This window comes from Centroberyx affinis, unplaced genomic scaffold (genome assembly GCF_046629955.1).
Source record: "Centroberyx affinis isolate AG114_WGS23_722 - 3 ecotype Tasmania unplaced genomic scaffold, CSIRO-AGI_Caff_v1 ptg002864l_1, whole genome shotgun sequence".
NCBI classification, from domain to species: Eukaryota; Metazoa; Chordata; class Actinopteri; order Beryciformes; family Berycidae; genus Centroberyx; species Centroberyx affinis.
Window position 1 is genome coordinate 686 of NW_027280999.1, and position 144,179 is coordinate 144,864.

General features: G+C 42.2%; 6 protein-coding genes and 1 non-coding gene across 10 annotated transcripts in view; 3 read left to right on the top strand and 4 right to left on the bottom strand.

The window, feature by feature from the left end:
* Positions 1-645: 645 nt before the first annotated feature.
* On the top strand, positions 646-29,669 carry LOC139658284 (protein O-mannosyl-transferase TMTC2-like). The gene is made up of 11 exons (XM_071536370.1): positions 646-862; positions 10,411-11,251; positions 11,885-11,999; positions 12,874-12,959; positions 13,627-13,811; positions 14,177-14,255; positions 15,933-16,054; positions 19,008-19,089; positions 22,271-22,385; positions 24,868-24,931; positions 28,069-29,669. The coding sequence occupies exons 1-11, from the start codon at positions 719-721 to the stop codon at positions 28,270-28,272; spliced, it is 2,037 nt and encodes a 678-aa protein (XP_071392471.1). The 5' UTR covers positions 646-718; the 3' UTR covers positions 28,273-29,669.
* Positions 29,670-32,915: 3,246 nt separating this feature from the next.
* Positions 32,916-36,483, bottom strand: LOC139658285 (protein mono-ADP-ribosyltransferase PARP11-like). 3 transcript variants are annotated; one of them, XM_071536372.1, is made up of 8 exons: positions 36,408-36,483; positions 35,910-36,026; positions 35,698-35,789; positions 35,537-35,606; positions 35,297-35,360; positions 34,900-35,033; positions 34,649-34,800; positions 32,916-34,538 (listed from the first exon to the last, which is right to left on the bottom strand). In XM_071536372.1, the coding sequence occupies exons 2-8, from the start codon at positions 35,990-35,992 to the stop codon at positions 34,240-34,242; spliced, it is 894 nt and encodes a 297-aa protein (XP_071392473.1). In that variant the 5' UTR covers positions 35,993-36,026; positions 36,408-36,483; the 3' UTR covers positions 32,916-34,239. The 3 variants fall into 3 exon arrangements, with proteins under 3 accessions (XP_071392473.1, XP_071392472.1, XP_071392474.1); XM_071536371.1 differs by having other exon boundaries at positions 35,698-35,812; XM_071536373.1 differs by lacking the exon at positions 36,408-36,483 and having other exon boundaries at positions 35,910-36,081.
* A 349-nt stretch (positions 36,484-36,832) lies between these two features.
* On the bottom strand, positions 36,833-43,600 carry LOC139658282 (protein mono-ADP-ribosyltransferase PARP11-like). The gene is made up of 8 exons (XM_071536368.1): positions 43,464-43,600; positions 43,082-43,206; positions 42,443-42,563; positions 42,149-42,224; positions 41,691-41,763; positions 39,550-39,677; positions 38,876-39,027; positions 36,833-38,779 (listed from the first exon to the last, which is right to left on the bottom strand). The coding sequence occupies exons 2-8, from the start codon at positions 43,196-43,198 to the stop codon at positions 38,463-38,465; spliced, it is 984 nt and encodes a 327-aa protein (XP_071392469.1). The 5' UTR covers positions 43,199-43,206; positions 43,464-43,600; the 3' UTR covers positions 36,833-38,462.
* Positions 43,601-44,315: 715 nt separating this feature from the next.
* LOC139658280 (sodium- and chloride-dependent GABA transporter 2-like) lies at positions 44,316-59,221 on the top strand. 2 transcript variants are annotated; one of them, XM_071536364.1, is made up of 16 exons: positions 44,316-44,325; positions 44,835-45,041; positions 46,064-46,198; positions 46,952-47,092; positions 47,387-47,504; positions 48,280-48,333; positions 49,271-49,400; positions 50,135-50,269; positions 52,976-53,079; positions 53,265-53,389; positions 53,982-54,094; positions 54,318-54,455; positions 54,813-54,915; positions 56,946-57,046; positions 58,141-58,290; positions 58,469-59,221. In XM_071536364.1, exons 2-16 carry the CDS (start codon positions 44,852-44,854, stop codon positions 58,634-58,636), a joined length of 1,905 nt encoding a protein of 634 aa, XP_071392465.1. In that variant the 5' UTR covers positions 44,316-44,325; positions 44,835-44,851; the 3' UTR covers positions 58,637-59,221. The 2 variants fall into 2 exon arrangements, with proteins under 2 accessions (XP_071392465.1, XP_071392467.1); XM_071536366.1 differs by lacking the exon at positions 44,316-44,325 and having other exon boundaries at positions 44,947-45,041; positions 46,129-46,198.
* Positions 59,222-70,331: 11,110 nt separating this feature from the next.
* Positions 70,332-83,584, top strand: LOC139658281 (sodium- and chloride-dependent GABA transporter 1-like). The gene is made up of 14 exons (XM_071536367.1): positions 70,332-70,572; positions 71,730-71,861; positions 73,194-73,294; positions 74,549-74,658; positions 74,865-74,997; positions 78,167-78,301; positions 78,434-78,537; positions 78,845-78,969; positions 79,448-79,560; positions 80,487-80,618; positions 81,241-81,343; positions 81,655-81,755; positions 82,560-82,727; positions 83,489-83,584. Exons 1-14 carry the CDS (start codon positions 70,332-70,334, stop codon positions 83,582-83,584), a joined length of 1,794 nt encoding a protein of 597 aa, XP_071392468.1.
* On the bottom strand, positions 75,841-75,913 carry trnar-ucg (transfer RNA arginine (anticodon UCG)). Its single transcript has one exon. It is a non-coding gene; the product is annotated as a tRNA-Arg (tRNA).
* Positions 83,585-88,601: 5,017 nt separating the features above from the next.
* Positions 88,602-144,179, bottom strand: part of iqsec3a (IQ motif and Sec7 domain ArfGEF 3a) — a 94,071-nt gene continuing 38,493 nt past the window's right edge. Inside the window, exons 3-14 of the mRNA XM_071536369.1 lie at positions 137,947-138,694; positions 126,710-128,013; positions 118,202-118,363; positions 111,687-111,809; positions 107,553-107,719; positions 104,408-104,547; positions 100,628-100,753; positions 99,074-99,173; positions 97,094-97,252; positions 94,054-94,146; positions 93,201-93,244; positions 88,602-89,177 (exon numbers count right to left, since the gene is read on the bottom strand). Coding sequence (XP_071392470.1) covers positions 88,602-89,177; positions 93,201-93,244; positions 94,054-94,146; positions 97,094-97,252; positions 99,074-99,173; positions 100,628-100,753; positions 104,408-104,547; positions 107,553-107,719; positions 111,687-111,809; positions 118,202-118,363; positions 126,710-128,013; positions 137,947-138,694 — 3,742 coding nt within the window. The remainder of the gene's footprint in view (positions 89,178-93,200; positions 93,245-94,053; positions 94,147-97,093; positions 97,253-99,073; positions 99,174-100,627; positions 100,754-104,407; positions 104,548-107,552; positions 107,720-111,686; positions 111,810-118,201; positions 118,364-126,709; positions 128,014-137,946; positions 138,695-144,179) is intronic.

A 144,179-nucleotide genomic window follows, 5' to 3' on the forward strand; every position in this document is an offset into this window, starting at 1 on the left:
CATCAGCACTCTGAAAAACCTATTATCCTTTACTATGCTGTACATGCAGCATGTGTCTCAAGATGTAGGGCTTTGAATTCAATTTAAACAGATGTCTGTTTGGTTTTGTTTTTCTGGAATTGTCCGAACCATCCAAAACATTCTTGTGTACTTGCCTCTGTATCTTTCAGAAAATGAATGATTTGTAAGTTAAAAAATAAGAAAACTATTTTGTTTCATGGCAATTTATTTATCCCTCTCTTCCAGCCGAGCCATCAAGACCAACCAGGACCTTCTCCCAGAGACGCCCTGGACCAACATCCTGTATGACGACTTCTGGGGCACCCTGCTCACCCACAGCGGCAGCCACAAGTCCTTCCGCCCGCTCTGCACCCTCTCCTTCCGCCTCAACCACGCCCTAGACGGCCTGCGTCCTTGGGGCTACCACCTGGTCAACGTGGGGCTGCACGGGGCGGTCGCGGCCCTCTTCACCGCCTTCTGTCGCCCGCTGCTGGGCGGAGGGCTTTGGAGCCTGTTGGCAGGACTTCTGTTCGCCTCGCACCCGGTGCACACTGAGGCGGTCGCCGGAGTGGTCGGGAGGGCGGACGTCGGGGCCGCCTTGTTTTTCTTGCTGTCTCTCTTCTGCTATGCGAGGCACTGCAGACTCCGCAGGGACCCCCGCGGGGCCTTCCAGACCAGGCGCTGCGGCGGCAGTTCGGTGGCCCAGTGCTGGGTGTGGATGCTGGGGAGCCTGTGGTGCGCGGCGGCCAGCATGCTGTGGAAGGAGCAGGGGGTGACGGTGCTGGCCGTGTCGGCCGCGTACGACCTCTTCGTGTTCCAGAGGCTGCGGTTTCGCCAGGCGCTCCTCTTCCTGCTAGGAAAGGTAAATGAATGCGTGCCGCCGGGGCCGATGTGTGCGCTGGCTCTCCTCTCTCTGTGCTTTGGTGTCTGCGCGTATCCAATTTCCTCTTCCTTCCCTCTGAGGGAAACCTCAGCCAGCTGTTAATGGTTGCTGTATGTGGATTAAATTGTGTAAGTGTGTGTGTACTTACATGGGTTTGTTTATGTGGAAGTTGTGTGTGTCGCATACTGTTTGCTTTTCATTAAGAGTATAATTGGGAAAACTGTTTGCCTATGCAGATTGCACAGTTGCTGGATGAAAAGTAAGCTGTTCTCATTTTTCATCTGCTAAACAGGAAGAGACTATATACAGAAGGGAGGTAATCCAGTTGTGTGCAGAGTTGCCACCAACTGTAATTTGCTGCAGTAATTGGATACACATAAATGCAAGTAAATCTAGATTGGGATCTAGCCTCATTATGTGTGCGTGTGTGTGTGAAAGAGAGAAGGGTTGAACAGGAAAAACTGTTTTAGGGGTGAGTTAATTTTTCATTTCAAGGTGACAAAAGGTATGCGCAGGAAAACAATAACACACCCCGCTCTGTTAAATGATTTGTTCCACTTGTGAAGTAAGCGATCCAAACATACCTCCCCGCCCCTAAACACACCCACACCATGCTTCCTCCGCAGGAACACTCCATTCTCCCCATCCAAACTCAACAACAAGTCATTTGAGGAGGACAAGCAGGACACACTGACTCATCTGACTGTGGCACTCAGTGTGTGATTGGAAAGCCTCGTCGCACAGGCACTCTACATTTGATTAGAAAACCTGCTCCTCGGCCAACATGATGGCCCTCGTAAAAAACATAACTAGCATAATAAAAAATCCCCTTGGGTTTACTGAGCAAGGACAGTCTGGCCCCAAATGGCGTGTGTGTGCATGGAAATCTCGTTTACATTGTCTACATCTTGTGAAAACACCTGTGAATACCTCTGTGTGTTTGTGTCAACATTGTGAAGTTTGTGATGTAATCCTGTCCTGTACATCTCAAACTTCCTATGGAAATGTCTATAAATACCTCTGTGTGTTTGTTTGTGTGAATATGGTTTACTAGCCCTAACCCCGACCCTTTACATTACAAATGTCCTGTGAAAATGTGTATGTATTCCTGTTTGTGTGTGTGTGTGTGTGTGTGTGTGTGTGTTTGCTACCTACTAGTGTGCAAGGCTTTACCATACCCCTGGGGCAGCTTCTCCAGTAGTCATTTCTGGCAGCATGATAAACCAGAACTGTTATTAGAGGGCTTGCAGTGAGCAGCCCAGAGGGATCAGAGAGTGGAGAGAGAGGGAGTTGTGATGTTTTTTCTCTCCGCTGCTCGGCAGAAATGAGTTGTGTATGTGTGTCTCTGTGTGTGTGTGTGTGTGCGTGTGTGTGCTTTCACAACCACTAGACCTTAGCAGATGCAAAACAGCACCTGTCTTTCAATTAGCACCCAGTCATCCATTAACACTCCCAAACCATGATGTAGTAGCTAAGCGGCAGGAGAGTGAGTGTAATTCACTCGCTCATGGAGAGGCAGGCAGACACACAAACATACACACACCAGAGAGAGGGAGAGGTGTGACACCACAAAAAAGTAGTCGGTATAAACAAAGAAAGTTAAGAGAGGGAGCTTTAGGAAATGAAATAGCAAGGTCCTGCCTGGGACAAGATATTGAGCGCTCCTTTTTCCAATGTTCCAGTCTGTTGCATTACAGTCTGAAAGATTTCATCACCCGCCGTGGCTGTCAGAAGCCATTATGAAAAATCACATTCTCTGTGTGTCTATCACCCAGGGGGAGCAGGTATGTCATCAACGCCCTCCACCTCTTTGCCCAGACACAATCGTGCTGGCGAGTGTCCCTGTGCCAGCCGCCAGGTCTCGGTGCCAACCCCCACCCCCCCACCCCCCTCTCCCAGCCCCTCCTGCCACCGCCGGCACATCTGGCTCGTTTATCACTCTGGCAATGCCCTCCTCCATTGCCCCAGTCGTGGTTATCTTGGCAGGGAGCTCGTTATACGCCGGGGCCGGCCACCGGGGCAATCGCTTCCTCGATTATGAGCCAGACGTCTTGCGACACATGGGAACACAAAAGAGAGGAGGATAGCGAGCGAGGGAACGAGCGAGGGGAGAGGGAAACTATGCTCTCACTTCCTTTCCTTTATCTGTCCTTGGTCTTTCTCACCCGCTGGGCCCAGAGAGCACCTCGGGAGCAGTCTGCCCGGCTTCTCCTGTATCACATTCCGCTGCTGAGACATAGTCAGCTAAGCTGCCGTTGCATCAGACGGTAGGTAGAGGGGAAGAAAACACTTGGGGTAGAGAACAATGCAGCACAATTAAACAGCATAAAGTATTTTCAATTTAACTCAGTTCTTTTCTATTTGTTCTACAATGAGGCAGGAGAACGGAAAATCCTCCACATCACATTACCTGATCACCGGCTGACTGCAGCCACAAACAATAAGGAAATGCAAATCAGCCCCCGTGTGGGAGTGGGGGACAGATGCGGTTCGGCTCGCACTCCATTTCTCATCCTATTAACTCCCTAATCAGACTGAAATGAGATTCCGAATGAGATAAGGTAGGACGGAGAGAGTGTAAGAGAATGATAGATGGAGACGGAGAGGGGCAATGGTATTAGCACTGCAGTCTATCGAGGAGGGAAATTTCAAGGGAAAATGAGTCTTATATGCCACCGTCATAAGAACCTAATGTCTTTGTTCTTTCTACAACCAGTTTGTCACTGGCAAAAACACACAGCTTGATGAATGAGCCTCTTGGCTTTAGATAGGGCACAGGGAAAATGGCTTGCTTTTGTTTGGCACTAGGAAAAGTCAAGTAACTGATCGTTCCTCTAAGCCTGAGGTAAACTGTGAAACTTTGACAGACAAGATTGCATTTCAGGAGGATAAAGGTGTTTGTTTAACCGCTGAGCTGAGATTTTCTGCATTTAGTTGATAAAAGAAGAAAGAAATCACTGATTATACCTTTTGGACAAAGGTGACACACAAAAAGCTCTAAATCCACAAAGGTGTGAGACTAAATACTTCAAAGAAAAATGACGTTGGATTTGACAGAGGGACTTTTTCTACCTCTATCCTAATCCTCCATATTCCACATCTTTTGGATTTCCGTACTAAAGCTTCAGTGTGTGCACCTCAGGCCAAATGGCAGATAGCAGATAACATTTTGCCGGGGCCACATGGAGATTGGCAGGATTTGATGTGTCCTTACCGGTGTGTAATTAAAGTGTTACGGGCTACTCCTCCTCATTTGTCTCAATGAGGCCTGGAGGCACACAGATTAAGTTCAGTGCAACTAGCTGACGGCTTGATGAATGTTGTGCCAATTATCCCTTAGCAGAGGCATTCAGCTGTGAAATGATGCCCTCTATTGCAAACTCCGCTGCATGCTCTTTATTTTGCTTGTGTTGGTGTTGGTATTTGCATGCCCAAAGTAGTGCATCTTCATTCTTTCTGACACATCTAGATATTGCACTTTTTGCACTTGGAGGACGCGTTTGAGCTGTTGATAATTAGTTTTGATAAACTGCAGAGATAGCACAAATGAGCTATGCTGTCTGTTTGATATGAAGCCTTTTAAGTATCTCCTGTGTTGAAAAAGCACATCGCTAGAGTTTTAAGGCCTTTGAAAACATGCCAGCCAAGCTAAATTAAGTGCATCACATCTATTTAAGAGCATCAAGGAACCCTGCGTCGCATTAATCCCCATCGGAGACACTGATGTCCCTTCATTACTCAGACAGGAAGCACTTTAAATGTCAAGTTAACACCGGGTCCCCTGCTTTGATCAGCTGTCCTTTCAGACGGGGTGTGGGACTTCAACCTGTGACCCGTCTCATTACAGGTCCCCCTGCCCGTAGTAGCCGGGCTTTCAGGGAGAGAACTGCTGGGTAATTAGGTCACTCCATCAAAGTCAGCGCTCTCAATGCCAGGCATGGTGCTGTCTGATGGCTTGGGTGAAACGCACCGAGTCAGCAGAATCCAGAACACATTAGCATGGAAAAGGGAACCGGTTGCATGCCTCATTGTACCTTTCATCAAAATTTAGCATGTCAGTGGTAATGCATCAAATATGAACGCTGCTGGATGTCTGCGGTGCAAACACACTGTGTCCAAAACTTTGAAGGCCTTTTCATTCACAGTTCATTGAATGAGAATTGCTCCGCTTTAGTGTGATTCAGCTCCCACCTCAACTTGAACCCAAGAGTCTTGTCCAAAATGATTTGAAAAATGTACCTGCTGATTGATATGAAACATAACAATACTCTTTTAAAGGATAATAGGCAATTCAAGTTCTTGGTTGGCAAAATGTCTATATTTTGGAGATACTTTATGATAAACGTATAGTGATTATCATTATTGATATTAGATTTAAAAAAAATAAAAAATACTATGTATTCCAAAATACACAGTGTTTTGGAAGAGAACACTGCAGTTGAAATTACTTGCACAGGAGTAGGAAGACTACATGTGTGAAGTCTAAGGTGCGCTCCAGACAGGCCCCGGCCATGCATGACCAGTCTAATATGCTGGGAAGAATTACGACCAGTTTAAACTGGACATGACTTTAACAAGGGAAGTCCGGAAGATCGCTCCCCTGCTGTTTTGTGTCAGTCCTCAGCAACTTTAAACGGTGTGTATAAAGTCTGCCTTATCCCGCTGTTTCTTCCAACATGCTTTAAACACTTAGTATGGTATAGTGTCAACAGGCAGACCACACATTGCTGGGATTAATAAAATGAGAGCTAATAATGAATGGCAATGAAAGGCTGGAGAGAGGCTGGAAAGAGAGACAGAGAGAGAGAGAAAAGGGTTAATCCAACAAAGTATTGGATAAACAAAGAAAGTAAAAAGTAGTAGAGAGAAAGCCATAGGAATTAACGCTGAATTTCCAAATGAGGATCCAAAGTGGAGGAGATGTGTGGAGGAGCTTTAGGTTCAAAGCCTCGGAGCGAGCTGGATGTTAGGTTTGACAGTTGGCTGGGGATTATGCCTGATTTCCACCATAGCTACGCACAGATCTCATGAAGTTCAATCCACCATAGCTAGACAGAGATCTCATGAAGTCCAATCCATCAGCTAGACACAGACTTCAGGAATTCCAATTAGACAGCACTAAAACTGAAAACACAGTGAAGTTTAAGCAAAAATTCCACCCTGAAACAGTTTAACACTGTTAAAAAACAGCTATTGGTGATGTACCTCCATTTTGTTGTTTGGTGTTTTCTTCTTATTCTTGCAGATAACTAGACAAACATAGATGATGTGACGTCACGTCAAGATATTTCCAGCGCAGCTACAGTTGAGTAGAATCCTACACAATCTAAAACATCAGCAGTAAACATCAGTTTTTGGTGTCAGTCCCTCAGAATCAAAGAGTAAGGGGTTTCTTTCAAGATACACCATCTAGATTCACCATCTGTGGAAAAAAATCTGCAGGATTGGCGTTCCTGATATATATGTTTTATTATTATTTACTATTTTATTCACTATTATTATTTTATTTAAGTATTACAGTATTTATCTAATGTTAGCTGGTTTTCAAAACTAATTATTGGAGCAGATTGATAGATATATATGAGAGTTATAGGTGCCCTTGTTAAGGGACCTTTTTTTTTTTTTTTTTTTTTTAGATTTGAGGCATTTAGCTGGTGCTTATCTCCAGAGTGACTTACAATGAGTGTAACAGTAGAATAATCTTCAATTTCTAAATCACCAAAAAGCAGAAAGCAGCCAACAGTAAGGAGTGGTGGAGGAGAAGGGACGGGGGCATAGTGTGCTGCCAATATTCCTGTGACCATATAATGATCATGTAAGAGGCAAGTGCTAGGAAAATCAATAAATCAGGAGCTAAGGAGAGAGATTGGAGGGATATTTCAGAGCAATTAGAGTGAGTAGTTGAGAGGGGAAAGATTCAGTGGGTTTCAGTATTTCACTCAATTTAAGTGTGCTATAGCTTCAGTGAAGTGTTTGAATGAGCAGATACGGAATATGTATATCTAACTTTGTAGCTACTTAATTAAGAGGAAATTTGAGGGGGAACTCAGGGTGCGAGGGGTTAACCGACCTGCTATCCTGTTGCACATAAAAGTAGACTAAAAGTAGACTAATGTTGGGTTGATAACTATAGTTGCTGAGTTTGTGAATTTATGGTCATACATCATTAAGAAGCAGGACCAGCCTCCACTTTGGCACAAAATAGCTCAGATTGATGAATCACAAGGTTTGCTGTTTGAGTTGCGTGTGTGATTGATTGGGAAGTCAATTAAGGAACAATTTAGGAAAAGACAAGGCAGCGAGGGGTAAAATGAAGCTCATTCACCTAAACACCACAAATGACTTTCTTGCTGGAATTGGCTTATCTTCTGATACCAAGCAATATTGGATTTCTCACACAGTTTCCTCCCTTGACAGGCAATATGGGCTCATCCATCAATACGCACATCCCCCTTTTGTGTCAAAGACATTCTTTCCTATCCTTTGTGTATTGCCTTTCAGTGTCCAAATCAATATCCAATTTTTCCTCTCTCAGTTCCTCACTCCCTCTCCAAAATTCTGAACTCCTTGAACTGGCCCTTGGCCATCTTGCTATTGACAAGTGACTTTCTGTAATTAGCCTATCTTACACCTCATCTCAAAGAAGACAACTCCTCAGCTTCCCGGGGAACATGCTTTTCCGTCTCTCATCTCATCTGCAGAAATCAAAAACTGAACTGGAGCCACTAGGTCAGGCGAGTCAATCCTAAACCTCTTATTCTAAACCTAAGACGATTGGATGGTGGATACCAGTGTTTTGCCTCTCCGTACCTGTTCTGAGAGTACACACATTAGCTTACTGAAGCAGGCTCATTTTAAGACTAGCTGGTAGGAAATGTTTTCAAAAGCTCTCCCTTGAGAGTTAAGTGGGGCCCATGTTTACTAATGAGAGGGATGGAAGTTTGTGCCTTGTGCACTGTGGCTTTTAAATAGGATTTTATCTGTTTATGGTGCTTGAGCTCAATACATTTAGAGATAATTATACAGAAAGTCTAAACTATTGCCCCCCACTCAGGGGATTAAAAACAAAAGTTAGCGCCATGCTGAATCAGCACTTTGAATTATGGAGGCTGTGAGTTTGGCTATTTTCAGGTATATCAAAGCCATGCCGAGCTTTTGATGGCAGAACTACTACAACACGTCTGCACAACCTTCTCTTATCTCCCACATAATAATGCTGTACACACACACACACACACACACATACACAGCTCTAATACCTCCCGCACAAGTTCAGATAGAGTTCATGTTACACTGCTGCTTAGAACAAATACAAGGGCTCAGCCAGTAGGAAGAGAGAGACAACTCCTTGATCATCTCTCAGGTTCACATCTGGTGAAAAGCATGGACTGTGTCACTGATGTTATGTCATATTTAGACCACTAAACTGACAGGAAGACAAATAACAGCCTCTTTTTGGTCAAGGCTGCCAGGCCGTCTTTGTAAATAAGACTTTGTTTATATGACATTGCTTTTTAAATAAATGTTTAATAAATAAAAGAAATAAAATAAAAAATTGCTTAATCTTGGCATCAACACACCACTGAATCTGCTTTAACCAGCACCAGACCATTTGAACCAAACACAAAATGTCTCATTGGTGTAACAGCTGTGTGTTCTTGCCCTACTAGTACTATGGAATTGTGTTGCCTGTGTTTTGACAAGTGTAATTTAACAGTGATCAAAGGTCAAGAGGTCAAGGATATAATCATATGACCTTGTCATCTCTAGGCAACTGTAACTCAAACTACAGACAGGCTGACATCTATGAAGGCCATTGTGAAGCAACTGAAATAAATTACACTTTTAGCCCAGTAGAATATCACACTTCCCTTGTTCTGTAAACATTATTTTGTGAATTCACATACTTTAAGATTTCTTGTTAGAGGTTTATAATAAATAGTTTGTCGATGCTGTAGTGAACGCCAGGCTGGGATTTCCACATTGCCACTGCCATACATGAGGTGTTGCGTGACAGAGGACAGTATAATGAGAGACCTCATGCTGATCATGCTACAGAATTAATGCTCTTATGAGATGTAAACAGCATCTGCATGCCAACACAATGAGTCCTAAGCTGATTACCAGTCACACTCCCTGCAACCCTGACAGGCAGCGAGGATCGACTTAGGAGGAAAGCCCCTCTTGCTTCAAAATACACTTCAAAGTTGACCTCTCGCGTTTATAGGTTACAAGGAACTGAACTAACTGTGGATTACTTTTTATGTATGTTCTAAAATATTTCCTCACTGAAGATCCATTATAATTTTTGGAGGGGTATTTTTTCTCTATGCTTTGATTTCAGACACCTATTCTTCATGCAGGAAATTCCCTCTTTAAGCCCTAAGTAGATTTGATTTACAGGCAATACAGCAGGCCTTAAAGTTGCACTCATAATGCAATTGTAAATTCTACTTCAGTCATATATCATGGTCTGGTGCAAAAGTATTAGACTTGTTTTGCAATATTTATATGACTTCATGGGGCAAAGGAAGTCCTTGAACAAACTATTGGCATGCGCTCACCCAAATAAACATTTTAGAGGGCAATCAATTTAAAAGGTTGGATGTGGAAGACAGTTTTCCTGGCTTGTGAACTCACTGATGTAATGACATTGGTTAAAGTACTGTGGATATTAAAGGGCATATGATAATTGATACGTAGACCACCACACCATATGGAGTGCAATATAAGCCAGGTGTTTATGACAGCCAACATAAATATTAATTTCTTAGTTTTCATCAAGCCCACTTTTACAAAATGAGAAAACAATAGTCGGAGACAGAAATAGCCTTGTGCCTTTGGGAATTATTCCAGCTAATCAAACATCAGCAAAGAGACAGGTTGTGATATTCTGTGTAAAATGTTCTTGATTGTTATGTTTACTGACAAATCAAAACGTGTTGACATCCACTAAAAAGCTGTCCAAAATCCCAATGTGTCTTTCACCAGTTTCAATATATCATATTTCTCTAAAAATTATTTCTGTGTCTGTATATAAACAGAGTCATGTTATTTCTGGCTATGGTGCATTTTAATGTTAAAGATTTTGCCAAAGTTACATAGAGTGCTTGGCTATATGATTGTACATGAATGTGGTTTATGCCCCAGGCAGCTATCAAAAACATTCCACAGATTGCTTTCCTCATCTGTGCACAGTGTCTCTTATTGTATCGCAGTGGAAGGCTAAATCTGGGAGGTCTTAAATCAAATCCCAAACTTACACAGTGACATGCATTCTAACAAAGACTGAACAACTTGTTGTCCAAAGAGACCAAAAACAATTTTATGTTAGGACCAGTGGTGCTGATTCAACTCTGATCCAAGTCTTGAATGTCTTGATGGGAATTGAATTCGACTTCTAAGAGGAAAACAATTTCAGGTGTTCTGGAACTTAGACAAAATGTTGTGGCTTTGAACAAGGTCCTCAGGACTGAAATGTTGATTTAGGTGTTTTAGTATGAATTTTTTTCTCTCTTCTCTTTCAGAAAAAGAACATCAGTGTTTTGCTGAGTCTCAGTGTGCTGGCTTCCTGGGGAGTGATTCTTCTGTCAGCTCGCCTCTACTGGATGGGCAACAAGCCCCCCAACTTCTCCAACTCTGACAACCCTGCGGCTGACTCACCACATTTTCTCACTCGAACACTGACTTTCCTCCACCTGCCCGCTGCCAACGCCTGGCTCCTTCTCTGCCCCGACAAGCTCAGTTTTGATTGGTCCATGGATGCCCTGCCCTTGGTCAGGACCTTGGCTGACTGGAGGAACCTTCACACCGTTGCCTTTTATGGTGGATTTATCCTCCTGGCTTTGTTTGGCCTTCGCGCCACCACTTCCAAAGCCAAGGAGGCCAATGGGAAAGCCCAAATCGCTAACGGGAAGTCAGTCACCATTGGGAACGGCTACCACGCGCCTTACACGAACCACAACACAAACTCGGAGCCGGGGTCGCCAAAGACCACACTGAACGGATCGGCTAAACTCCACCACTGCCCTCCACGGATGTCTCTGCCCCCTACAGAAAACTTAGTGGTATTTTCCTTAGGCCTTCTAACATTACCATTCATCCCAGCCACCAACCTATTCTTTTATGTAGGGTTTGTGATTGCGGAGAGGGTGCTATACATCCCCAGTATGGGCTTTTGTTTACTGGTTGCTGTCGGCGCAAGGACCTTGTATGTCAGACTGAGGACTAGAGGCGGCAAGGCTGTGCTGCTGTGTCTCTGCACGGGGCTCGTGCTGCTCAATGGAAGTAGGACTGTTATAAGAAACAGGGATTGGAGCAATGAGGAGAATCTCTACAAGTCTGGGATTAGCGTGAACCCTGCTAAAGGTAAGCAATGGGCCTTAGTTATCATGGCATCAAGCTGGGTCTGTCTCCTCAAATTCATATTTCAAGAGTGTTAAAGAGTACATAAACAGCTAGTATACAATTTTGAAAGAAAAAAAAAAAAAGTAGGGTAGTGTGCGAGAGTGAATAGGGGTGTATGTCTGTCATAATGAATGTCTACTTGGGGTAATATTTTTAATTTGAATATGAGCATTAGCATTTGACGCTGCCAAAGGCGAAGTACCTACCTTGACATCACTGGTTAAGGTGTGGCCAGAAGTGTAACACGGTTTAACCTTTCCACCCATAGAGAGCAGTGCAACAATGATTTTCTTCCCCTAGAAGCAGATGCAGGACTTAAAATGTTGAATTCAAATACAGGATTAATGTTGTTCACTATATAGAAGCCATGTAACTATGTTTACAGCTCAAAAACCCAATTTAGAGGCTGATGTGCTCTTTAAATAACTGGTCACAACAACAAAACTGTCGATCCTGGCAATTAACAGCCATTACCAATGACAATTTGATATATCACAATACCAGTAACAATGATAATATCAATATTAAATAATACTAGCATTGTGTTTTTCTGTTCTGAAAATGTTACTTTTGACTCACACATGTCTCCTGTAGCCTGGGGTAACTTGGGGAACGTGCTGAAGAACCAGGGCAAGATGGGAGAGGCGGAGAAGGCGTACAGAAACGCTCTGTACTACCGAGGGAACATGGCTGACATGCTGTATAACCTGTGAGTGGTAAAGATGCCCATTCCTCCTCCTGCCTGCAATATCTTGACACAAACGAGTTGGATTCCTCCCATCCATCACCAGAGATTACACTGGGAGAAAGAGAGGGGATGAGAGAGAGAGGGAGGGAATGAGGCATAAAGTCAGAGAGAGTGACAGACAGGAGGTATTTGAAGACAGTGGAACAAAAATAGATCTGATATAAGAGAAGAGAAGCAGTCGCTGAGACGCAGTGCGAGGCATGATGCAAGAGTGTGACAAAGCGAGAGGAAATAACTTAGTGTGTCCCAGGTGGCCTTCTGTTCCTCCTGCTACTGATTTGATTAATTGTGATTTGCGGGCCTGAGGGAGAACAAAAAGCCACTTCCAATACTCACATTAACCCAAGGTGTCAAAGGTGCCAAAACCTCATAGCAGACCCACGTCTCTCGCTCTCATGCTGACGCTGTTTTTCTTCCCCCTTCTCCGCTCCCTCTCACGTTACGAATATCAGGAAGCTGGCAAAGCAACATAGAGAGAGGGGAAAACCAAATTATGGTGCTTTTGCATTCTTAAAAATAGAGGTGCCATTTCAACATGATGGATGGTTGATATATTGACTAAGGGATATAGAAGCTGCCCACAGTTTTTCTCGTGTTTTTATTTCTTAGCTCTCACCCAAAGTGCCCTCATCACTTTGAGGTATTATAATTTCCTCTTGGTCAAAGTGTACATTTACCTTCACAGATTAAAAAGAGAGAGACAAATCAAAGAAATATGGAAAGTGAACCCATTTAAGTAGCTCAAGGATTCGCTCTGTGTCTAACACAGTTAAGTGGGGAGTGTGGTTACACACACTTGAAACTTCTTAAACTTTTGCATTTCTTTGTCAACCAGGGGTTTGCTGCTCCAGGAGAATGAGCGATTTTCTGAGGCGCTGCATTACTATAAACTGGCCATTGGGAGTCGGCCAACTCTGGCATGTAAGTAAACCTAGAGAGTCTAATTTCCTAACTGATACATTACACGACTGGAGTGGTTATGAGTCGGGGAGCAGTTACAAGCGATTAGAAATTCTCACACATTGGTCAATTTGGCTGAGTCTGCTTGAATTTATTCGACGTGTGTTCAGGGTCCATTATTGGATCGCCATCATGGTCCAATTTTAATGCTGAATTAGATGTTCCTTGCCACTTGGTCATTTGGAAGGCACTATAAGGCTATTTCTGCCTCACGGGGAAATGATGAGATTCAATCTCACACTTGAGTGCTTGTATGTGGGATGAGGCTCAGTCTTTCACTGTATCAGGCTCTGGTGAAGGACAGCTTTTATGAAGGAGGACAGACGGTAGCATTATTTCCAGAACCCCTTTTTTTTTTAAGTCGTCTTCAATTCTTCTTCCCTATCTTAATCTCCTTTTATCCTAATTTATTTCTACTTCTTAACTGCTTTTCACATTTGATGTCCCTTTGATCTCTGTCCTTTCTCCTCTGGCTATAGCCTTTTCCATATGTCGATCTGCCCCACCTATCTTTGTACATCCTCCACATTGTCTCCACCTTTTACTACATCCTCTTTCTCATCCCATCCTATAGACTGCACCCCTCCTGCTCTAACACCCCTCTCTCTCTCTCCCCCGCTTCCCACAGCGGCCTACTTGAACACAGGCATCATCCTGATGAACCAGGGCAGCCTGGAAGAGGCCAAGCAAACCTTCCTGACTTGTGCCGACATTCCCGATGAGAACCTAAAGGACCCCCACGCCCACAAGAGCTCCGTCACCAGCTGCCTGTACAACCTGGGGAAGCTGCTCCATGAACAGGGCCAGCAGGAGGTTAGTGGGAATGGGACCAAGGAAAGATTTGAGGAGTTGAAATGATGAAACGGGATTGCGTCCTTGTTGAAATGATGATGTTACCGCCCTAATTTAGGGAAAATTTGAGACTTGTTAAATTTGAGCAAATCAATCACAGGATTATTTTACTACTTTTCATGACAACTTATTTTACTTTCATGACTTCTTTACTTATCTTTAATGTAGGACTACAAACATTTAGGATTGAAAAGGGCCTTTGTGGAGAATGATGCCTGTTTTTTCAATAGGCCAGTGTATGTATTAGAAAAATAAGACAAAATGTAATATAAGACACAAACTGCACTTGCCAAGCTAACCAGTGATTTATCTTTTTTAAACCACAGGAGGCCCTCTCTATCTATAAGGAGGCCGTGCAGAAAATGCCCAGACAGTTTGCACCACAGAGTCTTTTCAACATGATGGGTAAGTTACTGTTGGAGCCTGCAGTCTCACCCTGATACTTTGTATTTGATCCAGAAAAATTATGTTGCCGATTTTTAGAGTCCACTACTATGGTGACTCATGCTTTGAAATGCAATGCCCAACCAAAATGGCATTTTAAGGGGGTGATACAACCATTTCATAGAATTGAATTTGCCTTGACAAAGAACTATTTCATGCTTTTTTTATGACCCGAGTGAAAACAGCATAGTCCTGGACCTAGTGTTGCTGATTGACTAGCCAGACATGCCTCAGCACAAGTGGTGAATCTTCTTACATATTTGTTTCCATTTTTAGGTGACCTTTTCATTTGAGGATAACTCATCAGCAAACAAATCTTTCAGAATGTGGTGTTATTTATGATATTTAAATACTGGATGAAAACACATCAGACTTACTTGAACCACCTGTTGGACTCCAACACCAAAGCTCCTAAATATGTGCGCAGACTTTGTGTAGATGTGTATCATCTTGTAGAGGATTGAAGCTAATCCGTGTAATAAATCACGTCCCTCTCTTTGTTATTCTAACACAAATTACATTATTGGAAACCTGTCTTGATTGCATAGTTGAGATTGCAGGGCGATGTCTGTAGAAATTCCTTGGACAGCCTGAGCAGATTGAGAATGGGAAGCATGTTTGGTCAGGTGGAGGGAGAGGGGGGGTTGTGTTTGGGTTTGTGTGATGTCTGGGGGACGCTTTGTTACAAGTGATGTCATCAGCCCACCATTTTGTTACCCCACAGACTGTAGTGTTACCCCAGGGGCCAACGGCACGCTGTTTTCTCACATCAAACAAAATCTCATAATGTTGCGAACAAAAATATTGTGGTTTCAGAGAAAATTGTGCTTTCCAGATTAAACTACGTTGGGAGAGAAGAAGTATTTATTCACTGTTTAAGGAATGCTGACCCATGGATAAGAGGCAGCAGAGTTCATGCTATTTTATCTGCCTTGCACCTGTTCGGAAAAAGCAGCGGGAATGGAACAGATTTCTGTCCAATAGTATAATACAAGTTTCCTATCTATTCACCAGACTCTCCGGAGTATGAGAAATCACATAATATGATAGCAGTATGATAACATGAATTAATTAAAAATGGCCAGCGTCCACTAACAGCAAATGCCAACAAATAGAAAAGTTTACCTCATTACCTTTCTGATATTTTCAAAGTGCATGGGTTCTTTTCTGTGAGTAATTAGTGTGCCAATAACAACCTAATGTAGCTCATAACAGGCAGCAATATTTCACTTCTAGTCAAACATTTCTGCTTTCTATGAACATATTTATTTGCAAACCTCATCTAAAAAAAATCCCTCTAACACAGAAACAAGATCCTAGTAGGTGATGATTTCATTTTGTGTCCAGGTCATATGTTTAAGCTGGAAATTTTGCCCTTTTGTATTTATTGATATTGAAATCAGGGGAAAAAAAGCTTAAATGACAAAGTGGTGACAGCTGATCCCTATGGGGCAGCTGATGTTTTAGGTTGACTGCTCCTAAACTCCTGTTGTACTAAAGTAAAATGCTGCTTTATCTGTCAAACCAGAACACTTGTGGACAGCTGCCTAGAAAAAGCTTTTCCTTTAATCTTTTTTTATTATCCTAGGAAAAAAACATGCTAATCCCACTGAACCCTGACCCTTTGCCCTGTTCCAGGAGAGGCCTACATGAGGCTGAACAGGCTGGAGGAGGCGGGTCACTGGTACAGGGAGTCCCTCAGGGCCAAACCCGACCATATCCCCGCCCACCTCACCTATGGGAAACTCCTGTCCATCATTGTAAGTCCCAATTCTCTTACCACACACGCACACGCATACGCACACACACACACACACACACAGGGGAAGCACCATGATGCCAAGCCCAAGCATTATCTTAGTAGTGATTACAGTGGTTAACTACCTGGCAAAGTGTAATTGGATGGGACCTGAAGTGAAGTGGAGTGGAGTGATGAATAATTCATATGGAGTGACTTTGTATGGAGTGTCGGAGCAAGGCGGACTCATCCTATTGATTCTCTGGCAGAACCTGAAGAATTGTGATAATTGTTAAGAGGTGCGAGCTTTTGACTCCGAAGGCTGCATGCTAATCAAACCCTGCTCCCCTGATCAGAAGTCATCCAGAGTAATTGTGATGTTTCGATGAATATAGTGTTTGACCTCTGCTGGAGCTGGATGAAACACAAAAGAAGATCACACAGTGTGATAGGAGAAATGAAGCCAAGTGCGTACCATGATACATGGCCGTTCCAGTGACCTTGGAGTGACCCTGATCCAGGAGTGATTTTGCTTGCCAAATAGCCTCAGAAAAAACAGCTATTTAGCTGCATAAATATATGTGTCTGATGTCTGAAGGTCACAGACACAGGGAGTTTGTCTAGTGTGGAGGAATGGCTATCCCTCATCCACTGGATGAGCTCCAGATTGTGTGTGTGTGTGTGTGTGTGTGTGTGTGTGTGTGTCTGTCTGTCTGTCTGTGTGTGTTTGAAGACATCAAGGGCATACAAGTTTGCCCCACTGCTCCCGAATGTTACCATGCAGTTCTGATGTCTTTTTCTACAGAGAACTTCACGCCCTCTGTCTTCTCCCATTACATAAAAAGAAAAAACAACTGTGACAACAGATGTGTTCACAGCTGATTAAAGTTTAGACATGAGAGTTAAACTTTTGGAACAACCCGAGCACCCTCCATGACCTCTGTGAGGATGTTTGACCTCTTTCCTTCCACAGCCTCAGGTGCCAAACCGAGACACAACCAGAGGTTGATCGGCACTTCCTTAGAATCTTTTTTCACCAAACTATGTGAACCTGCACAAACAGACACACACTCATACACACTTGCAGCTGCAACCCTTAAGGGGTTTGAATCTTTCTTTTGCTCATTTCCCCTTTTAATAATCAGATTTGAGCATATGCATAGTACTTAGCGTGCACACACACACACACACACACACAGAGCAAAGGTTCAGATTAGAGTCACCCAGCATGGCTGGACATCTGCTGTGCTCCCTCAGGCCCTGGACTGCAGATCCAGGGCCCTGAGCCACAGAGAGGCCCCCTGCACTACAGGGCTTAGGGAACAGGAGATTGGATGGGCCCAGGACAATGGGCCAGCGGACAGGCTTATAATGCAATTACTCCACTTCCTTATTGAATCACTCCATCAGCTAGATTTTGGCCAATCGACAATACAGACACGGGGAGGAAAGGTCAAACTGAAGTCTTGTACAGTGGTTCACCCCAACATGCACTGTGTGTGAGAGTTAATTCATCACTGCATGTTCATGTTTCACTGAGACTGGGAGTCATATGCTTACAGTACTTTGGGAGAGTTAGGGTACATTGTTTGGGATCGCTATATACAGTAGTTTTCATCAACTTTCAAAAGTGACCCTCTTCTTCTGTCAATACAGAAGCCACACAATAATAAAGTAGGAACTTGATATAGTCTTACACCTATTACCTATCCACAGATGCTCACTGGCAAGGAAAAGACACGTCCCTCAACAACTACCAAGCACAAGTCCTGATGCCACTAATTACACTATTTTTACCAAGGTCAAGCAGCTTAGAGAGAAATCCAGTGTAACTCTGAAGCACTGCTCTCTGTCAGACCTCTGGTTAGAATCAGAGGGGAGTGGTGTACAGTGAGGGAGAGTTGTGGTCAGTCAGCACTCATCTGATTTATGAGCTCAAGCTCAGCTGTGCTGCTGGATACACTCAGCACTAATGCTAACCACTAACTCCCACTGTGGGAGACCCCTCAACAATGCAAAAACAGAGGTCTAAATACAGCATGGGGGTGCAAGACAGTCAGACCGCCTAACTGCGATGCCTGTATGTGGAAATACATACAGTGACCCTTAGCCAGCAATAAATCAGTTAACACAGAACAAACCTGTATCTTTAAAATCTTAGAAATGGATGGAATATTTTTTGTTGACATTGATGTGAAACCTCTGTTAAATCATTACTTGATTCAGCTTAACTGGACTGATGGATGGCTAGGGGAAAGGCTTAATTGAATGTAAAGAGAAAGAGCCAAAGAAAATGTGAAATAAGTCATCAGGCCCAATATTCCTGCACTCATTTAGAGCGATTGTGGGCATGGGAAAAAGCTAATGAAGCAAACCTAATGTCCCCATTCCTCTCATTTCATGTTGAATGGCAAATCCATTGGCAATATGGAAGCAATCAGTGCTGGAGCATAAAACAAAAGAGGTGGAGAAAGAGAACCTTGTGCACGAGCATAAGCAATATCTTTCTCAGTTTGGTTGCAGGGATTTGGTGCAGCACACACACACACACATACACACACACCCCTTGAGGTTTTTCTTTAAAGGTGAGGGGTGGGGGGTGGCGTATTCTTTATGAGCGTCAGTTTCCTGCTGTAACTTTACAGCATGGCTACCATGCCTCAACTGATGCATGTCGGCGCACTAAAATAATTCATAGCAGATACAGTGAACTACAAGTGATTGTTGTAGCTGTGTGTGTGTGTGTGTGTGTGTGTGTGTGTGTGTGCATGCATGTCCACACAGGATGTCCAGCTCGATGTATGTACATTACATTATATCCAGAGTAAGATACAGCACAGGGGATCTACAGAAAAATACACAGTTCAACATCTGCCTTGTGCCATTGCAAAACATTAAAGGATCACAATGTTCTAACAATATATAAACTAACTGGGATGTCAAAGGCAATGAATCATTTTATCCCTCTCTTATAGGGGCAGAAGACAGAAGCAGAGAAGTATTATCTGAGAGCTATTCAACTGGACCCGACAAAAGGAAACTGCTACATGCATTATGGTAAGAATACACTTTAAAGGTTTCATTCTTAAACATTACATACCCATTTTTGGCAAAGCTTGTTTGAAAGTCAGCACTCAACTGTTAAAAATACAGATGTCTCTATCTTCAAAAATGTCAGTATTTGGTAGACAAAGGTATTGAAAACAGTAAGCGAACCTGAGAAAGCAACAAGTGAAATGCGCTCCTTATATAAGCCTATTTTGCAAATGCTATAAGAAAAATAAAGATGTGATTATATAGTCAGCAAAGCCCCACAGTTTGCGGTTGGATAATTTCTTTATATGGACTATTTTGTATTCCTGCGACCAACCAGCACCTGATTATAAGTGGCTGTACATGGGCATCTTGACTACTCAAAGGTATTCAAATATCTAATAACTTAAAACACATTAGCAACTCATTTCAGAGACATTAGATCGTGCCCTCTATTTACATGAGCCAGTGTTGCTCCATCCATGCATTTCAGTGAGACAGAGCTCATTGTAAGTCCTTTTCTTCCAGCTATAACATGTGCAAATGCTCATTATCCAAACATGTGCCATGCAGACCTTGTAACATTTACTATAATGCACAGGCTTTGCTGCAGTACACTGTAAGTGAGAATAACAATTACACAAGGGACCTTAAACTCTTTTATCCCAGGACTCGAACTTTGTAGTCTCACCCTAGGACCCAGAGTCATTACAACATAGCAGTTCTCTTATCGTAAGAGGACTAGACCCTAGTCATGGCTTACGTAACACTGAAATAAAGAATTTTGGAAAGAATTAGTAGCAGTGTGGTAATCATTTGGAGGTGTCAAATACCCTAGTGGTGATACTGTATTTCAGAAAAGAATCGCTTCATAACTAACTAATTTGTGGAAATGTACTGCCATTTAATAAACTGTTGGTATCAGTGCTGCTGGGAGTGTTAAAGCTGTTTGAGGTTTTGCAGGCTGCGTGGCCAGACGTAAACGGGCATGCTTCGTTTATCTGACTAAAGAGACAGGAGTACACTGCTTACCATTCTTGTGCTAACCGAGAGTAAAACATGATACCATGCTCCGTCTGTGCCTCTGCTAATGCAGCATTTCATATCAGTTTGAAGGAACAGGCTCCATTCTGCTCCGTGTCGCTATCTCCAGGATATTCATAGGAAATGAAATCTGTCCTGTCTCGCTGAAAGCGCTGTCCCTTTCTCCTCTTCCATATCTCTCCCCCGTTCCTCCCATTGCTTTCCCTGTGCTGGATATCTTGGGGTTTGAGTTGTGTTTGGGCCCTGGCGAGGGTTGCCTTGCTGTCTTTGGACTGCGCTGTTTCCCCTTCTGAGATCCTTACACTCTTTCTCTCTCTCTCTCTCTCTCTGTTTTCTTTCTTTCAATCTTATCTTGTATCCCTTTGTTATAGGTGATGTTTATGTAGACTGGTCCCCTCCTTTATCACAATCTGGCTGCTTTAGCTATCCCCCATTCACTGGGTGAGCTCCAGGTGTGTGTGTGTGTAAGGAGTGATGGATTTTTGTCCACACTGTGACACACCACAGATGCACGCGCATGCTCAAACACAAACACACAATTCAAAGTGGGTACACTGCGTATGAGAGAGTGCAAGGAAGTGAGGACAGGGAGGGTGAAAGCTCACAGGAGAAGTCAGATAACTAAGACAAGGCCCCCTTTCCTGCCATTGTTCTCAGTAACACATGTTTCGATGCAAGCTGAACACGCATGTGCCGTCCTACATATGGCCTGGTTCTATCTACTCATTTGTGTCAAACAGCCGTGTGGTGGGACGTCCTGGGGGCTCAGTTGGCTAAGACGTGTACCATGTAGCCACTAAGTCCTGGGTTTGAATCCGGCTCAGGACCTTCGTCGCATTTCATCCCCCTCTCCCTCCCCCATTCTTCCTGTCTCTCTTCACTGTTATACTGTAAAATAAAGGTAAAAAAAACAACAAAAAACAAACTGTTTGGTATGCAAGACAGCTTGGTGTTGGCGCACAGGCGAATATGGTGAGCTTTGACCACAAGATTTTTACTCAAAAGCCAACACACGCACACACACACACACACACACACGCACGCACGCACGCACGCACGCACGCACACACACACCTCAAGAGAACCTCCCCACATTTCCCCCCTTCCTGCACGCAGGAACATCTGTGGCCAGGCTCGGCAGTTAATTTATAGCCACTGAGCAGACACCCGTGGGTGCCGCACCAGGTGGCCAGGCTCCCATAGGAAAGCACATGAAGTACCTCCGACTCGTCTGTGCTTTCAAACTCCGCCGAGCATAACAACAACCCCTCACTATTTCACTGTCTGCCTTCTCATCTCTCTCTCTCCCCTTCCCCGTTGCATTTCCCGTGGCTCTCTCTTTCACTGCCTCTCTCTTTCACTAACTACATTCGTCTTCCTTTGTTTTTACAGTGTTCTCCATCTTTGTCTGTCAATGCTTCCTTACAAGCGCTCGCCGTCTTTCTTTTAACCTCAATCCTGCCGTCAATCCCATCACTTTTCACTCCATCCTTCACCCTTTCACCCTTTTCTCTCTCTCCCTTTACCCCCCCACCCCTATCCAGAGCGACTAACAAAAAGTAGAAATAAGCAGTGATGTAGTGGTAAATAAGACGGTGGGGAAACTATGACGTCCAGTTGAAGATTACCACAAGGCAAACAACCACCTATATGAACAAAAAACAATTATATTTTCATAAAAGCATGAATTTATAGCTCATTGCCATGGCGGCCATTGTGAATTTATGTCACACTTCGGGTGGGAAACTACCTGGAAGATATACATATAAAACTAGCATATAAATAAAACTATCTAATAAAACTAATATTACTTTACACATAAATGAGTACATAGACCTAACAGTTAATAGCAGGCAGTCTCGTTAACAACAGCTGCAACTGCTTGAATTTAATAGGGAAGTTAGCCAGTTTACTATAGCTCCTTACTAGCTAGTTAGCTACTCGCTAGCTAATGGGCTAAATACTGTATTAGCTTAAAGCTTATGTTTTTCAGTAGGGAATCTGTAAAATGATAGATGTTTGTCCGAGTCCTGATGTTTATGCCATAAATACTGTCAGGCCAAAAAGGTGGGAAAACTGTATTCACAAATAAAGAAGTGGTCAAACTGAGCTTGGTGGGTTTGTGTAAAAGTGCAGCTCTTCTGTGTGTTCCCTCCTCCAGGTCAGTTTCTGCTGGAGCAGGCTCGTCTGGGCGAGGCGGCGGAGATGGCAGAGAGAGCTGCGGAGCTGGACAGCTCAGAGTTTGATGTGGTCTTCAGTGCTGCTCACATGCTCAGGTTTGGCCAGACAGCTGAATAAAACTATTTACATACACAACATACACAACACCAATTGGACCAACCTGGAATGTTTGCAAGTGGAGTTTCCCTACTTTACCAAAGCATTTTTCCACATCCGTTGTTCCTCACAAGACTCAGCAAATAGAATGAAAACATATTTCATGAAGCAGTGTTGAGGTTTTTGAAGCTGGCTCTATTTACACAGTTCGCCGCTGTGCTACTTCACCATTCAAAGGCTTATTGTGTAGCCTACTACTGTATGCTATTGGATACTACCATCTTTTAAATATAAATTACAGTAATGTTATATTAATAGTAAATGTCCTTTCATATGGAAATATGCTATAAAAGCTATTATGTATAACACATATAAACACCAGTATAGTTTCAGTCCATCATCATGATGTTTCAGGCCAAGGCTTGTAAAGAAACCAAGCCATTGGAGAATTTTCCTCTAAAGTTTGGCAGGCACGTGCACAGACAGCATATGAGTCTTAAAACATTTGAAAAAGAACTGCAAATCCCCTCTGCTCCTTGCAACTCAAGGAAATATTGGAAGTGATGTGCCTTAATTCCGTTTTGCTCTACATATCTGGAAAAGTCATTACGGCTCTCTAGCATCCTCCATCTAAATGCAACGCTGCAGAGGATTTGTTAAAAGTTAAAAGTCTCAGAGTCTAGTGGAGGTTTGCTCTTGGAAAGCAGGAGTAAATCTAAGTGACAGATCATTCCGCCTTAGTCTGGCCTGACAGGTTATTTTCAGCTGAGACCCACTGTGACATATATTCAAACCGATTAAGCCTGTCACGGACCTCACTTAAATTATTGTGACACAAACCTGTCATTAGCTGGATTTAAAGCTAAAGCTGCTCTGTTGATAATGAATGTGAGGTGAACTTTGTGAATATTGTGACAGTGCAACTTTAGAAATCATAACTTCACGACTTTGTAGATAAAAGGCTCCTTGGCTTATCTTGGGGAGAGATTGTTTCATGTTTACAAATATTGGCTGAACTAACCAGGATTAGAATAATGACCTGACAATTTTGTTTGATGTAAGATTTTCCTGTAAATGTTGCAAAAGACACAAAGTTGTAGGCCTATACTCTGCATCCTTTGTGTTTTTATGAAGCCACTTTTTATCAGTTGACTCACTGTAGTCTTGGAAGTGCTTCCCTTAATGTTACAGGCAGCCAATGCATAAGCGATTTCACTCATAATGCATTCTCCACAGTTGCTCTTTACATGATTATCAGAAGGGGCAGTGTGGTTCTTTTGATGCTTTGAAAGAGAAATAATGCCTCTAACCTCTGTGTAGCAGTTCCCTGTCTTTGAAGGGCATTTCAGATCTGATTCCCTGAGTCTCTCTCTGTCCTCTGGGGGACTCTGCAGCATCTGACCACACAAAACAAAGATCAAGGAAGATGACTCTCTTAAAGCGATGACTATGAAAAGTCAGTGGTGAACTTCAGCTAACCCTGAAAAAATGCTGCCCGTATTCTCAAGGCATATTCTACTTTTATGCCAGCTCAACAGAGACATATCTGCTTGAGTCACAGCCTTATAAATATTAATTACTAAGTCTGGAAATGATGGCCTTCTTGATTTAATTAACTTTGGCACAGCAAGTCTGGTTCATGTACTCTTTGCATACAGATGTACAGAGCAGATTAACTATACCATTTGGGGTTGACTGGCTGGTACAGCATTTCTTGCATCAACATCATCCTCAAAATATTATCTTCATCTCTTTGTTCCATTCCACACTGATGAATAATAAGTGTGGGATAATGTACAGCGAGTCAGTTATAATCACCAAGTATGACCGACAGGGCGAATCAAGACCCAAACACGAAGCGTACGCTACATTATCCCATTTATTACACGGCTACTTAAAGACATTAATCATTTGGCACAAAACATTAATTTAAAATTATTTTATTACAAGCATTCCTTACAAGCTTTCATTAAAAACAAATAGTTCAGCAGGACTGTGTTGAAACATCTGTGACTACACTGTAGCAAGTCTGTAACCATAGCAACGTAAACAAATCTGGTAAGATTGCTGTTCAGCCTCTAACCACCAAATGTTTCATGCTCTCCGAATAAATTAAAAGTTCCATTTTCCTGACTTGGTGAGAAGAGTGTTTGTCTGCAGTAACGAGTAACATCTTTCTGGCACATGGTGTCGCCAGTTAATCTGATTAGAAATCAACAAAAATGACCAGACTTCTCGACTGCGGAGTGATATGATTCCATATGAAACAGCGGTCTGTTATGTGAATGCGCTCACTGGCCAATCAGAACTGAATATTCAACAAAGACAGTAATTTGTATGATTAGTAGTACAGTAATGAATCTTTACAATGATTAATCGTAATTAGTATTAGTGAAAACTTAATAATGAATATAAATGATTGTGTTATGTGCCCATCTTTCATTCTCCCTCCTTTTTCTCTGTGTTCCTCTTCCTCTCCAGACAGGCCAGTCTAAATGAGGCAGCAGAGAGGCAATATGGGCGTGCAGCCAGCCTAAGACCAGATGTAAGTACCTGGACTGGCGGCTCTGTTAGTTAAGGCAAACACACTCACACACACACACACACACACACACACACACACACAGCGTGCTACGTATTACAGTTATAGACATTATTGTTAAAGCAGTGTTGTTATTGGCAAAAACTGATATGACTGAATACAAAATGGAAACTACTGTGCATGTCTCACTGTGCTTATTCAAATACAGAAATCCCAAAGATAGAAGAGTTCACTGGGTACTATTTTCCAATATCAAATTCACACATTCAGTTCAAAGTATTCACGTTCAAAGTAAACACTTGATCGTGTCAGTACGGTGCGACAGGCTGAGCCTTGCGGTATATCAGGTCTCTCTCTGTCAGCATATGCGGTTGAGGAAGTTGGGGCTCTCCTCTTGCTGCCTAGTATCAATCAGTCACTTCAAAGGAGAAGGGCGCGTGGACTCGTCTGGGAGAGGTAATTTAGAGTCATAGGAACCCCTGTGTTTTTAGACAAGACCTAGATGGGGCTTCCTGTGGCCATTTGTCATGTTAGTCTGTTGGGTGACTGTGTGCTCTGTGACTTATGTTGCCATTGCAGTCAGGAGAGAGGGTTTGACTTTCATCTTCATACAATCCTACAGCGGAGTAACCAGTGTTATATTTCAACAGGCACAGGAACCTGTGTAGTGTCTGTGGCTTTTTAGATAAGGTTTGGCTGTCAGTTGATACGTGAAAGTCCGAGAAGCCATGTAAAATTGAACTTAAATGTAGAGTAACTGCCTACAAATCAGACTGAAAACTGCTCAGTTTGCAACGTTAATGAAATTAAAGTTAACTGTCTTCTGAACTCAATAGAAGAGTGGAAAGCTTTGTGTGCTGGTTGTCCATTTAAGTTTGGAAAAGCCGTGTTTATTTTCTATCCTGTAAAAATAAGCTACTCAAATGAATAGCTATATATTTTAATTCAGAGGGAGTCAGAGAGCCCTCATGTGCCCATTCAGACATGCTGAGGGCTTCTCTTGTCATTTGTCAAGAGCAAAGCACCTCTTGTCTTTGACATTTTCCCTGTACATGTCTGCTTAGTGAGTGACAGGCTCTCAAATATCAACTTATTCCAATAGCTTTCAGGTCATGAAAGATTCAGACAGTGCTGGTTATACGTGCTGAGAAAGGCAATAATTATGTGCCTTCAGAGAAAGATTGGAAAGAGTTTTTCTTTTTATACACTGATAGACTAAAATGCTTCATTATTTGCACCTCTCGAACGGAGCTTCATTGCATAATGTAATGCAAATTTATTTCTACTCTTAGCTGAAAAGGCTATGTTTACTGACTAACTGTGCAAATGGCATTAAAGCGAAGCTGGTAACACTGTGAATAATGCAATCATTGAGTTTATGGGGCCCATTTCAGATGCTGAACACTAATTTTGAATTGACTAAAAAGGATCGGAGGCAGATTCTGTTTCTACCCTTTGCCTCCTCACTCATGCAAATATATCCAACTTGCTAAAGGTCAAGAGCTTACATCCCTTTCTTCGCCCTTCTCACTGTATATGCATTACAGACAGACCAGCCCCACCGCACAAATCACTGCCTCAGCCCAAAGAGAGAGGAGTTGCCGATTTACTCTCTGGCTGCCTTCCTGTATACACAGGACAGATGTAAACAGGGCTCCGTTTCTAATGCTCCCTGGTCCCTTTACCGTGATTTTGTCCAGAGTGTGTATTGTATATCACCCAGTTGTTTACAGTGACAGAGGGCCTTCATTTATCTAGCTTAACATGTCTCAGCTGCTTACACCTGGTTCCTGCATGGTACAGAAGGCAGAACATGTTTCGGAGCGTCTTAAAATCTACTGCTTGAGATAGTCAAACGCCTCCAGCATTCATTTATTGCACTAGGTGAGACAAACAACCGCCCACTTAAAAAAATTAGTCTGTACTGCAGTGCAACTACCCTTGGTGTGAAACTGCATTATTAATTTTGGAGTGTCTTCAAGTCTACTGCTTGAAATATTCGAACTCAAGCATTTTGTTCCATTAGGTGAGACAAACAAGCTCCCACTTAAAAGCGGGTCTGACTCTACTTGAGAAATGGAATGTAAACAAGTGAAATATCAAGACAAGGCAAGGCAAAGTTGTGTTTGAGGAAAATAAAACTGTGAAGTAGTTGCCAAGAGGCTAACCGTATGTCAGGCAGTCAGGACCCAGGCCTGGGAGTAAGTCCAGGTCTGGGGGACGAGATGCGGAGGAGGTGGGGATGAGATTTGGGTGTGTTTGTTAGTTGTGGCTTGCTGAGAGTCCAGTCTGTGATGCAGGACACTCAGGTCACGGCCAAGTGGTTTCACTTTGCCACTTCAAATGGGGCAATCTGATTAAATAGGATCAAGGACCTTAAACACACTGCTGCATGGGGGTTTTGGTTGATACTCATACTTGCACGCACATGCACACACACACACACATGCACGCCACATGCATACACACCCACACACACAGTCACACCAAGCCAGTTCCTGGTTAGAACTGTTGCTCTGGGCAAAACAAGTGAACCCCTCTGATCCAGTCAGCTTCAGCTCTAGCTTTGCTGACCTGAAAAGAATCAAGTGTAAGGGAGTGTGGGGGCAATTTTACCATATTCTAGTGCCCAGTCACACAGCCAAATATAGATTATCAATTGTAATCTTCCCTCCAAACTCTGTAATTCAATTCCAAAGCTCATTTCACCACGGCACTGTCAAAGGACAAACTCTGAAATTTGACCATGCCAGCTACTGTGAGGTCACATTAGGGCTAATTTAATGCATATTTGATTTTCTTAGCCTTAAGCAAATTTCACCAGAGCCCCTGCCTTAATCTACCACAAGAAACCTGGCAAGCGTCCTGAAATATGTCTCGCATATCAGAGTCAGTGTGAAACATAGGGCTCAGAAGGGCAAGCTCAAAATAGTTTGCCAAAATAGAGGAATTCAAGGACAAACAGTGGCTACAGTTGCCACAAGTGCAGTAATCCTGTAACTCAACACTCTAATATCTCACGTATCTCACCATAAGAGCATTATGGCCCATTAATGTTTTTACTTTGTGGTAATATCAAGATCACTCTGTATCCCCTTCTGCTGTTTTTCCCCTCACACTATTTCTTTGCCCTCTCCCAGTACCCGGCCGCTCTGATGAACCTCGGTGCCATCCTTCACCTGAATGGGAAACTTCCAGAAGCTGAGGCCAACTACCTGCGAGCGCTCCAGCTCAAACCCGACGATATCATTACCCAGTCCAACCTGCGCAAGCTGTGGAACATCATGGAGCGGCAGGGACTCAGGACTAAGAACGGGCTCGGGACCCAAAAGGGAGATCTTTGAACCGAGAGAAGTGCTAAGGCGTTCCCTCAGTGAAGATGGAGTGTCCTCCAGGGAATGGGGCAAGAGGAGACCAGTTATCCGGTTTAAGGATATGAAAGAGCTGGAGGCTAAAAGCTATCTGTTCAAGGCATGAAGGACGAAGTCTCTAGTGAATGGTAGCCTGTTATCCCTGTGAAAGACTGTTTGAGGTTGGCATGTTTGGGATTTGAGGGTCAAAAAGGCAGGTTCTGCCCTATGGTGCCATGAATGCGCGGTATGGTGAATGAATAAGCCTAATGTCACCTTCAAGTCAAAGGCAAGTAACTGGGAAATCCAAAAGAAAACTTCTTGAGACCAATGTTAGAGGGCTTGATGAGGATTTATGTCTCTGGGCCAATTTTTATTTAACTGACATTAAAAACTCAACTGCCAGTTTTGGGTAGGTTAGAGCACTTAATTTGAAAAAAAAAAAAGCAATGGTATTGAAATAAAATAATTCCTGCAAAATGTGTTTTCATGTTTTCAACGCTGTTTGGTGAATATGGATTTGTCTATAATCTTTCTCTTAAATGAGTAAAAATCATCAACAATCCTCAGGGTGATCTAACCTTGAAGTTTTGCTGTTCATGCTCCTATTTCAAACATGAGACAAAACAGTAATTGAACAACATGAAAGCATGCCAGTGCTAACACATCTTCAGGTACTGCCCCCTGATAATGCATATACTGTATAAGCTTATATGTACATATTGTTGCAACCAATTAAAAGGACAGGTTAAGGCATGATGCATAGTCAATCAGCATACTGTTGTCCGAGACACTGAAGTTTGTTTGCACCTGGTGCATTTTAAATGGTTGCAACTGTAAATGAAAACAGATCATGAGAAAACTCTTCAACTGTGCCAAAGCTTGTACCGAGTCTTACGCCTCTCGTGCCAAGCAAGAAAGGTTATTACTTATGTATTGTGTTCCTTGTGTCAAATGAAGATGTTTTATTTTATTTCATATGATCAACCGATCAGTTTAATTTATTAATATGTGTAATTTTATGTGAACATGCCAACACTGTGCCCTTTCGTTGTCACCTTAGCTCTCCCTCTCTCATTTCTCCAAATAGATCGGCTACAGTAGGCTACAAGACGATTACATGAAAATGTCTGTTTCTGTTTTTTTTTTCCTCTCTGCTCAGGGACATCAGGTTGTGATTACTGTCACAGAATGGGTTTGTGACACAGAGAGAGCTTGTTAAAATGATAGTAGGAGATGTTTTTGATGATTGTGGTGTTTGGTTAAATTATAGAAAACGTGTAGCCTAAAATGTGTTGTGTTTTGTAAAAGAGAAGTGAACCTTTTTCCATAATAAAAACATGATTTTTGCTCTCAGCTGAGTGATGTCCCCCAGGACGCCTTTGCCGCTCAACAACGTAAATTATTTGAAATTTCCAAATAGATTATTCTGAGTCTTTGAAATGTCGAGATGTTGAATAATTTAAGAACTCATTTCTCTCCAATCCCCTTACCTATTCTTGGTTTCCATGGAGACCTTTTTGACAGAGGGAGATGGAACAGAAAAGAATCGTGCCACTCTCTCTCTCCCTCCCTCTCTCTCTTTCTTTCCCTCTCTTTAACTCACACACACACACGAACACACACGCACACACAGACACACACATGCCCAAAAGACAGTTTTCTGAGAGAAATTACTAATTAGACTTGGTCTTTTCACTCAACTCATCAACATGTTGATATCAGCCGATGTAGCTGACATCAAAAAGAGGCTATAATCACATGCCTGGCTTTGAGCTCACCAAGCTGTAAATATTTAACAAGGTACAAAACTTAACGCACTAATTTACTTACAACTAGAGTCCAGCCAGAGTTTTAAGCATTTTAAAGCATGCAATGAAGCTTAATGTTCATCTATGAGGAAATAACACAACACATGCAGTTTGGTTATGTAATAGCAATAATAAGAATCAAACATGCATTTGTTATGTGTAGAAAACAGCTTTTTGTAACACTATCTGCTACTTATCAGTGAATCTGCCCATCTTATCCATAAAATAATTTACTGAGAGGATAGCATGTCTTATTTATGGTCTTAGTAAACAATTACATATACAGTAACTCAACTCAAGACTAAGGAACCAATAAATACTATGCAGTCATATAAACAATGTACACTAGACTGTACGATATTGAGCAAGAAAAAATAATTGGGATATGACTTGCTCTACATGTGGACAGATTATTCTGTACAGCTTATTTCAGTCCTTAAATATGTTCACAAAATGTGTGTGTCAAGTGGAATAAGGGGGTTGTAATGCTTAGGATTTTCTCAGCTTGAATAAAATCAAAGATTTTGTCTGTTGTATAACCTATGATGATAAATTGCGTCCTCTTTTAGAAATTTCTAAATGTACACTCAAACACCCTTGAAAAATCACACACACAGATGCAAACACTCCAAATCATGTCCCAGTTAGAAGAAATGAAGAGAGTTGTTCCACTGTAGACTGCCAACATTTGAAAAATTCTTGAAATATTTATATATTGATATTGATTGATAGCACAAAATAAAACAAATTGTGGTGCTGTACTTTTGATTGGTTGGTTTTGGTTGATGAAATGACAATGCCTTTACAGACTGGATCATCTATATTTTAGAAATGTTTAATGATGAACTTCAGGTAATGATCCTTTTTTTCACCAAAAATGGATATATAACATTTCAGAAATGAACTCAACTACAGTTTTTGGCCAAACAAGTCAAGCCCTCCAATCCTGGATCTTCCTCAGACATTCCTCTATCCATAGTGATAAAGCTCATTAGAATTGCATATGAAGGTGGTGTCCCATGACCCCTGCGGAGAGGGGAAACAGAGAGGTCCTCTTTTTTGCAAGTCTAGCCCCATCTGAATGTGTCTCTGTGTTTCCCAGGTCACGCTAGCTTGACACCCAATGAGGAAGCACTTTGATGCCCCCTCTTCTTCCTGCCTGTGTGGTTGACCACACCACCGGGAGTGGGGCCAAGGAGCAGATATGCAGAATCCGCTGTTCCAGCAACCAGTGCAATCCAATCCAATCCAATCCAGCGCAGGGAAAACTTTGGAAAAATTATTAATGTGACCATGTTTGGATTTCAATTTAGCCTTTTCACATCCACTCACGCTAAAATGAAAAATACAAGTAATCTGTTTTAGGAGCTTGCAAATAAGCCGCCTTGCCTCATTACAGCTGAGTAATATTTTCCTCCTGTACTTGAGTAGAGACAGTCCTTGTTACCCCGCTGCCAATTACCCATAAGCTGCCTTTGTCACTCAAAAGATGAAAGTTACTCGCACATGATGGCTCCATCTGTGTTTGGGTGTTCCATATCCGGTAGACATGACTTCTGACGGCAGGAGCAACACCTGCGATGCCTGGGCTTAAAGGGGAAGGTAAACTAGGGAAGGAAGTGAGACAGGCCCGTGACAGATGAAAGATTTCCTCCCTACCACGCCTGCTATGTAAGCATGTGGGAGTGGGGGAAGCATAGAATGGCTACTCAAAGAACACAAAGCTACCTTAAGCCTTGGTATTTCAGCCAACTGAAGTTCAAGGACGATCTTAGGCCTGCAAACTCTCAGGTATGGATACTACTGACTACTCTCACTCTACTTTGACTTCCAAGTCAGACACCTATCCCATATAAGGTGCTGCTAGAGTAGAACACATGCACACGTGTCCTGTCCAACAATTCAGTCGATCAATCACCCCATTAATCAACCCATCAAGTATAAAAACAGAAAATAGAAAAAAGACTATCAGTAACATAATGGACAGTTAATATGGTGACCGACATGCCACTGAAGTGCAGCTGTTAGACTGAGATGAAAAGTCAAACCAGTTAAATAGTCCAAATAACTTGTAGCCTGTAGTGCTGCCAAGCTGCAGAAATGAATATTGATAAACCACCCCACCATTATGCAAAGGCTATAACAACCTTACCATCACATGTAGTAAAAACCAGTGGCTTGACTGATAGGAAAGGCTGGAAAAAAACGTTTCCAGTATTGCAACAATAGTGTCTTGTCCCCTGTCATTTTTTGCTACTGACCGATTAAATCCACTTGTCTTAAACCACTAAAATACTAAGTGAATGTTACTGGGTGCTAATGTTAGCCTTTGTTTTGCTTTTTCACAACTATGTGGTCTAATGCCTGGACTGTTATTGTGTTAAATAAGTGATGAATTGGAGGTGAAGGATAGTGGGCTTCTTAACATTACTGGCAAAGGTGAGAACCAATTCCCTTCCCCTCAATTCCATGTTGTAACTCCACTCCGTTTATATCTGGCCAACAACCAGTTGTTGGTTAACTGATGGATGGTGCTAAGAGGATACAAGACCACAGCTGACTGCTGGCTGTTTGAAAATATTTTGAGCAGTTGCTGATTGAAACTAAAGGATTGAGTGTGTTTCCTACAAAAATAATGGTAAAGAAATGTGCCATTTTTAAGTGCTCAAATAATGCTGACCTGCCCACTCCTGTGCTGAAACATCTACTGTGTCAGTAGCGACCTCTGCTGACATTTTCCCTCAAGTACAGCTGGCAAAATTGATAGGAGGAAAGAAAGTTCTAGGAAAAGATTTCTCTTTTACGTTTGAAACAAAGTTACCATGATGAGTGTGAATAAATCTTTATGAAAAAGAACAAAATTGTAATCCTACAATACATCTTAGTAGGATATTATAAAAAATACCACAGCAGATAAAAAAATATGTATGATGAGGCTATAATAACCCATTATTAGTCCCACCAGGAATATTATAGAAACATTTTTTGTCATTTCTGGTTAAGGAAGCCCCTTCTGTATTCAGTTAGATGCATCAGGTTGGGGGCCCTGACTCATATTGTCAGGGGGCCTAGAATTGCTAGCAACGCCTCAGGCCCCAAGTCTAGTTTAGAAGGCTCATAACCCCAGTCCCAAAACATGAAAAGCTGGATATTATAAGATCACGTTAATAAATACCACATGAATAAACACCGGTGACCTTTTGGTTTGGTTCTGCCGGGCAATTTATTTATAGAGCTCTTCTGTTTGGAGATCAAAGAAGATCATGAGGTCATACAAACCTTGTCATAAACAAAATCAAACTGTTATAATGAATTTAACTATATTTAAGGTAAAGAATGACCTGGATAACCGGTAGGCTACTAGCCAATGACCAAAGCAGAGTTGTAAACACTCTAGAACCATTTTAAATAATCTAAAAGTAAATAAATGTAGCTTATCCGCAAATTATTGATCCATCTTTTCAATGATTTTCTTGGAAAGATGTGTTCTAAGCCCCTTTTCCAGTCATTGTGGTGGTCAATGACTTCATGATGTATCCAAGTGTATCCAGTGTGCAAAAACATACTTCTCAACATAGAGAAGTTTAGACATTTGTTTAACTCACCATAGTCAACGTTTGTTTTAAACTGTCACTTAAAGTTTTTGTCAAGTGACTTGAATTAAAAATACAATAAGATGCAATGTAAATGTAAACAAACCTTTTGCAACCTAAAAATATGTTTGAATGTCATGCTTCAGTCTCTGTAACTAAAGCTCTGACAATAAATTTCAAATGAAAAGAATGTTTTCTTACTGATTACTATAAGTAATCAGCTAAATAATTTCAATAATTAACCATACTGCAATTATGGACTGGAGCTTTTGTCATAGAAAAAAGAACAAAATAACGTTAATGTTAATTTTTGTTTTCAACATTGTATTAAAATTTAAAAAAAAAAAATTATGTTCTGGAAAAACAGCGGTAGAGGAAAAATAACCTTTCAAGACATGAAATTCCAAAGTGCTTCTCTGTTGGCAACCTTCAGCTCTCCATGGTTTCTTCATAGCTGTCAATACAAAATCCATTGAGAAATATGCTGAAATTATGCAAACATTTGCATCCAGACAGTCTGATGTAAGCATGTTGCACTTCCAAATGTTCTCTTGAGTTCAGCAGTACTGAATCAAATACTCTGGATATATTTGATTTGGATCAAAAATGACAAAGATTTTGGGATCCTTGATGTTATCCACACAGCTGTCGTGGTTGTTTGTTGAAGTTTCATGATCAGGTTTTTGGAATTCCTTGTGTCCCATCTTTGACTTTCCAATCATCACCCGGGCTAAAAATATTATTTTACTTTGTTGGCCTTGTGCAGCTTGTGATGCCCCGCCATACAGTGGCAATGGATCAGTGCTCCATTTACTGTAATTATCTGCGTATGACGCATGTCTTGCAAAGTATGTCCCTAAGTGAGAAAAAAAATAGATTAACTAGAGGAATTCTGGTGCAGAAATGGACATATTACACTATTAAATATATTGGACTTGGACTTGTTACTGTATCATTCTCACTCACCTTTTCCAAACACATGGCCATTCGCGCTAGGTAATCTGAAGTCAAAGTTATATGTGCAAATATTGTGCACATTGCTGATTTGGGTTCCATGAAATATTCTTCTCTCGTTGATTTCTTTGACACCTTGAATCCTCATCAGCTGTTTCTTCTTCCTTTATAACACAGAGAGTGAATAGAAAGGCCATTTTGAGTGCCAGCAGAGGGAGCAGGTGCAGTAGAATAAACAGCACAGCTTATGGAAAGCCACCTACCTGCAATAGAGTTCCCACAGGTCTAAGTTCTGTATCCTGCTGATTGATACGATGGTTCTGTCCAACAACCCGTCGTTCTTCACAAAATCTGCCACAGTCTGATACTCAGGGGTGAATTCATTCAGACGGATTAACTGTAAAATAATAAATAATAATGTAATCACTTTGCACCCAACTGAACCATATTTGACCTAATAATTCAGTTTTTGAATTCCAGTGGGATATATTTGGCCATAATACTTTAACTTGCCCAGTTGCTGTTTTAATCTGTAGAGACACTATTTGCCTGAGGTTTTTTTTTTTCTACAATGTAAAAAATGCTAAAAAAAAAAAAAAAATCTGAAAATGATACAGAATGGATATTTGCTTTACTAAATAGTTCGATTTAGCATATCACCTGATATGGCAGTTTGGGATCAACCATTTCCCAGAAAACAGGGACAGAGCTAAAACAGGAACACCTAGAATGGAGAGGAGTGGTTAGTGTCTGTTGGGCTGACAGTAACTTTCACTTTCATTTTGTCAGAAACCGAGACTGTACATGGACGTTGCATAATATTGATTCGTCCACTCTTTATTGCTTTAAGTTTAATTAATTTAATTTAATTGTAATTATTTATTTAATCCCTTGTTTCACCTTATCTGAACGTGGCAGGATCGTTGGATTCTCCTTTGCCGTCCTGTGGTACAGTCAGTCTGTAACATTGCTGAATAGAGAGAAATTAATCATGTCACCCACACAAGCTCATTATAAATCAAATGAAGACTTTATGTGAACAAGAAAAAATACTCAAATACCTGAGAAATCGATCTTGCTGCCACCAGTGGATGAACATGTCTGTAAAACCCCCATGGAGTCTTTTAGGTAACACCTTTCTATATCATCTGTGCTGAGGGAGATATCTGGATCATCCTGCCATTCAAACAACACTGATCAGGAAACAATTCTTAGTTCACAAACTAACAGACAGATTATGACTGATCTGTATAGTGATATAGGGTTGGGGTACCTCAAACCTGTGCCACCTTCCACAGTCTGCCAGATAGTACCAGCACCAGCATGGTGCCTGTGATGTGTCCATGTATTCCACATGCTGACTGCCCTCTGCCCGATTATTCCACATCGTCTAGACAGATACACATATAAAATTGATCATATTACAACAGAAAGTCTTTTAAGCTAATAATTCTCCACTTTCCATTGTTTTATTTTATGTCTTCAGGTCCATTAAACGCTTTTTGTGCGGTGTCATGTTAAAACGCTCTCAATCCGTTTTTACATGTTCACTTTCCAGCATCTCTCCGAGCCTTACAAAGTGTTACCTGTTGCTGTGTCTTTACGGCTCATTAATATTAACGACCCCTCTGTTCTGATTGGCTAACCGTTTCAAGAGTGAAACTTAGGCTACACCACAGCCCGGCGGACAGATAAGGAAAACTGGTCGGTAAATACGCCATGACAACCGCTTTGAAAAAAAATGCTTTGTAAAAAATGATGATGAGCTTACCAATGTGACGCCACAAAGTAGAGGCTCGGTTTTCTAATATGGATTGTGTGGATTTAGTTGGCTACCGTGCGTTTTGATACTTCCACGATGTTAATCAGAGGCAAGGGAAATCCGGTTTTACACGATATGGGACCTTTAGCTGAACTACCGCATACCCGGACTTACTTAGCAGGTAGCTTGGAGCTATTAGGGCTGAGTGTGGTGCGCCTGACTATCATGAATTAAACTTTATTCATAGCCACACCCCCCTCCCTCAGACAGGAAGGATTTCCTCACTCAGAGGCAAGACTGGGACAGTATGTGACACTGTTACAGCACAAGATAATGTTGTCATCTAAATCCTTGTGCAATGTCATCAGTCTTCTCCCTTGACAGTAGTTTTACAATAAAACAAATACTTGAATGTGCTTTAATGAAAAGCTTTATTAGTAATACAATGTGCAAAATACAGACACACACATACCCGCACACACCTGCACACATACTCACTCACCCCCACACACACGTCTGTGGTGTATGATCCAAGACACATGGTTGCTGCTGTTTCACTCATATGATGTACATGATTTGCTGGAGCTCCACTCTTGTACTGTAGCACCCTCTTGTGGCAAATGTAATACTCTGCATTGTAGTATTGTTTTTTTTCCACAAATGTAAAACATGAAAAGGTAAGACATTATGCAAGAGCAAGGGTGTAGAAAGCAAAGAATGAGTTCAACAACAACTAACAAAGCATCATTACAGCATGGTTAATTTACAGTACTATACATGTGCTGGCCACACTAATTTTTGGATAAATTTACACCAGGGGCAAAGTTAAACCGGCTTTTTCTTCATCAGCAGATCAAAGTTAAGAGTAAACACAGATGTGAACAGGTGGCAACATTAGACTCAGATCATTAAATTCTAATGTGATGTTAAATTTGATCTTACTTTGGTTTTATGCCCAACTGGAAATCTGATATAAACTTTGTTCCTGGTGTAAACGCACATAAAATTCAACCACAGTCCATGTCAATTATTTTTCTGATTTCAATCAATGTTCTTTGCACATACAGAGCAGTATTGCCCAAGGACATGGACATACAACAAAGTGAACATGACATTACGACTTCATGTCATTGTGACACAATTACAGACCCTTTCATGGAAAGGAAAGAAAAATTGTGCATTGATGCATGGTTAAAAAAAAGAGCAGAGGTAGAGGCTGTTTTGCTTGAATTAAAAACGTGCTTCCCATGCATACATAATATGTTTTACTACGTACACACAGATGTTTGAGTCGCTAACAGTGACAGATCACGGTGCCACATGGGTAAGCAGGAAAAAGCAGGTTTTTGTCATTTGGGACAATGTCTACATGACTTGGACACTCATGGGATTAAGGTTTGCTACCCAGCCCATTTAAGCAGACTGCTACAGCTAGACCTACTGCATACATTACTGTAGATGTTCTTAAGGAGTATACTTAAGGAAACCTACAACCGAGCTTGTGCCTGATACTGTGGATGTGAAGGAAGTGCCGTGGTGTTAAGGTTGTGCCGATGCCAGGACATCGCCTGTAAGCTACAGGCTGCAAATGTGCCACTCCTATTTTAAACAACTGTGCACATATACTCAACAAGCAAGAATGGGTACTGCATGAAATACAAAATTGCCACAAAGACTGATAAAAGAGAAAATGTATCCTCAGATTATCAGAGTGGTTCAGTATTTGCATCTTTTTTATATCACAGAAACATCCCAAGCAGTGTGTGAGTAATAGGCCCCTTCTGTGCACGACCAACATCGTAGAATATACAGTATATAAAACTATACACAAACACTATATTGTCTTCTTGCTTTTCCAGTATTCCCTAAAGGCACTTTAGATGACCCATGCCCCAGTCAGGCAGTGGATCTAACTGAAAGAAATAACCAAGGTCCTTTTAACTGCTTCTCTTGCCATGTTATCCAGTCATCTGATTTCCGTCTCCTATATCCGTGTTTGAGATCCAGCCTCTGTAGTTCATATGTTTTGAAGAAAAAAAAAAGTTCATAAACTCTTCTTAGGCATCAGTAGAACTCAATCAGATACTCCGGGTAAATCTGGTTGCTGTCAAAGATGACATAAATCTTTGGATTGGCCATATCGTCCACGCAACTGTCATAAAAGTTGGTGAAGCTGGCGTCCTTGGAGGGCGGTCTGCAGTACATAGGATGACCGACGGTGTATTCCCCAACCAGCACTCTGGCCAGGAACATGGTCTTATAGGGAGGCTCGCTGGCAAATATTGGCGGGGCGAGCCCGTGTCTCTGCAAGGCGGTGTTGTGCTTCCCCGTGGTAAGACAGAATTTACTGGAGTATTTGGCATCCCTGGCAAAATAGCTCCCTGGAGGAGAGAAGTGCGAGGGAAATGTTGAAATCTAAACAAAAAAACGTGGGTTAATCGCTACATGATGTTACATCACATGACGCAGGGATCTACCTTTGCCGTAGACATCGCCGTGGCTTCCGGTCAGCCGCCAGTCAAAGTTATATGTGCATATAGCTTGTACGTTGCTGTGGCCTGTGCCGTGAAACAACATGCGCTCCTCAATCTCCAGTGTGCGCTTGACTTTTCGCAACTGTGTTTTTTTCCTTTGGGGGGGGAGGGACCAAGGAATGACAACACAGGAATGAGTATTGATCAGTCCCTTCCTACTGTATGAGTTCATGCTCAAGCCACCACAAAGGGCTATGTACAAAGGAGATGTACTCAAAACTGACTTTCAGAGACAAAGGCACACCATGTCTTTGTCTCTGAAAGTCAGTTTTGATCTGTGATTTCAGATGTTAGAGCAAAATCAATTAATGGTTTTGGGAAAGGTGAGTGAGTGAATTTTCTCACCTTGATTTCAGTCTATTTATTTACTTTAACAGAGGAAAAGCTTTGTCTGCAGCGGAAGCTAGTAAAAATAGTGCCATTGCTTGCAGTTTTCCAGCTTTCCACTGTGAACACATTTTTGCACTAGATAAAATAGAAATCATAAAATCATAATCACCAAGTTCAACTCAGCAGAATCCTCTGCCCACACAAAACATGACAGTTTATTTTTTACTTCTCTACGGACTTTGTACAATCCACTCACAAACATATAGACAATGTTAACAACACTCTACCTGCAGAAGAACTCCCATAAGTCCAGGTTCTGAATCCTCTGGATGGATTTGATTGGATGTCCCATCGTCCTTTCGTACAGTCTGGCTACTTCTTTAAACTCGTAGGTGTCTCTGCCAAGCTGGATGAGCTGAAAGAACGTAATCACACATGGGAATGGTAGAAGTAACGAAGTAATGGCAAGCAAGTAATAAAAAAGTAAATAAAAAGCAAAAGCCTTGTTACCAGCAGAGAAACATGCTCAAGCACAAACACAGCAGACTGTGACCAGTAAAACCTTAAAAAAACCTACTATACAGTATACACTCAGTATCCACTTCATTAGGTACACATCCCTGTTGTAGATAGAGGAACATAAAGATGAAGCTACAGTGGACACTGATCACCAAAACTGGACAATTGAAGAGTGAGTTTTACAAATGGAAACATCCAGCAGGATAATGCACCATCGTCTCCAGATGGTTTCAGCATAATGAGTTTACATGCAATCTCTGAATTACTATAATATCACAATTCACATACGATATACAAAGCCCATTGAATATTTCAGCCTATCCCTGCCTGGGAACGGAGAGATTGACACCTGTTGTCTCAGTCAATCATGTATCAAATAGTCCAAGAGCAGATTCTCCCCTAACTTTCAAGCTGACTGTACTGAGCCGAGAAGAACGCAGGAGGTCAAGTTGTTACTTGTCGAATATCAAACAACCTTATCTATTAGCTGAAACTATATTCTTTGGATAAAGCAACAAAGGCTTTTCTCTCACCTGTTGCTGCCGTGCAGCTTCAGAGATTTCTTTGAATTTGGTGACTTTAAAACTCCTGAACTCAAAATTTAAAGTCAGTACAATTATGCTAGGTCATTGGCTAAAATGCTAATATGCTAACATTACATTTGTAAGGTAAGCTCAGACACCAATTGTAGCTTCAAGTGTTTGTAAAATTTTACCTTAAAAGTAGTTGCCAAAACCAAACTGTTCATTTCAGTATATTTTGTACTAAAACACACTTGTGTTTATACGTTGTTAAATGCTGTAGAGCTTTATTTGTGGGAATGGCTCATACACTGTTTCATGCCACATTCTTGGCTTTTGGTTGTAGTTGTCCTGCCATCTTGCCGGTACAAAGTTTTTCATTATGATTCTTTCTTTTCTTCAATTATGTATGTTTAATTTCATTGTAAACATTAATCATATGATAAATTGCAAAACAGGATTGTGTATTACAGTGGTAACACTGAATGACTGATTTAGATGCCTTCACATGTTGATTTACTTTTGGTTAGGTTTTCCATTTTGATGGATTTAGGATGGCGAGCTACCTGATTTACTGGATCTTTTCAGAACTGGATTTCATCTTCTGATTTCCTTGAACTGGACTTTAGAGTCAGGTTGCTAGTTGCTACAGTACACTTCTGTGTGGTAAGACAAAAACATTACACCCTTAATGGTGCAGCATGAACTCTTAATATTAGTTGGTAACATGAAACAATGTAAGCATTGAAGTCTATATGTTTTGTGCTTTCAAAGGTGATATTGAATCTATTGACGTCAGAATATGACATCAGTTCAACTCTCAAATCACTTAGGTATTTGAAAGGTTATTCATTGATTCACTGGTGAGTTTTGTATCGATGATATTTAAAGTGCACGTTGTTGTAAGTATTTCCTGGGTCTTTACTGGGGTGGTTATATATTAGGGTTTTTGTTAGAATTTTGCACTTTCAATACAAATCATTGTAACTGCAAAGAATCTGTCTGGTCTCATTATTTAGTATATTATTATATTTAGTATACTGTATACCACCCTTGCCACAGTGACTTTACTTTACTCCAATAGCCTGCACAGTCCCCAGATCTCAACCCATGAGCACCTTTGGGATGAAGTGCAGTGGGATGAGGTGCAGTGGGATGTTCACAACAAGAGAGTGCTGCTGAAAAATCACCATCGAGTCAGCATGGACCGAGATCGCTGTGGAACATTTCCAGCACCTTGTTGAATACATGCCTCAAATTTCAGGTTGCTCTGGAGGCAAAAGGGGGGTCCTAACCCTGTACCAGCTAGGTGTGCCTAAGTAATTGGATACTGAGTGTATGTCACAGTGATGCCTGTATACACACATACATGTAATTATTGTACTCACTTGATAAGGCTCATCTGTATTTATTCTCTCCCAGTGACAGGGAACAGGCAAGGCCAAATTATCACATATAAACCTGAGAGAATGAGTGAAAGAGAGTGAGAAGAAGAGAGGTCACTGATTAAATTGCTTCAGCAATGTAAGGCTATAATGAATCCCACTGCGTTTAGGTGCATTATGTAAATACAGCATGTGCTATTTGGCAAATGTGTGCATAAAATAAATAACCTTGTCATAAGATATCCTAAGTATTTGTGCCTGGAGGAGAAATACTCCTCCCTTGCCCCTCTCCCCAGGGAGATCAAACAGCAGGGTCAGCTGCAGGGCAACACCCTTGGATCTGGCAGCTAATATCTTTTCTCCTTTATAGGAATGGATGAAGTGAAGACAAAAGTTCTCTGCATGTTTACTCCATCCACTTTTGTTACTGGCAGATATTATACACAGTTGCTCAAGCTTACCTGAAGCCAGTTGCAGAGTGGAGGGAGCGTTTGATTGGTCGCTGCTTCCCCGTCGTTACATTTATCTGTCGCATGACTGGCAAAGAATTAATCAAGATTAGGGCTTCAGGAACTTAAATATTCATGCACCATTTCTGAAACAGGATTAGCTCTGATTTAAAATAAATTATCTTTACCAGAAGTTTTACACTACTTTCCATTCAAGATTCTGTAGGCTGAATATTTTGTCTGGTGAAGTGGCTCCAATAATACTTTGATTATGCACTGCCAAGCAGAAAGGCTCTGTCATGGTACCTGAGAAGTCCAGCCTGTACGTATATTTGGCAGTGTAGAATTCCATGACACCGTGTTGGTTCCTGTTGTAACACTGTTCGATCTGAGCGCTGGTCACAGAACACGCCGCACTGGGATCAATCTGACAGAGAGGTTGGGGGAGATGAGCTAGTCAACTGCTAAACTTAGGAACAAATGTGATGGGGTGAATGGAAATGAATGAAGCAATGGGCACAGGAGTGAGAGGTGGGTGGAGGGATGGATAGATGGATAATTTGGTCTCCAGTCGTGCCGTGGAGGGCAGAGAGCATGCAGGTTTTCATTCCAACCAAACACTATGCCAGGTAATTTCGATGATAAGGTCGTCCTCTCTGGTTGAAGGTGTGATAATCAGTGAAAACCACCTGGTGTAGTGTTTGGTTGGACTGTAAACCTGCATACTCTCAACCCTCCATGGCACATGATGAACTTGGAGAACACTGATTTAGAGTATCGCAGAGGGAGGGACAAAGGTTGGGATGATTCATTGTTTATCAGTTAGATCTAGGTAGGCTTATTCTCTGTGAAGTCCTTTGAGACATGCTTGGTGATGAAGATCTATATAAATAAACCTGACTTGATGGAAGTATCCAACTAGCTAAAGTTATGCTGACATGTTACCTCAAACATATGCCACACTCCACACTCAGCCAAGTAGAACCAGCACCAGTTTGGCTCTGAGGTGTCCATCTCCTCAATCTCCGCGGACTCCTCCTCTGGTGATCTGATGGCTAACATAGCTAAATCTGAAATTAATAAGTGAAGACAAGCACACACTTAGGCAAACTGTAACTACAAAAAAGTCAAGGTATGGGCCAAGCTGCTGTTTTATTTTACCGTTAAGACAACCTAACGTTAAGGAGATGCTTGCATGACATGGTCGTGAGGACATTTCGCCCTGTAAAGTAAATTCAAATTCATACAGGAAATGGCTCGAGTCAAATTGCCAGCTATCGTTACCAGCTACCGCACCCGGTGCTTTTGAACTGTACGGATGTCTTACCAGTTTTTCCAGTCTAGCTCTGACTGGGTCACTTGTGGTCGTTGTGGGGGAAAAAACTCAGTCATGCATTATGAATAAAGCACCAGAAATCGCAGGCTCAGCGTGAGAATGAGTGACTACATAACAGTTCGTCTTGCTATGGATTGTTTACTTTTATTTCCTGGTTCGTCACGTACAGTACGTCACGGCATTTGTGTCATATGACTCGCCACATTCCTCTCCGCGCGCCCCCGCAGAGATAAAGGGTAACAATCTCATACATCTCATACAACAATCTCAAACATGATGACTGACATTGTGTTTCAGGTTACAACACAAGCAAAACAATCAGGTTAGGCATGAATAAATATACGTACTGAAATAATGTGTTGTCGATACTGTACGCGTTACGGCTTCAAAGAATAGCGACAGGAATGTATGGAGGGTAAACCCACTTAAACTCAGTTTATCCACTTTTTTTATTTGCGGATAGAGCACCCCTTGTCTTTTTTAGGCTACAAAAAGTCATCATAAATAGGCTACATCATGCCGATATACAGTAGATTTGTATTTTTTTTATTTTTTTTGAAGTGCATAAAAACGCTTTTCTGAAAAGATAATTAGGCTAATTCTTATTCATAATGGTCGTTGCCTTATGATGATCACCGACTAGATGTCAGCGTATCCCCACCTTTTAGTTTACCGCTCCATCACTGAATAGTACTTTATTTCTATAGACATGGAGACAAAAGGGGAGCTGTCCCTCTGCTGGTGGAGCTCCTCCTTAGAATAAGGCTTTTGTTCTAACTTTGCTCTCTGCAAGTCAGTCAAGGAATTTTACATCGCCGGTCGCCGCTGCAAAGTCAGCTCTGAAAACTCGTGAGTGAGTATATGCATTCTCATTTGTTATTATGAGGCTATTAATAATACTGAGTAGGCATAAGAAACTCTTAATTGTCTCGTTATGTTTTGCAGTTCTTTTCATAGTTTTTGCAACCCTCTTAAATAGCATAAGCCTTTTTCGTTATAGTTATATTTAGAGTTATAGCTTTGTAGTCAATTGCATTTAGAAGATTGTTTTGTCAGAACTTTTTTCTTTTGGCGTCATTGTTAACCAGCCCAGGAGACTTTAATGTAGTGCAATAACTAGGATGTTTATTAGAGCAGTTCAGTGAAGTGGATGTGTTGAGGAAAATTTTGGTTAGGTGTGGAGAAGGGGCGGGACAAGACATGAAAACTTTACATTATTAGGGCCCCTGGTCAATTAAAGTGTAATAACAGGGTTCCTATTTATCCATATCAAGATAAGGGTATGGAAGAGAGGTGGAGAGAACAAGACAGAAATCACACCAGTTACTGCATTTGACACGTGTTCATGTGTGCATACAACAGAGAGAGAGAGAGAGGCAATGACCGAGGAAACAGCCCGAGGAGCCCCTCTTGGAGACTCGGGGCCCCAGAAAGGGGTTCCTGAGGATGGGGTTCAGGCGAGGGGCAAGTGGGCCAACAAGATGGAGTTCCTGCTGTCCATGGCTGGAGAAATCATCGGCCTTGGAAATGTTTGGCGCTTCCCCTATCTGTGCTACAAGAATGGAGGAGGTGAGAGAGTGTTTGGAGAGAGGTTAGAGACGTATGTGGTGCGATGACTAGTCATGAGCAGGTGGAGGGTGTTTGCTTTTCCAGTCTAGTCTGGAAGACATTATCACTGATCCATCACGTGTGTGTGTGTGTGTGTGTCTACATGCATGTTCCCTGTGTGTGTTTACATTTAACAAAGCGAGAGAGACAGAAAACAGACCGAGAGAGATCATGGGAGGTTGATCATGAGAATGAAGAAAGGGGTGTGAGAGAGAGAGAGAGAGAGAGAGAGAGAGAGGGAGAGAGAGAGGGAGAGAGAGAGAGGGAGAGAGAGGGAGGAGTGAAAGAGAGGGAGTGTATTGCCTCAGGGACTTCACTCACTCTTACAACACTGTGGGTGGACTTATTTCAGGGTTTATGTCAGAGATTAGGGAACAACAAAAATCATACATGCATCCATCAAAAACAAAGGCTACCAGGCTTGCTATTGGCTGCAGATTACTTTATAATCATCTCAATGGCTCTCTGTATCCACTCGATGAAAGAGTTCCATTCAAAGTCGTCCATTCTTGTCGCTGTAGTTAGGAAACATTTCATAATATCCCATAAATTCCCTATTGATATTGCATAAGCTTAATGCAATAAATCTTATCTCCGTATAAGTTCTTGTCCCAAAAATAATCCATTCTTTAAAACCATTACTCAGCTTTTATTTAACCGTTTGCACCAGTGGATCTTCAAGTGGGGTCCTTAAGGGAATAGGGAATAGTTTAATTTCACTATAATTTACTTCAGTAGAAATTATTGCAATTAAAGAATGTTATGACTGTTCTAATCATAGGTTTCACTTCTACTATCGTCTCCCCACGAACAGTGTAGACAGTTTAGTCTTCTCAAAACTCTTCCCATATGTGAGTCTGTGGGACTAAATGTTATCAAATGGGGATTGTGTTTATAATGTGTGTTTATTTGGGGGGTTCGTGACAGTAAAACATTTGAGAAGCCCTGGCGTGAGACTTCTTTGTGGGTATCTGTATTCGCAGGTGTCTTCTTCATCCCTTATTTCGTGTTCCTCTTCTTCTGTGGTATCCCTGTGTTCTTCCTGGAGACGGCACTGGGCCAGTACACCAGTGAGGGAGGGGTCACCGCCTGGAGGAAGATATGTCCCATGTTTGAGGGTAAAAACAAGGCTTGGGCAGATTCTTGTAGCATGACACAAGAATTTGAAATGTATACATAAGAAAAAAACAAAAAAACAGGCACATGATCCAAAAAACATCATATGGTATTGGTTTGCACTCTGGTATGCTCTAAAGGCATCCAACATAGTTAGCTGTTAAGTCTTATATTGTCATGGTTTCCATTCAGATCCTCAAACATTAAATGATCACAGTGGCCTTGTCAGTTGTTTTAAATTAGTGCAGATATGTAACCTTTCTGAAGGGGTTATAAGAGCTAGTTTTTAAATTTGCTGCAATTTCACTTTGGCAAAACATTTTACTATTGGCAAAATAGTTTTACCAACTCTGTAGAAGTTCAGGAGCAGTCAACCTGCAACATTATCTGCCTTGGGAATCCCCAGGCTTTTTTCCCAGAGTCTCAATTTTATTGAAAACAGGCAAAATTGCTTCAGGACACATAATTAAATAATAGCCTCTGTGCCAACCATCCTGTGTTTGTAAATGTGTTACAAACATGAATTTTAGATTAGTTTAAAACAAAAGGGAGTGGTAGGGCCTCCAAAGTGGCCAATGTTGGTGGCTGACTGTTCATATAAACGTCAAACACTACAGATGTTTTACCAGAGTGCAAAAAATAAACATTTAACTGGAAAGAAAACATGCAGATCTCAGTGTTGGAGACAGGGAACCAAACCAGGACTGGAAATGTCCACTTATATAAAACCACTTTGTGAAAACTGTGTCCCACAGGTGTGGGGATTGCGTCCCAAGTGATCGTGATCTACCTGAACATCTACTACATAGTGGTGTTGGCCTGGGCCATCTACTACCTGATCAACTCCTTCAAATACCCGCTGCCCTGGTCCACATGTGACAACTCGTGGAACACTGGTGAGGAGGGGGACGGTGTGGGAAGAACTAACACAGATCAGACTGCGTTATGTTAGACATGTATACACACGCCTGTGTATTATTAATCACCAGCGCTTAACACCAAATCTTGCTCTGCTTGTTTTGCTTCCTCTGCATTTGGATACACATGAAAGCGGCTGCCACTTCCTTTACTACTGAATCTAAAAAGATAAAGATTGTATAGACTTAAGGAATTGGTTGCCTGTTGTTCCCTTTGTTAAATGTGGACAAATCACCCCTTGCCCCTGTATCTCTCTTTCCTCAATCTCTCAGACATGTGCCACAACCGCCTTAGCTATTTCGCCAACCCCCATATGTTTCACCTTGGGACCAACTGGTCATTCCTAAACAACAGCACTATATCCGACTACTCTGACGACTACACTGACATGTAAGTTGCACTACGATTTCTTTTTATCCTGCTGTAGCTGCTGAAATGTTATTAAAGATAGGATTTATGATTTTGTTACACACATTGATCCGCTCAGGTCTAATTAATTGACTGCTACAGTTGTGTGATTGTGTGTATTTATATGTGATACATTGAAAGAATTATAAGTAATAAATGCAGCAGGTTTGGAACACACCCATACATAATGTGTTGATCAAGGAGGGAGAGGCTAACATCTCTTTTTGATTACTGCCTGGGGACAGCTGCAGGGTGAAAAGTACACACACTAAATCTAAATGACACACATCAGGTCTAGCTCTTACAGTGGTTGAAGGTACTTTTTATATTGGATACAAATCTGCCAATGGGTGGGGCAATTTCACTGGTTTCCAATTCAGATCAACTTGTCATTTTTTTGATACGACTGGAACGATCTGCTTTAGATATTGAAGATGATGTTTTTAGAAATCCCTGAATCAGTTGAAACTGCATTAGAAATAAATTGAAATCTCACAGCATTTTCTTCACTTGTTACTTGTTCACTTGTTGTAAAAAAAGACAGAATATGAAACTAAATGATTTAAGATGCACATTTTTTGCATGGTTAGGGTTAGGGTTAGTGACACTATCTGAAATGTCTTGATGTGGTAAACCACACTGGTACTCCAATGTTTACAATTACTATTTGACTGAGGTCTGATCCTCAATATTGCTTTGCTTCCTTCAGCTGACTGTGATTTATGTCCTTCTGTCTTTATATATTGTATATCTCCAGCAATGAAACTTCCAGCTTTATGGGAATCAAGTCACCTGAAATGGAATTCTGGATGTGAGAAATGCACACACACACAGACACACACACACACACACCCACACAACCCTAACCCTAAACCTAACCACACGCGCAACAGACAACACAAACAACAAACAATCTCTCTCATTGTCTTTCTCTCTCTCTCTCTCTCTCTCTCTCTCTCTCTCTCTCTCTCTCTCTTTCTCTCACGCACGCACACACACACACATCTTGCTACATGAGGCAGCTTTGACAGTATTATCATCCACCCCAGTGTGTGTGTCTTTGGGGCAGCATTCCTCAGTGATAGCACTTAATGCTTCCCAGATACCAAGAGGCCATCTTTATTCTCAGGCTGCTGAGTGAGGCTGATGCTAATGGACACAAAGAAAGGTGAAGCAGGGCCACCCAAACACAGCACACAACAGGAAAATGAGCCAATTACACTCCTCGGGGAGCCATAGACTGACCAATTACTGCAGCCGATTCAAATTCCCCTTTCTCTCATTCTCATTTATCTCTCATGTCAGACATTTCGAAACACGGTTGCTGTTCTCCACGTGATAAATTCCGGATTTGGTATGAGGAACTGATATTGGGAAATCATCTGACATCTACTCTGCACTGCCTCTCCTCGATGAGAAAAATATGTGTTGTTTTTTCTGCAGTTTTAAAGTCTAAGCCGCCCAAAGTAAACTAAGGGGGATTTGAACATCTGTATTTATGGCGCAGATGTCTGCTGCCTCTCGGAGTATTTAACTCTGTCTCCATATGGACACAATAAAGGGAAAGATGGCTTTGAATGTGTTCTTCTTGTGTTGTTTTGTCAGCTCACATTTGTACCAAGTTGGATTTATTTGCAGTGGGAGAAAGCCTTTGACAGTAGAATACAGAGTGCGGTTGTGTGCATTGCATGTGTGTACATCCATCATTCAGTATGTTTATTTTAATGTGTGTGATCTCTTCCCCTCAGTAACCGTGTGTTGAGGATGTCAGATGACATGTCGCTGGGTAAGGTACACTGGGACCTGGCTCTGTGTCTGCTGGCAGCCTGGGTGATCTGCTACTTCTGCATCTGGAAGGGAATCAAGTCTACAGGCAAGGTGAGTACCGACCTAGCTTACAGACAGTATTACACTGAATGTACAAATTAGTACGGACATCTTCCTGATACTGAGTTGCAGCCCCTTTTTGCACAATCTACACCTTTATTGTGTCAAAGCTTCTCAAACTCGTCTGCTTCTCTTTATCTGCATCTCCTCCTTTGTGATTGGTATAGATTTAAAGTCCCCATGAAATGAACTCCCATTACTTTTACTGTCCTGGAAAACACAGTATCTTTCATGGTGACCTCATGCTGCACTAGGCATAAATATAATTTTCTAACCAATAAAACCATCTGATTTTTTGAACAATCCCACCCATCTGCACCCCTCCCATCAAATAAAACTGCCTTTCTCTCCCTGACTCATATTCCATTGGTTTAGAGTTTAAACCAATGGAATATAGACAGATATACAGAGATATAGAAAATAGACTTTTGAATGATACCTTACTGCGTTATGTAAGTAAATGCATCAAAACCAGGAAGTAAAGATGCCATTCCATGGGGTCTTTAATAAAGCAAATCAACAAGATAATTGTTTTTACATGGATTCACCTCATCAGTGCACTTCATGAGTAAGTGTCCCTAATATGTTGCACATTCAGTGTGTATCACTACAGGCACATGGAGGGCAGGAGCACATATTGTACGCTATTTTCCTAGACATGTAAGCAACCATGTTCTAAGTATGTGTGTGTGTGTGTGTGTGTGTGTCTATATGTGTGTTTGTAGGTGGTGTACTTCACAGCTACATTCCCCTACCTGATGCTGTTCATCCTGTTTATCCGTGGGGTGACCCTCCCGGGGGCGGCGGAGGGCCTGAAGTATTACCTCATGCCCGACCTCGACAAGATCGCTGATCCCGGTGTAAGACCTCGCTGTCGCAAACTGCTGATTTCACAACAAAGTTTAGTTTAGTCAGAAATAGGACATTACAATCACAATGCACAGCACACCCGTTTTGCTGTTTCAAACTCCTGGATGAAGTTGTGCAACTCAATATGCATTTCCAAAGTAAACACATGCAGAAAGAGTTTATGTTCTGTCATTTGAAATGCAGTTCACAATTTTGGCCTCAACTAGAACGCCATATCTCGCCTTCTCTCACGGAACTTGGTGTCTTTAGTAGATTTCTCTCTGTTCTGACAGGATGAATACAGTCCTGTTCTTCTCCTCCACCTCCCCCTCCTTTTCTCTGCCTTCACTCCACATCTCCAGTCCCAAGACGGAAGTGAGGTCTTAACAAGAAAAACAAACCAAGAACCTTTTCAGAAAGACGTTTATCAAAGAAAGCTTCCCCCCTTGAGTATACGCTAACATCAACACACAGTAATAAAAAACAGTTCTCTCCGTGGGGGATTTTTAACACATTGTGAAGGGTATATTGCCCTTACAAAAATTCCAGGTCTGTAACTTTTGCTTTGCAGCTGAAACTGAATTCAGCACTCTACTACCATTGCAAATTAGATGATAATCCAATGAGAAGTTATCGAATTTTAAGCAGATAAAAAGCAAAGCAGCAACAGCGGCCTCCATAAGGCGATATTTAAAATTAACTGAAGCAGTCGAAACACCATAAGCACAGTATATTAAAATTCATACAGCAGACCTGTTATTGTCGACTTATTCACTTAGCATAATGATGTAATTTCCAGACTGAATAGGCTGCTGAAAAAGCAGAGGGCGAATTCTGGATGTGTTGCCAGGCAATGGCACAATGACAGCATCTGTTGCAGCTAGCAACAACTGCTTAACAAAAGAGACTTTCTCCAGCAGCTAAATGGATAGGCTCTTCCCCTCTCTCTCTCTCTCTCTCTCTCCCTCTCTCTCTCTCTCACACCCTCTTGACAGTTCAGTAGTGTGACTTCACAGCTTCAAGGGTCAAATGTCATCACTGAAAGGTTAAGCCTCATAATTCCTATTGTGGGGTCACTTCCTCTTCCTCTTTACAAGACTTAGAATCCGAGTGTGTGTGTGTGAGTGTGTGTGTGTGTGTGTGTGTGCATGGTTGTGCCCATATGCATTTGCATGGGTGCCGTAATATGGTATATATGCATCTCCGTGTATGTGTAGATCCACACATTTTCATTCTCCACACCGACAAAGCACAATGGCGTAGTGTTTCTACCCAAGAAAAATTGAGACTTATCTGGGCCGAAGTTGCACACTCAGAGAAGCCCCCTTGACATTCATGTTAAGAGTTATTTTTTTCCCGCTCTCTCTCTCTCTCTCTCTCTGTCTCTCTGTCTCTCAGTCTTCATCTATTTGACTGGATTCCCTTGTGACTATCTCATTTCAACCAGCTCCTTCACAGAGGATGCGCTGGGGTTTTCACCTCCTTACTAGCCTAAATAGAATACTTACCCAAAGCCAATCTTTTGAAGAGCAGGGGACATGCTTGTGCTTTTTCAATCATCTCAATTGCGGTATTTCATTGTCTCACATCTGGCTGTTACAGTTGGAAGGCGGATTTCTGGCTGCCCCAAACTGAACTGTATAGAGATGTATTGTATCTTCGGACAAAGAACTAGTCATACAGCTCTAAACCATCTTGAGAATCCAGTTACATACTCATGGGTGTGAAAATATCACAGCTGAAATTTTTAGCCAGAAACACAGGGAAGCTATGGGAATCTCATTTGCAGAGCAACTTTGGAAGCAGGTGAAAGCAGTTACGGGTCAGAGTGCAGGGTTATGCAAGGCCAGACGCTGTTGAAAACAGATCTGGTTGAAATGCGTGCTTCAGCTGCAAAGGAAATCTTAATGGGGTTCTGGTCTGGATCTGGAGTCTGTTTTATGTGGGTGTGTGTGCGCTTTTGTCCATGTGTGCGTGTGTGAGCTTGTATGCAGTACAGCAGAGATGGCTTGGGACCACTTTCATCAAAATAAAATGCCAATGCATGCTTGTAAGGATATAACAGTTTCCTCTTTGTCCTGTGTTAGATGTGAGGGTTCCTTTGCCATAGACTGAGGCCCCGAGGCTGGAAATAACTGGGGCCCAACATGTGGCTGGATTAGGGGCCAGTATATTGGCTTGGAGCCTAGCAGACTTTATCTTATAGTGAGTGATACTCACAACTCTGTGGTGCTTCTAATGTTAACCAGATGCTGTCAGGGCCTGCAGACACATTCACAGGCACATTCACACAAACAAACCCACCCACCTACATGCACGCACACACACACACACACACACACACACACACATTCATAAACATGCATGCAGTTGTGAACACAATGACACACAGATACAAAAAATAAACGGGAAGATAGACACAAATAACAGTGCAAATATGCATGTACATGTTCACACACTCACATGCTGAAATTGGATCATTATTGATGTTGGTATAAAGCAAAGCTGTTTGTTATTGTACAGTTGTAGTTAATCGTGTTGACCTGACTAAAAGCTTTTTATTGTCCTGCAAGGGAAGGAGTTGATGGGAACCATATGCTCTTGGTTCTTTCGACACTGTGGAATTTAAAGGTTCTAAATGCCTCATATGTAGCTATTACATTTTCTCTCTCTCTCTCTCTCTCTCTCTCTCTCTCTCTCTCTCTCTCTCTCTCCAGGTATGGTGTGATGCAGGAACCCAGGTGTTCTTCTCCTATGCTGTGTGTCAGGGAGTACTAACGGCTCTGGGGAGCTACAACAAATACAACAACAACTGCTACAAGTCAGTGTCCTTGTGTCCTTCCACACACACACACACACACACACACACACACACACACACACACACACACACACACACACACATACACTTGTCTAGTTACCTCATCTTACTCTGCTCTCTATCATTACTTTCACAATTATGCAGCGATCTGTTCTTTGCCAGTCCATGGTTCTGTTGTATTGTAGGGATTGTTTGGCGCTCTGCTGTCTGAACAGTGCCACCAGTATCTTTGCTGGCTTCACTGTGTTCTCTGTGCTGGGATTTATGGCTCATGAACTGGGCGTACCCATATACGAGGTTGCCGCGTCTGGTGAGCTCATTCCTCACTTTCTGTCTTTCTCCTGTGCATCCTTTATTTGTCTCTTTTCACTGTCAGCTGCATGTTGTAAATTTTGACACTAAAGTATCTCAAATTAATTGCTGAATTTATTTGTGATGCATCGTGGCCTCAATGTGGACACCATAGAATTACAACAGCCACTAATGTCCACAAGATGGCATCTTATGTTCAGATACAGCTAATAAATATTTTTTTACATGAGTGTCTCCACTTTTACAATCATGGTGGCCAGTGTTGATGCTTAGGTTAGAAAAGAGGGATGTCCACCTTCTACAGTTTTGATTCCTTCATCTTGACAAAGGGAGATTTTGGGCATAGACTGTTATACAAGTGAATCAAATTCTAGTATATCTGTGTCAAATGATTGTGAATCCCTACACTTGTGGACTGCAGCACAGTAGCATCAGTTGGTGTGTATGCCTGATGTGTTGTATGTTATGCCGTAAATGTATGTTTTTTGTGTTGGTGTTGGTCTATGTGGGACAATAAACAGCTATTCTATTCTATTCTGTTCTATTCTATTCTTTTCTATTCTATTCTATTCATGTATTTCTACATACAGGTCCTGGTCTGGCCTTCATAGCCTATCCTAAGGCTCTGTCATTGCTGCCTGGCTCTTCTTTCTGGGCTGTGCTCTTCTTCCTCATGATTATTTTCCTGGGCCTGGACAGTCAGGTATTGCAATGCAACATGAAGTTGTGTGTGTGCTTTATGTGTGAATTGGTTGTTAGGTGTCAATGTGGAGGCGAGCAAGGTGTGTATGTGTTTTTCTGTTGTGCATCTGTGTATATAGTTTGAAAAACATTTGTGTGTATCAGCTTCAATATGTTCTCTTGCTTTACGGCATGTGAACTGCAAATGCATGCTAATCTTTTTGTTTCCCCCTTCCTTCCTGCAGTTTGTGTGTGTGGAGAGCCTGGCTACAGCCATCACGGACATGTTCCCACGCTACCTGAGGAGGCCGGGCAGGAGAGAGATACTGGTCCTGGTCATCGCCGTGGTCTGCTTTCTGCTGGGGCTGCCGCTCATCACTGAAGTAAACAACTGGAAGCATAAAGGGAGTTTTGGGGGGAAAAGCCTCAGAGGGGAGTAAAGATGAGATTATCACAAGAGCCACAGATTTGTTCATATATAAGAACGGGGGATGGTGAACAGTTAAAGTGTCTGTAAATAAATTATACAAGAAATTAAGGGGTTTTATTTCATGATTTATGTCAAAAATAGGAATGTCATACCATCTCACCCCTGCTACAATTGCCCAGAGTCACAGGCAATTGCAAAATAAGGAGCAAAGGGATGTAGAGGGTAAGTTAGAAAAAGACAGCATGACTAAACCTCTTTCTGTCCGCCTCAACTGTTTTTCTGCCTCTCTCTTCCTCTGCCCATGTTTCAGGGAGGGATAGTCCTCTTTCAACTGATTGACAACTATGGTCCCAGTGGAACCAGTCTGCTGTTCATAGCCTGTTTCGAGTGTGTCGTCATTGCCTGGGTGTATGGTAGGTGACATCACTGGCCGTTAACACTGCGCTATACATACACCCCAGAATAATTTTGTAAACCCCAATTATTTTTAGAAAGTCAAAATTTTAATAAAAATAGGCTGAGGACAGATGCAGGAGATAGGCATGATGGTGACTTCTATGATAACTTTAACTGTATGGAATATCTAATTGTTATCTGTACAATATCTATGTGAAAAGCAGCTTTTCATATCTTTGGAGTCACACTGTGTTAACTCTGTATGTTTTCCTGACAGCAGCACTTGTTTCATACAGTATAATGAACTTATCTTTATCATCTTATCTATAAAAACCAGCTCTGCACGAAACGCTTTGAGATTCACATTCATTTTATTTTTATCCAGAGTAACATTCGAATGTATTAACGGCTCTGCCTAAAAAAAAAACAAGAAAAATAAAAAGAACACTTTGATTAGAGTGAAGCAATAATGGGATTCCCTGTGTCTTACATGATTGAGGATGTTTGGAGTGAGTTCTTTTATTAGAGGTCAGAGGTCATCATTAGAAACTAATTTTTAGTTTTCATCTTTACTCATCAAAAAGCAACTGTCTTCATTTTCTTTGACTTCTATGCAGCTTTTCAGTTTTGATACTTCTTATTTAGTGCTCATTGTTTTCTTTGGTCACTTTTCTGTTTCTTGTTTCATCAAAACACTTGACATACTTCAGGGACTCCAACAGAGAAATGGTCATGAATGGGGATTTAGCCGGGACATCAGATGGCCCAGTTTAGCTCTCGAAAGAGATTGAGACCCTCACCACAGGAGAATTTATTGTCTCAGACAGCACTCCCTCATGGAACAGAGGCCTGTCTCTGGTGTGTGGAATTGAGTGGAATGAATCCCCCCCTACTGGTCCTCCAAAGCCACTAGCAGCACTTCTAGTCTCCAGTCTGAGATCTGGACCAGGCCAAACCTGCCTCGCTCCAAACACAAACAGTGTGATGCAGAGGATGGGTGCTGGCTTTAGACTTCCTTTTTATATCCCTTCATCTCCCTTTTCCTTCCTTTTTTCCCCACAAACGTTTATGGCCTTTTCTATAGGTTGTCTCCTCTCCTGTCACCACCAATTCCCCCTTCATTATCAGAGATATTACAGACCAAATTATTTTGGTGGAGACTACCTGTGTTGTGCTCATCTTTCTCTTCATTCTGGATATCATCTCTCAGAGAGTCAGCACTGTATTGATATTGGAAATTCTTCACTTGCAGCAGCATATTCATTGGAAGTGCTCTCACCAACACAGTGATCATGCATATGCTAAATTTCTGTGACGGGCTCTGACTCTGAGAGTTGCATTTCCATTTCCAGAAGTGCTTGCTCTTCGGAAGTAGGGTTCAGCCACGCACTCTGCCTATTTTCCTCTGCAAAGTGAGGCTCTGTCAGATATTGATCAGTTTCTGGAGCTGCCTCCTCTTCCCAAGATGAGTTGTTTGGCCATTCGTTCTGCCTCTCTGCCTCTCCAGAGTGAGCCTGTGGATCCTGTACTATGTCTGGAGATACTTCCACACCCAAATTTTAATTTTGCCCACTCATTCCCTCTCTCCTCCTGGATGTAGTGAGTCTCTGGATTTATTTCCATCTCAGGAGCTGCCTCTGCTTCCCCAGATCGATTTGGAAACTCATTCTGCCACGCTGCGTTGAAATATCGTCTGTTGATTCCAACAAAGGAGCCAATGCGACTCTCTCCTCTTGTGAAAATTAAAACGTCTTTATTAATAGGGCTACAATACAAATTTAAAAAATGCACCAAGGCATTCTGGCATAGCTTTTTAAATTTGTACAGTAGCCCTATTAATAAAGGCTTTTTAATTTCGCCTTGGATCCTTTGTTGGAATCAACAGACAATATTTCAACACCACTAGATGCTGCATCACAAAGCTAAGACTTCCACATCTCAATGTGTTTTCAGTCAGGGGCCCCATGTGTTTGAGAGCGTTCCCTATAAAAATAGGACAATTGTGTTCCCTTTGATTGACGAACAACTTCTGGGCATGACGTTGCAGGTGCCGACCGTTTCTATGACAACATTGAGGACATGATAGGGTACCAGCCATTCCCTGTGCTGAAGTACTGCTGGCTATTCGTGACGCCGCTCATCTGCGGGGTGAGCTGCACACACCTGGGTCACATTCTTCTTTCTTCATTCATCTCCTTTGTGTCTCTTTCCTCTGTCCCTCTTTCACCACACTATTGCTCTCTGTCTTAATTTCAATTTTTTCTTTCATCCTTTCATTTGTATTCCTCATTTTCTACCTTATATTAGTTGTATATCAGTTAAACTATAAAGGGGAGACCTTTTGCTGCCCCCTCACCACCCCTCCTCTTCCCTTCTTTCTGTTTCTCTCCCTCCTGGCCTTTTGACTTTGCTGAGTGTTGCAGATATTCCAATCTGCCATATCAGTAATTATATGCTTGAGCTAAGATATGGGAGAGGAATGAAGCCGACTTTACCTGAAAACATGTAATTCTGCTCTGTTTCAAGACACACTTCAGTGCAGCCATGATTCATACAAGAGCCAAAAATAGCTGTAGTAATTTAGAATTAGAGTCAGTGAGTCAGCGAATTGCCTCCACCAGTGAAGTTGGAAGGAGGTTGTGTTTTTACTCGTCTGTTTGGAAAGATAACTCAGAAAGTAATGAATGGATTTGGATGAAATGTGGTAGACAGATAGCTCTTGGCCCAGTTGATTTTGGTAATGATCCGGGTCTGGGATTTCCACTATTAAGACTATTTTCATTTTTTTGCCATAACTATTATGCTGCGTTCAAGTGCTGGTAGGAAGATCCGACATCCGGGACTTCCAAAAAGCATTGCGTTCACATGTTATTTTCTCTGAAAATCAAAACCAGATTACAAACGATAAATAAATATAAACCTTTGCTGAGGCTGCAGCTTTGCAGGTTGGAGAATTGTTCAGAGTTGGTGAATGTTTGCAATTTAAGTGGCTTCTAGTTAACAATGGGTTCTTCACCTCTCTATACAAGTGTGCCTTGACACAGAGAAGAAGTTGATTTTATTCAGGTAAAGTCAGCTCCATTCCTCTCCTCTACACCTTATCTTAGTGCTGCTTGGCAATTTGAAGAGTTGTTATTCTTTTCTTTGTATTGGTTGTTAAATTACTTTTTTTCCTACACACAAAGCACACCAGTACTCTTGCTTCACAACATAGGCCTGACTTGACCTTTCCTTCCCCCTAGCTGACAATGGTGTATGACCTGATGCGCAGAGGAGGCCCTATAGCTGTGTATGACTACCAACCTGGCTCCTGGGCTTCCACGATGGCCGCTCTACTCATCCTAACCCCGCTGATCTGCATCCCAGCATACATTCTGGTCTCACTGTGTCGGGTGGGTGGACTTCAAACCAGATGATGTTGTAATAGAAATTACGCAATGGATTTGTTACATTTTTATTGTTTTAATTGTTAATTTAATTGTGACCTAAATCTCATTCTTTCTTCTTTCTTGTCTATGTGTGTGCGTTTCATAACAGTATCTTTAACTGTACTGTGCCCAATTCTCTCAGAATCCCAACCAGATGACTACACCATCCAGTGATCTGCGTCAGGCTCGGCCACAGAAGCCAGTGCTCACCCTGTGCAGCCACGTCATCTTCAGGGCACAGGAGAAGCCACCCAGGCCGGCCGGCGAGAGGCACGAGAAGCTGATGATGGAGGAGGCGAGCGGAGTCTGACGCGTGCTGATGACACACGCAGACCTGCAACCAATCACGGTGCTGAGACGGGCGTTTTCGCAAGACCGCCATCGACGTGCCCCAATTTGTACCAACAAAGTTTTAATCATATGCAAAGTGTTAGAAATGTTTACACCTGTTCATGAATATTCAGGGAGATCCTCTTGTGTTTTTTATCTTTGTTAGTACATTAGTCTTTACCTTCCTTCTATTTTTTATACCATGACTGGCTACCTAAGAGCCAAGGAGTGTTACCAGTATGTAAAACTCAATAATCTTGCTTACTACATTAACAAATTTCTGCAACTGGCACATTTCAGTTATTACCATATGTTTACCTGTGATTCTGAATTCTGATTGTATTAGATTCCCCATGTTCCACATTAAATTGATCATGGAGTCACATCTGTTACATTCAGTAAATTTAATCTCATTGATTGCAATTTGAATAGGATAGGGGGCCATGGATTCTGGAAAAGTTACTTTAAAAGTACTGATGATGATGTAGCAGCCAATAATGTAATAACTACCATTAATGTAATAACTGCCAATAACGTAATCATTTTTCCGTTCTTAATGTAATAAAAGTCGATAATGTAATAACTGGCCAATAATGCAATACAATTTTCTGAACCAATAACGTAATAACTTTTTGCGCATAATGTAATAAGTTATTACATTATTGGCTGGTTATTACATTATTAGCTGGGTTTAAAAAAAAATCATGAAAATGTAATAACTGGAGCCGATAATGTAATAATATACTTATATCACTTTATTTAAGTTTTATTTATTGGCTATAAAGTGTCACACTTCCATGACACTTACCTTTACTGTTGCCTCTTTCAAATAGCTGCTCAAAAACCTGACCACACACACACACACACACACACACACACACTAGGAATTATGACTATTTATTTGTTGTTTGTGGTACATTAATCGGTTGGTGAGAACTAAGTCTTCGACACAAGCTCTGAAGGACCAGGGTTGAAGGTTAATTTGAGATGCAGCAGCACTGTGTGTCAAGTTTTTCTAGTAATAAATCTGTAATAAACAATGTTTTGGTTAGGCGCCTATTCAAATTTTGAAAGTTTAGAGTGTATAAGGGCTTAGAACATTATAATGGAAGTATATGATGGCCATTCCCGTGCTCAATTATGTCTCATAAGTTGCTGCAGCAATTGTTGGGTTGATACCATTTGTTACACAGATTTGGTGCAAAATGTAATCATTTTTGACCACTTGAGAATTGATAAAAATTGTCAAAAATCCCTCCAAAATACCACATTAAGGCACCAAGACCTTGAGGAACACCACAGAAAAATTCATGCTGTGCTTTTGTATCAAAAACTTTTGACATTTGGAGATTTCTGTAAGAATTGCATTTTTCTGCGATTGGATGGCAAGCACTTCTGTTCTGGAAATTGCTCAGACCCCCCCCCCCCCCCTTATTGTCAATATAACATAGGAAAGCCATACATCCTCGGAATGCCCTAGGTCTCTAGTTTGTGGTTGTAAAGTTTCATGAGGCTGTGTACACATTATCCTAGAGGTCACAATAGGTCATTTTATACAGTGAAGTTTCAAAAAATGGTCTCACTACAATGAAATGGCTACTATGGGGGCTAACATCATCACACATGAATACAATTGGGCTCATTGGATCCGCAAGAGTTTCAGCTTTCAAGTCATACACAATTTATGCAATTCCAAGACTGTTTAGGGACCCCAGTATGCATAAATATTCAAATACACCATTTTTAGAATAGGCTAAAATAACAACATGGGACATAACTGCATGGGATTAGCATACAGTGGGCATGTCTGTAAAGGGGAGACTCGTGGGTACCCATAGATCTCATTTTCATTCAGATATCTTGAGGTGAGAGGTCAAGGGACCCCTTTGAAAATTACTTAGGTCTGGTGACATGTAAACCGAGATCACTGTAGTGTGTGGCAGTAACATTGAAGCTAACGGTTAGTGCAAGAATGCAACAAAGTAATGTAATAACCAGCCAATAATGTAATAACTTATTACATTATGCACAAAAAGATATTACGTTATTGGTTCAGAAAATGTATTACATTATTGGCCAGTTATTACATTATTGACTTTTATTACATTAAAAACTGAAAAATTATTACATTATTGGCAGTTATTACATTAACGGTAGTTATTACATTATTGGCTGCTATAGATGCTATCATGGTCAAAAGCTCATAGAGATGTAATTGTTTTTTTAAATTATACATCACTATTTCAGTCTACTAAACTGGACTGATGAATGTTTTTGCTGAATGTGCACACTGTTTTCAACTGCATTATATTTGTTGATGCCCTGTATAAAGAATGCTGATAAACAATATATATCTTAATAAACATATCAATATAATCAATGTCCAATGGTTCAATGTGTCTCTTTTGATTCTGTTCATATTGATTTCCGGCACAGAGAATATAAACATTCAATACTGGACAAACAAGTTCAACATATTCAGATTGTCAGCTGTCAACTTGTTCAGATTGTCAGCTGTCAACTTGTTCAGATTGTCAATGGTCAACTTGTTCAGATTGTCAGTTGTCAGTCAGTTCGAACAGATGTTGCTGCTTCTGCTGTGTGGCAACAAAACAAAAATATGCTGCAGATCTGTGTCTCTTCCCACCTCAGCCTCCCTCTCATCCTTATGCCAAAAGAGAACTTCACCCAAGGTCACGAAGCCACAAATAGACTGTGTATTTGTGTGATGTCATGATGTCATAGGGTACGTGTGATTGGTGAACATGAACTTTATCAGGCCTCGCTCTGTCAAAAGGCCAAGCTCAGTCATCTGTGTAATCCAAACCGGCATTCAATTAACAGCCAATTCCGCCCAGTTGCCCCTTCCCTCCCCTCCACCCCCAACTGTACAGAGCGATCCTCCGCTCTGTGTAACTTTGACCCTGGAGGCTAAAAGGGTCTCCCATGGGGTCAATTAGAGGGGCGTGTCTTCAAATGGGTAGGGGCTGCTGTTTTTGCCAGTTAGAGGATTAAAAAAAAATGACAGGATGTTGCTGGAATGAGCCACTGACACTTTAACATTCCTCAAATGACAGCTATACCAGCGAACTGGGGGATGGAGAACAGCGGTAGGGATTTTTAGGGTCATGCTCCCATTTTGTAAATTGATGGTTGTGTGGCTAATGCTAGAAGTTACAAGTTGCCTGAGGGTGGGTACCAAAAGAACAAGGGGTTTGCAAGTGGTTTACCACTTCCAGTATTTCTAATTACAGTATCTACCCATCAACATTGACATAATAAGCCACCAACCAGTTGCAGTAGAACACTAGAGCCAGAATTACAGTGATGCCAACAATCAGCAGTCCTACTGGATCAATTTGCCTTACAAAAACAGAACAGAACAATGTCAACAAAACAGGGTCATGAGGATGTCACAGAAACAGACCCAGAAACAGCAATGATACAATATCACTGTTTGATATAAAGCTGTTAGAAAATGGTTTGTTTTTCAGCAATTTTCTCATTTTCTTCTTATATATATATATATATATATATTTTTTTTTTTAGCTTTTGCAGGTACTGAATGGTGAAGAATAACTCTGGACTGGCATTGGAAGCACATTAACATACCAATGTCAAGAGTAGCCCCAGACTTTGTTTTTTGCAAAATCCAAAAAGTATGATAGACTTGAAGTTTGAGAGGGTTTCATTTTGAAGATTCACACATTTGCAGTTTGCCGACCGCTCAAAATGTCTCGGCTTCAGTTTGAAACCACCTGCCATGCCCGAGCTTGCTGGGTTATCATACTGACTTCATTCTGCTGTGTCATTATTTCACTTCACAAATGAGCCTGGATCTCTCCCATATGATGTCTGATACCGCTTCTTTGTATTCCCTTCTCTCATTCCCTCTCATAAAAGACAACGAGAAATAAAAGGGTGAGATGCCAAGTCTCTGTTGGAAACAAAATGAAGATATGAAATATGGGCCTGTTAAAACCGAGGAGATATTTCAAGGCCAGAGGGACTTTGCCTCTATTACGTTCACTGTGGGAGGAAGGCCACTGAATGTAAATCCAGGTTTGACTGCTGTAAATAGGGAACAGACTGTACTGATAATGACGGTGCAACACTCCAAGCAAGCCTTGTGGCCCTGGAGAATAAGTCAGTGGCTGCTGCACTTCCATTTGCAGCTTGTTATCATCTGACATTCTGAAAGGTTACATCAGGTTTGTTTGTACAGGCTTACACCAAAAACTGTAGCAATATACATTCAATAACAATGATTAAATCAAATTAAGTTTAAAGCAACAACTTGAGTTCCCTAATACATGACTGCATTGCGTCTGCTTATTTGATTCAGAAAACCACTCAGAGGTGCTGTTGTCAGGCTGGCTCTGCTATGCAAGCAGTGATTAATACCAGTAAGATACTGGCTGCATATGCACTGGTATAAAAACAATAATTTTGTAACTCCAAAAACATTTAGGGTTTTTTGTGCTCATGCTACCACATGAAAATGCCACTGGCTCTGTGATTAGATGCTGGATTTGCTATGGTCAGTGCGATATTATCAGTGGCAGAATGGTAATTATCTTGTGAGGTAATTATTGACATCTTAACCAGGCCTACGAACTTTAATTATAAAGAGGCTATCTTATGACAGGAAATTGAATGTTCAGTGTAATGCAGCGTATGCATTTAGTCATTTTAACAGAGGTAGAAAAGTCAGTTAAAGTTGTTCTTTTGGTACAGACACCATCCTTTAATTTTTGGTGATACTCTGATGAGAGAACACACCTTTTCCTCTCACCTCTTGAGAAGTTGTGTTGTTTTCTTCATGACACTGCTTTAGCACAGAGCTCACTGAATGACATTGTCGCTCAGACATGCATCAGTCTGCGGTCCTTGTATGACCGTCAGCAGCAGCTCATGTGTCTTCATCAAAGCTTAATGGAGCCTGCGGTTGTTTGCTGAGCTCAGCAACAATTCCCATCAGGTGAGAGGTGGGAAAAAGGGAACTTGAATATGCTGAAAATGTCTGAGCACATCGTTCAGTCTCCCATTTGAGGAAAATGACTAAGCAGCGCCTGGGAAGAAAGTAATGTTGAAGGCATCAAAGTAAGAGATTGCAAAAAAAGTTCTACATAGCATAGATTGCGTTCCTGCTTGATTGCCTATTTAGGGCTTTTATGGTGACAACGCATCGGTGAAATTTATTGTGTCGCACATTAAAGGGGCTATGACTGTGCATATAGCTAGGTCGTAAGGATTTGATACACTTGGAATGATATAGCATGAGTCAGGGCTTACGGGAGGAGAGCAGAATGAGATAGAGAATGGGACTGTTGATGGATCTCCAGGGAGGAATAGCACATCCTGTGGTGATGCCAATGAAACTCTCCAGGGATTCGCGTATCAGGCAAACTGTAAATGAGGACCTTTCAATGCCCTCTGTCACTTCTTTTACCTGATGTTCTCTCTCTCTGTCTTTCTCTCTCGTTTCTTTTTCTATCTCCACCAATGGAACAATCTTCCTTCATGTCTTAGAATCACTTTTTTCCCCCTTTCTATATATCTTTTCATCTCGTCCTCTTCTTATCTACGCTAGCCCTATTGCGATATATATCAGCTTTTCCCATTTTCAACTCGCTATCTTTTCTTTGTGTCTCTCTTCCAACCCAACTCCCCTTCACCTTTTCCATTCTTTGCGCTGATTTCTCTGCCTCGGCCTCCCTCATCATCTCTCATCTCTCTCTCTTCTTCTCTCTCATCAACACAATCAGGCTCTCTCTGATGTGTCCCTCGCCCCATATTTGTCCTTAACCGGTGGAAATTTATGCGCCATGCACCGTCCTCCTGCATTACTGGATGAAAATGTTAATATTAGCCTCCTATCTATGCATGCCAATCGCCTCTAGGTGTTCCTTGCTGTACAATAACCCCCGCATTGATTCACAGACAGCGACACGTGCTATGAATTAAAGCGAACTCACAAGGAGGGTTCAAAGACAGCAGCTTTTCCAAACTCATGCCTCTCTCTGAGGTTATCTTTCACACTGTTAGCAATGAGAGCAAATCTACTTCTTTAATAACGTGGTGACTCAGCATTCAAATTGTAATGGCTGAAATGATTATGCAGCACTTGCTATTCATACCTCCACTAAAATTTTTAGCTGCTGGGTCTATGATTTTCAGTCTGTATTGATTGCCTTATTGTTGTTATGTAAAGGTCTCTCTTGTGAATGAGACCCCGTGTCTCAATGAGATTACCTGTCTAAATAAAGGTTTAATAACAATAATAAAAAGCAATGCAATTGTGGCTTCATTACTGTATGAAAATTCTGGCAGTTATATTTACAAAACTGCGCACATAATTTATTTTGAATGTCGTATATGAGTCATTACTCAGCTTTTTGAGCATTCGTTGGGATATGCTGACTCCTTTTTTGTTTTGCTCCAGCATTGCAAGGTCACAACATCTGGATTTGCTGAGTCATTTGCAGCTCTTACTAATGTGCTGAGGGAAATGCATCTTTAGACAGTCAAATATGTACAATCTTCCTTCTGCGTAACAGGATGGATTTGCCGTTAGCCTGACATTTATCACCATTAAGTGTCTTACAGGACAATGAGACCAAAGCATTTTGTATCATTGACCCAAGCGGTAACAATTCAGACTCACCTTCACAGAGTTTCACAGTGTATACAGACACTCCTTGTACAGTGACAGGACCACACAACTCGTGCATACAAATGACCATGCTGCTAAAGTTTATCTCTTGGCCCAAATCTCAGAAGTGTCCATACCAAGTTCAGCTGCAGTTAAGTCAAGTAATCAAGATGGATTGACACAACATGTTGTAGATAGTGCATTATGTGCGTGCCACTCCTGTCTCTTAATACTTTGTAATACACAACACACAGAGTTCCCAAATATGGTGTTGATTTAGTTAAGTCAGAGTGCAGCTATTGTGTGAAGAAGGTTTATGGATTTGTTTCTGCTGGTGTATCTTTTCTTTTTCTTTTACCACAGACACACACTCTGATTGCACCATGTTTGGCTTTGTCCTCTGAACCTTAACAGTGTGGGTGGTCTAAAGAGAAAAGCCTGAGACTGACATCCTTAACAAAGTAGGTCCAAAAGGGGAAACTAGGCTTTAGAAAGTCAATATGTCAATACTGTTGCAATCTCATACAGTTAAACCCTCTGCCTAAGGTCATTTTTGCGATTTTGCTATACATTAAATTTGGACTTTGTTTACCACCTTTGCATGTTAAAACCAAATGCTGTTATCAGAACTCTGAAAATCATATAACATATCAAAAATATATCAGATAGCATATAACAAATGTGAGAATAGGCTGTTTGTTATTGCTGGGGATAACTGCGACTTCAGGGCAAAGGATCATTCTTCCATAGGAATGACAAGTCTATTTTGGATGGAGCTGTGCTAATCCTGGGTGCTTGGGCTCCATGTTTGGAGCTCATGTGCCGGCCGCTGCCTCCTGCTTTGCACTCCACGTCTTCCAGCGAGCCACCCAAACATTATTTTTTGAACTCAGACCAAGTTTACTTTTATTATTTCTCTGTCATTTTGTCTCTGTCGCTTACTTAATCGTTCCCTATTATTCTTGGAGGTAGAGGCTCTGGAATCATAATTAGGCCGCATTGATCGGGGTGACGCTGTAAACAGATTGATGAAAACCAGCTTTGACAACTCCAATTCAGCCAGCCATCGTCGCTCAGGTCCACATGGACGATAAACCTCGCCAAAGATTACGTCTAATCTGCTTTTGACAGGAACAACTCGCTAGGGGTGTAATTAAGCTTCTAATATGATTTAATCTCCTACTTCTGATACCCCCTATCTACCCACCCTACACACCCAGCAGCAAACCAATAGGCTTTGGGTACGGCGCCCACTGCCAGGGCATTGTGGGAATGTTCATTAGTCCTTCTAATTGGCTGGTATGATTGAATAGCAAGAACAGATATTAAAGTGAGGGGGTTACCTGCCAGGAGGAACAGAATGGTCTGTTTCTCATATCTAATTTCATTTATATTAATGAAGACATTGTTTCACCGTAGCTAGAATTATTAAAAAGACAACATAGATAACGTCACTGTATCCATTATGATTCTAATATAACATATTGAGTCTTGCTTGTTTTTACAGTGAGGACACAGTTTCAAAATCCACAAGTATATGGATAAACAGATAATTATAAATGAGCATAAGTGGAATACATGTCCAGTATAGTCCACAGCAAGCGCTGCCTGGCACCTAATGACAGAATGACAAACTGAGATGGGATTCATTGAAGTGAAGTGACTGTTTTAGGAGGCATAACATGGCAGATATTTCAGAGAGAGTAGCACACAGCAACAGGCTCTCTGAAGCAGAATCTTTGAATTTCTTCTCTCTCTGTGTGTGTGTGTATGTGTGTGTGTGTGAGTGTGTGTGTGTATGCCTCCAGTGCTGGGTGCAATGGTCCATTTGGCAGCTGTTTGAGGAACCCAGCAGAAGGCAGTGCTATTTGCCTGGAGATGCAGGCCAAGATCCAGCCTTGCCTGAGATGGCGGGCATATGGCATGGCTACACTCACATACACATATGCATGCACAAACCCACACACACACACACACACAATGACACACACACACGCACTTGCGCGCACACACATGCACATATATTCCAAGTTATTCACCGCTTTTACGGTGAAGCATGACTGAGAGAAATTAATCATCATTTTAAAACCGTATTTTGCTTTACTTGCGCTGCAAGCTCTTGCAGTTTGATCTGTCCTATATGCCATTCAATAGGAAGAGAGATGAATGGGGATGAATATAAGGTCACATTAAGTGATGCTTGTGTCATGGCTGTCAGACTGGCATGGCCGCGTTTGTGGTCATACATTTCCAGGCTCCGTGCCAACAGTCATTGCCTGTTTCATTTTCCGAAACTCCACGAGCCCTTTCACTGATCAGGCCCTTCTCTATTGGGAAATACCATGGTAACCGTACTGGCAAGAGCTGACCTCAGCTATTGCAACACACAACACACACACACACACACACACATAATGTACAAACACACACACACACACACACTGCCGCTGCTGCTAGAGTGTCCCATCAGAATTGGGCGATTGACTTCTCCCCCATGGCCCCGGGCCTCACCAGTCAGGACTGAGCAGTAATCAAACCGGACAACAGGTCGAACTTTATTATCAGCCACTCGATACCAGCTACAGGAACAGCCGCAGGCCCACTGAAGGAAGCCACGCCGCCAGACTGAAAAAAAAAAGTGTAAAGAAAAGAGGGGGCTGCAAAATAAAAAACAAAAAACATTCAAACGTTTTTTTCTGGCAGCAGGGACATTGTGACTGTTGCCTTGGGCCAGCAGCATTGGCTGGAAGCTTCTCACAGTCGAGACTAAAAGGATCATCTTTCCTTTGGATGTTTGCTGGAAGTTTCAGGAAGTTTGCGGCGCAGGTGCTGAGAGCCGACGCCGAGGATCTGACGAGGCGTGTGGAAATCTCCCAGGTAGGATGCACTTCCTTCCCCCTCCTCCCTTTGCTTTCCACTGTCTTTAGTTGAGTCACTGTGTAAGCTGTACAAACTGATAAAAGGCTAGAGTACACAAAACTCAATCAAACAAAACAATGTGCTTTAGTTTGAATCCAAGGTTTAAGGTTTAAGATTCTTCATTTTCAAATATTGAGTAGACTGTCCTAGTCTGTAAAAATAAAGTAACCAATATGAATTCATAAATTTAGTGTAATTCCCCTTTAATAGATATTGTAATAATCTGTTTAGAAAGACACAAATCTTTACCACAAATATTTGGTGTAACAAATCAACGAGATGAGATTGTGCTCTCTTGGCCCACAACTTCTCTGAATGAAAGGTAAGACATAACTCCATACAGCGGCCTCCAGAAACTCTTAAGCTGTCAAAACAGTCTGATTTAGTTTGAATCTGAAAGTGATAGCATCATCGAAGGGAATCTCTAAAGGTCCTACTGGCAAAGTGCTTCTGACTAGCGTGACAATTTGAAATAGCTTTTTTGATCATTTCACTTGTAAAAGTATTGTGCCCACTTAAACTGTGCCACAGAATATAACTCATTTTATGACAGAAATGTGCATAGAATTAGTTTGATCAATATTTCTATTCAACTGTACAATCCAGTCACTGTTTTAATCTTTCATCAGTCTCAGTCCATTGTCAGATGAAATTTGACTTTTTAAATTTTAATTTAACTTTTAATTGATGTTAGACTTCATTACTGTGATTTGAATGTTTTGATCCGCTGTGTCCACTGCATCTATATCACAAACTATTAGAAATGAATAATTTAGCTCCATACACTTTGCCTGTAGTTCTTTTTCATCAACACCATCAAAAGCCAGGGGGCCATAAATGATGTATCTGTGAACTGGTGATAGGGAAAAGCCAGGTGCAAACTGCAGTTGAATATTTATATTTTCATTTGAATAGACTAAAAAATACAAAAACAACTAAATGTAGAAAAATTATTTTGCTGAGCCCATTGATTCAGACAAAAAAAGCACAAAAGCATCAAGTAAAGCAAGCTTTTAAATTTGTGGAACACGGTTGATGATCTGCTGCATCTATTGAATGCAGAAGAATAACACAGTGGGAAAGCTCAGCGTGATCCCACTGTTTCAAAGCTCCTGTGGGTGTCAAAATAAGCAGTGAAATTGCCTGGAAAAAATATCAGGGTTGAGTAAATCTATCAAGTGTTCTTTCAGTAATCTATTGTGAAAGGCTCCTTAAAAACACTATTAGACTTGGCCAATGTTGTGAAGAAGTCATTTGTACCATTTCTGGCCCAATCAATATTTGCAAACATGAGCAGCTGGCTCCCAAAGCCGGAACGTCGAGAAGCAGCCATGACATCAAGATGTGAAAGGTGGAACTGCTCCACACAGAGACCAGCTGATTGATTTACTACATTCTGCAACAGTTACGTTAACATTAAAGCTATACTCATATATTTGTATTTTAGAGCTGATGAGTGAGCAGATAGGGGTTTGTGTCTTACTCAAAGACACTTTGACAGTAAGCCTGGCTGTCGATGGACACATGTTGACTGCCTCCCTAACCAACAGGACAGCCTGCCCCACTGTGGTACTGTTATATCCCCCCTCCCCCTCTCCCCTCCTTTGGTGCACCTTTACCATTTTTCCCCAATTCATCTTCTATGCAGCAACTGCAGATTTTAGATCTTCTATCACAGATTTATGTCTTAGTTGTCAGGTCTAGCTTAGGGAGGGGAGTTGCTCATGCTCACAAATACTGATAGGATTGTCTCAGACCATAAAAATGACACAACATCAATAAATTCTGAATTGAGTAGTATTCCCCTTCACCAGAACACTGTCAAACAGTGACAAAAAAAGACAAAATATTTCCCTCAGGTACTTGGTGTAACACTTCTGTACAAATTGACAAACTGAGGATATTCTGTCTTGATCCACAGCTTTTCTACACATTCAGTAGCAGCACATCCTTGTGAATTACGCCGTCCAGTCGAGAACCAAACCCAGAGTGAGAGACTCAGCTGGACCTGAACACAGAGGGGACCTGAACGTTCCAAAACCGTTACAGGTGGTGAGGCCCGAGTGGTACGCTGACCCTCGTGGTCTGTAGTGGTCCCACTATGGGGAAGACTGGGCAGAGTACGGTGGACCTAAACTCCCCAACAGAGGTCAAACAAGCAGTTCCCTTTGAGGACTTGGATCCTGTGGCGCCCCCTGCAGACGACACGAAGAAAAAGGAGGAGCCGCCTGACAGGGGCAGCTGGAAGGGCAAGTTTGACTTCCTGCTGTCATGTGTGGGATACGCCATTGGCTTAGGAAACGTCTGGAGGTTCCCCTATCTGTGTGGCAAGAATGGTGGAGGTGAGTGCATGGCTGCCATTCTGGCTCTGACAGAGCCAAAATGGCTTACAGTGGACCTGGGTCCAGCCAAGTTAAAGGTCATTCTGATAAAATAATGAATGCTTTTGGTGGAAAATCGGCAGATGCATCATTTTAGTCAGGTGAATTTGTAACTGTTTTGTGAAGGTCTCCAACAAAAATGCTACAATATAGGTTTTTAGATTAGTATTATAGATAACAGTACTAATACTTGGGTGATAGATAGCACATTTTTGTTAGAGATAAAAAGCTCATATGCCTTGAAACTATGTCCTCTTTTGTGTAGCTGTAGAGCTAGAGCAATATAAAAAGCAATAAAATAAAAACTATATATTGAATTAAAACAAATTTTGTGCTGATGTGTTAATTTCCCTGATGGGTTATGCATGAGCACATTGCTAATTATAAAAGTCATTACAGATATTTATATTTAATGACGATGCACACAGTAGTAATACAGCAATATCCTTATGAAGTATTGAGGTCACTTGCACCATTTTAAGTGGATGATTAAGAAACAATTTTTTTTTTTTCTTTATAAGAACTAGATACATAACATCATCACAGCTACATTCACACAAAGGTTTATTGATGCTAAATAATTTTGTCTTAGAAAGTGAATTTCCTGAGGATGATGTGTATCTTTTGGATGTGAATTGCACAATATTTATTCTATAGGGGTAGGAATTATCATTGAACAGACTGGATAAAAGGATACCTCATTACTACCATAATATTACAGAAAAATGTCAAAATAGTTTTTCAGTTTAAAACAAAGTAATAGAAATGTGGAACTGCTCGACAGTCGAAAAAAAAGACAATGAAACTTAATGTGTTAAAATCAAATACTGCAGTGTAGATGTGTCAATATAACTCCCATGGTAAAGCAAAACTCACAGCGCCAGTGAAGCTAATATTATTCGCTGTCAGTCTACCTTAAAACAATACTGTTTTATAATGCAGCATTGGTCCGACACATCATGAGACAGAACTTCTTCCATAGCTATGTTCATAAAACTTTCTGAATGTACAATGTTTGAATGCATCATAACTTTCTCTTTAAATATAAAGTCTTTATAATAAATGTCTACCATATCTTACCATATCTTATTGTCATCTACCTCATGGTCATGTGACAGGGGCCTTCCTGATCCCGTACTTCCTGACCCTGGTGTTTGCTGGGATACCGCTCTTCTTGCTGGAGACGTCGCTGGGCCAGTTCACCTCAGTGGGAGGGCTGGGGGTGTGGAGGCTCATCCCCATGATGAAAGGTGAGATGTGCAGATACCAAATAGGAAGAGTGGATGTACAGTATATCTGTGCTAACATCACATACAAATTTTACACTGTATGAGTTGAAAAATGGACATGAGATTCCTCATTGATGTGCATAGACATACTGAGCAACCTAACAGTCCAGGATGTCACCACCCTCTAATTTTTCAGCCCACGACTCACACCATCAAGAGTTGATAATGCATCAGCATTGATTCTCCTACAATGATTGAACTTCTTGTCAATAAGAAGAAATCACAAAATTCTGGGTAGATCAAGGATGGAGCTTTCTGAATGCTGCTTTCCTGCGCAAAACCAATTTTCTATTCCACTTGACTTTTAGCTCAATATTGTCTCTTGGCTTTAAGCTCATTTTTCTTGCCACTGCACCAGCTGCTGCAAGAGAAGTGAAAAATAAAATGAAGCAAAGCTACCCAAGTGCCACAGAAACACAAAACGAGAGAGGGGAAAATAGAAGTTTGTTTGACAACTTTTTTTTATCAAAGAATCAACTGCTGCTAGTGTTTGCTGCTAGCAATATTACCACCGGCTCCAAGCTCAAGTTCTAGTGAAGCAAGCGTTAGCTCCACTGCCGGCACCCACAGCAACAATGATGTGTGCCGCTGTGCCAGCTGATACTCAGAGCCGAGAGCAAGTAAACATTAGAAATAGTGACAGTAATGAGTAAGATGAGGAGGAGGATGAGCAGCATCACTATCAGCAGTATCACTCTTTTCTCAGTCAAGAGAGATCAGCACCAGTGTTTGCCATGGAACACCAACATTTGCATGCACTTAGCTCGGCCCCAGCTTTAAGGTGATGCATAGAAAGGATGTATTGAATAGGTTGACAGTTTGGATTGGGAGGAGCCTATGCTTGCCTTTGCATAGAGACGCCAAATCACACAAGTCCATCCCTCCAAGTGGGGTCTTTGCTCTGTAGAAATTTACAATCGCTTTTGATTTATGTAAAAAAAACAAAAAAAGAACTTTCCTTAGGCATACAAGCCAGGTTTCAGTCTATGCATTCGCACTAAATGGCACAACGAATAGTTACATCAGATCCTGAGTATTGCTGCATGTCCCTTTATGACTCTGTTTTAATGATATTACTGACTGACAATAATATCATCAGTGTGAGATTGTTGCTGAGAAAGTGTGAGGCAAGGTAGCAATGATACCGCTTTTGCTTGTTTTGCTTTGCTCTGTCTCCTCGTTCTCACAGTATTAGCAGTATGGTTACATCATGCTGCTACTAGCATGCATACAGTAGAGTTGACCTATAAAACCATGGTACAATGTTGATGACCGTGCCCCTCCCACCTTCAGGTGTCGGTCTGGCTGCGGTGGTCCTGTCCTTCTGGCTCAACATCTACTACATTATCATCATTGCCTGGGCACTCTACTACTTGTTCAACTCCTTTGGATCAGTAAGTTACATCACCAATGGCGCCAGGGATCTTCCAGACATTTTGACAACTATAGTATAGGCTTAAGCAGACTTTCCCTTTTTGACTACAGACTGATTTGAACATGTCTGAAAGAGACACAAGCTTGTCAAACACTGTATTTAACAGTTATTTTATGCTGTGATATTATCATAGTTAACACAATCTCATTTGCAATGAGATTGTGTTTAACTATCATAATATCACAATCTCATTTGCAATGAGAAGAGCTATTTGGGGTGGTTCAAGCACCAGAAAAAGATGTTTCATGGATGCCTTTGAAGGTATACTGGGCTAGGAGGAGACCCCAAGGCAGATCCAGGACACGCTGGAGGGACCACATGTCCCACTATGCCTTGGAGTGCCTTGGGACCCCCCAAGAGGAACAGGAGGCAGTTTTTAGTTAAAAGAACGTCTGGATTGTTGGACTGGATAAACAGCAAGATAATGGATAGATGGATACAATTTCAGCAGCACAAGATTGATCAAATCACTTTGTTTCATGTCTGATTTCTTTTAATGAAGTGCCAGTCATGTCTCTGACTCTTCACCTACACCGAGCAGAGATACTTTATAGGTCTTGTTGGTGCCATCTCACCCAATCGATGATGCTGTCTTTTCTCTGTCTCTGCTTTTCTTACTCTGCTTTTGTACGCTGCATGATTGCCTGGTCCAAAGAAGCCTGGTGGCAGAACTTTAAAGACTTTATAGACATCATGCGTCAGGCTTTTGTGGCAGGCAAAATGGAGGACTAAGCTGCAGGGATCAAAACTCTTTGAAAAGTGTGGTGTTCACTGTTCACAGGTTTTATCTTAAGGCCAAGAACATGATTGGTTGATTAAATGACATTTTCACTGTTGGACAGTCTGTCTATCTGTCTCCCTGTGTCTTCTCTCTTCTGGGAGAAGAATCCTTGTGGCACAAGTTTAAAGACTCAGTAGTTATCTGGCTCGTGTGCCAAACAAAACAGTGAACTGTGGAGAGCCAAGGGGATGCTTAAGCCAGAATGCTTAGAAGTTTGTGGCTGATGATTTCCTCCATGACACAAAAGCATAAATGTTTGTTTTGCTTGTATAAATTCTGTTGGCCAGTCTGTCTTTTTGCCTATTTGGAAATGGAATAATTTCTGAATACCAGAAATTTGTTTCTTAAGAAACTGTGTTACAGAATTGGAGAAGTACTGCAGGTTTTTTCTGTGTTGCTACAGCATATTTTGTGTTCTGTCTGTGTCTGTAGGAGCTGCCATGGCAGAGCTGTGATAACCCCTGGAACACAGAGAAATGCTTTTCCAACTACAGTCTGACAGACACCACCAACCTGACCAGCGCTGTCACTGAGTTCTGGGAGTAAGTCCAATGATGCACTATGTGAAATGTGTACTTGTCCCCACCATGTGTGTGCAAATGTGTGCATGTGTGTGTGTCTGTCTGTAGTATGTCTACATGTTTGTGGGAGTGCATCTGTGTATTTGTGCTTGTGTGTATCTGACCTCAGCGTGTGTGTATGTGTGTGTGTGTGTGTGTGTGTGTGTGTGTGTGTGTGGTTCCTCCAGGCGTAACATGCACCAGATGTCCAATGGTCTGGAGGAGCCAGGCGAGCTGCGCTGGCCCTTGGTGGGCACCCTGGCCCTGTCCTGGATCCTCGTCTACTTCTCAATCTGGAAAGGAGTGGAGTGGACAGGGAAGGTCAGACTCTCTGCTCTCTCTCTCTTGCTTTCTCAAATTTCTCGCTATATGTTCGCCCTATGTTCTTTCAACTTTCTCTCTCTGGCCTCAGTGCTCTCTCTATTCACTGCTTTTTGCTGCATTACACACTCTTTTTTCAATTCTCTTTCTCTTCCTCTTGCAGATTAGAGTTTTACTCATGCAAACATTTCACAAGAGGCAGTATAAATGGCAATTACTATTCATGATCTTGGAAGGTCAACAGGCTAGCTAACTAGCTTACCTAGATAGCTACATTACATTACATTACATTATTGTTTCTATTGATCTGTAAAGATGCTTTATGTTATATGTATATGTATGGCTTTATGTATTTTCTATATATTGTGTTGTTATATCGTGTGTCTCTGTGATGCTTTATTGTTATTGTATTGTGTCAGGGCGTCATTGTAAAAGAGGGCACCCGCTCTCAATTGACCACCCTGAATAAATAAAGGTAAATAAAAAAAATAAAAATAAAAAAATAAATTATGTAAGAAGCATAAGAAAGGTAAGAAGATCTGGGTTAGTTCAAGAGGGGTCCAGGTGTAACCTGAAGAGATGTGTCTCTAGTCTCCGCCAAAAGATGGGCAATGATTCGGTCGTTCTGACAGAAGGGGGGAGCACGTTCTACCATTGTGGCGCCAGGGATGAGAAAAGTCATGACTGACTTCTGAGCCCACGTAGCGATGGAGGAGTGAGGCGACCTGCAAGAGTGGAGGAGCGGAGGGACCGAGGCCAGGTTTGGAAGCTGACCAGAGATTGCAGATAGGGAGGGGAGATAATATAGCACTATACTGATCACTGGGGGGGATTAGGGAAAGACGACCACGAAGGGACTCGAACCCTCAATCTTCTGATTCGAAGTCAGACGCCTTATCCATTAGGCCACGCGGTCATACAATTGTAGGGCTAGTTTGAAGTTGGAGGGGCAGCTAGGCTAACTAGCTAACTTAGATAACTTAATATGGCTAGATTGCATTTTTTCAATTAGTAGAGTGCTAGGCTTCATAATATTAGCTAGCTCCTATCTTACCCCTTGCCTTTTTCAGTCTAACAATGTTAAGCCAGAAAAACGGTGGTTCTTTTGCTTCATCCATTGAGGTTTAACTCGACCAATTAGATTATTTCTGCGGCTGCCTCCAAAGCAGCTCTGGTTCCAAGTTTGTATAACTCTAATCTGCCCTCCTCTTGCTTTCTCTCTCCTCTCTGATGGTCAATAGCTTTCTCTCCTTTTACCTCATTGCATCACTCTGCTTGTAATGAGTTAGGCCTCTCTCTCTTTCTCTCTCTCTCTTTGTTTCAGTCGGTCTCTCTTTATTAATGGTCTGAGCAAGAAACCCAAGGAGAGAAATGGATAGGCTACTTAGAAGCTAAGACCAAGAACTTGAAGAATGTCATAATTCAAAAAGTCAAACAAATAGTAATAAAACAGGGAAAGGGAAAAACAATCACATTTTAGATTTTACATTTGGCATTTATCCAGAGTGACTTAAAATTAATGCAACAGTAGAGTACGCTTAAAGGGTATTTTCAACCTGGGCATTTTTTCATGCCGATCGATTCTGATCAAATTACTTAACTGTAGAGCTACGTACGTCTCAGTTTGCAGGCAGTGCTGCTCTCCAATACAATCCAATGGTGCAAAGGGAAACTCTAATAGTCACACAACTACACAAAAGCACCCAAAACACGTGCTTTTCAACACACATACTGCAAAGAGACCTGCGTACATCCAATTTTCTGATTATCCATGACCTGAACCTTGACTATATTGCAGTATTAGATATGTTATTTTAACTAGCATAAAGTTAGCAAGTAGAAAGTTAAGTACTCTGATGCTGCATTCTTGTCATTTTCTGTAAATTTGAACTGCTGACTGGGAAGAAAACATTCACGTCAACCTCCTAGTGGTAATAATAAGTGGGTAGGAAGTAAGTAATTTGTTGCAGGCTATGATAGCTTCCACTTTGCATCACCAATTGTGGAAGTGTGTCAACACAAGCAGTAAACAAGCAGTAAACATAGCAGGGAATCCACCAATGTGGCACCTGGATGTGATGATGTGAGAGAGAGAGAGAGAGAGAGAGAGAGAGAGAGAGAGAGAGAGAGAGAGAGAGAGAGAGAGAGAGAGAGTTTCCTGTTAGTTGGTGATGTGATTTAAGCCCCTCCCCCTTTCCTGATTGGCTGTGTTTTGATTATTACATAATAAGCACACATCAAAACAGCAATGCAGGGGAGGTGTAGCTGGTTTCATACAGCCAAATAAGTCGCAGCTTAACACAAAGTAACATTTTTTTTTCTTTCAAAATGAGATGCAAGCAAGTCTTACTGTTTATCTATTCTATTCTTCTAGGATGCCTCTATCTGTTTCATCTGCTATCAGTCTGCTGTCTAGACCCTTTACATCTCTCTTAATATTTTACTCAGGTGGAAAAATTGAAAATATTTCAAACCTATTATTTAATCCAAAACCCAAACTGCCAGACGGTGATTTGAAGGTGATAGGAAAAGAGATGAAAAAAGAGAAAAATCACTCTGTCAACTGCATGAGATTTTTAAATTACAGCCAAGTTGAAGCGACGTATGTGAGCAGAAACACATTTACACATTCAGCGCCAAGGATAATTGGATTTTAATGTGTGGCGGCTGAGAGCAGTGAGAAAAATGAATTCCCCCAAGGCCCTGGCCTTGATGGACATTACCAATTAAACACAATCATTATGCTACAAAACTGCAGGCCACATTCTAAAGGCTCTGTCAAGATATTCTGGCAAAGAGAAGCCATGGAAATATTGTAGGAGCTGGAGAATTTTGCACTCTGCTTGTGTACTATGCATGCCAGAGTTTTGCCTCTCTGTTCGACTTTTAATAATTGAGAGAAAATTGCTTTGAGTTGTTTGTTACTGTGATTATCTGTACAAACAAACCTCCACTCCAAGTGTGTGTAACTCCACAGACAGAGAGACATACACACACTTGCACACCCTGCAATTCTCTCTCTCCCCCATTTTCAACTCCAATATGCTTTTTTGTTAACTAGAATACCTAAGATAACCCTATGATAACTAGTAATTATTCTCTCTCTCTCTCCTCTCTCTCTCTCTCTCTCTCTCTCTCTCTCTCTCTCTCTCTCTCCCCTCTCTCTCAGGTGGTGTATTTCTCAGCCACCTATCCCTACTTCATGTTGATCATCCTGTTCTTCCGCGGGGTCACTCTGCCTGGGGCTATAGATGGCATCCTCTTCTACATTACCCCAGACTTCAATAAGCTCATCAAGTCTGAGGTAGGGAGTTTCTACACACACAATCACATGCAAACACACTCACAAACAACGCACACACAGGAACGCACAAGTTCAAAACAGAAGAAGAAGAATGAAATGCGGCGCACTTAGCCTGTATCTGCTGTCTCATAGGTGTGGCTGGATGCAGCCACTCAGATTTTCTTTTCCTATGGACTGGGCCTGGGCTCGCTCATCGCCTTGGGAAGCTACAACTCTTACAACAATGACGTGTACAAGTAGGGAGATCCAATCACAAGCTTTGTACATCCCCCCTTCATGGTTGATGTTGTCTGTTTTACTTTAAAATATGCTTCTCCTTTCATGCAATATAGCTTATTCTCTTTCATTCTCTTTCTTTTAACACAAAGTAATATATGCCCTTTGGTTGGTGGACACTCTTTATCCTAAGCTCCTTACAGTACCATAAATGCAAGCATTTTTAGCATGGGCTGCCCCAGCAGGATTCTGCCATTCTTGTGTGATATGTGTGATATCTAACTTCTATAATATGTTAATTTTGTGTGTCCTTCATCCTCTCTCCAGAGACTCCATCATAGTGTGCTGCATCAACTCCTGCACCAGCATGTTTGCTGGCTTCGTCATCTTTTCCATTGTAGGCTTCATGTCCTATATCACTAAGAAACCCGTCCAGGAGCTAGCAGCATCAGGTGAGGAACAGTATTGATGCCCTTATAGAGTGGCAAAACAACAACATATTTATTTGTTTCTTCCAAGTCCGACAAATAAAACAGCCCTAAGCACAGCAGAGAAAAGTGCTCATCATTGAGACGGGGTGCACATTTGACCTTTGCATAGAACAAGCCATCTCAGACAAATTGACCAGCTATCAGCCCTAAGCTGCACATATTAGAGGCCTCAAACTTGCTGTTAGAGGCTTACAAACTCCAGCACAATGCAAAACAAAAAGCGAAAAAAAGATAAATTCATCTCAGTGTTTGCAGGAATTCGGTTGGTGTGCCAAGTGTAGAGATGATGCTTTTTATAGCCTTAAATGTCCTTAAGTTGTGTGGGACCTCTGTAAATATCTGAATGTTGTATGAATTACAGTATAATGTCATTAAGTGGATTTAAAGAAAGCATGTGAAGTAATTTGAAATGTGTGTGTGTGTATTGTGTGATGTCCAGGTCCTGGTCTGGCGTTCCTAGCTTATCCCCAGGCCGTCACCCAGCTGCCCATGTCCTCTCTATGGGCCATCCTCTTCTTCTCCATGCTCATGATGCTGGGCCTGGACAGTCAGGTACGAACAACACACACACACACACACACACACACACACACACACACACACACACACACACACACACACAATAGTCAATTATATATCTATTGCTGAGAAGACTTATGAGGGAGATTTATTTATGTCACTCATTGTTCCTAATTCATATTATAAGTATTAATTCATCTATCTGTGTTATGAAATAATAAGAAAAGCAATTACTGGGGTGAATTTTCTATGAAGAATGAGAGCGAGACTGGACTCAGATGTCCTGTTTACTGAAAGATTAGGATTCTACCCCTCCTCCTCAACACACACACACACACACACACACACACACACATACACACCCAGGGAAGAATATCTAGTGCTGAGAAGAATTATGTGAGTGAGATTTATGTCACATCCACTGAAAGTTAATTGAAATTGAATGAATCCATTACTTATCTCAGTTGTAACACCAATGGGACTGAAGGCCAACGCAGACAACATAAAAACCACTGGGGAAGGACAGGGGCAGACATACAGTTGCTGAAAAAAAACATATTCATCTCTCCTTTACTTGGGAGGATGTCAGAGTGCTCTGTTGTATCAAAGTGAAACGGAAATTCAAGAAAAGTTTTGGACATTTGTGAAGAGTATGTGGGTGTGAGAGTCAGACATGGGCCAAAAAGTATCTGCAAATATTATAATATATTATGGCATTAAGGCATTATTTTAATTTTCTGTGACACTGTCTACTAGTCTTCCCTGAAACTACCTTAATTATCTGGGATCCACGCAGTTAAAACAAATTTTCCGCAGTCATTCCCAACTACATTTTGATCCAGGTCTGGTAAAAGCATCTGTGCAGGTATATTTTTGCCTGTGCCAGCTGTTATATCTATTTGTAAGCTGCATGTGTGTGTGTGTGTGTGTGTGTGTGTGTGTATGTGTGTGTGTCTCAGTTCTGCACGGTGGAAGGCTTCATCACGGCTCTGATGGATGAATTCCCACTGGTGCTGAGGAAGAGGAAGAAGTTGTTCATCCTCGTTGTCTGCCTCATCTCCTTCGTCGTTGGCTTCTCCAACATCACACAGGTGTTTCTGTGTATGTGTGTGTTAGTGTGTGTTAGTGTGTGTGTTAGTGTGTGTGTCTTAAATGCCCTTAAACCATGTTGAACCTCTGTAATAAGAAAAATGACGTAAAATGTAATTCTAAATTCAATATTCTAATATAATTTAGAGGATCCAAACTGTGTGTGAGAGAGAGAAAGAGAGAGTGAGAGGAAGAGAGCGAGTGAGATAAAGAGGAAAGAATGTGTGTGTGTGTCGTTTGTTATTAATGTGTTCGACATCATTGCAGTTAAATCACACTGCAGGGTGTGCCTGTGTGTGACCGAGTGTTGTAACAGAAAAATTGTCTTAAAACCCAACAGTGATTTGGCTTTCACACACACACACACACACACACACACACACACACACAGACACACACACACGTACGCACACACACACGTACGCACACACCAGGGAATAGAACCCCCTCCTGCATTATACATAATGACAAAACGATCTCACAACAACCTGTGGTGTTACATGCATCATGCATATTTTATTGAATAAAGAGAGGAATATTAGTATTCAGCCTCTAAAGGAAATATGTGTGTGTGTGTGTGTGTGTGTGTGTGTGTGTGTGTGTGTGTGTGTGTGTGTGTCCCAGGGTGGTCTGTACGTGTTCAAGCTGTTTGATTACTACTCCGCCAGCGGGATGTGCCTCCTCTACCTCGTCTTCTTCGAAACCGTTTCCATATCCTGGTTTTATGGTAAGATGTCTATTGTAGACTGTCTATTCTACTTCTGTGGGCTGTTTCAACTGAAACCACAACGGAAATCTGGAAAAAAAAGACTTTATTGTGACTTGATTGTGTTTCAAGTCAACAAATGAATCAAGCATGTGGATTGCCTATACAGCCGTCCAACAGGAAATTACATCTATCTGCTTCACTCTCTCCTACAAATCTCTCTCTCCAGTCTCCTTTCCCTTCTCTTTCAGCCCATAATGCTTTGTTCCTCCATGTATTATCTCCATGTCACACACACTCTCTCTCTTTGTCTCTCTGTCTTTATGCCATAGGAGCTGAGAGGTTTTATAAGGACATTGAGGACATGATCGGCTATCGGCCCTGTGGCTGGTGGAAGCTTTGTTGGATGTTCTTCACTCCGCTAATCTGCCTGGTGAGCCTGGCCTCTAGATGGGGAATGATTAGCAAATTACCCTCTATAGCCCAAACTCCTTACCTACACAATTTTTAAAAGTGGGTTATTCTCAATCAAGCTCCAACCTGAACCTCCCTCTCTCTCACATGGAGATCTATGTAAAGGATTTGGCAGCGTGCAAGCAACCACTGTCTTCTATATAAATTGATCACAATTACCTGGGCCCATCAAGTGATAGCAGGTGCCGATAGGTGGATGTGCCGCCAGGATGGATGTGTCATTTCTGAATGGCTTTGCCTTGCCATGTGTTGATTTACAATTCTGTCAAGCCCTCAGGGAAATCATGGCAAAGTCTTTATCTCTCTTCTACTGTATTGATAAAAGAAAGTTTAATGATAAAGAGGGCTTTATCAATGGAAAATGAATGGTATTCTGCCAAAATGACAAATCACAGCTTACTCACTTTATACTCTGTCATTGGCTAACTGACCAGAGACCAATGGGCTTCATTTATTAATATTTTTGTATGTTTGGAATATTGAAATGTGATAGTGAAATGCTGGGCTAAAATTTACAGGTCAAATCATATTCAATGCTTTCTGTGCATTTTTTTTTGTGAAAACCGCATAATAAACAATGTCAAAGGATGTCAGTAAATTTACCACCACACGTTAAATTATAGCAAATCAAACATGTAGCCTGTCTCTGTTCAATGTAATACTTCAATACCAAATATTACGGGTTCTAATAATATTACATATCATGAGTCTTCCCAATCATTATTGCTGTTGAAATGGACTGAAACACTGCCTTATGTTGCAGGGGGTGTTTACCTTCAGTGCCATTGAGATGACCCCCCTCACCCTGGGGAAGTATGTGTATCCGCTGTGGGGCCAAGTGATTGGCTGGTTCATGGCTCTGTCTTCCATGATACTGGTTCCTGGCTATGTCATCTACATGTTCTGCACCACCAAGGGCAGCGTCAAACAGGTGAACACCTCTTACAGTCTTGCTTTTTGTCTGTTTTAACGGTTTCTGTTTGCAAGTGAAGAGCTGCCAAGGTTACTTCTGCTCAGTACAATCAAATGGGGAACTGAACAAAATGTACGGGCCATGCAGGAAAGGCTGTACGCAAGGGAAGTTCTTTCACTTTTTTTTTTTTTAGTTTTTAGGTTTTTGTCATTCAGAGAGAAGCAGAAAAGCAGAAAAGTTTTGGCACAAGGCCAACATCACTGTCATGGTTTTAAGTAAAAAAAAAAGAAGATACTGAGCATTCAAGGTGAGCACAGCTTGTTACAGTCTACATAAATTAGGTGTGGCCATTAAATACATCCAGGCTAAGTGTCTGGTATGGATAATTGACTGATAGAGGTACTGTGTTATTGTTTGTCTCCTGCAATATCTGATTTGTGTTGACAATAACAAACTTATATGCTTAAATCTCAGTACCTTCTTGAGAAATCGATGACACTCCTATTGGAAAAATGCAAAACCTCTGCTTTTTTAATGAAATATGTCTTTTTAAAAAAAAAAATAACATGCATCCTCTCTTTTGTTTACTGAGCACATTGTTCACTTTGTTTGTGTATACTTCTTGCTTCTTGCTCACTTTCTGTGGTTGCTGCACTTTCCGCCTTTACCTTCTATGCCACTCGCACGCCCCTCCAATCTCCCGAACCTGAAGGATTGCTGTTAAGTATTTAAGGCGAACCTGAGATTGACGTAACTCACTGCTTCTTTTTCTTGACCAGCGTTGGCGGAAGATGACAACTGCCCAAGAGGGTGAAAAGCCGTCGGGGCATGAAGAATTTACACACACGGGGAGCGTGGGCGAAGCGCCTGTCTAGCCAGGAGCAGTCAGGTCGAAATAACCTGGCTTCCATTTTTCCCTTGACTTGGCCTGTATTGAAATTTGACAATTGGACAGGTGGAATCTAGTTGTATGTTACCATGTTGTTTTCCTCCATCTTAAGTTGTGCTGAAAAACCAAGTGGACGAGCAAGGAGGGGAGAAAGCACTTTTGATAAATGTAGAAGATTTCCATTGAGAGTCAAGGAGTGGGCTCTCTGTGTGACAAATGTGATGCTTTAGATCAGCATCAAACATGTGTACATTGCAATCCACATGCTGATAACGTATGACCATGTGAATATTCATCCCACCTTTCAAATTCTCTCTGCAAAGTCACTATATTTCTGTCTCTGTCTGTGAGCTTTCCAGCAAATGCAATGACTGTTGTAATGTACATTATATCTCAATAAAGACACTGAACAATCTGGTAAAACTTGACTCCAAGCATAAGGTTGTAATGCATTAAAGTCTACTTGCTTATGAATGAATATGAATGTCGGTAATGCATTACAGCAGTATACCTATTAAGTGTTACCATGAATGTTGTTTTTTGTTATTTGAATGGGTGTTTTGTTTAAAGAGGTCGCTTTATTCTTTTATAAAGTACTGTACAGTCTATTTACTATAGAGCAAGCATTTATTAGTTAACTCGGCTTTGCTGTATTGGTTCTATGTTTTAAATGATGTTATATATTCATAAATGTTATTAGTCTTCGAACACATTTGATTCAAATAGTAGAGAGTTGTAAATATAATTGTTTTTTTCATAGATGATGAAAAAGTGGACCATATGATAAAATATTGTTTTGTCAGTTTTGGGAATGTATGCAATGAGAAATGTGAAGGATTTGCCCTGACATTTTTTTCATTTCAATAAAAACAAATAAACTACAAGTGACAACTGCATTCTCCATAAGCATCTTCACGCTGTACAGATTCTTTAAAAAAGTTTTTTAAGAAACTCAAACTCAAAAAGCTTGTGAGCAAGCTACAAGAACTGCATTCCATTGTACTCTGAGAAAAAAGTGCAACAGAACGGTCGTTTAAGTCGGAGTTCCCAGTCGGAAATTCGGGCAAGATCTATTCCGCCCAAGTTCTCTGACATAAACACACCTGACGTCACAGCATCAATTTGTACTTAATAAAACTTGATTTTACTTGATATGTAGTTTTTGTGTTAGGAAAACCTGTGGTAACACGTGTTGAAACTTTGTAGTTTCCATTTGTAACGTAATTCAGTTGACTTGTGCTTCGTTGCTAGATAGAACTTGCCTGCTAACGCCACCAGAGCGTTGTCAGATAGCTAACGTTAACGTTAATGGGAAAAGGCTGTTGCATACATGTTTTCCCGCTAAGACGCAGTGGAATGCATTTAAATCGGAAGTCGGTAATTCCAACTCTGAACTATCGACTTCCAATGGAATGCAGCGGTTTGTGAGAAGAATTAATACCTAGAAGTGTTTGACCCAACATGGAAAAACAGGCACATTTTTTAATTATTGAATTGAAAAGTTCATTTTGGTCAAACTTGTTATGGGATATAAAGTTCTAGCAGGGACACTCACCTTGCACAGTTCTCAATCGGCATCCAGCTGCAACCTATTTTGCAACACAGCTTAAAAGCCTCTTGCTGTTCAGTAAAATGTCTCTGTCTCTGTAGTCTCTGTAAAGTTAAATGAGCCTGGGTTCATTGTGCTCAGTAACATGCAGTATATTAATGTAACATGACACTTCAGAAATCAACAATACTACGACTCTAAGCCAAAATAATTGGGCATCGGTGGCTTTAAAACTCGGCTGAGGAATCAAGCTCAAAGATCAAAGAACGAAAGCAAGTCAGTGTGGTGAATAGACTGAAATCATCTTTAATAGCATGTTGATATACTGCAAAGACAGGTAGAGAGGGATTCAAAGCCAACCGAGGGAGGTGATGGTTCATAAATCTATATGCTCAGTTTCCACCTGTCTACCCCTAAATATGTCCTCTTGTTTTATTTATTTATTTTTTTTAATAGTATGAGCGAACACAGTGCTGAAGACCCAGAAGAGAGGAGTTCCACATTTCATCCGTGAAGCTGTGCATCGGCATGGCAGAGCCCTTTTGTCAGTATCTCTAAGAAGGTTAGCCAGTGCCGCACTGCACTCCCAAAATGCTACATTGCATTTCTACCACACATAAACCTTTTGATTTTTAATGTGACCTCATATTCATATTTATTGCACACACAGCATATCTGTCTCCCAAAGAGCTCATACACATGACCAACTCGGAAAAACTGCAACCAGTGAAAGACAGGAAAACGAAAATGGACACATTTTTTGGCCTCTAATTTGCCACTATGCATTACACATGGAGAGGGATAGAAACACTGTCTGAGGGGGCATTTGCTGTCATCAATTATTATTTTAAACTCACATACTCACATTAAAGTGCATTGTGAGAGAGACCCAAGACATACAGATACATCTCCATCTCCCACCACTAACTTCAATCATGCACAAAAAACTCAAGACTTTGGGGAATCACAGTTCATTAGGCCTCCGATACACAAATTCATGTCATGCATGAAAAAAGAATCACATTATTTCTGAATGTTGATTTGAAAAATAAATAAATTAATAAATATAAACAAAGAAACTCTCGCCTTAGCAATCATACATAGTAGTTTTGATGTAATATGCTAGAATTTATTAAACAAACTTAAAACCTTTAAAATTAACATAATTGCTGTTAATTCATTTTTAAAGCGTTAATTAATCTCTGTGTTATGACAAAAGCAATTACTGGGGTGAAGAATAGGAGTGAGATCACATCTCTCTCTCTCTCTCTCTCTCTCTCTCTCTCTCTCTCTCCCACTCTCTCTCTCTCAGCACTGCCCCCAATAGTTTGTGGGGTTTTTTTCTTCTTTTCCGTGAAAACATAATAAGTGGGAAAGGACAGAAGGATGCGATAGCGACCTCCCAGCAGTGGCTCTGTGATTATAAATCAACAAATCAGACAGATAAGAGAGGCAGGGTTAACTGAGCATCCAGTCCGCAGCGCCTGGTGGGGCTTATGTTTAAAAGATGGACGCATTCAGACTGGGGCAGTCGCTGACCTATTTCAGAATGAAGGACGCGTGGCAGGGCAGCAGCCTTTTGAAGGGGCGAAAGGTAGCTTGCTTGTCCTTTCTGACGCGGCTTGAATGTGATATTTACAATTCGGTCTAGGGTGAAGAGCAAGAGATCAAATAATGCATTCTTTTGTCCCATTCTTATTTAAAGCAGGCTAACTAGCCAACAGCACAAACAATCCCATTAATGCCAGCATTTGCGATATGAGCTGTGTGTCTCGGAGATCAGCAAGTGTGTTTTGTGTTGTTTTTGCCTTTTTGAAAATGTCAGATTAAAAGGTTATCTGGGGAGAGAGAGAAAAAAAAACGGAGCTGAAACGATATCTGGACAAGAGACAACAAGAGACATAGAAGTGTTTTGTATGACTGACAATCCTAGTCATAGTCAATCCTACATCACTCCACAAGAGGAAATCACAAAGTAGAAATGCATCACACACATGAGAATAATAAACATAAACATCTGCATGGAAATGGCGTTCTGTTGAAATAGTGAAGCAGCGGTACATATCTCTGGGTCTGTGGAGTCACAGATGACAATATTGTGTGTTGTAAATACATATATATGCAAATGCTGAACCTTGTAGTTTTCACCTATGGGATTCTTTATGGATTTAAGGGTGAAATGTCAAAATGTATTACAGAGTAAAGTCCCTTTAGCAATTTCGACAGTGCACACAGTGCTGAAAATGTGACTTTGACCGTTTCAAAATATCAAAAACTTTCACTCCATCATCAGATAAATGTGGCAAGGATTCCTGGGAAGCGTTAACACTATCAAATGTGAAGCGTGTGACAAAGAAAAACAAACAACAATCAACACAGCTATCCTGGGCTGTCGTTGGCTTTTTGGTTTTGGCAGTAAGCCGTATGATTGGTTGCCTTTGTTTCCTGTCATCCGTCACTGTGGGATGATCTATGGAGAGTGACAATTGGGAAAGAGTGTTTTCTGATGATAGAGAGAGAGCAACAACACAACAGAGGAGCGGATGACAAACACAGCTTATCGGAGGATGTTTTTTTTTTTTGTTTTTTTTTTCAGAAAGTAGAGAGGAAGGAGAGAAGGCTCTCCATCAAGTAAATAAATCAGTAACAGCGCAAACAAGGAGACAGGTTTTTGAAGAAATATCAGGGTTCGGTTATTCATTTTTTTTTTTTTTCTGTGCTCCTTGAGGGAGAAGCGCGAAAGGACCGTTTTCTGAAAGCAGAGGAGTGTTTTGTTGTTTTTTTTTTTTTTCTCTTTTCTTCTAGCCCTAGCGTTTAGTCAAGTGCAAAGTAGTCCGTTTTTGAGTGGCGGCTTATGTATTTTGGCACACACATTTTCAGTAAGTGTCAACTATGCACGCACGCACACATACAGCACAGTAGGCATGAGGTTAGGGATGGTAAAAGCGAACATAAGTGGTCCTTGGAGTGGTGCACATCCATCACCAAGACAATCCGGAAAACAGTTTGAGGGATCGCACATTTCTGTTGGTGGTGAAATTGTGTACTGGAACTACGAGGAATGAATCCAGAAACTAAACATCTGTGATTTTTCTCTAGCAAGAGTTAAAACTGACAAAAAAGTTATAGAAATTTGTTAAAACTACATAATATTTCAAAATACATGTGGAATCAAGTAAAACATTATATATGCGCTTCTTTCTCCGCATCTCTTTTTAAACCTTGATTCTCTTTTTAATTCATTATTTCCTTAAATATATGCATATAGATGTGTTTTCATTTTTTCTTCTTTTCATTATAGCTCTGTCTTCTGTATGTATATATGTACATTATGTACTGTTAGGTAGAGAAGAGGGGTAAGGTTGGTCTCGTATTGTATGTGTGTGTGTGTGTGTGTGTGTGTGTGTGTGGGTGGTTCGGGGAAAAAGGGATTCTAAATCAACGTCAGTCTTATTTACACCATGCTCCGAGAGCCACTAGGGGTCCGCTGTAGACTGAGGCGGGGGTCGGGGGGAATGTACTGGTGCGGGTGGTTGTAGGGGGGAGGCGGGGGTGGCAGCGGGGGCTGGTGGCCGTCCTTGCCGTCCGGCGAGCGCACCGGGGTGGACAGGGCCGACTGGCTGAGCTGGTGGTGGGCGTGGTGGTGGTGGTGGTGGTGCTGGTAGTGGTGATGGTGCGTGGGCGTCTGGCTGAGGAAGGCCTCCACGCGGCCGTGCCCGCTGTTGTCCAGCACGATCACCTTGACGATCTGCTGGCACTGGATGAGCGTCTCGGGCCGCAGCTCGGCCACGCCGACGGCGGGCTGGTGGTGCTGGTGGAGGTGGAGGTGGTGGGCGGGGGTGCTCGCCGCTGACTGCAGCTGCGGGTGCTGTGGAGGAGGCGCCGGCCCCTGGGGAGGCCCCTGAGGCCCCTGCTGGAAAAGCGGCTCCCCCCGGTGGTTAAGAAGGGCCGCGCTCTCGGGGCTCCGAGCCGTGCTGCTGCTGCTGCTGCTGCTGAGCTGGTACGTCTGAAGCCTGTTGTGAATTGACACCTAGTTTAGAAAACAGCCAAGAGAACAGCATCAAATGTTATAAAACTGGTTCCTCCTCTACGGTCCGTCAAGCCCTCTTTTTCTTTTTTTTTTTTTTTGGGTGGGGGGAGAAGGGGGTGAACGCACAGCACACACACACACTCGCACACACACACACACAGGGCATGCGTGGGGCGTTAGGTGTCGGGGGTCGGTGGGAGGTGGAAAATTAGTGCGGCTGGTGTACACTCCCCTCCCTCCACCCCCATAGGCACTGCATGGGGACAGTGTAGATCGGGCTGAACGAAGGACAGTGGTGGGGGAGTGGGGGGAGGGGGGGGTGAGATCTGGTGCTTCGCTAAAGAAGGGGCCCGGTGGTTCCAAAGGGGACACTGAGGGCCCCCGTGTCTCCCTTCCAAACCACTGTGTGGCGCTATGGGGACAGCGGACACGTGGAGACGTGGGTGGGTGGAGGGGGGGAGATACCAGAACAAAGACGGAAGGTCAAACGAAGAAGAGGGGAGAGGTGGAAGAAGAGAGGAGAAGGAGGAGGAGGAGAGGAGGTGAGCAGACACAGACGTCCACAGGCAACACTCATCAGAATGCAAACCTCCACATGTCACATCCTGCCGAAACCCTTCCTCGTTTCTAAAAACAGCTGAGTCCCTTGAAGTTTTTACTTCTTTCTGCGTTCCGTTACTGTTTTCAGTATATTTCTGGGAGTCTTTTTAATATATTCTAGGAAACATCAAGTTACCATGGTTGTTTTGGAGATATTTCACAATCCCAGAAAGCATCTGGCAAATCAAAGATGGTATTTTAACAACAGGCTTTAACAGCCTCATAAAATTTCATGGAATGAGCACAAACTCTGAAACGCAGATTATGTGCTGTGGACACGAATAATGTGAAGACTGCGTTCCTCCACCGCAACAGGATTATGTAGATTATAAAGTATTGGACACACTATTTTAGCTTGTTTGTCACAAGCTAATGGTTACGTTTAGCCAAGTATAACTAGGGTTAGGTTTAGGAAACTAAAACAACTTTTGGTATGGTTTGGTTTAGGATTAGGTTAAAGTTTTGGTCATGGTTAAACAAAAACCTTTGCTCCAAATGAAAACTTCTTGCCATGAGTTAGGAATTGAACCAGTTCGCCAGAGTTGAAGGCAAATGTATCCGCCCATCCACCACTCTGATCTCCACACCCTTACTTTCTATTTCAATTTCAAACTACTTCCTGTCTCCAGTCGTGGCTCAAGTAATCCTTTCGTGGTGGGAAAACGTATTTCTGTCACTTTTTATGCACAAAGCACGTATTTTAAGACTTGTGCTCATTTCACAGAATTTCAGGAGACCAGGCTGCATTCACTTTCAATCTAAAGAACGCTTTCAATGTGTCTGAAGAAAGGGGTTACAGCAATGTTCTCCCATTCTCTTCCAGGAGGATATGTGACTCTTGTTTGAGAGAACATTAACATTTGCTCCTATTCTGTCTGCCAGCAACTATTTCTCCTATTTCTCTAAGTCTGCTTGGCTCATATACATACAGTATCAGAAGGCACAGAGGCACTTTAGCCTAAAGAATGAAGTATTTCTGTGCATTTCCACTGCCGTTTAAAAGTTTTACCTCTACTGTATGGAAAAAGAACAACAGATGGCCCAAAGAATTCCAGCATTGGTTTTGAATGTCCTTCACTGTAATCCGTTAGCACTGTTTTTAGTTGCTGAAATTCAGCAAAAATGTGTTTAAAAATGTGACCTTGCAAGAATTAGTTGACTATGATACAAAATTAAACCACTCACAAAAACAGTGCACCCCCTCTAGAAAACATCAAAATATCTCAATCCATTTTGAACAAGCTGTCCATCCCTGGGAGACCTTTAGGCTGACTCTCAGTGAATGCCATGATAATCAATAGGCATGGCAGCAGGAACGGAGCTATCCCTATGCAAATCAGGCTTTTTAGCCATGCGGAAACGTACAGTTCTGTAAAAACAAGCTGAGCAGTATGCTAACTACGATTATGGAAATGACAAAATACTTATGACTGCAACAATAACAAGCAGGACCCCTGAGTTAGGATAGCGACGCTCAGCAGCGCAGCGATGTGTGATGATTGACAAAGCTTTATCGATTTGCAACCGAGGCTCAAATTGCTTTTAAGCAAAAAAAGAAGACTCAGGTTTCATTTCTACTGCAGCATTTAGGTCAGATGCACTTATTCAAGTATCTAATTGCATCAGTTATTTTGGTTAGAAATCACAAATACATGTGATTTGGAATTAGAAATATTACTTTGGTAACATCTCACCACCTTATTTTCCATTATATGTCAAATTCTTTACTTTTATATCAAACAGCTTGCAGTGGGGAGTCAGACATCCTTCATCATGTCTCTAGTATAAGCAGGACTCTCTGCTCAAACCCCTGGTACCTAAGATGAATGTGTTTCGACAGCTAACGCCTCCCCACCAGCCGCTGACATTCAGGCTGCGTGGCAGAAGGGAAGAGGGTTGGCAAAGGTGGCTCAGACAACCGCAAAGACTGACCTGAGGTGCAAACATGGGTGAAAAAGTAGGCGAGAAGGAAGGCCCTCGAGTAAAAGAGAAGCAAAAATACCGTTCGTTGGCCTGGGATTGATTAAAGCTATACTGCATCTGTCAGGTGAAAACGTAGCTGTTATTCATTTTTTGCTTGAATTCGTAGTTTACCTGGTCCTTTATGTGCTGAGTAAGTATTAGACCCTGGGGCCCATAAAATCTATTCAAAACCCATCATGGCTATCAAGCTTTTTTTCCCCCCCAATTCCTCAAAAGTTCACTTTTCGGAGATTAAAAGTTTTCATCTGGCAGCAGCGATGTGAAGTTTATTATTTTAGGTAGAATTTGGATTGAAAAAGTCCTGCCCTGATGATTTGAAGTTGATCATTAGCTTCCCATCATCAGAGCCCCCAGGCTGCTAAGACAAACAGAGAGCCACTGCATACATAAAATTAACAATACAAAAGCTCCGGATCTGTTTCATTAGGTTTTTATCATTAAATGTCTCTTTTTGCAACAATAAATACTGTATGCCTTCACTCCAGCATATTTATTGTCTCTACAGAGATATTTAAGCATATGGAAATAATGAGCAGATCCGGAGCCTTCCAGTGTGCAGTATGGATAATTAGTCCTGCTCTAACCAGCACCTGTAAAGCAGCGGTTAAACAGCCACTGAATGTCAAATTGACCCTGAGCATTTGGCTTTTCACTCTAGCCTTCCCACTGCACAACACCAGAGGCGTACCGCCACGGAAAAGGACCACGAAAGGTCGTCGGATGCCTCTAGGATGGTAATTGCAAAGCCCCCTGGGTACTGTAGTTCAGTTTGTTCTCTTGCTTGCACGAAATGCTAAGTTTTCCCCAGAGTTGTGGCGAGGGGCGGGGAGGTGCCGACTCCGGGTCAAACGAGCATTACAATTTAACTGCCTGATTGTGAGTATGTTAATTAAGGTGTCAGTGTTAAATCGCACACATGCACACACACAGGCACAGAGACACACACGCACACACACACTGTATGTATTGCACGCATGTACTCTGATTTCGCTCATTTTAGCAATTTCTGCGCTCTCTTTTTCTTGAAAGGGCCTAAAGGAGTCATCGTTTCAGCTTGGGCTGGTGCAAACTAATTACAGCCTGTTCCTTGTTAGGCTTACAGATATATCTAAGCCTCTGAGCCTGAGGTATGTTCTGTGAATACAACCTGCTCCTGAGTGAGTAGGATTTTATTAATTTCCCCAAACCACCATCTTTTTAATTTTAGAGCAAGGGAATTCTTCGGTCTGCTAATATTTGGTTTGGTTGGGCTCACTCACATGCCCGCAGCACCCAACAACACTCATTCTCTCATTCACTCTTGCTTGACGCCTCTAGCGCTAATGATCTGGTTGGCCCTGGGGTCTCATCCTGCTTCATCCTGCCCTGACAACGACACGCTGCACTAAAAACACACACTTACCTGTCATTTGGGACATGGCCCTATCAATGAGCACTTACCTCCACTGCATTGTGTCCGCTTCTGTCATCTGCCTCCGCGTTTCCTGTGGGGACAAAAAGGGAAAGGAAGAAAAGAAGACAAAGGTGGCAGCTAGGTCATGTTACAAGTCTGAAAATGTCAGTCTTAAAAAGTCGTTTTGTCTTTTATTCTATCTTAAAATCTTTCTTTTTGTCAACACAAGAAATGTATTTTAATAAATGGCTACATTTTGACAGACTCACTCCAGTTGTTTCAAGATAATGTCATATAATGCAATGTAATATAATGTAAGATTTTTTAATGTAATTGGGTTTTTTTGTCTGAGCCGCATTGGAAATAAATAAAACTGTGATAATGCAGGTGTAGTACACATGGTTTTTAGGTGTCCAAGATTAGAACTTTTTTGGAAAAATGTATTTTGTATTTACTCTGGTGAAGAAAAAGTGAATTCAATATTGCATTTAATAATCCTGCGTTCATAATACTGGGGATTAATTTACCTTCAAATATCAAGAATGCATGCATGCACGACCACAGATCTTCTTCTTACACTTGATGGTAATCCCACAAAATCCAACCAGGTGCCACACAGTGTAAAATGCAGTGTAGAGGCTGCGAATCTTCTCAGGTCTCGTGTGTTTACAGTAATAATACTACTGTCTATTAGTGTGGTACGATGCAGCACCTTCAAAAACATGGCTTCAATCCAATTAATCAATTCACAAACAAAGCCAGTAGTAGAACAACATCGTTTCAACGGGCGGTGCTGTAATGCAGACAAGTTCTCAGTGGTGGGTTTTGAAATTAAATACTGAACATACACACACACACGCACACACACACACACATACACACACACAAACACACACACACCTGATGGGGAGCCCTGTTTGCCGCGCAGCTCTAGCTGTGTGCCATTGTTCTTTGCTGAGTGTGTCTTGGCTCCCTGTTGCTTCTCCAACTCCCCTGCAGAAGACAGCAGACATGAATGATCATCATCATAATCATCACGAGAGACCAGGGAGAGGCAGAGAGAGAGACGGAGAAAGAGAGAGAAGAGAGAGAGAGAGGGAGACAGAGAGAGGTAGAGGCAGGCAGACAGACAACGTGATGGGTGAGAGTGACAGTGTTAAAAAATCAACACCCAACAAGCGTAATTCCTCTTTCTGTCACACACACACACACACACACACACACACACACACTCACACACTTGCTCTCTCATTTCTTCCTTCCTTCCCACTTTCCTCCCACTCTCTTCTCTAAGCTCACAGCGCTACTCTCCATCTCTCTAATTACACTTCACACTTGATGGTAATTGCATGTCATTTCCAATCACGATGACTAAATGTTGTTTTGTCTTCAACATTACACTGCATTCTAATTACGATGCAGAACTGCAAGACCGCCAGGTGAGACCTTAAGGGTGCAGCGCACAAGATGTCCTTTAATGCTTTGGCGTAAAAGTGTTCCAGAAACCTGATACCAGCTAAAATGAAAATGTTCTAGTGCTGTTTTGGTGTTTTCATCTCTTGGAAAAGAGAAGAACATTGTGCAACTCCTAGATAAGTGAGATGAAGATATAAATAGATTAGATATATACTTTTTGGCCATCACAGGTGATTATCTGTTTTACACACAGGGAAAGAGACAAAATCACAATGAGCTACAGTACATATTATGAAACAGTAACATATTATGTTACAGCATGGCAGTGACTGCAGTAGAGACATCATATATGCAGAAAGTGAACAGAACAATGTATACTATCTATGCAAGAAACATTTCCTGAGGTAAATGGTGGGGGGACTGAATTAATTATTATCAATTATTATCAATGCCAGTATGCATTTTGCCCATTATCAACAGCCAGATGCAGAGAACAAACTGAACATCCAGATCAATGTTAGTCACACAAACTGTGATTTCCCCTCCATTTCTCAAAGATAAGACATTTCTCATAGCGAAAACCATAAATGAGACAGCCGCAGGCTTATTTACTCAGGTGCTAACAATATGAAGCCCTCAGAGGGGAGGGGAAGATGTTGATGTGTGAGTGAGTGTGAGTGTGTGTGCACGTACATGCAGGTTGGCTTGTTGCTCAAATTTCTAAAATTCACAAACGTTTGCATATTTATGGCCCGAGGTAAAGTATTTGCTCTTTCCATGTGTTTGTATATGTATTCTTCAACAAATATGTCCCAAAGTGCATTTCTTTGAGTTTGTGTGTGTGTGTGTGTGTGTGTGTGTGTAAACAGTGGCTGTCTATGCTTAGCCACCCTCCAGAGAGAGGAAGAAGAACTTTCCTGTGTGTGTGTGTGTGTGTGTGTGTGTGTGTGTGTGTGTGTGTTGTGGCGTGCTCCCTCGTGGCCCCCGGCCCTCCTCTCAGTGAAGGGTAATGAAGACGGGGTCGGCTCCCAGTAGGGATGCTCTCTTTGATGCCCACTGGCAGGAGCCAGACTCTGGCCGCTCAGGTTACGTGTGTGTGTGTGTGTGTGTGTGTGTGTGTGTGTGTGTGTGCGTCACTGTAATTCTCCAGACAGTAAGAGATTGCAACTTACACACGCACATCCTTAGACACACACACACACACACACACACACACACAGCAACACATCACTAATGCCTGGCTGCTTTCAGGAACACTGGCCTCTTTTCACCTCCAGTTTACTTCTTTTTTCCTTCCTGCAGTCTGTCGAGGCCGCAGTGCACCAAAGGAAACAAACCGAAACGCTACAGCCAATCTGCACCTACACCAAGAGGATGCTGACTACAAGGTGTAGCGAATAATATAAAACAAAGAATGACTCCTGACTCATGTATGGTCTCTGAACACCCATTGATTCTCACTCACAGTATGTAAGCATGCACTGCAGAGTCCCACTGGCCAAGATGTAAGATTATTGATTTGCTCTGAAATATAATAGGGTGCTGACCTTGTAGTTTGTTGTTGGGAGAACTGGCAAGGGAGGAATGCAGTCTAACAGTCCACTTGGTGCACACAATTACACACATGCATACAAACAAATGCATGCACCAGACCTGGGTCAAATAGTATGTGAAAATACTTTCTAATTCATGTTGATGCCTGTTTATGTGCCAGATGGGTGGGGTTTGCCACAGAGGGAAATACAGTGATTACCAGAAAGTTTAGACAATCACAGCAAAGTATTTCAAAGTAAGCTTTTCTGTGATTGATAACTTACTTGACATAATCTAAATTATCCTGATAAACAAACATGCATACAGTCATAATCTGATATCCCATAATTTTCTCTCCCTATCATACATTGGCTGGGGTTGCTGCCCTGCTTCTGTAAATTTCTTCACTCATAAAATCTTTGTGCGGTGGGAGGCAGGAACCATGAGGACTAATACCTGGATAACACTAATAAGACATTGATGCCTCAAAGGGAGATGCTTTGATGTACAGGGGTGCAACCCATGTGGGCATGTACACACACACACACACACACACACACACACACACGCACACACACACACACACACACACACACACACACACACACACACAAACTTCAATCTGTGCATGTTTAATCTCTCTCTCTCTCTTCTTCCTTAAGACCAACAGAAACAATTCAAGTTCCCCAGGCAGAGCCCCATTAAAAACCTTATTTACAGCAGCCATCTGGTGATTTTTGATCTCAGTATTTGGAGCGTTTATAATCGTGTCAAAGGTGTAGGTGCATTTTTGATTTTACTGATATGTGCAGAAAATTTGGTCTAACCAGGCAATATTCTGAAGAGTGTATCATCAGAAAAATCAGCACACAAAGACACAGACACAGACACAGAGGTGTTGTCCTGAAAAATACAAAGATACCAGACACACACACACACACACACACACACACACACACACACACACACACACACATACAGCGGTACTCACACTCAATCCGTATCTGCTCCATCTCTGACACCTCGGCGATCGATTCTTTCAGGTCTTCTACAAACTTAAGCAGCTCCTCAGCGCTTTGGGCGCAGAAGTTTAGCACCTGCTTCTTGTCTGAGCCGAAGGGGGAGAGGATGGTGATGCCATGAGGATAGTCTGAGGAAGACGCATAGGAGATAGACGGGTTGAGAACAAAAAAACATGACCATATTGTTTGAATGCCCTGTAATTAGGGCTGGGTACCAAGATTTATACTGAACGATTTTTGGCAGTATTACTGTTAAGTTTCGTACTATTAGAGGTAGGAAAACATAATGAAAATCTTAAAAATGTTTTTTGTACAATGCAAAGTCAAGTTTTGTTATCCTTTATGGGCATTTTTATGAAGAAAATCAACTGAGCAGGGTCTGCTTCTATTTATAAAAGCAGATGGCATGAACAAATGTTTAACAAAAAAATAGCTTACTCTGTTGCATAACGAAATGTGAAGGTGCAAAGAAAGACAAATTAAGGCTGTTGAAAGGGGGGATACAGCAACTACATTATCAGAACCAGCATCAATAATGAAAAATGGCCAATAAAACCATAGCTGTAATGTATGTGAATGTATCTCCATTGGTTGTATCTTGATTTTGAACTTTATATTTACATAAAGTTTACAAAAGATTATAAAAGTGCTAGGTTTAAAATGTTTATACCAAAACATGCTATAGGGCTACAGAGCATATTGTGGGCCTGTTCATATTATTTCTGGGGTTAATTATGTTAGCAGCAGAGGTTGGACAGGAAGAGTAGTTTAAATTTGATTTAACTTTGGAGCCTGTTATGTGTGGGACCTGAGCCCCCCGTGTCTCAGTCACAGTATAAGTCTTGTCTCTTTCTGTACCAAAAAAATATAGAATTGCTTTTTCTATGGATGCAGTACTTAATATTTCAGAACAGACAGGCACTAACCTAACTCCATTGTTCTGTTATTAAGGCGCTCGTATTCTTATCTCACAGTTTCCAGTTCTCTGGGAAATTGCCTGTAGAGCGCAGGACGCATTTCCACTTCTGTTTATGCAATGAATTGCTATAATTCGTGAAATACAGTACCAAGTTTTGATCAGCTGTATAATATTTTCATTTGCTGAGTTACAGCTGAAACATGAGATTGATTTTTTCCCAAAATACCATGGATGAATTCTGTGGAGAAATGAGACTAGTCACAACTATTTTCTATTTTCATTCTTCATCTCTCCGTTGCTCATATCAGCCTTTGAATTTCTTCTCGAAAGGCGCTTTCTCTGACCTGAGTACAGCATGTCTTCCTGGCCCATGGGAAAATAGAGGCGGATAATAAATTTCATATTTTCATACCACCTGCCGAGCTACGATGCTAGGTTAGGATGTTTCCAGAGTAGATATCAGCAACATCCCAACACTATTTCCAATTTCCCTCTGTCCTATACCTGGCCTGATTCCATTAAGAAAGTATTCACGCTTCCATTCCACTCATCTGCTGACGGAAGCTGCAGTGACAATTACTCAATCATTCAGCACACACACACACACACACACACACACACACACAGTCTGCTGTTTGCATTCATTCAAGCAGCCAGTTCATTTCCGTTCAGTTAGTTCAGATAATTCAGTTCATTCAGAGACTCCCAGTGAATCCATGTATATCAAGATAGTTAGTGAACCAAACCTCAACGCCTGCTTTGGTCCCTTATCATGAAGTTATCCATGTTGATCTTTATATATTTGGCTGCCAATGCACCATGGCTGCTCATTGTGTTTGTCTTTAATTGCCCACATGCATAATGTAATATGTAAATGGTGGAGAAATAGTTTCCAGACAACCATGGTTACACTGTAACCTGGCAGTGCATTGGGGTGTTACAAAATAAGAGGATTTTTTGCCCATTTCAATTATAGTTATTTTTTTCAAGTCAGTTGTCTGCAGTGAAGACTTAGTTTGTGGTGACTTACACTCATTTTCAAACAAGTGGAACTGCATGCCCAGTAGGCCCATAGCTTTGCAGAAGGTGTACGCTGCAGAACTCTTCTTCTTTGGACACAGCTTCAAGATCTGAGGACAAAGCAAAGTCATGTTGTTTTTTTTATCTGCAAAAACAAGAACATGAGTCCATCTGAAAAAACATTCTTGAACGTTTTTGAATGACTATGATACGAATGATACCACTGAATCAAATCGGTGAGCTTTTTAGTGCTTCTTAATCTTTTTGATTGAAGACCTTCATGACAGATATTTCATAAAACTCTGAACGACCTAAAAGAAACGTGAGAACAATCTTAGCTCCATCAAATCTTATGCTCGGACAAACATCAATTCAAAGAGCCAATCCAGACAATATCCCTGTGCATCGTAACCTTCAAATTGACAATAACATTTCACATTGTGTGCCAGTGCTCCATTTTCTAGCAAAAACAACACCAAGGCAAGCTTATATAAGAATGTATTAGTGATGTTGTGGAGGTTTTTTTTCATGGAACAACCTTCCAGATAGAGAAAGATGAGGGAATCTACTTTGCACCGCTACTGCAGGGCACTTTTTTACTAGGCAAGGGTATTAAACCAATACATCACATTGGCACTTTAAACACTTTCGACATGTTCAAGTCGCTAGAACGTAACCAAATTCAAGGAAAAGTCCCTATAAGTTTCATTACGTACTATAAAATTTTCAAAGACCACTTCTGCCCTGCTTTCTTTCAAAGCAGGCGAGAGAAAATGTCTCGCCGGAAAATACGGCACCGCTAACTTTTAGTGCCAAATGAACAGAATTCCACTGTGATGTCAGAAGATAACTTCTTCCCCCTCTTTCTTCCAAATCAGCCTTTTAACCTCCCCTCCCCGAAACACCAATTACTTTTATGCTGCAGCAGAAAAAAGGGAGAAAAAACCCCAAAACAGACATATTACTTTTTCCCTTGCTGCGTTTTGTTGGAGAGAGATCAAGATTTGACGTAATTATGAGAGTAGTTAAATACTTTGGATAGATAACCGCTACGTGCCTCCTAATGAGCACATTAATTACGCTCACCATTAAATCTTTGATTAATTCCCCATTCTACACGACTTTGGACCAAATGAAGAACTTATCTGTGCCGTGGCCCAAGTGAAAGAGAACTTTACTGGCCCTTAGAGCCGCTCCATAGGGGCCAGATCTTTGCTTGCAAGTGCAGTGCGACGCTGCATTTGCTATTATCTATTATTAAAAGAACTGGCCGAAGAGTTCTGAGCTATGAAACAACATAAAAGAAGAGAGGGCGCCTAGAGAAATGGTGCACTGTTAAAGTAGGTGATGGTGCATTGCAGCTGTCACAACAGAATAAGCAGCTTTAAAGCTTGACTGTGTGTAGCGGAAACAACGTTTTCGGAATTGTGTGAGAGTTTGAGTCTGTCCTGCCCCACTCTCATGTCAAAACAACGTAAAAGCAAATGCGAGTTCTTACAGGGAACGTCCCATTAAGAATCTGGATTTAATGATGGGAACAGGGCCTTTTTTCTTGTAGACTTACGACAATGAGATCATTGAAGAGGAAGACTTCTCTCTGGTGGGCGGCCTGTTTTTGGGCCTTGTTGACGTCTGTCACTTCAAACAGACGACTGCAGCACACCAGTCTTCTGTGAGGGACAGAGAGAACCTGCAGAGACAGAGGAGCAGAGACCCACCGTGAGAATGAGAGGCTTTAAAATCATTCAAATGTTTTTTTTCCATTGCTGCTTTCACACTCTCACCAGAACCACAAAACAAAACACTCTTTTCTACAATGGCCAGGAATGATTCTGCAGGTTGAAACCTCCATTTGAGGCCCGGCCATCATTCTGTCATCTTCTGCTGCACAAGGACTTATTGATGAATTGAGCTCAGGGGAAGGAAGAAAAAAAGCACTCTGCTCATTAAAAATATGCTCATTAAGCCTGAACATTGTTGTAGACTTTGAAACAGAAGGATCGTAAAAATGGGCAGAACAGATCGAAGAATGGATGGAACACAGAAGTGAAAAATAAACTATGGTGACAAGAAATACGCTGTGCAGCAAGTATGCCTCGGTAGGATGTCAAGGATTTAGTAGATCAATTGTCGGTTAGACCAACTAGAGCAGTTTGAGATAACCAGTTTGGCCTTGTGAGATTCTGGCAGTAAAACCTTGCAGAGCAGATTAAAAGACTGGCTATGGTAACATAAGCGGAGCAGGGCAGAGGCAGGGCAGCGTCTGAGACTGGGAACAAAATAGAAAGTAGTGAAGCGAAACGGGGAGACATATGGAGCAATTTAGTTCAGGCCGGGCTACTACACATCATTCACTGGGGTTAAAAGTTGAGAGGTGCACAGATGTAGCCAAGTGCTCCAAAAGGATCCTGGACTAACATAAACTTTCGTCGTGAGAGATGGCATTGTCGAGTTTAATACAGGCTTTGGTGAAGAGAAAACACAGCATGCTGAGACAAATTGGCGACATGAACGCTGACCTAAGGGGATTATTAAGAGTCTTTCTTAAAATCTTAATTAGGGCAACAGATAAGACAGAGCGTTGTCTCGGAGACCGCTGAAGGCTGCAGGGTTACGCAAGGTCCTGACAAATAATAACTGTGTGTCCCCCTCAGGAGAACATGGGAATTAATGTGGGTTTACATGAGTGTAATTTTGCTCCCACTTCAGTGTGCGGGATTATATACTGCCGAGGGTCAAACAACAATCAAAGGGCAGGATGTTTGCTTCAGATGTTCGCTAGGTTCCTCTTAAATGGAGAAATGAGTGTTCTTTGTTTTGCAGTAAGGACTGTTCAGACCGGGCTGCTGCAGTTTGGGGTTGCTCTTTTGCCTTTCATAGCAAGCAAATTGCGCTTTCACACCTCTTTGTCGACTGGATTAGTTGTGTGCAAGCGAACCGTCTAATGTTTGGCTTTTTCTTGCATGTCATAGTAAGAATATAGGAATGCAATGGAGTTTGTGAAACCTTTAGATAGATATGTATACTCTACTGTCCATTGCACCGTCCCTTTGCACAATATGTGTCAGTACAAGTCGTCAATGTCACCAATACAAATTCAAATTCATTCATTTATCGTGCCTAGCCAATGAAAACAATTCTTTTTCTTGGGAAAAAGGAGAGAGAGATGGGAAGATTAAAAGAGAGCAAAAGGAAAAGGATATGAGCTAAACTTGAGCAGAGGCTCCAGCGTGTCAGTAATACGCTGCAGTTCTGTCCCTAGAGACCAGGCTTCTCTCTAGGATTTAAGTGCTTTTCCCCATTTAAGCAGATTACACTGCAAAAATGCCTCATGCCTTTGGAGAGCGATCTAATAATGTCCTCGCCTCTTCACACTCAGACACCCCCCCCCTTCCCTCCACCTTTCCACGTTCCATCACTACAGAAATCCATCCAATCATCAATGGCTGTGGAGTTGATCCCCTCTCCATGATCAAACACAAATATTCCCCTTTTCTCTCTCTGACTGTCTCCGTTCAGTTTTCTCTCAGTGCTTTTCCTCATTTCACCCCCACTGCTCTCCTGCTCCCTCTCCTCTCATCACTGCAGGGTATACAGGCTCCTGCCCAGCCTGCCACAGCTAGCCTGCTTTCTCATTACACTAATGTTGGAAACATGCAAAGACATCATTAGCCTGAAACGTTGCTTACTCATCCCCACAACCCACTCCTTTCCTCAAAGGGTTCTAAAGAAATGGTATGGTAAGGTTTTTGACAATATATTCATTATCAAATGAGTGGTGCAACTGTTTCATGAAAACCTGATTCTACAAATCTTATCAAATATTTTGGGAAGTTTGGACCGTGTTTGAGGAAGAAAGCAGTTTATTCTGTCCATTCAACTTTGTTCCAGTGCTGAGATCAATTTGATTTAGATGCTGCTGCAAGGCAGTAGTGATGTATAATGATGAATGCATGATATCTGCCAAGCTATTACACCTAGTCTAGGGCAGCTGAGGAGCATTTGGACTTAAACATTCATCATCACATTCAAAATGATTTGTTTTATGGCTTTGGTCAAGTAAAATATTTGTGCCAACCAAATACTATGAAGAATCCCATCAGGAAAACCTTTCTCATGGGAGCCATTTCTTCTTAGCATAATAGATCACAAGTTTTAAACTGCAATCAAGGCATTCCGACACCTACTGTGATAGTGTTTCTTATCTTTAGAAGAAACAATTTATCTAAGCCTCTCTTTCTTTCTAAGGCAGACAACTCCCATGGGCAGGAATAGGCAGTGTCACAACAATCCATCAGTGTTTTGGCTATGACAACACTCTCTCTGTCATCCTATGGTCACCCATTCATCACTGAGAGACACTTAAAGGCACAGGCCAAAAAAATCCACTGCACCAACCCTTTCAATGTCAGAGCACCAATGCCATTCTGGAAGGTAACAGGCTATATTTGAGATGGAAAAAGTCTCAGTGAAAACTTTGCTTCCTCCAAAAGTTAGTTCATATCTTGCCATGCATGGCAGGCAGCAGCATGACACAAGCCGGTCAAAATCTTCAAACCTCTGTTAGTCTTTGATGTTGAAGTGTTTATGGCAGCTTACCTGACACTACCTGAAAGAGTTAAAAAACAGAGTCTAATGATAGCAGTGGCTAACGACGTATTGAGCTGGAGTAATGACCTGTGGTAATGATTGCGGCGCTGATGAGATATTTAATGGCTAATGAATGTGCTTCGCTGATGCTGAGGCTAGGTGACGGTGACAGGGTCTGGACTAATGAGTGAATGACTCTTGGCATGGAGTTTGCTGAGGTGTGTGTGTGTGTGCCTGTTTGTGTGTGCGTGTGTGTGTAATCACATACATGTTTGTGTGTGATTGAGATTAATAACTCTCTTCCTGCCCCTCAACTCTTCTAGACAGCCAACAACAGTCAAAGACTGTGTGTGTGTGTGTGTGTGTGTGTGTGTGTGTGATTACGCTAATGTCGGAAACATGCAAAGACATTGTGAGCCTGAAATGCTCCGTGCTCACCCCACAATGCTCTTTAATGGAAACTGATTGTGCATATCATATCCATATTAAACACTTTACAGGGAGAAAAACAGTTACTCCCATCAACTCAACCTCATCCGGGTTTCAGTTGAATTAAGTTGTACAGGTATGTGTGTGAGTGTGTGTGTGTGTGTGTGTGTGTGTGTGTCATTGAAATCAGGAAGAGCATCAGAACTGTCCATTGTTCTATTGTACCCCCTGTCCATTCAGCAATAAATGACCTTTCTGGACAACCATCAAACATCAGACACACAAGTGTGTGTGTGTGTGTGTGTGTGTGTGTGTGTCTTCTCACCGTTTTCATGCCTACGATGGACTGCTCCACCTTGGAGACGTAGGTGACGTGGTCTTCGTTCGATCGAAGCTCCCTCTGTTGTATCCGCTCATAGATTCCCACCACCATGTCTCTGGGGATATCTGCTCCGTCGTCCACACCTAAGAAGAGGGCAGGCCCATTAGACACATGTATGCACACACACCCACACACACACACACACACACCAGTGATTGGTTGCTTGTAATTTGGGGGTTTTAAAAATTTAAGCTTATTTGACAGTTGGACGGTTGGGGTGTAAGATGGAGCAGGTACGCATTGAATGTGAGCACCATTGTGTGTGTGTGTGTGTGTGTAAGTGTGTGTGTGTGTGTGTGTGTGTGTGTGCATGTATCCATTGGAAGCAATAGATATAGAGTGACTGCTGCTGTATCAGGAGTACAGAGGAGACATACTGTGTGTACACTGGCCTTTAAAACCACAGGGAATCAGCGAATGTGTCACTGCCGCAGGAGGCTGACTCAACACATTGAGCCAGCATCAAACACACACACACATACACACACACACACACACCTACACACATGCACTTGTGTCATACATGCATAAACCACACAAACTCCAAATTTCACTCTCTCTTTTACATGAAAAGTACGTCATACATTCAGAGCAAAATCATCAAACTGCACATAGTAGGCTGCACATCCCAGATCTCTCTCCCTCTCACTCTCCCCATCTCTCTCTGTCTCTCTTTGACTTTCTGTCTGCCATTGTCTCCATGAAAGAAAGACAGAAGGCCATTTGAAAGGAGGTTAATTGGCAAGTGAAAGGTTAAGGCCTCGCCGTTATTATAAAAATTCCTGTCTGGAACATGGCATTTCGCCGTGGGTAGGGCTGCATGTTATTTGGCTGAAAGGTTGCCCTCGAGATGCACCCCATTATATCTGCCCCGCTGTACTGCGCTGCGTGCTACATTGACTCTTCAATGGGGCTGGATGTGTCTGGAGAAAATGAAGCCGCCACTAGTGACGGCAGTGACAGTGAGGCACCCTGGGATATGCTGAGACATCACTCCACATTATGGAGTCGGCACAGTGGAGAGAGGGAGGGAGAGAGAGAGAGACAGAGAGAGACAAAATGAGAGGTGGGGGGGGAGAAAGGGATGACCAGAGGGGAATGTGTGTAATGTGTCAGAGTAATACTTTCCATTTTTTTGTTGAATGTCTCCCTTCTTCTCTTTTTCTGCCACTCCTCCCTCTCTCACCCACTGTCCTCGTACCTACATTTCTTTCTTTTTTCATGCGTTTCCCCTGTAGCTTGGGCCATGCATCTACCGTTTCCCTGTCTCCTCCTGTCTTCGTCACCTCAGACAGTGGAAAGTCGGCCTGTCACAAACCCTATTGATGAATGCCAGCCCTTAAAAACTGACGTGAACTCGCCGCGCAAATGTGGGACCAGGCTCTCTGAAAAGACAGTCCAGCATACAGAGGATCCAGTAACAAAGACACAGTTTTCACATTTCAATGAGCTAGCGTATATTGCGTTTGATATAGGCCCATTGTGGAATGCTTGACACTGACAGTCTGTTTTAATTGAGATAATGAATGTTCTACGGTTCTTCATTACCACTGGTTTCTGGTGCATAATTGCATTTCACCTCAGTCAATTAGTTAAGTGAACCACACTGCTGCGAATGTGTGAGAGACGGAGAGAAGGGGGGGGGGGGGGGGAGCGAGAGAGAGAGAGAGAGAGAGGGAGAAAGAGAGAAAATATAAACAAGGAAAGACAGATGAATAAACAGACAGGATAATATTCCAACTAAGCGAGACAATATGAGAGAATGGAAAGGGAGAGAGAAAGAGAGAGCAAAAAGGGCAAACTGAGCAAAAGACAAATAGAGAGGCCAAGAGAGAGTGGCATATTCTAATTTGCATAAGATGCCCAAATTGATTTTCCAACTTAATTTAATTGTGGGGAACGGTCTGGATGAATCTATTAAAGTTGTTCTACATCGACCCCAGAGTTTCCTGATTGATTCCGCAAAAGGAGAGTAAAACTATGACGCTCCTGTCTCCTCCTCGACACTCAGGTACAGAGCATCAATCTGAATGTGAGAGACAAGAATCACAGGTGCTTTCTGCCAGAGTCATCATATGAGTTGTGAATGTGTAAAGCAGGGGGGCAGGAATAGACATGCAACCTCATTTTCCTAACCTTCATTCATCCAAGGAGGGTTGACGGAAAACAGATGCAACACCCTGCTGCACACCCACACATTTACAAACATTTGCAGCTTGGATCTGCACAGTTCTACTGTCTTCTACTGTTGGACACTATGCTGCTTCACTAAATTGATTGGGAGTTAACGGCACTTAACCCACAACCCTAACCCTAATAGTAGATTCATGCATTCACTTTCCCAGCCAGTCAAAAATTCAAACTGGGGACATTCCAGTCACAAACCTGCTTCTTTAACTCCTGGGCCACCACCTTGAGACAGTTTTCGGCTACTACAACTAAAATTCATAGCCATTTCTGCAGCTGCTTGGTGAGAACCTTTTGGCATATTGTGCCATACAGCAAACAGCAAATACACATTGAAACCCATATAATAGTGGGTTGTTCCTTGCATCCTTCAATTGTTTTCCCTGTCTAACATGCATTATTCCAGTTTGCAGTGGCGATTTAAAGCCACATCACATCCCTAACAGTGAGGATGCAATGTGTAGCATGCTGCCATTTGCTCCCTTCTCTCTTCCTCCTACTCCCCACTTAGTAATGTGACACGTGATTGATCCCAAGGGGGAATTCTTTTTCCTTGCCCCCTCCACAGGGTCAGAGGTCAAAGGTCAGAGAGGGTGACACAGCAGGGTGGATGCTTGCTGACCCGAGTCCTCCTGTTGAATGCCCTGGTGCCCCAAAACACGACCTGCACACATACTGAACCCATGACTTTGGAATTATTAGCACAGCAGTCTCACCAACTGAGCCAACCAGCCAGCTCATACAACTCAGAAAACACAATTACTCTTATCAGGTGACACCCATGCACACAATACGTTCCCAGATTATGCAAATTATTATTTATCTTCCTTTCATGTACCCTTACCTCTCCTCACATCTACGCACACACACACACACACACACACACTGCTGTGACTCTTACCCCGGAGGTTGCGTATGAAGTCCTCCAGCAACATCTTGCGGTCGGGCTTGATGTTGGGGCTGTACATGTCGGTGTTGAGCAGGATGATGGCGAAGGCCAGGATAAAGATGGTGTCCGGGTTGTGGAACTGCTGCACCACGTCCGGGTTACACATGCAGTAGCGCTGGCTGTAAAGGAGGGAGGGAAGGAGTAATGAAGAGAAAGAGGTAGGGGAGGAGAATTACAGGGAGAAATGGTGGAGGGAAGGAAAACGTGAAAAGGATAAAAGAGAGGAACGGTGGGTGGGGAAATGAATGAGGTAGAGGTGAAGGAGTAGATGTGGGGTAAGAGGTTTGGGGCAGACAGGCAAACGAAGGTGGAACGGAGACAGGAGGGCATGAGGGAGAACAGGGGGATGAATGAGAGCGGTGATAGATGCGGGTCATGACAGAGGACAAAGACAAAGAGGAATGACAGAGAGGGAGGAAGAGAAAGATGGACAGTTTCATAAGAGCAATTTGAAAGTAATAGGTGAGTAAAGCGGGAGGTGACATTTGGAGGAGAATGGGTAAAAGAGAGGGAGGGAGTGATGGAGAACAAATAGAGAGAGATGAATTGGGAAAATATGAGGGACAGACAGAAGAGAGGTAAAAAAAATAGGAGAGGGTATGATAGACGGGAGAAAAAAGACAGAGAGGGGAGAGGAGAGGCGGGAGGCAAGCAGGAGAGTTAGACTGTGTTAAAAGGCATTTGAAACGGAAGATTTAACCTTAAAAACTGCACACACAACATGGTCATAAAAATCATGACAGAAGCCATGCAAGAGTGTTACACCCAACTACCAGCTAAAAGTTATGGTTGTAATTTTGATTGTGGCTTCTTCTGTAGCTGTGAGCTGCCTCTCAGCAACAAAAATGAACCTCTCACTGGTTGCCCCTTTGAAACAGCATGCCTCGTCCTGCTGGGCTGGATGGTTACAGGAAACATGCATCTAATAGACAACTAGGTGTATATATATATATGCATTTGTGTGTCCGTGTGTACCACAGAAACAAGTAAAAAACTTCACCTCCCATGCCTCGTCATGATTTTCTACCGTCTTTTCATTGCATTGCTTATAAAATAATATTAAAAGTTGCGTTGTCCTGGAAACTTGTCATAGTTGCAGACACAATCTGAATACCGAGGAAGGCCATTGAATATAAAGTCCCCAGCCACAGTCAGACGTTCTCCAACCTGTGTGAGTTTGGTGGTTGACACTGCTGGATTTATGCAGGTACTGTAGTTGAGCCGGAGAGAGGGAATATGAAGTTTGCAATATGAAATCCCTTACCTAGGCACTTCTCTAGTAAAGACGAGACAGAGGTCGGGCTCAGTGTGATGCAGTCCCCTATATACCGCCTTAAATATAAGAGAGACGGAGCAGGGAAATACTGCTGCGCTGTGTGGTTACCGAAACCATGAATCTAACAGATGTAGACAGCTACTGTAGGTGTTTGTGTACCTGTGTATTGCATGTATGTGTGTGTGTGTTTGTGTGTGTGTGTGTGTGTGTGTGTGTGTGTCTGCATTTGTAACAACAGGGAAAGAGGAGTGACTGTGCAAGTGCAAGGAGGAGAGATGGATGATGATTTCACAGCAAGCTCTTTGTCCTGTCTCTGTAAAAAGTATGAACTATGAATACAGTATTGTTGCTCCAGGTTATGGGATTTATAATACAATAGTCCAACGTCTGCTGTGTATGAGAAAGAAGAGACAGCGATATGCAGAATGAAAGACAAAGAGAGAGGGAATGTGTGTGTGTAGGTGTGTGTGTGTGTGTGTGTGTGTGTGTGAACCCTCTACTGTAGTGTAAACTGTAATTGTTACTTTAATTAGTCATAATTTCCACCTAGGGGCTGCAATCCCTCTGAGCTGCGTGATTGGAATCTATATTTTCGGATGCAATAAAGATACACACACACACACACACACACACACACACACACACACACACACACACACACACAGACTCATACACACATAGCTATACATACGTTCACACTTCATCATCCTCACACACACTTATTACATGCATTCCAACACCACAAAAGAAACTGTTCATGCCTTAGAAGATTATAAAAAGTAAACTGAACTCAGTTTGAGCATGTGTGTGTGCGTGTGTGTGTGTGTGTGTGTGTCTTGCGTGTGTTTGCGGCATCTTTCGTTCTGCCCTCATATTTTTTTCAGCTGGATAATCACGGGGCTACACACAGATGTTTATTCACATCTCAGCGTCTGAAAGCCCTGAATCAACAGCAACCAATAATTATACCCTTGTCTGTGCATCCTAATGTAGCACCATGCAGTGAAAACCTCGATTCATCCTATTTTCTCTTTGTGTGCGCTCTTACTCGGCACAAAAAAAAAGAAAAACAACAAACCAGAAAGGAGGGGGTGAAATGGCGTGTAATTCTGCTTGTTGAATGGATTTGGCAGTCTCAGCTTTTGGCATTTGATGCTGTTTACCAAACCAGTTTTTGTTTTTTTTTGCTATAGAGAATGCTGAAGATGCTGAAGAATCAACAGAATGTCATCCATAAATCATTACCCGCTGTATGAGGATGGATTTTAAGACAAGTTTATACTACTTAGGAGGTATATACCAAAACTTTTCTTTGCCTAAGAGGTAAAATATATAGGATAGTAGGACAGAACAAAGAACATATGGTGAGTGTATATTTTGATGCGACAGAATGAGAGTGAATAAGGAACTCTGCATACTGTTCCTCTACCCAATGATGCAGGCAGAGAAATATGAACTGAATATGTCTGTGGCATGGGAAACTGGCTGAATATATTTGTTCATTCATTAGTACACTGACGCAGCAGATACTGAGGCTGCTGGCTGCTTATTTTCACTTTTCCCCCTCTCTCTCTTTCACTGCTGCTTCGAATTCCCTTCACTTACTTCTGAGATTTCTTTCTCTCTCTCTCTTTCTCTCTCTCCCTCTCTCTCCCTCTCTGAGTGTTTGGAGGGATATCAAAGCCCAGGAGCAGGGGAGGCAGGCAGAGAGAGAGGGAGAGGCAGTGGCGGTTATGCAACGGTGGTTATTTATAAACCTTCCTCCCTCTATCCTTCCTCTCCTTCCTTCCTTTCCCATTTCCCGTCTCCTCACCCCCCCCCACTCCCCCTCCCCTCTCCCTCCTGATAACATGCAGTGCCAGCCTGATGTCCAAACATTACCGGTGCCAACCTCTCTGCCCACTGATTATGACAATGCCACCGCTTTTCTCCTCATTGGGCATCTTGACAACTATGACAGGTGGCTGTAACTCAGGAGGGTCTGTGGAAAACAGTTAACATTAACACGCGGTGCCACAGCTGCACCGCAAATTGTCTCCCTGTCACAAATTGCGACCAGGAAATTACACGCTGCCTGGCTATTCAGATGGGCCTGCATTGACAACATTGACGTGCGGCCAAGCAGAAGGAGAGAAGAAAACACAACTATGAGTGTGTGTGCGTGTGTGTAAGCATGTGTGTGTGTGTCTGTCTGTGAAGTTTTTTGCATGCATGGCTGTTGATTTTGTCTGGCTAAATCTGATCGTGCCAGCATGTCTGCATCTTCCCTTTTTAGCGTGTCTGTCTGGGAGTCCTGCTGTGTCCAGAACGCTGCAGGAGCCGAGCTCACATCTCACACAGCAGCTCAAAAAATAACAGAAAAGCATCTCCATCTCCCACTCTGTCCCCAAAAACTGATACGTTTGATTATTAATAAAGTGTAAAATGCATCTAAGACAGGTAGTAGTCTGTTTGCCCCAGAGACAAATCTAGACTGACATCGTTTCATTTCAGTTAATACACCTGCTTGCATATCAACACACCCAGTTATGTTATAACAATGATTCCAGCAGGAGAAATGAAGATTTTGAATAACCTACTACACAATAAATATTAGAATCCAACTCCTTTTAGCATTTAATTCTCTTTCTGTGCAACAATATTCCCAGCCATTCATGTATTTGTAGGGTAGTACATGGTACATGGTAGTACATGCATGTCCACTCACCAGCAATTGAATGGATAGTGATAACAAAGGAACCTGTGGTCCCTGTGACAATATTTGCACAATAAACCCACTCCCTCACAGCTGCCGTTGCTGAAGTAATTACCTGAAGGCCTCGATAAGTCGCTCCACCTTCTGGGCTTCTCCCTGCACACGGATGTGAGCCTGGAACTTCCTCAGAGCTTCGTCCAGCTCCATGCCTGAGAAATCCATCTCATCCACCACACAGCTGGTGAGCAGAGAGAGGGACGAGATATGGGAAGAGGAAGGGGTAAGCGGCAGCAGAGTGAGGAAGAGGAAGATAAGGAAGCGTGGGAACGAGACGTTACACAGCGGTTGAAAGACAGAGAGATGAAGAGGAAAGGGACAGTAGAAGAGATACAGAAGCATGGAGGGAAAGAGCAGGGTCGTGGTAGGTTGATGAAAGAAAGAAAGAAAGAAAATATATTAATAAATTGAACTTTCTCAGAAGTCCGTACAGAGCCAGTTTAGCATTCATATCAGTGCACCGACATGATCGCGGCGGCAGTCCCTGCGGTGGTGGGATGGGTGAACCTGCGGATGGTGACTCATGATGAAAGATGAGGAAGTTTCACTCGTCGGCTTCGGGGTCGCGGCACCACTCTGCTTCCTGCAGGTATTAGCCACGCACGGACACCTGGGATAAGACTGGGCTGTCTATCTACTCTGTGCCACGACTGCCGAGACACACACACACACACACAGACAAAGACACACACACACATACAATCCCTCCGAGCAGAAAATCCTCCTATTACCTGACAACCCCAGCTTAATGACTTTAATTAAAAAAGCAAAATATCCTGTCCGATGAGTTCAGGGGGGATAAATACAACGTGGGCAAATTGGGAGGTGGAATGAGGTTTTGAAGTGAAAAGGTGACTTTGGAGATGAGTTGGGGGTTTTGAAAGTTTTCCTCGCTTTGATGTGAGATGTTCTGCCGAGGCACAAAACGGAATGATAATCGAACTATGAAATTAAAGTGGTTTTCATACTTGAATTGGTTTTGATGTGGCTTACTCCAAGCCTAACCTCACTCATTCCAGATAAACTTCATCTTTTCCTCTGTGATGCAAGTGTACAAGCATCAGTCTATTGATGTTTATGGACAACACATTCAAAATGAAGGTGATACTGTTCATCTCAAAATATGTATTGGTCATTTGCTAAACTACATAGCTGTGAAGACAATGCTTTTGACTCTGATCTCTTCTGTTTGTTACACCTGAGTAGGAAACGCTGGAGTGAAGAAAGAACCGCAGTCGTGAACGTGGATGCACACATGTACACACACACACACACACACACACACACACACACAACATTAAGATGGATTACTCTGAACAAAGTGAGTTAATGAGGTGAGTACTTGGCCGTGACACATGCTGCTCCAGCAGAAACGAGTCAGAGAGCTGAGTGTACAGTACTGTCTGACACACTGTGTACCAGCACATGGGATCACAGAAAACCTGATACTAAACCTGCTGAAATGGAGGGAGCCAAGTGCGTATAAGGAACCATTACTATTATTACTACCACTATCACTACTACTACTGCCACTACTACCACTACTATTACTACTACCACTATTAGTATTACTACCACTACTATTACTATTACCACTATTAGTATTACTACCACTACTATTACTATTACCACTATTAGTATTACTACTACTACTATTACTACTATCACTATTACTACTACTACTACCAGCAGTATTACTACTACTACTACTGTCACTCCTACTACAACTATTACCACTATTTCTATTACTACTACCACTATTACTACTACTACTGTCAATACTACCACTATTACTACTACTGTCACTACTACCACTACTATTACTACCACCACTATTACTACTACCACCACTACTATTACTACCAGTACTGCCACGTCTACCACTACTATTACCACTACCATTACTACTACTACCACCACCACTACTACTACTACTGCTACTATTGTCACTACTACCACCACTATTACTACTGCCATTGTCACTACAACTACTACTACTTCCACCACCACTAACCATTACTGCTACTATCATCACTACAACTGTTATTATGTCTACTTCTGTTACTACTACCATTACTACTACCACCACCACCACTACTACTACTATCACTACAGTTACTACTACTACTACTTCCATGACTAATCCTACTACTACTACTTCTACTACTACTATCACTACAGCTACTACTACTACTACCATGACTACGACTACTGCTACTTCTACTACTACTTCTACTAGAACTATCACTGCTACTACTACTACTACTACTACTACTACTACTAATGGCAATAATAATCATAACACCATTGGCTCTTAGCTTTTTATTGTACCGACTTAAATTAAAACAAAGAATACACATTTCTTCCACCAGTGTTTGGACTTAGAGACTTAGGTTCTGCTGAGGCTAACAGCACACGATGACCCAAAGTTAATCCAAATTTCCCTTCACTCAAGTCTCTTGACCACGTCCAGCCTCTCTGATCTCCTTCTTCATGACTCACCACCTCCTCTCCGCCACCTTTCCCTCTCCTTCCCCGGCTGTCACTCCTCGTTTATGTAATGTCAGTAGAGATGCTCTCTAGCCTAAGTGCATCAGTCCTTCCCATCCCCTCCCATCCCTCTATGCAGTCAAACACGAGCACACACACACACACACGGGCAAACATGCACACACATGCGTAGCCTACTGTTCGCACACACTTATATGCATACACTCACTCACTTGATCAGTATACAGTACCTGGCAGGGAAACACACATCTGTCAGCATAGCACTGCATAAGTCGCACATTTACAAAGCCATGGTGACAGGTACACACACATACACACACGCAGAAAGAGACACAGCAGGCCAGATGGAACCATATTTTGTCAACAGCCAATGAATAGATGACAGGCTGAAAGAAGATCTCATTTTTCCTGGTAAACAAGTCTACTACATTATCAGTAAATGAGTCTGTGGAGTACCGCATTTCTGGGAACCCAAATCTATAACCACAATTTGGCTTAATTGACTTCCGACGTTTTAACTATTGTTATTTATGCTTGGAGAGATGCTGGAGAATGAGGCAGTACCAGCATTTCAGTGTGCACTAAGGAAGAGAGGGAGATTGAAGAGCCGAGGACACTGGCAGCTACTCTGTCTCACAGGAAAACCAGGGAAACACAAACACACGCGCTCACACACAAACACACGCACACACGCACACACACACACACACACACACACACACACACACACACACACACACACACTCTATCCTCACACTTGGCTAAGTCAATGTTATCTCCATGAGTGATTTCCACATTAGACTGCCATCTCCCACCGGCTCTCCCGTGACTACACTTTGATCTGAAGTGCTCTCACACACTTTGCACACTCCTATCATGTTCCTCTTCAACATCACTTCCATAGCAAGCGCTGCTGTACGACTACTCTTCAGGAAAACGGGGAAAAATATATATATCTATATATCCCAATGCCACGTGCTTGGAATACTTCTGCATTGTGAGCTGAGGTCCGAAGCCTTAAAAGCATATTCCTGTTCATAGGATGCATTCTGAACCACGGCAGGTTCCACTTAAGGGAAAGGATATTAGATTAGGGCAACCTGGTGTGAACAGCTTGGGAAAGTGCTGTGTGGCGTATGCTTGACCTCGCAAGGACTCACAGTGTGTTTTTTTAAAGAGAGAAGAATAAAAGTGAGCTATACCTCCAGTTGATATGCAAATCTAGAGGCAATTGGTGAATGGGAGAACGTAATAGAATAAAAAAAGACAATTACTGAGATAAAATGAGGAAGGGGTTGAAAAATGGAAACAACTGCGGAAAAGAGTGAGACAGAGGAAGAAAGACCTCTGCATTTTCAAAGAGAATAAAGAGAATCACACAATAATGACCTGGAACGAAACTTGCAGGGTGAACTGAGTCACATGTGTGTTCATGTGTGGGTGTTACAGTGTCTTCACATGCATTTGATAAGAAATACTTAAAAGAGGCATCCAGCCCATCTGTCCTGTTCCTGTAAACCCACTTGGGTTTATCCATTTTCTTGAAAGAACAGTGTTGAAAAAAAAAACATTGATCAATACTGGCTTTGAAAACAGCTTTGAACTACTTTTTAATCTTTTTCTTATATGTGTGTGTGTACACATGTATGTGTCTATGTGAGTGATGACTCTATCTGAGGAGTCTACACGTCTTCACCGTAGAAGCTGTTACGGGACTGTCAGCCGCAGACGCTTGCATGCCACCCTGGGTTTCCATATTATACTTTGAAAACAGAATCTTTTCCTCAAGGTCTATGTTATAATCACACACTTATTGTATCACACACTTCAGTCCTGATTGTATTGCTGCATAGGTAGAGCATGCTAGAATCACTTTTGCAACAAAAAGTATATAAAGTAGGCATAGCATGGAGAAAAGTGATATATTTATACAGAAATATACAGAGTATGTATAAAGTCTATGAAGTGTGTTTACCAAAACTATGTATGAAGAACATAGTATGGAAGTAAGTATGGAATCATGAGGCACTAATGTACCACCATAATAACCATTATATTAAACATAACCAGTTAAGCTAATGAGGCCATTAATGAAGCTAATAAATTAGCAAATATTTCTATGTCAACATACTTGTCTTCACTTAACACATGGGTGGTATTAATATGAACTCTGTATCTTAAAGTTATAGTATAGAAGTTATAGTAGTTTCAAGAATGAATTGTACAAATGTGTGTATGTAATATGCAAATTCATGCACCTAATCAGATCATCTACTCTATAGGGGGAACCAGTGGTGTAAGGATGAAGTTTCTATCATCTATTGTTCTGGAGTTATTGTGTTCACAGGAATGTGTCTACACACACAGAAAGACACACAAACAGATGCTACCAATGTCTTGCATACCATGTACCATGGTGAAGTAAAATATATTCTACTGAAGTAATGAAATATGTCTTATGCTTCAAAATCTTTCAGCACAATGGCCATCCTAATTCATTGTTTTGGCCTCCTGCTCTTAATTCATGAAAATATGATTTCATTTGCAACTTTGGAAAGGGCTAAGTAAGAAAGTACACAAATACACAAATACAGAATACACTTGTGTATCGTGTACAGAAGTACGAAGTAAATGCAAAGTCACAAAATCTTACACATACACCAGCTCAGCCACATTCCAACTCTGCCCATTCCTGGTCCATACACCACACACACACACACACACACACACACACGCACACACACACAGTCTTACTTATGTCACTTTTGGGGTATTTACATAGACTTACATTCATTTCCTGGAGACTTACCCTAACCATAACCATAACCACTACTTGCCTAAACCTAACCCTTATCCTAACCTTAACCACTGACACAAAAGCATCAGCTTTTTACTAATTGGGGACATGGCTTTTGTCCCCAATTGCACAAGCCGTCCCCAATCAACTGATCTTAAGTCTGGTGTGTGTCCCTGAAAGTGACTTAAGTCATACCCACACACACACACACATACACACACACACACACACACACACACACACACACACACACACACACACACACACACACAGGCACAGGCACTTCATCCCCTTCACCCCACCACATTTCCCTATGCTCCAAATAGAGAATAACATTTGAGCTACGTCGGTGGTGTAGATCTAATTAAAAGATGGCGGTGGCCAAAACCACAGAGGAAAAAGAAACAAATACCAAGACTAGGCGCTAGCATCTTTATTTTCCTCCATTCTGCTGGGGTAGGCTATGAGCGCTCAAGAATAATAACGACAATATCAGACGAAAGGTAAATTGCTCTTTTTTTCTTAGTTCAATATTGTTGTCTAAGAGATTCATGTCAATACCACAGCCACTCCGGGTTTGATATTAATGTGATGAAAGAAGCAGAAAAAGAAAAGAGGGCAGCGGATGAGGGCTTTTCCCCATTGTGGCAATACTGTATTTTTTCTTTGCCTCTGCAATTCTGTCTAGCAAGTCAAACCAGATTTGAAATTTACATAATTACAATATCTTTTATTGTTACTGAAGAATTAGATCTGGGCTTATTCGCTGTATCATGGCACTTCAATTTCAGATTGTTTACTATAATGAAAAATATGAAACTTCAATGTCTGTAAAATGCCAGCTTTGACATACAGCCGTATTAGTTGATAGATGAGTTATAACTTACTTTTCACATTTAGATTTTAGTTTTATTCAGAAGTTTATCATATTTTGATTGGGGTGCACTGGTGGCACAGCCGGCTGAGGTGCAAACCATGTATTTATGGTTTTAAATCTGGCTCATGGCCGCTGTATATTATCTAATAAAGCCTTAGTCATAGTGGTGTAATGAATAGGGAGACTGTCCTTCAAGTGCAAGGCCTGGGTTGCAGCAAGCATCCACATCGCTGAAGTGTTCTTGAGCAAAACACTGAGCTCCAGGCATGCTGCTGTGTAGCTGACCCTGACCTTTGACCTCCCTGTGGAGCGAATTTCCCTTCAGGGATCAACGGAGCATCACCAGAAAGTTTAGGAAGTAATGTGCGAACTCCTGTGTGCTACTCACTCCAGGACGTCTCGGTTGAAGGGCTTCTTGCTGTTGCCCAGGAACTCTCCGATCATCTGTCGGCTCAGGCCCTTCCTCTGCAGCAGGAAGTGGGCCACACCTATGGGCGTGTCCGGGATGAAGCCCCGCGAGATCAGGAACTGAAGGCCCTTGTCCGGGTTTCTGACAGAGACGAGGGAGAGGAGAAAGAAACAGACTGGATGAGTAAAAAGAGAAAGATTTTCAGTCACTGCTGCATGAATACCTTGGCAGTGTTTTAAAGCTGCTCAGCTGCAATATTATATCCTCAATATTGGTAGTAGTAGTGAGACATACTGTGGAAGCCTCTTACTGTGAGGAATTACAGATGATTTGCTCTTTAACATACTTAACCGCAATTAGCAGCAGTACCAAGTCCATTTGTTCAGCAGCACAGTATTTTCGGCCAGGTAAGTGTACTACACACGCAAACTACGCTCTCTATTTCAAAGTGGAACTAGAGCCAATAATTTTTTGGGGGGTAATGGCTGCAGAGAGAGAGCATTAAGGGCCATAAAAATAAACAATAAAAAATGATGCATTGCGGTAATGAGGTTCTTGAAATGAAAATCAGTAGGCCGGGCGCTTGTTGTGCACACCGGCTCGGTGTAGGTGGAGACTGTTAAAAATGATAAAACACATAGGGCGGAATCTCATCTGTATTCATTCCCGCGTTGAATTATAACATTCATTAACAACTACTAAACAGCTTGACACACTGCTAAACTCAGAGGACGCTCCCAGAATCACAATGGCTGATTTGGGATGCAGTTCTATAAACCCCCTGTTTATATGCACAAACTCAGAAACGTTCTTACCAAGTAGACCTGGATTGGTCTGAGAGTCAGTATTGTTTGTATGCTTCGGTTTTTATGTGCGGGTTAGTCCAGGCATGTGTGCATGTGTGCATGTGTGCATGTGTGCATGTGTGCATGTGTGCGTAAACACACACATACACACACATTTGTGGTCGTATCTGTCTACATGCGTGTAGTCTATGTAAACATTCATTTAGCTGTGCAACAAAGTGTATTTCCAAGCTCATGCCCTCAGCAAACTAAACAGCTCATTCATTTTCATCAACCACGGTTTAAAAAACAGCCTCTTTGTGTTGTGCCTATGTTCTTATCAGCAGTCTTCCTGATAGTTTTCACCTGACTGCATAGCAGAAAGCGCTCATTTATGAGCAGGGGAGCAATACCTCCACTATTTATAGCCCTATTAGAAACAGAGGACAGGAAAGTAGTTGCACCAGGGAGGCTATTATTGCCACAGCTCTCCCTCTCCTCTCTGCACAGTGCTTAAACCACAGCCTTTACGTAACAGAGCGGTGTGTACCACGGCTAATGGGCTTAGTAAGGCGAGGGGAGGGGAGAGGGGAGGATAAAGGGGAGGATAGAGGGGAGGAGGCTGGAAGAGGGCCAGACGGAGCAGATGTGCGAGGACGGGAGTGTCGAGGATGGAGAGGGAGGACGAGGAGCGGAGGCAGGACTGTTGGCTCTCCTGCAGGCATCTGCTGCGAGAGCCTCAACACGCTCTCAGCCTGCAACTCGGCCTCCGAGGCGACGTCTCGCCAAGTGAAATTGGCAGATATCACTCGTTTGAAATTGCTGTTTGCCAAACAACAGAAGGAACACACATGGAAATTATTATTAGTAATCGGAAGGGGGTGGAGGGAGGAGGAGAGGGGAAGAAATAGAGAGAAGAAATGATGGAATATAGATACAGTACAGAGTATCTTCTAAGTACAGATAGATAGATAGATAGATAGATAGATAGATAGATAGATAGATAGATAGATAGACAGATGATAGATAGATAGATTGGTAGATAGATAGACAGATAGATAGATAGATAGATAGATAGATAGATAGGAGAGGGTGATTTGGAGTTGAAGACACAGAAATGGGTTCTTACAAGGTTGAAGTGAGAAAGAAGAGCAAGTGTGACACACACACACACACACACACACACACATACACACACACTCACACACATACACACACACAGGGGAGGAGATGGAGGAGACGGTGCCAGACAGGACCCAGATGTAACACTGAAAGGACAACTCCCTAGTCAACTCCTACACGCAAAGGCTACACACACACACACACACACACACATACACACACACACACACACCTCCCTTGCCTTTGCCTCCCTGTTGCACCAACAACTTTTTTGCATCACCCTGGACTCTCACCGCATCATAAATACATAAAGGCCTCACCGCATTGATATCCACTTCTATTAGCCCTCTATTTCATTTCCAATGGGCAGACATGCGCCTCGGCACTGTGTTTTATGGCCCTTACAACTGCTTAACTGTCAGCACTCTTATGTTGCCCGATGCTTTGGATGCACACGTTCCTGTTTCATTACTAAACAGTGATAGATTGATGGCAGGTTAGGCGCGCCGTGCGTTTTTCTGAGTGGAAACACGATTGCACGGTGTAACCGCAAGCACTCCGACACCCCCAGTCATTACGCTGATATGGAGTCGCTGTTGCAAAGCGCTTCACTTGCCCATGCTTTCGCTGAGAGGGCAATTGGGGTGGGGGGAAGATTTGGTGGCGTGGCTGCTTTTCCTTTCCCTTAGGTTAGCATTTTTTGTTTTTTATGGCATGGGGATTAAATAAAGAGTGGGGAAACTGGTGAGTGGGGGTTGGGTGCTGTGAGAAATTTGATGAAATGCCTCCTTCACCTACCATCTGGAATTCAGAGTTTGTAATTATTTGTTGGGTCATTTTGCTCTTAGGGGAGAAATGAATGGGCGCTCAGATGCAGCGGTAATGCAGGCAAGGTTTTTGTGTGCACTAGCAAGCACACACACTGACATGTAGATACCCGTGCACACACACACACGCTGATATGCAAACACACGTGCACAACACACGCACACAAATGCAGAGTTCTTGTTGAGCTCTCTCCTCCCGGCGGCAGGTTATCCCTCTGGAGGAGTTGGGCAGGTTTTGCTGATGTATTGTGTTAATTAGTCTTGACATATTTCCATGCCTGGAACTCTCTCTCTCTCTCTCTCTCTCTCTCTCACACACACACACACATACACTATCGCCCTATACATCTCTCACGCCACCTTTTATTTTATTCATGAAGCTGTAAGGTTTCCACTTTCACGCCTGATGGAAAGCCTACTCACAACACATTCTACTCCAGTCTCTGATCAATGCTTGCAATGTGTGTGTGGGAGAAATAGTATTCGGGATATGGCTGAGAGAGTAGTATAACATGGGAAAGACAAATCTCTGCATACAAAGAAGAGAAAGCACAGGAATCATTAAACACGTCCCCTCCATCCTCCTCTCTCTGTTTCATCCATCTTTGTCCATTCCCTGTTGAAAGTTTGTCCCTTGGAGGCAGTGTCCTTGACTCTCTCACTCCTAACATAATGGAATCATTGCCATTCCATCCACAGCCACAGTGGAAACTTTATCAAGTGGTCTCTCTCTCTCTCTCTCTCTCTGCCTTTCTTCCTCTCTCTGTCTCTCTCTCTTTCTATGTCTCTCACTCCCTGCTTTTTCACTCCATTTCCATTACTCCCTGTTCTCTCTTTTCTTGCTTGCGCATGGTGGTGTAGGTCACCTACTGTCAAGCGCGCACATGTGCATCCCGTACACACACACACACACACGCACACACACACAAACTAACAAATAACTTCTAACTTTGCCCATCTCTTTCAATTACTTTCTTCCCTCCCTCTCTCACTTCTCCTCCTGGTGGTGCATAGACCACCTGCTGCAAGACAAATACACACACACACACACACACACACACACACACACACACAGACAGACACACACACACACAATTTAGGTCACCTAACTGTGTGCATATGTGTGTGTGTTTGTGTGTCTGTATGATCAAAGTAAGCAATACCCAAGTTTTGGCCGAGAGCAAACGGCCTGTTTAAGATGCAAAGGATACAACAGCACAGGTATTAGAGGGAGGATATGAACTGGTGGAACTAATAAGCCTCAAGCTCACTTGCCCTCTCTCTCTTTTGCTCTCCCTTCCTCATTCTATCTCCCTCTTCCCTTGTAGCCAATTTATTAAAAGTCAGCTTATCTTTCAAGGTGTGTGATCAGGGGGATGAGAAGAAGGGATTGCAAATAGAGAGAGAAAGAGAGAGAGAGCAGGCTGTGAAACCTGTCGTTTTATGAAAACTTTCCTTAAAAGTCACAGAGCCTTGTAATTAAACCGAGGGCTTTCATTAAACAGTCGTTGTTACAAATGTGTACAATCCTCACTTCCCTTCAGATGAAGATATGCTGAGTGTATAAAATACCTGTATAAACAGATATGCGACATCCAATCTTTCTCTGCCACTCTATTCTGCCATTCACCCTGACAGGCGAAGACACTTTCAAAGGGCTCATGTTAAACCTATTCTGTATATTTTACAGAGTGATCTGCCTTGTGCTTTCATTTGGTCCGAGTTGGTATTTTTCCGGTCAGTGACAATATAGGTAACACTAACTGGCAGCCTGGTCTTCCAAAATTTTGCAAAATGAGCACGATGTCTATATTACATAGAGATTAAATGGAGGAGAAAGGACTAGAAACAAGCAGTAGTTTGATATTGAAATAGTTTGGTGGAAAGTAAAGGGTGTGATGGTCAGGAGGATGAGTGAATACATTTGTCTTCAACTTCCAACTCATACCATGAAGTTTTCTACTGTGCATAAAGTTTTGGGCATGACTAAAAACTTAACATGACAAACAGGTGAAAAGGGGGTGTCCTGTTTGCTGTTGTCACATAATCCTTTTTTGGTGGAGGAACATAATCTTCACATTATCCCTGTCCACAACACACTTTTTAATACACTCTTTCTTTTACATATATAATTTATTTTTTATTACTAGAACAATCATACTCTACTAGGATGGAGTCATGTGTCTACTGTTGCATATGAACTGAGCTGCTGACAAGGGAGATTTCAATAGATAGCTGTTGAAAACGGTCAAGACAGCAGGTTAACCCTTACAGTGCCGATCTACACTACAACTCAAATGCACAGCGTATAGTGTAACCTTTGCACTTTGACTTGAAGCTGTTGCGCAACACTTCAAAAACCAGAGGAAACAGCATCTTGTACATTTCCCCAGGTGATCCCCCCTCCTGCATCCCACATCCAGTAATTGCACAGCTCGTTCCTCCTCTTGTTTTCAGAGTCACGCTCCGGCATTGAGTCGAAGTTAATCGGCTTTATTGTGCACTTATGTTGTGCTGCGGAGCTTGGCAGCGAGCAAAGAGATAATGTGTGTTTTGGAGCTCCAATCTTCTAAATTTGTGTGAGACGGCTTAATTGGGGCAATATCTTAACAAAATCTTCGAGTGTTTTTCCACCCAAGGGAACACAGAGTATTTTTCTTCCTTGTGAGATATTTTGGAAAGCAAGGAGAACTTCTACAGAAATGGGTGAGGTGGCAGAAGAAAAAAAAAAAAAAACACTGCTTGGATTGAAATGTTCACAAACTTTTTGTCCCAGTTCCCAAGGTGCCAGTTCACACAGTGTTGAAAGAACTTTTAATTACATCCACGACTTGTAACAGAATGACTAATGAGAATTTCAGGCTTTGTGGATGGTTGCCATTATTCTCTGGATTCACCTCCTCATGTATTCCAACTGATTGGTTCCATCTACTCCATCAGTGGTTGAGCTCAACTTTTTTAATATCTGTGAGTGGGTCCGGTTCATTTATTTCAAAGTGGGGGAGGGGGGTTTAGGCCCTCGAGGATATGCTCTAGGTGAAAAGCTAATTGAGCATATGGTGAATCCCTCCATTTAATAATTCCTTCCAGGTGTGCTGCTGGCGGCTGAGCGCTGCAGCGGGAGTCGCACTGTTGCAAAGACTTCTGATGGGGGAATGCATATATACATATATCTTTACAGCATAAACTAACAGTAGACATCATAGTAAATAGTATCACACTGATGTAAGTTATATGAAAATAAGGTCTTTTCAGGTAAACAAGCATAAATCAATGCTTTTCTGAATATATAACTGATATATTATATTGGACTGGAGGTCACAGTATATCCGGCTTCTTATTCCCCACTACAACACTGGATGAGAGTTAGTCACATTCAGGATTCATGTTATCTCCCGACACGCCAACAGAAACGATTCACTCAGCGCCGGCCCCGCTGTCGTCACCATGGCAACACTCCTTCCACCTATCTGCTGCTGCCATGTAGCCACCTTTCACCTGTCTGATGCGAGTCTGGGGGAGTTTCTTATCGGCTCTTGACTTTGTCACTCTTCACTAGGCAGGGAGGGAGGTTGAATTCAGAATGGATGAAGGGCCGCAGCCGGCAATTATGAGCAAGCTGGGATTTGTTTGCTTCTTTTGTCCATTCGGGGAGCTAGAGCGGGAACTGCAATGGGAGTTGGGTGGTGGTTTTGAATGTGTATAAAGTAAGGAGAGAGGAGTTATCTCAACCATACACTGATGCAGATGATGATTGTGCTTGTGGTTTGAAATACATGCAAAATCGCTACCCAAGAATCGCAGTTGCCTTATTCAAATGTCAATGTTTTTTTTTATTATTTTTTGTCTTTATTCAAATGCCAATCATGAAATGAAAATTACCTAGAGATGTTACAGCTTTGCATGAATCTCTCATGCAGAAAAATGTATTTGCTAAACTATTTGTCATTATTTATTTGCGTCTATTTCCTGTATTTATTTCATGTTGATTTCACTCATTATTTTACATCACACAAATTTGACATGCAAGCTGAGACAAGGTAGAACAAATAGGTGAGAGAGAAAATGTTTAGTCACATTTGTTACACTAAGCCTGCACTGCTGCATCTATGCATTCGTTTCCTCCAGGATCATCATCAGGGAGGCGGCAGAAGGGGAAAAAAAAAATCTTGATCTAATCATTACTCTTCCGATTGCATGTACACATATGCTTCAAGATTTACAAATGAATGTGTGGGTATGAGTAATGAATGGGTAAGGATTATGTTATATCAGCACTTCTCAAAAGCATGAGGGGAGGGGATTTGATTTGCATATGATCTCATCAAGGGTTTTAGTGAAGTCCATTAGCAATGTCATGTAAATATCATGAAATACGACCATGCTGTGAGGAATCAGCACCAGTCAACCTGAGTTGGACTCGCATTTCCTTCATTTCCCTTCCTTTATTAATTTAATTCCTTATCCCCCTTTTCACTGAATCTTCACACTCTTCTCTGTCTCAATAATTCATCCTCTCTCCTTCGTTCTCATTCTACACCTCCCCTCCCCCTTCCTTGTTCTCGTTTTTCTCTCTGAGAGGACAGAAGCCACTTCAGATCTAGCTCAGGACTTGGCCTTCGTCCTGCCTCTCCGTCCAACACAATGGAAAACTCTGAAAAGTGCTTGTCCAAGCTCTTTGAGTCCAGGGAGCCCCATGAAACTTCAGGTCCACATGAGGAGGAGGGAGGGGGGGCTGTTCTCTAAATCTCATTGTATATTCTCTCCTTCCCCAATATAACCATTGTCCTTTCTCTCCACCTTCACACACAATTACAGTGTACAATATGTCCTTCGGCTACTAATTACTGGATCACAGCATACTGTTTCCCCGCCTACACAATACAGTAGATCATATAGATGTACCGACACAATTTACAAACAGACTATTTTTGAACACAAAGACAAGCATAAGGCAAAAGCCACAGCTGTAGAGGAAATGAGAGAATTAAGTGTCCCACATTATTCAGCTTTCAAGATTTTGTTTGCAAATATACTATGGCTTAGGAAAAGAATATTGTTCTTCACAATGTTTTGCAAATAAATGTAGTTTAGACAAAAGATGAAGACCAAGTCATCACAGGCAGAATAGTCACAGTACTGGACCTTGAGAGACCTTGAGTGGAGACTTTCCAGTTCAAATGCTGCAAACTGTCCTGATTGGAAGGATTTCAGTAATTCTTTAGTGAAGGAGCCAAATTAGTCTGAAACACTACACAAACAAAATCAAATGTTAAGAATGACTCTATTGAACATCCTTGATCATATATGTATATAGAGGGAAATTTGAATTCCTATAATAGGGGACCTTAAAAAATGGAAAGAAGGAAGGAAGGATGGAAGTAGGGAAGGAAGGAAAGAAAGAAGGCAAGAAAGAAGGAAAGAAAGAAAGAAAGAAAGAAAGAAAGAAAGAAAGAAAGAAAGAAAGAAAGAAAGAAAGAAAGAAAGAAAAGCACATTTCACTGTTCTCATAAACATCATAGAGAAAATAGACTAAAGGACTACATAGAACGTACTCTCTTAATCAGCAATAACCAAAACCTTCAGACACCCAAATGTGAAAACCAAAGCCCCCACCTGAGAGAGAAAGAAAAGGGACTCTTCTAAGCTCGCATATTTGAGATGTTCTTGTTTGTTTTAAGTTTGCTGTCAAACGCAATCAGACTCATCTAATCATGGAAGAATGAAAGTGCAGCTTTTGAATGGCTACTCACACGTTGAAGAGGTTGAGGCCGATGCGGTAGAGGCGTTTCCGCATGACGTCGGTGGACAGCGTGGGCGACTTGCAGCTGGCGGGGTTCTCACAGTGGTAGCGCGGCAGGCTGAGGATCATGGCCTGCAGCGCCTCCTTGGACGAGGCCTCGGATGTCGAGCGCGCCTCTGTGGACGTGCTGCTGCTGCTCATCTGCTCCGAGCTGTTGTCCGCCGTCTCCGAGCCGCTCCTCTTGACCTCCAGGGGCTCTGCCGCCGGGGAGCTCACCACCGGCACGGCCTCCTGCGGTGGGGGGGCCTGAGGGGGTTCTGCGGGCGGCGCTGCTGCCACCACAACCTCCTCTAGGCCTTGAGGGGCGGCCATCTTGTCTAGAGGGGTTAGGGGAGGTTGCTCCTCTTCCCCTAACTCCTCTTCGCTCGGAGGGGGGTCGGGGAAGTCGGCGTCCTGCTCATCCCCTTCTATCTCGATCGCTTCCGGGGGCGGCGGGGGTTCTTGAGGGGGTAGAGGGGGGTCTATGGGTTCTGCTGGGACTTCCATAGGGGGAGGAGGGGGGTCTTGTGGGGGGCCTGGTGGGACGGAGGTCGGAGTGGAGTTTGTTGCGGTGGAAGTAGCCGTGACGGTGGCGGAGGCTCCTCCTTGTTGGACGCAGTTGCCAAGGGCGACAGAAGCGGAGGATTCCAGGACTGAGGATGACACGCGGAAGTTCTGGCTGTCGATCTGCACCGTCACGTCCCGGAACGCCATCATCAGCTTGCTGGCGCTTCTCGACAAGTCGCTCGGGTCCACCGGGCCTTGATGAACCGCTGACTCTCCCACTCCACCTCCTTCTACTCCACCTCCTACTCCCGCAGCTGCCGCCGCTGCCGCCGCCGCCGCAGCTGTGCTGAAGGACTCGGCGCTGAACTGGTAAGTGCCGCCTTCTTGCAGTGAACACATGGTCTTCAGGCTCCAGTTGCTGAGGGCATCATCGATAGACTTTGCCAGTGACTGGACCTGCTCGGTGAAGGAGTCTTCCAGGTCGGTCAGGGTGCCGCCGACAGTGGCGGGCAGAGACGGTGAGCGCACCAGTGGGATGCCCGCCAAGTTGCAGCCTTCTGCCAGGGCCCGTTCAGCAGAGAAACCCTCTGTGTTTTGCACGCGGACTTTGCGCAGGGAGATGCGCCGAGGCAGCCGGCTCTCCAGCAGAGAATTGCGGATCTTCTCAAAGTTCTTGCTGAGCTGGTACTGGCGGAAGGCGGTCTGGATCTTGCAGGCAGCGCGGCGGGAGATGAGGTGGCCACCGTATTTGTGCTCTAACATTTCGATCTAGAAAATAGAGGGAAAGAAGGATAGAAAAGGGAAAAAAAATTATTGGTGGAATTCCTGTCATTGCTTGAAATTTCAAAAAAACAAAAACAAAATTATTAAAGCCCATAACGAATAAATAACAGATACATCATGCTATATTGTCAAGTCTTTGAAGAAAAATTAGAAGCAGGCCAACAATTGAGTCAATAACAAAGAACACAAGGGGAAAGGATGAAAAATTCAAAAGGTACACAGAAATCCGCAAACAATTTGTGTTATTTCTTTGGAACTTTAACACAGAAATGCACTGACTACCTATTCAACAAACTACAATACAGATGTTGGAAGAAGGCAAGTGAATCTCCCAACACAAGTTGCAATTACTGATGAAATACTATAAGTGACTATCAGGAATCAAGGATATATGACTATGACAGTGATGAATGCATATGGATAAGAACCTGCACACCACACTTAATATACAAAGATAGGTGAGAAAGAATACCATTGCCAAGGTCAAAGAGGGCTCTGTGTGCCTGTGAGACCCATAATCCCTTGCATCATGGCTGGATATATTAGTGAGAGGGTAGCACGTATGCCATGTCATTACCAAGAAAAAGAGGGTGGAAAGAAGACAATGAAAGAACAGGTGAGGAATGGGATAATTGTCATGGAAAAAGAACTGAAAATGCCAGGAAATGAAGAGGCTTGTCGTTGATTAAGTCCAGTATGCATTAGCAACAGGGTTCATATGATAATCTCAAACATTTTTATTATTTTGTTTTGCAAGGTGGCTTTGTGAACAGTTTGGTCAAAGCTGTCGTCTGAGAGAGAAACAGCACAGTAATAGCTGACTCATACACATTTGGACAAACTGTTCATTTCCTCGGCAAATAGAACTCATAATCTCTGAGAATTCTATTGAGATGCCCTCCACACAACTTTAAATTGTCTGAAACTGAGCGAGCCATTAATCTTGCCTGTGAAAAATTGCTTCAATGCTGTGGGAAATAGATAGAGATGTAATATGGCCATCCTCATCTGGCAGCAGCTCAAACACTGGATGAAACCTCTTTGAGTTTCCCAGAACAATCAGGGTGTGGGTATCTTTAGAAGTGCCCAGAAAGAGCTCTTATCTTCTCAAGTCACTCTCTCTGGAAATCCTTTTTTTTTATTCAGTCTAAATCAATGAATATAATTCTGTTTCTGTTCTAACCTTATCAAGGGCATGAGTGTGGAGGAAGATCTATCTTTCACAAAATAGCACCTAACCCTAAACCTGGATATATATATATCATGTCAGTTTAAGAGTATTGAAATAATATGTAAGTATTCTAACTGTGCTATGTAGATATGTAATGTGCACATTAAAATAAGCATATAATTTAATTCTATAAGAAAATTGAATAGCTTGCTGTTCCCTCCCTCAGTGCTATGTTAAGGCTTCTTGTATCAGGACGATGTGGACATGAGGATTAATTCGGTCCACGTAAAATAACCCCCCTGTAAATTCAAAGGCAATTGAGTGAATGGTTTTAGAGAGGGATACTGAGGCCATGAGGGATCAAAATGTGACTTTCAGCCACTAATCTCCTCTCGCACAGGCCCGGACAAAGTCACCCAGCCACCTCCTATGGACTTGTGCAAAGAGGCACTGATAGGCTGTAATGCCTCAAGGGTTTGCAATTTGTGATAAGTGGTTAGTTCAACAAGATGCAGCCTCTCCCATTGTCATCTGAAGAACCGAATCACATACAAAGCTCTTTAGAAAAGTGGAATGACACTGAGAAATCCATCTTATCTACTCCATTTACATTTCACTGCAGAGCCTCTGCGAGGGGAGGGAGATGTACTGAGAATATTAAGGTGTTTTTTGAATAGGACCGCGGCTCCGAACTCCACTGTATCTGCTGATGGCGACTTCTCAATAGAGTACATTGCTTTCGCTTCCTGCAGGCTGGTTGAACTCATGCCTGTATTACCGACCAGGCATGCAGGCCACATGCCCCGGGGCCCCAGACGACCAGGGGCCCCAAAATATTCTGAGTCCCGCGTCCGTGTTCAATGCATTTTGCAACATTTCACTAATTTCAATTGAAATGTGCAGCCAAGTGGGACCCTGACACACACTTACCTGCCTCAGGGCCATAGGCCACAGTTTAAAATGAATGATCAAATTGGATCAAAAATGGGGCCTCCACAGAAAATTTTGCCTAGGGCCTCCAGCAGTTTAGAGATGGCCCTGTCCATGTTTTTGACTCACATAGACACAAAGCTAGATATGACAAATAAAAAATAATAGTTAATATTCAACTAATACTAAATTAATAACCTTACCTGGGTGGGCTCTTTCACACTGAAGGTCGACCTATGTATTTCCCAGGTCATTAATCTGGTGTGAAAGGCGCCACTTTAAACAGTCTCATTCTTAAATCGTGGTAATGTGGGCAATACAAAACAAAACTGATCTCATTTTCAATCTCATTCAGTTTGTTTGTGATACGGGACATTCACTATCGAAACCACATATCACATATCACATATCATCAATCACCAAGCATGCCAATCATATCCCAACCTCATCCCAATCTGGACTCTGCCTTTGTGTTTGTGTTTGATGATCTAGCATTTTGACTAGTCATAATGTAATAAAAGATATCTTAAATTAGCATTTTGACTAGTGATAATGTAATTAGAGATATCTTAAATTAGCATTTTGACTAGTCATAATGTAATGAGAGATATCTTAAATTAGCATTTTGACTAGTGATAATGTAATTAGAGATATCTTAAATTAGCAGTTTGGTTGGTCATAATGTAATGAGAGATATCTTAAATGCTAATTTACAATATCTCTCATTACATTATGACTAGCCAAAATGCTACTTTAAAATATTTCAGATATCTGTATTGAGAACTACTGGAACTACCACTGCTTGGCCTATAGTGCTGCAGCAGCTGTAGTAGCAGCAGCAGCAGCAGCAGTGTTGTTGCTTGCCACTACTGACTAATACCACTCGGCTTAAAAGTACTGCAGCAGCAGCAGCGGCATCCACCGCATTCCCTGGAGCCCCTGGTAAAGCTCTTACTGTGGACTTTGACAAGGGCCTACAACCCTATAAGATCAGATAAGCTAGCCGCCATGCCACCCGGTCCAAACTATCAAAATTAACTCAAATTTTTTTTTTTTAGTTAATTTTGATAGTTTGGACTGGACTGGTTTGCATCTCTTTGTACCAACCACCAGCTCTTCTAACCCTAACCTCCCCTCAATCGCGACCACCAGACCACCTTTAGTCGGCTCCTGGCTGGCAGGCTAGCTTCAGCGGGAGGCGAACCGCGTCTGTTCGTACCATCCACCACCTCTTCAACGAACCGCCATCGCTAACTGCCAGACCGTTGGATGTCACATGCTTCTTAGGTAGGTGTGTGTGTGTGTGTGTGCGCGTGTGTGTGTGTGTGTGTGTGAGATATAGGCCTAAATGCTGTCTCCAGCCGGTCTAGCTGCACCGGGATGAAAGCGGCGAACAACTCGAAATTGTGTGGTTGAGTTCAGAAAATCAATAAAAAAAAATACATGTATATGAATACAATTAAGCTGTCCAAGTAATCCATTTTGTCCAACAATGTCTGATAGGAAATAATTGCAATATTCCCTGTAAGTCTCCTTTTTCTTTATGAGCAGTGCATTTAGTGAGTATCATCCAGTTAGATGCAGAGCACTAATTATATACTGGTGGGGCAGGGGGGTCTAGGTACAGACAGTCAAACCTTTTCAATAAATTTCAACATTTAACTGTTTTTTTTGGTCCTTCATTCTCGCCACCTATCACCTCGCCTCCTTAAAGCCACAACCTGCAATCCAAATGTAAACAAAGGGAAGCCCCACCACCTAAAACTGGGATCTAAAGCTTGCCTTGGGGTTGGACAAATGTTATCACTCTCAAATTTAATGAGCGAGCTCTAGATAGAAGGAATGGCAGTTTGTAATAGCTAAATCTGAGTTTCAGATTACTTTGAACCTGTAAAAGGTTTACGTTTGTATTGTCTGTGCTTACCGAGAGGTGGGGGGCCCAATAGGACATGTGTGCCCAGGGGCCCTGTGGTTGGTTAATACGGCCCTGGTCGAACTCACTCTGAATATTCATCACTTTTTAATCTGGACTGTTCGGTGATGGCGGCGTGTACACACTCGCTATGACAAGGTTAGCCTTATCACTTCGACTGCTCTCCGAGACGGGCCTTGTAAGTTTTTTTAAAAGACAGGAGTGGAAGTAATATGCTTGACCTCATTACTCAGAAAGGTGTCTCTCATCAAAACAAATTTCGTAAAGAGTGCCACTGCAGAGGTGCCCTTGGATGTGAGAGAGGGCCCTCAGTGTGGCCGCGTTTGATTAAATGTGGCAGTCTGGCTTGTTTGTTTTGCCTTCTGTGCGAACCGGTTCGGGGACGCTGAATAAAGCATTTAGGTCACGTCGCGTTTTTTATCTGAGTGTGTATCTGATACACTTTGCCATTCCATTTGAATTACAGCCAGCAGGGCAAGCTGGGAGGAGATGGATGGAAGGAGGAAGAATGGAAAAGGAGGAAGAAAGAGCTAATGACTGAGCAGGACAGAGGGGGAATGTAGATTTAATTTTCATTTTTTCATTTTTTTTTTTTTTTCAAAGGAGTGAGCAGCCGTCTCTCCTTAGTCATTTTTCTTCATTGAGACAATAAGAAAACTGAGGGAGACTGGGTAGGAAAGACACAGAAGAGAGGTTTCTGAGACCAGGCCAGCAGAGATACATGTGGCTCCTATGTGGTGGGGGTCAAGACTGCTACGCCATCCACTCTGGGAAAATGTAGATCATTGATGCAGAAAGCCAGGGCAAAGGAAGAAGAAAGAAATGGCTGGGTGTGGGTGTTAGGGAGCAGGCGAGACACAGACAGAGGTAGAGAGATGGACGACCGTGGCAAGAGCGGCACTGCAGAAAATCCCCCCCCCCCCCCCCCATTAGCCGACTGTCAGTTCTGCCTCTGATCACTTCACTAAGTGCCGATGGAGAGAGATCATTTCGGAGACGCAGTGGTTTGAGAGAGTGGCGATGACACTGCTGTGTTCCACCAGGGTGTCTAGATGGATTTTGACAGGTGGATCAGCACCATCCTGACCCCATGCTCCCCCTTTCACTGGGAAACACTGGGTAGGAAACAATCTAGTGCAAAAACGGTGCCAAGACATTGGAGCACGTTTAGGGAAATAGAAGTGATGGGAGATTTAACCCTTAGCTTGGCTCTTTGTTAAATCATCACAACAATTTGAGAGTTGCACCAAACCATGTGATATTAAGGTTATCATAGGTCTCTAAAACTCTTGAATTCAAATATGCATCCAAAAACACAATGGCTTATATAGGTTCAATATGAGTATATGGAAATTTGAGGTAATGATCTTGCTTAACATTGAAAACTTTGAAATAGAAATAACTTGAGCTCAAATGCAGAGGCATTTCAAATATTTTGGAACCACAACAGCAACAGTTGATGGATTTCTTGGCATGAAATATGGGACTTTGTCTGTCTATATATGAAATATTAATACCCAGAGGCTTTCAAAGGGAATGCGTTCTGAGTTTTAGTCTGAAAATGTTTTTGCTTCGAATGGAGATTTCTCTCAAAACTAAAGGTCAGACTGTCTGTAAAACACAATTTGTTTTTGTGTGATTTTGAAGAGCAGATTTTGCTATTCAGAGTAAAGTGCCATAATTTCTATCTCTTCCCTCTCCTGCTGTAGCATTGTGAAAATAGCCAATTAGAATATAGCATTAAATGTCTGTCTTATAACCTTCACCTTAGCAAATGTTAAACAAAGCTGCACAGCAGACACATATATTACATTTTGCTTTTGACATTTGTGCGTAATTTGCAAAATTTAATTTGTAAAGGGTAAGCTTTGAATTTTTGGAACCCCATGTTCCTGATAACAAACCAAATGCACCTTTCAGGACATGTTTTTCGTTTTAGAGGAAGAGCCAACTTTGTATTATTATGCAGCACTGCAAGAGCAAGTCAGTGGAAAACTCTTTCTCTCACTGTGAGCCATTCCATGAGCTGCAATAATAAGTAATAGGACTGTTTCGAAGAACTTGCAATTTATTTAAAAGAACATAAAGAAAATATACAGGTTTGGCGCTAAAGACTTGGTCCTTCATCAACTTTCATTAACAAACCCTAACAGGCGACTACTGCCAATTTTTCCAAAAATAAAACACTGCCATAGAAAAAAAAAACCCCAAAAACTTTAGATGTCCTAATCTTGGAATCTGGCATGATAATCAATGACTGCCTTTTAAAATCCCATACCAGCCATATTGAGATTAAATATTGCCCACTCTTTTCATTGGTGGTTTTTGCCATAGTGAAACATTGATTCATGTGTCTCAGCCAAAGTCAAAGCTGTTGTGTGGAAGTTAAACAGCAGATGATTACATCTCGCACACTGCAAAAATGAGGGGCAAAATGCAAAACCCTGGTTATTAGCTTTCAAGCTCATGCACATTGTCTTGTCTACAGCACAGAAACATCTGCAGGATTAATGAGAACGTGTTATGTAACAGCAAAACTGGGACACAACTAATGCTGACTGTATTACAAAACGCAGACGACAATAAAAAGTCTCGATGTCATCAGAAGACGGTGAGATACTTTCAGCTGACATGTCCTTTGCCTAAGTTAGTTAATTACCCAAAAAGGTTATTGGTTATTGAATGACTGATTGAATCCTTGACTTTTGCGTCTAACCTTTACTTGTGAGAAGAATCTGACCTTATATTTTCAGTGAATGCCACGAACATGGAAAGTTCAACTTTTCCAAAAAGAAAACACAGAAAAACTGGAATGAGATAAAAACAAGTACTTGACAGGATTCTATCAACCTGTCTCAATTACAGACATTTACAGACAAATAAATAAATAAATAATATTGTATTGAAGATGGGCAAAACTATGGGATAAGATCTATTTTCACTGCTGTCAGCAACGTGAACGGTGTCATCAAATTTGTTAATCTACACTTTTCTGCATCAGCAAAGACACACAAGTAAACCTATTGAACATATTGACGCGCAACACAGAAGAAAAAAAGTTTGTCCTGAGAAGTTTTTGCTGATGAAGAACCCTGAACTGGCCCTTGTTTGATATTGCATCTCACTTCTGTTTTTTAGTGAAACTATGTGGGAATACAGGCCTTCAGATAGCACTTCTCACTGCTAGTTTTACAACATTATGGAGATAAATGGCATCCAATTCATGGCAACCTAAATATAACACTTACTCAAGCAGAGATTTGTGGCAATTAAAGCCCAATACAAAATTGAGGGAGATGGACAAGTGGGACCTTAATAACAGCAATTTAGAGTCAAGCTTCATCCCCAATCACTTATCATCTGGGGAAAACAAAAGGCTACGCAGCTGACACTGATTGAACCCACACTACTTTCTTTCAATGACCTCTCCATCTGATGAACAACCTCACAACAAATTTGTTGGTGCTATATGAAGAGAAAAACACAGTGATGTATTTCTAAGGCCGTGACTGAGGGAGGAAAAAGGAATGGCCCTTCATCTCCAAGGGAGCGATTTAAATAGACTTTGAGCAAGCAAAAGTGCAGTGCAAATTAGTCTGAGACACACTGGATTTGCCCTGCTTCACTGAAAAAACTTAAAAGGGGAATATCGCTCAACTTAAGACTTTACATGTGTAATTGCTATGACCTCAGACAGTCAAATAACTAAATAACTGTTAATGCTAAAATTCAGTCTTTCCACTCTAAGGGGTTTTTTAACGTTTGATGGCACCCTAAATATAAACCACAGTAAGAAAAAAATGGATTCTGGAGGTTGAACGGTTGAGTTAACGCGGATTAACACTCAAATACTCAGTCATGAAGTTCTTCCACAGCAATCAAGGTACCGCCCTGCCGATCCAATCACCCTCACATTGATCTGTGGATCCATCAGGTCCCTACACCCCCAGTCGTTGGCGGCGCAGTGAAACCTTGTCGGGGTGCATGTCTGTACAGACAGAAGATCAATCTCACTGATCGGGTATCTGTAGCATTGCTGACAGGGAGATGGCGAGTACGGGGGGAGGGCGGCCTTCAGAAGTGAGATTAAAAGAGTGAGAATGCAGGAAGGAGGGAGACGCGGGGTGGAGGCTGAGGTTAAACTTAAGGTCACAAGGAGGGAAGTGATGGGTGAGAAAAAAGTGGTGAGAATTGGGTGAGAATGGAGCTGAGGGAAGAGTGAAGCAGAGCAAAACCATCCATCTCATTGAATTACATTAGTGTCTGTGACCAGTGATTTGAAAAGTGAATTTAGTAAACATGCATCATAATGCTTCTGCAGCTCATATATCGTATAATTCCTTTACTTACACTGAATTTAAACAAATACGGCCACTGTGAGAATCAAGTCAAATTCAACCTACCACCTCCTTCGGTCTGAATAGATTTTAGATTCACAGTCAAGTCTGGAAGGAGCCTTAAGGCATGGAAACATTTGACACCAAAGCTTTGATTCACAGACTAGAATCAGCAAATCCTCTTACTGTATGTTTACTGACTATTTAAAGCATGATTGCTCTGGGTTATTGATAAAATGCGGTCAAGTGTGCACACTGTAACAACAATGAAAGTCAAGGCTTGAGGGAGGGAGGTCCGCTATCTTTGTGCATTATGAATAAACTGATACCCACTTTTCAATTCAAGTCATGAGCATTGGGAAGCAATGTGCTATCACTATGTTAACCTTGATGAACGTCCCAGTTGACGAAAGTTGCACAGGAGACAAGTGGGAGCCCACAGACTGGACCCAAATTCTGCTGTGTATCTCTGCCTTACCTGCTTGAAGATCCATGGACTGGGGGATGATGGTTAGATGGTTAATAATGATAATGGATGGTGAACTGATGGCTCTTGAAATGGAGATGATGATTATCTGATGATCCCCAAGTCCCTGATGAACAGCATGATGAAAACACAAACATGAGAACATGGAAATGCACACGCAGTCACAAGTTCATACACATATCAGCATTAATCAGTCAACCAGAGGACAAACTGGTTTAGCTGTCTGCGATACCGTGAGGACAGATAACAATCACATGTAAGTGAGTTTCTGGCTTCCTTTATTCTCCATGGAAATGGGAAATTTGTACTTTTCATCACCTAATGAACGCAATATCTCATACATCAGCAGAGAAAAAAAAAGATTTTCATTCATGCAAATACAAATGGTGATCCTTTCTTTTTTCAGTGTCTACATCTTGCCTTTATGTGTGTTTGTGTGTGTGTGTGTGTGTGTGCACATATGCACGACTGAAAGAGAAAAATATGGAACCCATCAACCTGAAAATCGCTGTACACGAGTCACCCTACTCTCAGTAAATTACAACACAGCAGTAAAAACAATTGAAGGAATAAACTCTGTAATTGCTGTCAGAAAATTCATCACTCCCAATCTGTTGAAAGACAAAACCATGTTAGGATGACAGTGACAACAATGATGGTGGCAATGACAATGATGAGTCATGATAATGAAGAAAAAGATGGCTAGTCCCATTGGCATTAAATAACTCTGGAAAAAAATTCAGAGCCAAAATCATCCAGTCAATTGATACAGCTTGGATAGCAAATGTCATCCAAAGTCCACCAGTGCCAATAGAGATAAAACGACAAACAAGCAAAAAAAAAAAAGAACGAAAAAACAGCCACAAAATACTACTCGCCACACACTGACGCATCCAAACAACAGCTTTGACCCCAAAGCAAAAGGCCTCCACCTCAGACAGTAAACATCACAAACATCTAAGACCACAAAACGTACAATACACACAGGTCAGGTTACCCCCCCCACCCCCCACCTTCACCCAAACAATACAACACCCCCCCATCCCCAACACAACCCTACCTGCTTATTTTTGAGGTCGAGCGAGAGCTCATAGTCGGAGGTGGCGGAGTGTGAGCAGGCCCCGTTGCGCTGCACCCTCAAGGGCGAGGCCGTGTGGTGCAGACTGGCTCGCCTCCCCGCACCACCTCCTTTTGCTCCTCCCCCTTCCTCCTCCTCCTCCTCTTCCTCCACTGCTGCCTCGCCCTCATGCCTGTCGGCCAGCACCTCCTCTCCCTCTTGCTTTCTCTCTGCCTCCCCCACATCCGCCTTTTGCTTCTCTCGCTGCCCCTCCTCCTGCTCGCCTCCGCCAGGCGTCGTCGGGGTCGTCGGGGTCGTAGGGGCGTCCTGTGCCGCTTCCTCACTCGGGACCTCAACTTGGGGCTGGAGCTCAGGCTGGGGTGTAGGCTGAGGTTCGGGTTCGGGTTCAGGCTCGGGTTCAGGCTCGGGTTCGGGTTCCGGCTGGGGCTTAGCTTCAAACTGGGGCTGTGGCTGAGACTGTGGTTGAGTCTGTGGTTGTGGCTGAGTCTGTGGCTGCAACTGAGGCTCAGACTGCAGCTGGGGCTGAGGTTGAGTCTGTGGCTGTTGCTGCGGTTCAGGCTGTTGCTGTTGCTGTTGCTGTTGCTGTTGCTGTTGCTGTTGCTGAGGCTGAGGCTGAGGCTGAGGCTGAGGCTGGGTCTGGGTCTGTGGCTGCGACTGGGCCTCACACTGCAGCTCCCCCTCTCCTCCCTTCCCTTCCTCCCCCAAAGACGAGTCTGGAGGAAGGTCATCGCTGCAGAAAGGAGGAGAAAACGCAGAGTGAGGTTGCTGCTGCATCCGTGGTGAGCTCTGACCTCTTCTCCAGGCTGCCTGGGTAAGTGGAAGTTGACCTCTCTGTATGATCTCACTCACTCTGCTACCAACTGTGTGCAGTGGGGGAGGGGGGGGGGGCACAAGGCCGGTTCATCTATCTGTTCTGTCTGTTTCTCTGTCTGTCTAGACACACCACTGACAGACAATGAAAAGAAGAAAAATATACAGCACAGCACAGCTGACAAAACCACAGTGTACAGCAGTAAAAAAGAAAAAAAAAAGAAAAAAATACGATCAAAAGCGATTACAGACTGCAGCAAAAACTTCACAAGAGAAAATGTGAAGAAACAATAAGTTGGGACCAATAGTGATACACACAGACACACGCACAGAACACACACACACACACGCAGACATGGGGAACAATCATGCAGCTAACACAAATGTCCGTGTGACTATACACTGTATGTATATATTATGTGTGAGTGGTTGCATGGATGTGGCATTTTTATGGAGCAATACCAACATGAGGTGCAACCTGTCATAGCAGGACACACAGGAGGGAGGGGGAAACTGTCTCTCTCTTAACAGGCCAGCTAGTGTCTTTTATAATCTTTTTTTTTATGCTTCAGGTTTTCAGTGCGAGTTCTCCCTCTTCCTCTCTCTCTGTCTCTCTGTCACACTCTTGTGTGTCAGTGTCTTTTTCTCTCCCATTAGACTGCTGTGGCCTCGAGCTTAATCATTCCTATTGGACTCCAGCTGACTTCGTGCGGATGAAGTCACACTAGCATTGCATTTCAGGCTGGCCCTGAAGGCTCTTCATGCCATTATGTGATTAGCATTGAGAGTCTAGAGCAAAATGGTCTACACAGCCTTCGACCAAAATGCACACCCATGACAGATAGGAAACTAAAACATGATTCATGGTCTACGTTTCATGAGAATGCCTCATGTGTTTGTTAAATTGACAAACGAATGAAGCAATTTGTTCAGTATGGATTTGAAATAACCCAAAATGTCTGTTTGGATTGAGGTAAACAAGATTTTATGTAAGTGAAGCTTGCATTCTGTGGAACCATGCAGTGCATCTACAGTAGAGGATGACTGACGTGTGACACGATCAAACCCTCTTTTTACCCCAAGGCTTCAGAGATGACAGTGTCAGCCATTTGAAAGATCCTCCCCAGAGCATCTCGATCAGTTCTTTGGGGTTTAACGTTGACTGGTTTGACTTTCAGGCTCCTTTCCATTTTGACAGCATCTTGTGAACCATTTGCAGTTTCTTCCTTTCCCAGTTCTCTGCTGATGGCCATGAGAAGCACCTAAAGAGCTTCAAAACGTGTGATTTTCTTCTCTAAAGACTCCGTAAGATTTTCTTCTCTTAAGACTCCATAGGCTGTATGTACGCATAGTGAGTTATAGCGATGAGTTGATGTATACCAATACCAAATAACTATGCGAATTAGAATTCAAATCAAAATTCCAAGTCATGCTTATGTTTGTCTTTCAGTATTGTTCCAGTTCTCCTCCTTTTGGCTAACGTACATGTAATGAAGAGGCAACACGTTCAGCATCTCCAGATTAAATCTGAAGACCCTTTGAATTCAAGCCAGGTTCGCACACTGATCGCATTATCACTTCCTTGACAGTGGTTGCGGCCGCAGCTGGGCGTGATATTACCAAGATTAAGATAAGACGTTTTCCTCCCTTATTGGATGCGGTGATAAGATTGGAGTCAGCGAGCATAAAATCAGGACATTCAGGCTGGCATATGCAGAGTGCTGCAGAAAACCGGCATGATTCTCCCCAAGGGGGAAGGGGCTTCACGCCGAATGCAAACATCTAGTCTAAACAGCATTGCACAGTGGGGTTGGTGCAGAGGCATCGAAGCACCGTCGATAAATCTACTTATTTCCCAAAGCTGCACGTACAAGTGGGAAGAGAGGGGAAGAAGTGGGGAGGAGAGAAAGACTGAGAGGATATGAAGCCTCTACATGACCCTTCTGACTCCTCCAAATGTGTGTGTATGTGTGAATAATGTGTGTTATTACTAAAGGCGTGTGTATCAGTCTATATATGTGCTATTTTTCATTCTAATATTTGGGAGAGCATCATTATCTGTGTACCCAGCCTTAAAACTGAAAAAGATACAAACAAATTTGTGTACTGAAAAACACCGTCTGCATTTCCTTCCTGCACAGGAGGCTCGCTTTTCATTTTCATCACACATGGCAGCACATAAGCTAGAGGAGAAAGTGTCTTTACTGAGATATAGCTTGGTCTGCGACTTCTAAAATAGAGCTTGTATGAGTAATGAATAATGAATAGGGAAATAAAGCCTGGTGCCTCTGCACTCAGCTGCAGGTGAGCTTTTTTCGAGCAAAAAATAGACCTGCCCAGAAAAACGGAGGTCTTCTTTCAGGAGAAGAATCTTGCCATCTCTGTTCACAATCTTTTTCCCCCATTGTTATGAATCTATATGTGGTTTGTCCTGGTTGCGATTTGCTGGAATACTTGTTATGGTGAGAGAGAATCTGACAACCAATAGGCTAAGCAGGCTGGATTTAAGTCGAATTTTGATAAGGGAACCAAATAAAGTTTACACGCTGTGCACCCGGATAAGGTGTTTAAAAGGGATTAGGTTGTGTGTGGATACAAGGTGCGAGAGGACACAGAGTAAATCACCATGTAAAATGAACAGACGCTGATAGCATAATGTGTATGTGTGTGTGTGTGTGTGTTTGTTTGTGTGTACATGTGTGCGTCAACTCGAGTTTTCGTAAACAACTCCCCTCTACTTCAACTCCCCTCTACGACAGCTCCACTTTCCCCCTCCAAGTCAGTCATTCTTCGCTGCATATCAAATTCTCCCCATCCTCGCCTCCTTTCATCCATTTTTGTCAAGCTTCCAGTCATCCTCTCTGTCCAACTCTCTCTCTCTCTCTCTCTCCCTCCCTCTCTCTCTCTCTCTCTCTCTCTCTCTCACTCTGTCCTCCTCCAGGTAAGGAGATTGAGCGGTTCCAGGTGTCAACGTGACTGACGAGGCGGAGACAAGCCTTGGATGCTGCCTGGCTCTCTCTCTCTTTCTCTCTCTCTCTCTCTCCCTCTCTCTCTCTCCCGCTCTCACTCTCCCTCTCTCTGTCCTCTCTCTCCTCTCCCTCTCCATACGTCAGTATAGAAGACAGATGAGCGCAGTGGCCTCCGTGCGTTCCGTCCAGAATGTAATTACAACGGCCGCTGACGTCTCTTGCTCACCCATCCATGACTGTTAACGGGCTTATGTGATTCGGCATGGGTCGATGCCGGTCCGAGTCCAGGTCTGTCTGCTTGTGCCGCGCATTGTTTATGTGGTGCGGCCGGTGAAGTGTTACAACTTACAATACTGTTACAAGCTCAATTTCCACCAGCATAGCACTCCATGTAGTCAGTGGATTGTAAAGAATCTGGGTTAATATCAACTAAATGGCTGTATGTCTAATTCTAAATGAAAGTGCACTCTAACAAAGAACAAAAAACTTGTATTACAGTATTGAATCAAGATGCATGAGAGTGTAGGCTTCAGTTTACTTGCGGCTGCAGATAATTTCCATATGCACAGCCTATGCAACTGTTAGAGTCACGTGTGTATTACCCATTTTGCAGCATTGCAGGGATGTGACGCATATGTGTCCGGTGTGTGTGTGTGTGTGTGTGTGTGGTATAGTGTGTACATGTGTGCACTTCTTAATCTGCTTTCTATGTATGTATGTATAGGTGCAGTCCCTCTGCTGTTTCCACTGCCCTTGTAAGGAGAAAACAATCTTTTTAATGATCGCTCTCTCTCTCTCCAACTGCTGCCAATGTTAACATTAAACACTCTGATGCTCCTGGCATATCCACGATGAAACAAAAAAGATAAAAAATAATGAGATTTAATAAACATGATATCAAGAACTCATATTTTTCTGAATATCATAGGCGGGGGGGTGTAGTCCCCACCAGCCTTTTATAGTATCTCTCTCTAAATGCCTTGTTCCCTTGCAAATCCCAGAGTTCTTTGAGCCTCATGGCCATCTCTGTTTTTCTATAAAGAGCCCCTTGTGTGGCTCAAATGCAGCTGTGGGCCATTTTTGATATAGCAAAATAAACATTAGCAAGCAAAAAGACGCATTTTGGAAATGGTGTCTAAACTGACAGGAGCCGATGCTTGGATTGTTGTAGCTGTATTTCTCTTCCTTTATTTAACCAGAACACATTCTCATTTATATGGTAGGTGAAGACATCAAACAGCCTGGTCGATTGATAGATTATCCCATGCTCGTAATGTGAACTCAGTAGCTCTCGGCTCCTTTGACTTTCATTAACCTTGCTCCGCGCAGTATTTGCAGTGTCATCACTGTAGAGGTGTGCAGCGGCAGAGATTAGATATCTGGGCTTGTGACCAGTAGGTTCAGAGGGTACATCCTCTGGTGGTCCGCAGCCAAGGAGTTGCTGAAGAAGGCATTATGTGCCGAAAACTGCATCAGCACAAGTCATAGCAAATGAGCTCCCTGAAGAAGCTGCTCGCTGTGATCATGTCTTGCTCAAGGATAATAGTTTTGTTTCACTCCTAGACAAGGGTTTTGTCATTTTTTCAATTTTTTCCCATGTAGCGCTTCAGTTTTTATAATACATTTTTATTGCAACATATTCAGTTTACTAACATATTCATTTTTTATCCAGCCAACGAGGCATTTCTTTAATCATTTGTCCTTTAAACCAAGCTAAAATCCAACAATCTTCAGTCCCCTTGTCACTAATGCTAAGTCCTCCTCCCTTTCCCACTCCCCTATCTGCACTTCTGTTTCTCCTCTCCCTCATTGAGAATTAATCAGTTCATCAGGTAGAACACAAGGGCAGACTGGTGAGAAGAAGATTCTGCATAAATAAGCTTATTTCCTCTTTCCGATGCATGAAGAGGGTAATGTATGGGCTAAATTTGCCGAATATATCACCCGAGTGTATTTGAAATTCATCAGAGTTCCTGCAAGGGAGAAAAGCATGACTTAGTGCCACATCCGCAGCAGGGGTTTTACACTGAGGGGGAGACCACAGCGGAAAGGGCATCAGTTTGTAAATCGAGGTGTTTAACAGTGAATCTGTGTGTGTGTGTGTGTGTGTGTGTGTGTATGTGTGAATTATTGCTGCAGTTTCACCATTTTCTTCTAAGCTGCATCCAATTCTTTGCCAATAAAAACATCTCCCACCCTGTGACAAAACCAACCAAAAGCAAAACTAAGCATTCTGCACCACAGCCAATCCACTTCACTTTCACACTGGTGCATTTCCAACCCAAGAGAAAAACAAACAAGCAAAAAAAAAATAAAATGATGATGATGACTCTGCCCTGACAGTGACGCATACTGTTTCTATGCACTCAAAGCTCTATTCAATTTTGCACTGTCACCATTTCTCTGCAGAACGCAATTCATTTTCATCCTGGTTCG

Bases quoted from the DNA above. Each gene is read 5' to 3' on its own strand.
- LOC139658285 (XM_071536371.1), bottom strand. From the start codon at position 36,023: ATGTGGAATAATCGGGCAGAGGGCAGTCAGCATGTGGAATACATGGAC. The intron at 35,034-35,296 runs GTGATATGCTAA...ATTATTTTACAG, and splicing joins ATCCCAAACTGCCATATCAG to TTAATCCGTCTGAATGAATT. The intron at 34,801-34,899 runs GTAGGTGGCTTT...TGTGTTATAAAG, and splicing joins CTGTGGGAACTCTATTGCAG to GAAGAAGAAACAGCTGATGA.
- LOC139658282 (XM_071536368.1), bottom strand. From the start codon at position 43,198: ATGTTAGCCATCAGATCACCAGAGGAGGAGTCCGCGGAGATTGAGGAG. The intron at 42,564-43,081 runs GTAACATGTCAG...CCTCTCTGTCAG, and splicing joins GAGTGTGGCATATGTTTGAG to ATTGATCCCAGTGCGGCGTG. The intron at 42,225-42,442 runs GTACCATGACAG...ATTCTTTGCCAG, and splicing joins GTACAGGCTGGACTTCTCAG to TCATGCGACAGATAAATGTA.
- LOC139658281 (XM_071536367.1), top strand. From the start codon at position 70,332: ATGGGGAAGACTGGGCAGAGTACGGTGGACCTAAACTCCCCAACAGAG. The intron at 70,573-71,729 runs GTGAGTGCATGG...GTCATGTGACAG, and splicing joins GTGTGGCAAGAATGGTGGAG to GGGCCTTCCTGATCCCGTAC. The intron at 80,619-81,240 runs GTGTTTCTGTGT...TGTGTGTCCCAG, and splicing joins GCTTCTCCAACATCACACAG to GGTGGTCTGTACGTGTTCAA.
- LOC139658284 (XM_071536370.1), top strand. From the start codon at position 719: ATGCTGGGGAGCCTGTGGTGCGCGGCGGCCAGCATGCTGTGGAAGGAG. The intron at 12,960-13,626 runs GTAAGTAAACCT...CGCTTCCCACAG, and splicing joins GAGTCGGCCAACTCTGGCAT to CGGCCTACTTGAACACAGGC. The intron at 13,812-14,176 runs GTTAGTGGGAAT...TTTAAACCACAG, and splicing joins ATGAACAGGGCCAGCAGGAG to GAGGCCCTCTCTATCTATAA.
- LOC139658280 (XM_071536364.1), top strand. From the start codon at position 44,852: ATGACCGAGGAAACAGCCCGAGGAGCCCCTCTTGGAGACTCGGGGCCC. The intron at 45,042-46,063 runs GTGAGAGAGTGT...CTGTATTCGCAG, and splicing joins GTGCTACAAGAATGGAGGAG to GTGTCTTCTTCATCCCTTAT. The intron at 49,401-50,134 runs GTGAGTACCGAC...GTGTGTTTGTAG, and splicing joins GAATCAAGTCTACAGGCAAG to GTGGTGTACTTCACAGCTAC.